We start from the raw sequence: 144,179 nt of genomic DNA, 5'->3' as shown, positions 1-144,179 counted from the left end.
AGCAACATAAGCACACACTAACTGTGAAGAAATGATGGTTGGTTTGCTAGAGAACCCTCCTGGAAACAAAAGTCAAAAGACTCAGACCATCTTCACCCCCTACCTGCCTTGGAAATGTTTCAAGATGTGCTTGTTCAGTGCCATCCCAGCTTGGAAATATCAAAAGAATTGAACCTTCCACCCACATCAACACAAGGGACTGAATCGAGTTAGTCTCAACTCTCAGAGCGACGAATACTCTGAAAGAAAAATGGCCCAGCTGCAGTTGCTGATGAAGGATTTAGAACAAAATGAGGTGAAGGGGAAACTCTCTGTGAAGAGACTCTAGGCAACATGATTGGATTTTGCAGATCTCCTAAGCTTGGAAAATCTTTTTTCGTGTGAAAACAACTTACTGGAAAGATATACTTCAGCTTCAGTAGATTGGATGCAAGTTGGAGGTGCTAGAACAGGTTTTGAGCAGTTTGGAATTTTGAACTGCTACCAAGGCTGCAAAAGGCAAGGTCATGGACAGTAAAACACTTGCTAGGGAGTTCATAATTGGATTCCAAAGGATAACATTTATGCGTTACACTGCACATTGCATGACAAAACATTAGCAAAAAAGTCGTGCACCACATGCATAGTTCAGTAAAAATCTGTTATAGAAAGGAGAGACAAACTAGATGTGCTGGTTAAATACTCTCACAGCTGTTCACATAGTAAGGTCAGACAAAGTGCAAAATAAGGCAATACCAAGACCCTTTAAAGAAAACTAGATGTGCTGGTTAAATACTCTCTCTCACACACACACACATATATGTGTGTGTGTGTGAAATACCTGATAGGGGTATTTTAGTCATTTCACATAGTTGCTTTTAGAAACAACTATTTTATTAATTGTCTTTTCTTATTTCTCTATTTTTATTTTTCCTTTTCTTAAAAACCCGTTTTTATTACATCATAAGGGAGTCCCACATAAAGTCGTTGGGAGCCCGTTCGGGGCTCCCAATGACACTGTGGGGAGCCCACAATGGCCCCCCCTCTTGTGCTCCTTTTTCTTGTATAAATAGGGGTCTCTACTCTCATGTATTTCTAGGGCTTTTTAAGCCCCCACTTAATAAAGATCTATATATTTTTATGTGTTGCCTCTTTGAAGGTTTTTTGTGGTCGTTTAGTGGACTATTTCGATATTCTCCATTCTGGGTTTTTGCTTGTCCACTATTGGATCATATGAATACATTAAGCATTTTTATTATATATTTCTACATACTTTCAAACCGTGCCACCACACAAAAATGCAATAAGAATCATAAAATATAAAGCATATATTTCCTTTAATATATCATCAAGTATAAAGAAAATATTTTCTTTATTCTCTGGTGTTGGTGAATATAGATGCTAATTGAACTTCTATACACCCCCATGCCAAAGGGGGAATACCAAGTCAATGGCCTTTGAAATAAAAGAAAACACAAAAAACCCTTCCTGCACGCTGTGACAGTTTAAGAACGGGCATTGTCCTTTTTATAAAGAAAATAAAATATAACCGTTGCCTGAAAAATAAGTGTCCAGTGACATAATAAAACTATTTCTCATGGCACCTCATTCATAAGATCGAGGTCTCTGAGACCAGGGGCTTATTGGCAAAGAAATTCCCACTGTGCTTCAACAGTTGCCAATGCCTCAGAAAACAGTTGGATTTTCTCCTCTCCTTTCGCCACCTCTTCCTGTGCTTTGGCTGAAGCCTCTTTTTTCATCTCCCAAACACTCATTGCCTTCTCAAATGTTGTTTTTTGCTTGATCAACTTGTAAAAACCCCTCCGGCATAGTCGCCGGAGGGGATAAACATGAAGTTTAAAAAAAAAAAAAAACTGCGGTTTCCCCCCAAAGGGGGAAACCACGTAACGAGTGGGGGTGAGGATAAACCTCACCCCCCATAATCCGCGGAAAGGGGGGGCGAGGTTATCCTCTGCCCACACCCTGCGTGAGGGTTATAAAAACCCTCACGCAGGCTCCCCTTTTCCGCATTCTGCACAGTGAGAAAGAGAAAGAGAGAGAGAGAGAGAGAGAGAGAGAGAGAGAGAGAGAGAGAGAGAAAGGAGAGACTTACCGGCGATGGCGGCGGCGGCGACGGCGGCGGCGGCGAGGTAAGCCCCTTTCCCCATCTCCTTCTTCGTTCTTCTTTATTGTTGGGAACTCAAAGGGCCGGCAGCCATGGCTGCCGGCGTGTTACGGTTTAAAAAAAAAAATCACAGAGATGGAGAGAAAGGGGGGGAGGTCGGCCGGCCCCTGTGGCGGCCGACTCTGACGGCCGGCCCCGGCGACCGGCCGACACAGTTGGCCGGCCCCGGAGGCCGGCCCAGGCGGGAAATGCAGAGAGAGGGTCGGTAGGGGCCGACCCTCTGCAACCGTTATCGGAAGGGGCACAGCCCCTTCCGCCTCTTTTTTATCGAGGGACCGGTTCGGTTCGGGCGGGTCGGTCTGGGTGCGACCCAGACCGAGCCCACCGGTCTGGGTCGCACCCAGACCGAGCCCTTCTTTAAAAAAAAAAAAAAAATCTTAGAGAGGCCGGTTCGGCCTGGGTGCGACCCAGACCGAACCGGGTCGGTCCGGGTCGCACCCAGACCGAACCGAGACGAGTTGAGAAAATATATATATATATATATATATATATATATAATATTGTCATGGGTGAACCGGTTCGGGTCGAACCGGTTCAGACCCAAAACTGTTGGGTGGACCGGTTCGGGTCGAACCGGTTCAGGCCCAAACCAGTTTGGTTGAACCGGTTCAGACCCAAACCAGGTTGGGTGAACTGGTTCAGACCCAAACCAGTTTGGGGGAAACCGGTTCAGACCGTGTTGGGTTGGATCGAACCGGTTTGATCCAAACCGGGTATGATTGGATTTGGATGGTTCTGGATCCAATTGGATCTGTCTCGAGTCTAGACCCAGACAATCAGAACGGGATCCAGTCAGACTGTCCAGGATCCAGTCAGGCAAGTCTGGATCCAGTCTGAAGGTTATGGGTCCAGACAGACAGATTCAGATCCAGTCTGACTGTCCTGGATCCAGTCAGGCTATTCTGGATCCAGTCAGAATAGAATGGATCCGGTTCAGACCCAATCAAACTTTCTGGATCCAGTCAACAGTTTTGGATCCAGTTATGAGAAGGATCTGAATCCAAACAGACAGAGTTTGGATCCATATCAGGATTGGATCTGAAAATAGTTTCGAAGTGGCCCGAAATCCGAAATGTACTAAGGGATCCATTTGGATCTGTGAGATCCTTTTCGGTAAAATAGACATATCTTCGCACTCCGAACTCGGAATCGAGTGAGGTTTGATGCGTTGGATTCATATTGAAGAGGGGAACCCAATAGTCTATGAAATTCAGTCAAACCAGAAATGTAGAAACCGTGGTTTCTTTAATAAGATTCGGGAAGGGTATTTTGGTAATTTTAGTAAGAAGTTTGTGAACTGATTAAAGTAAATTACCTTAATGACCAGATCCTAGTGTTAGAGCTTCGTGAGGCTCGATTTCGGAGAGAGCACAGAGTCAGTACTTGAGGTAAGGGATGTTATAAGTAATTTTAAATGTGAATAAACCCTTTACACGTTGCTTGTTATCGTAGTGCTATAGAGGTGATGTAATTAGCATGATAGCTTTGAGTTAGACCATGACATGCATAAATTCCATGCTTGACAATTATGAGTTACTTTAAATATATGTTTATGTTGAGATACATGTTAGTGTTAATATGTCATGCATGATAGAAAGAGATTGTGTTTAGGATTGCATGTTAATTGAGCATTTATATCATGCATTGTGATGAAATTGAGTTAGATTAGAGTCTCATTTAATTCATTCATGTGGTGTGAATGGATATTTAGAGTTCAGCATGCAGTACCCCTTAAATCCCGGAAGTGACGACCTGTGGCAAGGGCTACCTGGTTCGCGGCCAGAGTGCAGCCACCATAGAGAGTGGGCCGCCGGTGATTTAATGATGTAGAGACACTACATCATTGCGTGCTAAGTGAGAGCGGTGTGAGTCCTAACGTCATCATGGGATTGAGAATGAGATTGTTGTGATTAGTCATGACACCACTCGTGAGGGAACGAGTGAACTTTGAAATTGAGAATATTGTTCAATGTGTGAACTTGGTTATGACTTAGGATTTCACTCACACTTGTTTGAGACTCTAGAGGACCATGGATGGTTAATAACCATCATGGTTAGGATGTAGCATGAACCATGCCGAGATTGAGAGCTTGACCTCCCGGCTAGCTACCGGTGGGGTCCCCGTGGAGGTTCACTGCAGTGCCTGGTGGTCTGGGGACCACTGGGAGTGTATGGTTTATTGTCTGGCCAACATGTAGAATTGGGGTGTTCTACAGGGTTGCTACGCCCATAGATGGTTATTACCGGTATAACCAGCCTAGTGATAGTTGTGTGAAAGTGAGTAATTGAGAATGATAATGGGGGAATTTAAAATATACAAGCATGTGTGGTGTATCGAGAATTAAAATAAGACTAGGGGCTTAGAGCCCACTACAATTGTAAATTGTGTTTATTTACTTATGATTATCTCTTACTGAGTTGTAGACTCACCCCCATTTGTGTTTAATTACAGCTGTAGGTGCCAGGTATTAAATCAGTCGTTGGTGAGCAGTTCTTTTTCAGTCTTCAGCAGAGCAGTGGTATACTTTTACTTTCCTTGTCATTGAGAATAAATTGTAATTGCTTTTCTTCTGTTATGAATGATGATCAATGTAAGAAAAAGTTTTATTATGAAATAAAATGAAAACTTTTTTTTTAGCCACGTTTTCACTGTTTAAGCTTTTCACTCTTCCCTCTGAGAAGTAATACCAACCGAACTCGGACTCCTGAGGTCCCAGATCGGGGTGTTACAAAGTGGTATCAGAGCCAGATTTACACAGAAAAATTGTTCATCATTCATAATAAGACTCAATGACAAGAAGATGTAAGTCTCTGCTTGAATAATACATGTTAGTGATTAAATTATTGCATATTTAGGATTGGCTAACAATCAAGGAAACAACGAAGTCTCACGGGCTCAAGACCCAGTTGAGCCTCCCTTTGTGGGAAGAGATGAATTCTTTGCCGCAATGGCAATGGTTACGGGAGTCATCACAAGCATGACTCAGGTGGTTAGAGAGTTGACGCCTCAGCTACCTCCGATCTACATAATTCTCGGAGACCGGGATGGTTATCGTCAGAGCTACCCCTACACTACCCAGGGGCCACATCCTCCACCCTACGGAAGGAGGAATCGCCAATGCAACTGTCAGATGGGCGTTTGGGAGGAAACCGGATGGCGGTACGAGGAGGCATCAGGAGAAGAGCATCTCCGAGCACCAACTTTGTGCCTCGGGGAGGTTTTCGTATGGCAAGAGGATGGGGACGACATATGTCCCGAGTTAGTTATATGGCGGCCATGAGTGGGGGAAACCAGAGGGTTCCACCTCCATTCAATGAGCTTCTGGCTGAAGAAGCTCGGAGAGCGACTTTTCAGGCAGCCGAAGCAGCTCGACAAGCAGCGAGAGCCAACCAAGGTGACCCAGGGTTTGGACAGGGGAGAGAAAATTCAGAAGAGAGAGGCGAGGATGAAGACCCGAGTGATGATCCTGCCTCCCCTACTTACTCTCTTGCCACACCTACCCACGCATCTTCGTCGCCATCATACACTCCCGCTACGCCTCAGTACGACTTGAATGCTCCTCCCGAGACTCAGACTCAAGGGAGTACAAGGAACGGGCCCTGCTTCGGATGGATCGAAGAATGATTAGGACTAGTTAGTTTGCTTAGCAGAATAATATTATTTTAATTGCATTGTTCGTTTTTCTTAATTAGAATGTTTCTCAAGTATGAATTTTTTTTAATGCAATAAAGTGAAATATTTTGCGTGAGATGTGATCTTGTGAGATTCCAATGAAACACGTGATGTTAAGTGAGAATTTTACTGCAGTACAAATGACTACTCGCAGAGGAACTTCGTATCTTTCCAAGGACACGGTAGCAGCTAGGCGGGAAAGGGAAAACATTGGTGGACCGTCGCGTAGGGCACCCTCATCTTCCCCTACTACGGAAGGAGCACGAGTTCAAGGGAGTCACGCGGCAACGCACACGCCGGAAAGATATACTCATCTTGAAGGTAGAGAAGAAAGTATGGAAATTCCACCTGGATCCCCAATGAGTCAGAGTACGAGAGTACCGCCTGAGTATACTACAAACCGCATATTGTACGAACTGTTGCAAACGACTCGGGCACAACAAAGTCAGCCACAGACGGTGATTTCGGGTATCACCTCATGGGCAGAGAGGTTCAAGAATATGCAGCCTCCCCTCTTCGATGGCACTCCTGACGGTGTCGCGGCAGAGAATTGGCTGATGCAAGTTGAAAAGGCATTGGATTCCATCCAATGTCCAGATGATCAAAGAGTTTGGATAGTTGTATCCAATCTGACCAGCGATGCAGAGCACTGGTGGAGATCCATCAGGGACACCTTGGAGTCGGACACTTACTTGCCTTGGTCCACTTTCGTGAAGAGGTTTTACAGGCAGTTCTTTCCAAAGTGTCAACGGGTGGAAAAAGAAGAAGAGTTCAGGAAATTGAAGCAGGGTGACATGACAGTCGCCCAATATACCGCACGTTTCAACTCTCTCTCTCGTTTTGCCAAGTCCTTGGTGGCAAACGAGAAAGAAAAGTGCAGAAGGTTCGAGAGGGGTTTGAGGCCCGATATTTTGAGGTTGGTCGGGCCACAACAAATAAAGAAATATAGCCGACTGGTGGACTATGCCTCCAGGTACGAGTTTTGGGAGATGCGGACAGCTGAGAAACCGCAAACGAAGGAAAAAGTCAAGACGGAAGAAAAGACTCAGCATAGTGGTGGCAATATGGCAGAATCTTCTCGAAAGAAGTTTTATTCTAAGGAGAGATTCCAGCGCGGCAATAAGAGGCATTTTGGAGGACAAAACCCTGGTCAGAACCAGGGTAAGCAAGTCAAGAATGCTGGCAATCAGCAAGCCAAACGGCAAAGGTTTCAGAAGCCGGTCCAGTCGGACAATGCTTGCGAGACTTGTGGTCTCCAGAGGCACGAGAGTAAATGCGAATTGAGGAATGTCAAATGCTTCAACTGCCAGCAGATGGGGCATTATGCTAATGATTGCCCACAACCTGATCGAAGAAACAACGCTCCACCAAAGCCGAAGCCAGCAGTACCAGGTCGCGCCTATGCGACTGCTCTGCAAGAAGCTCTTGCCAACCCTGACGTGGTTGAAGGTACACTTCTTATTTCTGGTGTTCTTGCTCGTGTGTTATTCGACTCAGGAGCCACACATAGTTTTTCTTCTTCAGCTTTTGGGAAAAGGTTGTCAGTGGCACCTTCTCCATTGAGTGTTTCTTATTTAATAGAGACCCCTATAGGAGAAACCACTATTGTGGATACTGTGTATCCAAATTGCGTTGTGATAATTGAAGATCGAGAGTTGTCTGTGAATTTGTTGCAACTCGACTTCAAGGATCTAGATGTTGTTCTAGGCATGGATTGGTTGTCGGACCATCATGCCACTATCGATTGTAGAAGAAAGTGTGTCAGCTTTCAGATACCCCATACTCCAACTTTCACATACCAGGGTGTTAGAAAGTTACATAAGCCAACTGTCATATCGTGTTTGAAGGCCAATATATATATTAAAAAAGGATGCATGGGATTCTTGGCGTACATGAAAACCGAAGAGAAAGAAGATCTCTCAATATCAGATGTAGACATAGTCTGTGAATATGATGATGTCTTTCCAGAAGATCTTCCAGGTCTCCCTCCTGATCGGGAGACTGAGTTCCAAATCGATCTAGTTCCAGGAACAACACCCATTTCGAAGGCTCCCTATCGGATGGGCCCTGCGGAACTCAAGGAACTCAAGGAGCAAATACAGGAGTTATTGGAGAAAGGATTTATTCGACCTTCAGTATCTCCTTGGGGTGCTCCAATTTTGTTCGTGAAGAAGAAGGACGGATCACTGCGTATGTGTATAGACTATCGTCAATTGAATGCAGTAACCATAAAGAATAAATACCCTTTGCCGAGAATTGACGATTTGTTCGATCAACTGCAAGGAGCGGCATGCTTCTCGAAGTTGGATTTGAGATCAGGTTATCATCAATTGAGAATTAAGAAGGAAGATGTGGCCAAGACAGCATTCAGATCAAGATATGGCCATTATGAATTTATGGTCATGCCGTTTGGTCTGACCAACGCGCCAGCTGCCTTCATGGACATGATGAATAGAGTGTTCAGACCCTATTTGGACAAGTTCGTTGTGGTATTCGTTGATGACATCCTCATATACTCTACCTCGAAGGAGCAACATGAAGAGCATCTAAGGATTGTCCTGCAGACACTTAGAGAACATAAGCTCTATGCCAAATTCTTTAAGTGTGCTTTTTGGTTAGAACAAGTGTCATTCCTTGGACACATTGTTTCTAAAGATGGGATTATGGTAGACCCTGCAAAGATTGAAGCAGTCACCAATTGGTCAAGACCCAAGAATCCTACTGAGATTCGCAGCTTTTTTGGATTAGTCGGGTACTATCGGAAATTCGTTGAAGGATTTTCGTTGTTGGCGGCTCCTATGACGAAACTCACAAAGAAAGATGTAAAGTTCGAGTGGAATGAGAGATGCGAGCAAAGTTTTCAGGAGATAAAGAAGCGTTTGACCACTGCTCCAGTGTTGGTCTTACCTTTTGGATCTGGAGGTTTCACTATTTATAGTGATGCCTCTCACAAAGGATTGGGTTGTGTTCTGATGCAACACGGAAAAGTGATAGCTTATGCATCTCGTCAGCTCAAAACACATGAAGTCAACTATCCGACGCATGATCTAGAGTTAGCAGCAGTAGTTTTTGCCCTTAAGATATGGAGGCACTATCTCTATGGCGAGCAATTTGAGGTCTTTACCGACCATCAAAGCCTTAAGCATTATGAGTTAAAGGAGATGGTTGGAATTTTTGAAATACTATGATTTTGAGTTAAAGTATCATCCGGGTAAGGCGAATGTAGTCGCTGATGCTCTTAGCAGAAAGACAGGAGCTCTAGCTAGACTTGCAAGTTGGAAATTATACTCCTCGATGGCTCATCAGAAGGCAGAAGCTCAATGCTTACCAAGACGATTATTATTTGTGGAGACCACATTGAAGTCAGAATTATGGGACCAGATTAAGGAAAAACAACCCTTAGACCCAGAATTAATGCAAGTAAGAAAGAAGATTTCAGAAGATGAAAGATCAGAATTCAAAATTGATGATCAAGGACTTATTAGATTTCGTCAGAGAGTGTGCATTCCCAAGGATGATCAACTTATAAATATGTTGATGGAAGAGGCACATCACTCTAGATATGCCATCCATCCTGGTAGCACTAAAATGTATCGTGATCTGAAAGATACGTTTTTGTGGAATGGTATGAAGAGAGACATTGCTGAGTTTGTTAGCAAATGTTTGGTATGTCAGCAGGTGAAGATTGAGCACCAAAGACCAGGTGGTCTTTTACAACCACTCCCCATACCCGAGTGGAAGTGGGCAGATATATCAATGGACTTCGTCTCAGGGCTTCCTAAGACGAAGAATGGGATGGATTCTGTGTGGGTGATTGTCGACAGGCTAACTAAGTCAGCTCACTTTTTAGTTTGTAAGACAACTTATTCGTGTGACCAACTGGCTCAATTGTTTATTAGAGAGATTGTGAGACTTCATGGAGTACCAGATTCAATTGTTTCAGATAGAGACTCGAAGTTCACATCGCGATTTTGGCAAAGTTTTCAAGAAGCTATGGGGACACAACTGAAAATGAGTACAACTTTTCACCCTCAGTCAGATGGTCAGTCAGAGCGAACCATTCAGACCCTCGAGGACATGCTCCGGGCATGTAGTTTGGAGTATAGCGACTCGTGGAATGATATTTTGCAATTAATGGAGTTTGCCTACAACAACAACTTTCAAGCAAGTATAGGCATGGCTCCATTTGAGGCATTATATGGTCGATGATGTCGAACTCCTTTGTGTTGGGATGAAGTCGGAGAAAGGAGGTTGTTAGGACCAGAGATGGTTCAACGAATGACAGATCAAGTGAGATTCATTCGAGAGCGTCTTCTCACAGCGCAAAGTCGTCAGAAGAGCTATGCGGATAAAAGACGTCGTGAGTTAGAATTTAAGCAAGGTGATCACGTGTTTTTAAAGATATCTCCGTTTAAGGGAGTAGTGCGTTTTGGTCGAAGAGGAAAGTTGAACCCCAGATATATTAGACCGTTTGAGATACTTGCGAGGGTTGGTCAGGCAGCATACCGGTTAGCTCTACCACCTTCTTTATCTCGAATTCACAACGTATTTCATGTTTCCATGTTACGGAAGTACGTGTCAGATCCCTCCCATATATTGGATACAGTCGAGACTGTATTAGATTTGCAAGATGATCTGAGTATGAGAGAAAAGCCCATCGAGATCCTGGACACGAAAGTGCAAAAGCTCAGAAACAAGGAGTTATCTTTGGTTTTGGTCAAGTGGAGCCATCACAACAATAAGGAGGCTACTTGGGAGCGTGAATCTGATATCCGCAAGCAATTTCCACAACTGTTTCCAGGTAAGATTCGGGACGAATCTTCTTTTAAGGGGGGTAGAATTGTAAAAACCCCTCCGGCATAGTCGCCGGAGGGGATAAACATGAAGTTTAAAAAAAAAACTGTGGTTTCCCCCCAAAGGAGGAAACCACGTAACGAGTGGGGGTGAGGATAAACCTCACCCCCCATAATCTGCGGAAAGGGGGGCGAGGTTATCCTCTGCCCACACCCTGCGTGAGGGTTATAAAAACCCTCACGCAGGCTCCCCTTTTCCGCATTCTGCACAGTGAGAAAGAGAGAGAGAGAGAGAGAGAGAGAGAGAGAAAGGAGAGACTTACCGGCGACGGCGGCGAGGTAAGCCCCTTTCCCCATCTCCTTCTTCGTTCTTCTTTATTGTTGGGAACTCAGAGGGTCGGCAGCCATGGCTGCCGGCGTGTTACGGTTTAAAAAAAAAAATCACAGAGATGGAGAGAAAGGGGGGGAGGTCGGCCGGCCCCTGTGGCGGCCGACTCTGACGGCCGGCCCCGGCGACCGGCCGACACAGTTGGCCGGCCCCGGAGGCCGGCCCGGGCGGGAAATGCAGAGAGAGGGTCGGTAGGGGCCGACCCTCTACAACCGTTATCGGAAGGGGCACAGCCCCTTCCGCCTCTTTTTTATCGAGGGACCGGTTCGGTTCGGGCGGGTCGGTCTGGGTGCGACCCAGACCGAGCCCACCGGTCTGGGTCGCGCCCAGACCGAGCCCTTCTTTAAAAAAAAAAATAAAAAATCTGAGAGAGGCCGGTTCGGCCTGGGTGCGACCCAGACCGAACCGGGTCGGTCCGGGTCGCACCCAGACCGAACCGAGACGAGTTGAGAAAAAAAATATATATATATAAAAAATATTGTCATGGGTGAACCGGTTCGGGTCGAACCGGTTCCGGCCCAAACCAGTTTGGTTGAACCGGTTCAGACCCAAACCAGGTTGGGTGAACTGGTTCAAACCCAAACCAGTTTGGGTGAAACCGGTTCAGACCGTGTTGGGTTGGATCGAACCGGTTTGATCCAAACCGGGTATGATTGGATTTGGACGGTTCTGGATCCAATTGGATCTGTCTCGAGTCTAGACCCAGACAATCACAACGGGATCCAGTCAGACTGTCCAGGATCCAGTCAGGCAGGTCTGGATCCAGTCTGAAGGCTATGGGTCCAGACAGACAGATTCAGATCCAGTCTGACTGTCCTGGATCCAGTCAGGCTATTCTGGATCCAGTCAGAATAGAATGGATCCGGTTCAGACCCAATCAGACTTTCTGGATTCAGTCAACAGTTTTGGATCCAGTTATGAGAAGGATCTGAATCCAAACAGACAGAGTTTGGATCCAGTCAAAAGTTTTGGATCCAGTTATGAGAAGGATCTGCATCCAAACAGACAGAGTTTGGATCCAGATCAGGATTGGATCTGAAAATAGTTTCGAAGTGGCCCGAAATCCGAAATGTACTAAGGGATCCATTTGGATCTGTGAGATCCTTTTCGGTAAAATAGGCATATCTTCGCACTCTGAACTCGGAATCGAGTGAGGTTTGGTGCGTTGGATTCATATTGAAGAGGGGAATACAATAGTTTATGAAATTTAGTCAAACCAGAAATGTAAAAACCGTAGTTTTTTTAATAAGTTTCGGGAAGGGTATTTTGGTAATTTTAGTAAGAAGTTTGTGAACTGATTAAAGTAAATTACCTTAATGACCACATCCTAGTGTTAGAGCTTCGTGAGGCTCGATTTCGGAGAGAGCACAGAGTCAGCACTTGAGGTAAGGGATGTTATAAGTAATTTTAGATGTGAATAAACCCTTTACACGTTGCTTGTTATCGTAGTGCTATAGAGGTGATGTAATTAGCATGATAGCTTTGAGTTAGACCATGACATGCATAAATTCCATGCTTGACAATTATGAGTTACTTTAAATACATGTTTATGTTGAGATGCATGTTAGTGTTAATATGTCATGCATGATAGAAAGAGATTGTGTTTAGGATTGCATGTTAATTGAGCATTTATATCATGCATTGTGATGAAATTGAGTTAGATTAGAGTCTCATTTAATTCATTCATGTGGTGTGAATGGATATTTAAAGTTCAGCATGCAGTACCCCTTAAATCCCGGAAGTGGCGACCTGTGGCAAGGGCTACCTGGTTCGCGGCCAGAGTGCAGCCACCATGGAGAGTGGGTCGTCTATGATTTAATGATGTAGAGACACTACATCATTGCGTGCTAAGTGAGAGCGGTGTGAGTCCTAACGTCATCATGGGATTGAGAATGAGATTGTTGTGATTAGTCATGACACCATTCGTGAGGGAACGAGTGAACTTTGAAATTGAGAATATTGTTCAATGTGTGAACTTGGTTATGACTTAGGATTTCACTCACACTGGTTTGAGACTCTAGAGGACCATGGATGGTTAATAACCATCATGGTTAGGATGTAGCATGAACCATGCCGAGATTGAGAGCTTGACCTCCCGGCTAGCTACCGGTGGGGTCCCCGTGGAGGTTCACTGCAGTGCCTGGTGGTCTGGGGACCACTGGGAGTGTATGGTTTATTGTCTGGCCAACATGTAGAATTGGGGTGTTCTACAGGGTTGCTACGCCCATAGATGGTTATTACCGGTATAACCAGCCTAGTGATAGTTGTGTGAAAGTGAGTATTTGAGAATGATAATGAGGGAATTTAAAATATACAAACATGTGTGGTGTATCGAGAATTAAAATAAGACTAGGGGCTTAGAGCCCACTACAGTTGTAAATTGTGTTTATTTACTTATGATTATCTCTTACTGGGTTGTAGACTCACCCCCATTTGTGTTTAATTACAACTGTAGGTGCCAGGTATTAAATCAATCGCTGGTGAGCAGTTCTTTTTCAGTCTTCAGCAGAGCAGTGGTATACTTTTACTTTCCTTGTCATTGAGAATAAATTGTAATTGCTTTTCTTCTGTTATGAATGATGATCAATGTAAGAAAAAGTTTTATTATGAAATAAAATGAAAACTTTTTTTTTAGCCACGTTTTCACTGTGTAAGCTTTTCACTCTTCCCTCTGGGAAGTAATACCAACCGAACTCGGACTCCTGAGGTCCCAGATCGGGGTGTTACACAACTTCTTTTGACAGTGCAACTTGTCCTCTACCTTAACTCGAGCTTGTCGAGCCAAATCTTTCTGTTCCTTGGCCTTAGTAAATAAAGCCTCAATTTCATCGACTTGCTGGCATAGACGGTTATAATCTTCCATGAGAGAATTTGCAGAATCCAGAGTCTTTGTAGTTTCAAGTGCTACGATCTCAGCCTCCCTAACTCGAGACAACTGTGTGGATGAAAAATCTGAAAGACAAGAATGATGAGACTTTGCTCCTTCAGCATGTTGTTGTAAAGTCTGAAGGAGATCATGTACTCCTGTGCTGGATATGCTAAGACAGCGAAGATTGCTAAGAATCAAACTCCCCCAATCCAATATCTGATGAAGTTGTTCCGTGTCTGCAGAGTTCATCAGGGTCAATATTCCTTGGATCATGAATTGAACCCCTTGCCAAAGACATATGACGGGAGTCTTTTGGAACTAAACTTTGACTCCTTTGCAGTCAAACCAATGGTTGATGTATCACTTGAATTCATCTCTTCCTTGACCAACAGGGGTTTTACCATCTCATTGGATGACACATCTAGCATTGTTAGTTCAGTCGCAGGCTCGATAACCAGGTCCAGACAAGTCTTTGTGTGCTCCTCCTTTTCCACCACAGCCTCCTCTTGTACTTCTGCCATTGAATTGGTAGATTCTGTTTACATTGCTTTAGGTTCATTAACCTTCATGGTGCTTGTTTTCCCATTGGAGAGCTTGATTTGTTCAGGTTCTTTAGTTGATGACTCAGTTAAGATGGGTTTGTCCGGGCAGCCTGCTGGATGAAGATCCTTGCTCACACCACTTAGATGTTCATCATCTCCCTCTCTTCCTTTTTTTCTTCGTTTATCATCTTTGTATTGCTCCTCCAAACTAGCTTTCCTTTTCCATCCCTTATCCTTTTCTTGTTGAAAACTATCATGACAGTGACCTCCATTCATAGCATCTATACATACTTCACTTACTGAATTGCAGACTACGTTTCCATTGAAACCATTAATGTGAAAAGTGTTTCCCCAACTACCACGCAGCATAGTTTTCTGAGTTTTAGAATTAGCATTTCGATCAATCCCATCTTTCTGTTGAGGAAATGAGGATTTGCTCTGCTTCGCATCTGTTTCAAATCTGGTGCTTGGGATGGTTATATCATAGGCCAAAAAGGCATTCAGACAGTTCTGGCATCGGAGGAATCTCTTCAAAAAAGTCATATGGTATTCAAATCTAAACCCACAAGATGAGCACATGGTCCAAAAAGTACGAGGGATTGAGGCAGTAACTGGAACGGCCCGGTTTGGGTAATAGGTTCCAACATTTTGTGGTACAGCATGATCTTTTCTGCTAGAACCCTCTTGAAGCTGGGATCTATTAGTTTGCTTTGCAGTTCCCATAGAAGTTGTACCATTGTCATGTGACACCCTATCTACTTTTCCCATAAGATTTTTAATGACTCTTCCAATGAGGTCAAAGGCATAATCTGCACCGTCAAACTTATTTTTATCAGGGTGAAGAAGCAATGCAAGCTTTCGGTATTGTGTTTTAATAGCAGCCTCATCTGCTGATTGCTCAATTTGGAGAATCTGATACCAATCCATTGCAGAACCTTTAACTTTGGGTTTGGCAGCACAATGAACATTGCAGATGGCTAACATTTGAAACAAATTGTGAGTTCCTGGGAAGAGTTTCTGTGCCTTCTCAATCATCCTTTTGGCACCCACATAATCTTGATGTGCCATCTTCATCTCTGCAATCTACCTCATGTTTGTTCACAAGTTTGCTAAAGACAATGAGGTTTTCTTTGAATTTGATCCATATGACTCCTATGTGAAGGTCCACAAGATGGGAAAACTCTCCTGTAGGACACAAGTAGGAAGGGCCTCTACCAAATCTCCGTCAATAAACAGGTTGACCTCAATAAAGAATCTTACATATTGGCGAGCGCTCTACGTACCCTCCAGAGTTAATATATTCCAATGTTTGGGGATTAATCATTGGATATATCGTGTTCACACACTCACGAGCAAAATAGATCCGTTGAGCGCAATCACCGACACATTGGAAATGGACCTTTTCCTACTTGCCCTGCCCAGTCGAGCATCTCCACCAAATTATGGGACTATGCCTTCACCACCATGGTTTATATCATTAATAGACTAACCATTTCAGAGAACCAATCCAAATCTCCCTGACAAATTCTTTACGAAAGGGCTCCAGACTACACGTTTCTCAAAGAATTTGGGGTATGCATGCTACCTACACCTTCGCCCCTACCTCAATAACAAACTTGAATGTTTTTAATGTAAAAAAAATTATGTTGGTAATGATGCTTAAACTCGTGACCGCTCTAACATAAAACATAATGTTAGCAACTACTGCACCAAATACTTATTTGTTAACAATTTTTAGAAAACAAATTATATAACCATGTATAATTCTCAGCAAGTCAATCAAACAATAATGACACAAACCACTGATGCTATGCATGATCATGACCAGTGTGACAAATATCGCAGGATTACATTAAAGTTTAAAACCGCAATTTCTCGGGAGATTTTCAAAATCTTGCGAGATTTATGAAAAAACATAAATATCGTGATTTAAACATGATATTTACGTTTTAAACGGCTATTTATTGAGAAAAAATGTGTATTTTTATTTTTAAATAATTTTTATTAATATTTTCTTATACAAATAAAATATATTTTTAATTTATTTTTTTATTGTCGATATTTTATCGAAAACTGCAAGATTTATGAAAAAATTTCAATTTCTCGCAAGTTTTTGAAAAACGAGAAGTTGTCGTTTAAAACATTTGTCACTATGATCATGACTTGGCAAAATCTGAATCCAACAATTTATTATTTGTTTAGGTTTGTGTAGATTTTGATTGGTCGGGAACGAGACCCATTGACAGCCCTAAAACCTATTAACATAACAACGACTGAACCCACTTATTGTACAATCAATTCTATGTTTAGAAACTTGAAACTTTACGCATACCAAAGACCCTGTTGTCATTAGTGGATTGATCAGTTTGCTGGAATTTACACATAGTTATATGTATCATGTTTTTTTTTAATTGCCAGCATTTTGTGTATTTGGTATCGTGGTTAACATTTTGTTTCATGTTAAAGAGGTCATGAGTTCAACTATCATCTTAAAAGGTAGGCCCTATAGTCAAGCTTCTAAAATAATAATAAATTAGTAATTTTATCTCACATATAAGGATTAAATGATACTTTCATAATATGAGTTAGTGTTAACACAAGAACAACCCAACATTAATTCATGATCGGGGCAATTTGATTAACCCAATTAGATTGAAAAGTTTAGGGGTATTTGAAAATTTCCCTTTGTTTTTTGTCATTTGCACTAAAACAGCTTAGCCTACCATATATACATATAAAGGCATTACTTTTTTATTATGATGAAAAATATAATCTATAATGATGGTTTGCTTATTTTTGGATAGATTTTTTTTTTCTACGCCTTTTGCATTGAAAGAACTCAAATAAAAAAAAAGGTGATTCAACCTCAAACCCATTTGAATGTAGCGGGCAACAGTGGAGCTCTAAAACTGATGTGTATTCGAATTATACGAGCAAGTAATTATTGATATGCTCGTATCTATGACTTTATTGTTACTGTAATCAAAGAAGCAGTGCCAAATATGCCCCTAGTATGATCAGAAGTAATTGTACATACATGTAAAGTGCATATTTCTGCATGTGTTATAATGTGTGCATTTATAAAAATACACTTGATCGTAAAATCATTCAGCTGACCTTTGTTTAGTTAAACAAACTGACTAAAAGCCCCCATTGTTGATTTGCCCGATAATATGGATAAGACTATGGTTGGTAAATGAGCCGAACAAAGGGTGTTCAAGCTTGACTCATTTCTTGTGTTGAGATGATCCCAGCTTGAGCTCATGGCATGCTCGAGCTAAATGATCTGAGTTCAAGCTTGACTCATTTCTTGTGTTGAGATGATCCCAGCTTGAGCTCATGGCATGCTCGATCTAAATGATCTGAGCTCGAACCATTTTGTTTGAAAAAAAAATAAAATTTTCTCATAGTTGAAAATAATAGAATTTGGACTTTAAACATACTAGTCAAGCTCAAACTAGCTTATTTATAATACAAATAATTGCTTTAAAGTTGTACCAGCAGGGCAACCCATCCAAGGGATGGGCACTACTGAGAAACCTTAAATACATGACCAAACATAAAGAAAAGTTTAGTATTAAAATAATGATAATAGGTAAAAAATGAAAATAAATAAATACAATACTATTTTTATTTTAAAAAAATTATCTCATTGAGTTTGTCATATAATTGGCATTCATCTTGCATTTTTTTTTTATAAATTACAATCGCGCGAGTAAAAACTTGTTCATTTAAGAAAGCAAAAGATCTTCAAGAATTTGAATGTGAAAGTAGTTACTGAAATTCAGAGTTAGATCTTCAAGAATTTGAATTTGAATTTGAATGTGAATTTCAACAAACGAAAAATGAAATCGAGGCAGTAGAATATTTATTGCTTTTACTAAAATCCTATAGGTAACAATATTTGGGTATAGATGCAAGTAGAGACCCATGTTTAAATCAAATCAAATCCATTTTAGACCGTGCAACTAAACTCATGCAGAAAAAAAAAAACAAAGGAAGCAACCATCTACTTAGAGCTGGGAAATGAGAGCCAAGCTATGAGCCAGCTCATTTAGGCAAATGAGCTGAGCAAGCTCACTTCGGTTCACCTCGTAGAGGCTTATTTTACATATTATATATTTTATACATATATTATATTATGCATTGTACATATGTTATAGATATTTCATATAGTATCAAGCTTTTAAAAGACACTTAAAAATGAACAGTGAAATGGGCAGGATGGGATCACCCACACTAGGCGATGCCATCCCAGCCAGTGGGTGGCCAGAAAATGGCCGAACAAATCATTTTTTGAAAAAAAAAACACCCATTTTTGTCTGGCCACGGGATGGTACCACCCTAGCCAAGCGGTACCAGTCAGGCCACTTTCCTGCCGGTGGCTCGCCGAAAATGGGTGTGGTTGAATAAGGGGGTGGACAACATTGGGTAGGGGGGGTTAAAAACGCCTTCCCCGATAAGCCAGGTTTGCAACATGAGGGGGAGGGTGTTTTTTCACTTAGCCAGGTTTTCATTAAAACCTGGTTAAGTGGAACAAAGTTGTTGGCATCCGAAAATGGGTGTGGTTGAATAAGGGGGTGGACAACATTGGGTAGGGGGGGTTAAAAACGCCTTCCCCAATAAGCCAGGTTTGCAACATGAGGGGGAGGGTGTTTTTTCACTTAGCCAGGTTTTCATTAAAACCTGGTTAAGTGGAACAAAGTTGTTGGCATCCAAAGTTCAAACATGCCAAAACTTGGTTTTTGCATGCTAATTGGGTTTTCACCCAAAACCAGGTTAGAAACTTGGTTTTGGGTGTTATCCAAACAGTACCTTACAAAGCAACATGAATACACGGGTTATCATTTGGGTGTCATCCAAATGATATACGCATGTTGGACCGTCTCACCTCGGTTCGGGCCAGGCCAAAAGCCGGGTTTATGCCTATTTTGGGCCTAATTTACCCAGGCCCGCAGGCCGCCCAGCCCATGCCCCACCTCTACTTTCACAATTCATGCAAACATCCTAAGTGCCTAAAGTAGGATGTATAATAATAATATTATTATTATTATTATATCATGAGACAGAGAAGTGATTGTTATAATGATTAAGAGAAAGATTTTAATTGGAAGAGAGAGAGAGAGATGGTAGCTGTTCGTGGATGCCATGGTAACAGAGTGACAAACGTTTTTTTCGGCAAAATCTCATTTTTCAAAAACTTTGAGAAATTGAAAATTTTTCATAAAATCTCAAAGCTAACCCAATCTAATAACCGTGTTCAGGTTTTTGGGTACGACAAAAATTTGTGGACCCATATGAGATAATGGGTTTGGGTATGTATCAAATCGGGTATAATCAGATTAGGTCTTTAATTAACACACTTTGATTTGTGTTGAGCTCGGGTCTGGGTATGACTGAAAAAAGTAGACCCGTATGGGTTAAGGGGTTTGGGTATGAATAGTTCAGGGATCTACGAGTTGGGGTTTCAGCTCAAGTCTTGACATGATTAGTATTCTAGACCTAATTCTCCACCAATAAAAAATTTATGTAAATTATTGAAATCAACTTCCATTAAGATGATTATTGGCTAACAAATAAGAAATTTATTAACTATTCTAAATAATGTCAAAATCTAAGTATAAAAAGAATATTTTTATGTCAATCAATAAATTGAAGTTGAAATAAGAAGGCATCAATTATATATCATATTGAAAATGTATCATAAGTTTGGGTTCAGTTCCCTTCAGTTGACATATAAAACGGATTTGGGTACATAATTGCTTCGGGTCCAGGTCAGTTTGGTTGTACAATATGTAGAACCATTTGGGCTGGGTATAAAAAGCGGGTTGGATTCAAATGTCTTCATTTGCAATACCCATGACCCTACTTATAAAGGCTCCTCACCTTAACCAAAAGTAGACATGACTGGACGTTTGTCCTTATACATTACAATGCCCTCATCTACAGAAGAGTAGTTAAAAAGAAAACATATCCTAAGATTAGGTTGTGAATAGGCTCGTATCTTCTAATAAAGCTACGTATTTAGGGTCTATTTTTATGCAGCCCTCCTTCCCAAGGAACGTTGGATACAAAACTATTTAGGCCCCTTGAATGGCATTTATCATCAAGATCATGAATCAAACCCAAAACCTGTCAAAAGCATTAGGTCTTAATGAATCTTATCCATTCATTTTTCAGCCATTAAAACTTGAAATTGAGTGGCATCCAAATTCTTGTGGGGCCCATGTGTGTGTGGGGGGGGGGGGGGGGGAGGGGAGGTGCTGGCTGCAGTCTTTTTGATGGATTTGTTGTGTCATTCATATTTACAATTATGGCAGTTTCCTGTCAAGGTTCCTTTGACAAAGGGCGATCAGGTTCAATTACATTGCAGAGCCATTGCATCTGACGGCCCTCCAGCTGATAGGATGTATCTCAAAGGTGAAGGGTAGTCAATGTTATTACAGGTTTTCTGCCGTCTCCTTTGACCCCAGCATACAACATCCCTTGTAAGCCAAGTCTACGGTACAAATGATGGAGGGCATATCTCATGCTGTGGCACACTAAAATGTGCAATCTGATTACACCTGATCTATCATAGATGATTAGTTATATTTAGTATGAGTTGATCTGCTCTCATCTGAGCCAGTTTATCTGACACCATGACATCGTCTTCACCTCATAGCAAGAAAGCAGCTTTTTTCATGTTTTTTTTTATCCATGGGACCCCATGACTCTGTTTTGGTAAAACCCAACTTTGACCTCGTAGTAAGGGATGTCACCCATCCCTCTAACTTGGTGACATTTACAACTCGCCTCTACCAAGTGACCGGAGCCCGTAGGGTGTTATTGTCATGTTATACACCCGTAGATATATCACTTAATTTGACTGAGATGCATGTCTGCCCCAACTCTTACAAATCCCAACCAATCAGTAATACACAATATGATCCCAAGGAATTCATTTAAAAATAACATGATATTGTCAAACATGTTCTGATAGTTAAAGAATTAAAGAATGTGCAATGAATAAAGAATCTGTCTACACAAGCAAATACTATAGACAAAGTATGTGAAACATCAAACACTATACCAACCAAGAAAATACTCAATGGTCTCCCCAGTTTTTGTCACGATTGATGTAGTGATACCACTCATGACATTGTTGATCAGAACTCATTCCAAACTGGTTACTTGGGGCAGTATCATTTACCTTTGGAAAGATTGTACGGTCACATCCCATTGTTTGGTGCAGGTCCTGCAGGAGGTTTGCTGTCATCGTCCAATCTGGTGACCGAGGGTCCACCATTGTTGAACTATCGTAATGACGAGCTGCAAATGAGTCTTGCATTGTGAAACTACTGGGCTGACAACTTAGTGCATCTATGTCCACCATAGGCTGATGAATCTGGCCTTGGAGATACTGATACATCCAATTATAAACTCCATCTTCAACATGAGGAATTTGGCCATTGCGGTTAGGAGAGCAACTGGGACCAACCCCTTCCATGCAAGGCTTTGGAACTACAAGGGCATCACACTTGGGTGACACTTTGTGCTTCTTTATGTGTGGTAAATTATCTTCTTCTCCATTCACAATATCGGCAACCCCTTTCCCCTTTCTCCGGACACTCTTGACATTCACTTTATTCAAAATCCCAGTTTTAGCTTCATATTCTTTCTTAGCAGTTTTGTTATACACTTTGCATAGAATACAATCATCCAACTGCAGAAAATTTTACGTGTATGTTAATATAAGGACCCACATAAACTCTCTCTGCTTATATAAGTTGCATTGATATAATCAATCAGTCTTTAATATAATAGACAATTTTGAATAAGCTTTATCTGAAAACAAGAAACTATTAGAATTTTCATATAAGATGTGATCCTGACTTGAGATGAATGAGCATGCATGTCTCCGTCAACGTATTTCATGGATGCAAGGCCTGACAGGATTGATGCATGTCTCTGTCTATATATTATGTTAAACTAGCTTTTTATGATTACATCAATAATAATTTGGCAGAAGGTGGATTGTTCAAATCGGGCTGAATGGATAATGAAGCTGAAATATTTGTTGGATGGTTAGGACACCCTATCTTTAGAGATAAACAGGGGCATGAACATTTTGTACCTTCTTTAAAATAATTTCAGTCAGAGAGAGAGAGAGAGAGTGGATACCCTCATATTTTTATCATCCTTGCCGGGTGTGGTTTTCTTGTTTTCGTTGTTGTTGTTGCCTTCGGAATCTGGCAAACGGTATTCATGCATTATCCAGTCCGTCTTTGTGCCTTTAGGAGCCTTTCCTTGATAATAGACGAGTGCTTTCCTCACTCCAATGAAGCATTTTTTGTCATCCAAGATGGGCTTATCAGCACCAGTGGCTTTCCAGTAGCCGTTCCCAGCAGTTCGACTCGGCCGTTTCCCTTTGGGGTACTTCCTATCTCTTGGGGTGAAGAAGTACCAGACACACTCTCCATATACAGCCTTCCCTGTAGTCATCATGATCAACAGTAAGAAAGCAGTAAAATTCTTTTGTAACAATGAACCAAGAGACCTTGTGCATGTGTGTGTTGAGAGAGAGAGAGAGAGAGAGGCATGGAGTATATTTGATCAAGGGATACAAAACAAGAACAAGAACAATAAGGGTTGTTAACCGGTCGGGTTTGGTTCCAACCCAGGTGGAACCAGACGGACCCGATTTTCACTTATCGTATCGGGTTCGGACCTGAGTTTAATCAGGTCCACTATAAAAAAAATCATATCCAGACCTGATAAGAATTACATGAACCAGATCCGGTAAAATAATATTTTTATTATTATTTTTACATTGAAAACTTGAGGGTCTTAAAATCCGATTTTTACATTGATAAGAATTAATTACATGAACCAGACCCGGTAACAAATCATATCCAGACCTGATAAGAATTACATGAACCCGATTTTCTGTTTGATTCTGATTTGCTGGGGTTGCGGATCAATGTTTCTGATTTAAAATTATTCAGTTCTCTAGAAACCAGTGTGATTAAACAAATAGTGTGAAAATATTTTGTTTCGCTGGAATCTTAGCTGACTGTGTGATTCGTGTAACTCATGCAAAACCATCGGGTCGGCTTGTGAAACGTAAGGTACTTTAACTGCATGCCGTATATCACGCAGACTACCATCATTGGTTTGGTCGATCTTTTTTAGCATCTATTGAATGTGTTTCTTTGCTGCGTGGACAGTTCTATTAGTATTTTCTTGGTTAGGTTAGCAATACAGTTTAATAGCGTCTTGTTTTTTTGTCTAATAGTATCTTACCTCTTTGATTAATAGTTTCATTAGTTTTGTTTTGTCTAATATATTTTTCAAAGAAAAAGTTTCAGTGGAAAATATTCATGTCTATATAATACAAGTACAAAACACAAACTAATCTTTTAGAGAGAGAGAGAGAGAGAAAACCTGGAAGGTCCCATGGCTCGTAAGAGTAGAGGTCTATGCTGGCAATCAAGTCCTTGGATTCATAAGAATCCGCATCAGGAGCTAGAAGTTTTTGTCGCAGGTAGTACCCCACCAAATCTTGGTCACTAGGATAGAACCTGAACCCTATTCTTGTTTCGTTGGGGTGCCTATTCTCCATGTGGGGGAACCTCCTCAAGAGAAGAAACAAGAAAGGTGAAACTTTTGGTGTGTGTAGGTGGTGGGGGAAGTGGTCTCTGTAGAGAGAGAGAGAGAGAGCGCTTTATTCAGGTGGAAGAGAAGGGAAAGAGGTTAAGAGATATATATATATATATAGTCTTAGTACGACATGGTTTAATTACAAAAAGGCACGTCTCTTTTAAATGTGTCATGTAAAAAATATTAAAAAACTGAATCGAATAGGCCCGTAACAGACTTCTCTTTACTATTTACCCCTTTTACCGTCTCATCAACTTGTTGAAATTTACTATTTACCCCTAACCACACATAAATATATATATATATATATATATATATATATATATATATATATATATATATATATATATATATATATATATATATATGCGCGAGTGATATTTGTGCACATATGAAACTTGACCAAGTTCCTCAAGTTCATGAACTTGGTCCCCTGAAATTAGTGTAAACTTTGGAATACTGTAACTTGGCTATGTTTAATGCTGACTTAAAATGTAAATAATGAATTCCATTGTTTGATTCCCCAGAATGGAATATCCAACATCAACCAGGAAAAATAACTACCATTTGTAGGTGATACTTGATAATCATTATAAACCTCTGAGTTCATCTTCAATGGCAGATATGGCAGCGTAGTAGTCGGTATTGTACCCAATCAACTTCCCATCACTGTACCGTCTCACAATTTTATTCACAGCTCCAATACACTAGAAGCAAATCTGGAAAATAAAATATCAACACTGGTGGTGGCTATCCAATGTCAAAAATGACATAATACAGTTGCAACATCAGATGGCCAGATTGCTGCCAGCATTAGCACTAAAGCATCTGAGATCAAGAATTCTCACAATACTAAAAGAATAACATTTGAGGTTAAGATTTCTCACTATTTCTTAGATTGGATACCTAGGTTCCATTCAGTAGACCATTGAAGGTGATACCAATCAAGTACCTTTGCAATTGGGTCGGCTTCGTCACAGCATACAACTGCAGCCTCCTTGTGAGGGATGCCACAACTGCATATTGAATTAAACAACAGGTTGGCAACCAAGAACGAAAAAACGATCTGCTATAAGAAAATAAAAAGCTTTCAATCATAATGATCAAAACAGTATTTTCATTTAATAGAACTGTGGAAAAAACAAATGAGACTACAGGTTCTACTATTTAAGCTGATAAGTCCCTCACAGTAACAAAACTGCCACATAATTTTTATGTTGAATCAAGCAGTCATTCATTCAGCTGAAATTAACTATTGAAAGACAATTCTGTCACATATCAATCACTTTCAGCATCATTCTTATACAAAAATGAAAATATCTTAAATGGTTTTCTGTTTTGGAAAGAATACAACATCCCTCGTTACATAAACTACAATGATGTTCCAATGCTTTCTCAGACTCAGAGAATTGAACCTGAAGGCAGGGAAGTCTGGTGAAGCATATGCATCGAGGAAACCTGCAAAGTCGTCCACCAATAGATGTACATACACCAAATTATATCCAACACGCTTGAAGGTTGCATTATACATCATCGGCCCCTTACTATGTCCTATAGGCTTTACAATAACACCAAATACTTTAGTATCAATCTGAACCTGCCTTATATTGTACAAATCTATTAATGTAGGTTCCCAAGGACCACATTTCTTGCCAGCATCAAGTGTACCAAAAGTATGGTATCCACCATACTTGGGGAAAAACAATCGAGAAATTAGTCCCCTCTCTCCCATGACCAATCCAATAATTGGGACCTGAAGAACAAGCTGCATGTTAATATTAGAAAATTTGAAGGAATTAAATGATCATGCAGATTTCAAGAGAAGATATCAGGAAAAAGATGTTCTTGGAAGGTCAAATAACCTGCATATAGGAATTTTTCACTATTATCAATAAATAGGAAGAAAATTGTAAGTTTATCCTCATCAGGCTTATGTTTCAGTGGGATGAATTGATTGTTTCTTCCAAGCAACTAGCCATTTTTTTGTAAAATAAGCAGTCAGCTCAATGGCTTGTCTGTTAGAGAGCACAAGGGTATTCTGTCATTTTACTCAGTGTCCATAGTATCTCACAAATTCTAAAGTTTAACTTGTTCAAATGGCATCCAAATGGTTGGTTCCTCAAGCTCATCTAACTGCACTTCAATAGAGGCTTGAGCTCCTTTGATTTTTTTTGTCTGCACAAGTTTGAGCTCAACTAGACTTGCCCAAGCTGAGTTTGGTATCTGCTTGGTTCAGCTTGTGAGCCAAAACATTCTATGGGCAAACACAAGCACTTGGATATGAATTACAGAATCTGCGCTGTAATTCTCTCCAATTAGCATGGTATCTGACAGTACCCAAGGCAATCAAAAGAAGAAACAAGCTTGCAAAGTAATAAACATAAAGCATGCAAAAGTGATTATATATATATATATAGCACTTGAATATGAATCACAGGATTAGCATGGTGTCCAACAGTAAGCAAAGTAATCAACGGGGGGGGGGGGGGACTTCATAATTTTGCAAAGTAACAAACATAAAACATGCAAAATTAAATTTTGAAAAGTACATTAATATAAGCACGTGCTCACACAGGTGGATGAACTGACCTCTGTGACAAATATCGCGATATTTATAAAAATATCGCTGATATATAAAAAGATAAAGTAAAGTTGATAAACTTTACATCTTTGTGAAACACTCCTGTTGAGGCTTCTATTAAGGAGCTATACCCCCATCATCCTAGAGTATTTATAGTCGTGCATGACACGTCTAGTATTGCGATGATCGGATGAGACGGTCGTGCGACCTCGAACAGCGTTAAATGCAAAATATTGTAATCACATAAATGGCCTCACATTCGCCTTCACAGGCAAGATGCTTGAATGGTTTAAAGACCACAGTATAGGTTGGGTCGTTAGTTAAGAAACCTCTAACACACCCATTCGCTTCTGGTTGTTCTGTCAAGAGAGAGGACAGAGCGGTACAAAACTCTAATGGACAGTTTGTTAACAATCACCCCACGGGCAATGATTCGGTCTCCCTAGTCATTGGAGTTAAAGGGAAAGGGGCTACATTAGTTAGCTCAACACTTCTGCAGAAGTTGGATGCATCCGTGGCACAGCCTCCTTTGGGGAATCCTCTCTCGGTTAAAGCCGACCCTTTTGCAGCGGAACCAACTAGCTATTCGGGTTATCGAAAATACATAGAATAACAGACACCCAAACTAGTCTCAGTTGTTTCTACGTTTTGTCTGCGCATATCCGCAGGCCAGTAATTATCAAAACATAAGGTTTGTTCACACTGGTCGTTGGGTCGTGAGATTCGCTTGCACTACTGACTCGCTTGCACTATTGAATCGCTTGCTTGCTCGATAGTTCAGTATGCTACTCGTTGAGTTGTGCACGCCTGTCAAGGCATTACTCTAGTTGGTTAAACTGCTTACGCAGTTCTTTGCGGAGTAATAAGAAGCTTCTCATACTAGTTAAATGCTTATAATAATTTCATTATGTCAGTTGCTACATATTAGCATGTGATTTGCTTTATCCCTTGGTCGAATTGTTTGGTGCTTATTATAGTGTAGCACTTGTTGGCTTGCATCTCTTATGATTGATGTGATTGCATACAGCTCGTAATCGATGAACTGGTGGCAACTAGGATTGATGTGACCGCTTGCCTTATAAACTGCGTACATATTGTGATATAACTGTTGTCGTATGATTGCTTATGAATGGCTTGTGATGCAATGGTTTATGCCTTACGATCAATTTAATTATTTGTTGATGGACTGAGCCATTTTATGGTAATTATATGTTTTACAAGCATTGTTATGAGTGTTTGTCTTATTCAAATGTTTTGTTTGGCTGACTGGTAGAGTTAGTTTCTCTTCGCCCATAAAATCAACTGGATTGCCATATATGTGCGTTCTCATGTGTCGTTTACGCATGCTTTGAGGGCCTATTTGAGGATTGCAATATTTCTTGTGGCAACAATACGATGCATAGGATTATATGCTTCTATGTGGAGTGATACGAGGCGTATGCTAATATACATGCTTGTGCCCATATTGTGTCTACTGACCCCAAGAGTGGTCAACTGTTCAGAGCAGCCAATTATTGATGCATGTATCACAGAGTAGGGTGTCGGTTGAGGACCGGATCTTCAAAGGATTATCTGCGAGGGCATGTATGATCAAGACCAGGTACTCGACTAGAGTGGTAGATTCTTTGTGAGGATGTATACTATCCACGAACGGGTAGCCGCAAAGGCGGTGAACTCCTATGAGAAAGTGTGTGGTCCAAGACCAGGTATACAATCTAGGGCGGAATTCCTTGTGAGGTTATACATTTCTCAGACCAAGTGATCCGGCGTTGATCTTGTTGTTTATATTAGTGGCTATCGACCCTGAGAACGGTCATTTGTGTTGATGCGTGTATCGCAATGATTTTCATTGGATATGGCATTTGTTGAAGATCGGCTTCCCAAAGGTTTCGCTGTGGGGGTATGTATGATCAAGATCAGATGACCCGGCTAGAGTGGTAGAATCTCTGTGAGGATGTACACTGTCCACGAACGGGTAACCGCGAAGTCGGTGAACTCCTGTGAGGAAGTGTATGGTCCAAGACCAGGTATACCATCTAGGGCGGTAATTCCTTGTGAGGTTGTACATTTTTCCGATCGGGTGACCCGGCTAGAGCGATAGAATCTCTATGAGGATGTACACTGTCCACGAACGGGTAACCACGCAGTCGGTGAACTCCTGTGAGGAAGTGTATGGTCCAAGATCAGGTGTACCCTCTAGGGCGGTAATTCCTTATCATGTCGTATATCTCCCGGACCGAGCAATCCGACGTGGATCTTGTGTTTTTGCTTACCATAAAAAGTTATGGTGAGCTGTGACGATCTTCTGAGATTGTTTGTGATAGCCAACTATGAATTCATAGTTTCGGCTTTCTGTTCTAGCATGATTACATGCAGGACTCAGATGTGAGAATCAGATCGTTAGTTATTTGAGTTAGTGATTATGTTTTGGACCTTCTACGGAAGGGTGGGCATTTTTGAGGAAGTATGATGCCTTAGTGCGTCATAATCGGTGACCGTTAGCCGCGTAAGGTTTTGAGAGATGAGAATAGATTAAGGTTGTTCAGGACAAAGCGTTTGTTAGAAGTAGTGAGCGACAAACGATGTCCTGATGGTGATTAGATGCAGAGACCTCGTTCTAGAAACGAGAACAAGCTAGTTGCATGGTGGTTCATAGCCTACGATCAATTGAATCGTATGCTGCATTTGTTAGTTTTACTGCTTACTTAATTTGAACTGCTTACTGTTTGCACCACTTACGCGTTTGCACTATTCACCTGCTTGCATTACTTACCTGTTTAACTGCATATCTGCTTTAAATTGCGTAACCTACTGAATTAAAGGTACTTAATTCAGTTTCTTGTAGTCTCTCTTGTGTATCTACTAGTTTTTCGCGAAACTAACTCATTCTATGGGTACAGGTGATGATTAAGTACTCTACGGGCGATGACGTGATTGCAAGATGACTTCAAGACTTCTTCTTCCTGCTCTTAGCTCGCGTCCTGGACGCTATGGGTTTGTATCAGATTTTCCTTGGGATATCTGAATCTTGTGAGTTTTGGTTCTTTTAGCTAACGTGCCCAAAGTTGTCAGCTTGCCTTATAATTTATCAAAAGAAAAATATTTCGCTGATTTCATAAACAAACTTTGAAGGAAAGAGATATTTCTAGTCTTTTGTCTGTTTTCTAAAAATGTTCGCAAGTTTGAAATTTGGGGCGTTACAAATTTACCCAGGCCTCATGCCGCCCAGCCGGTGCATGCCCCACCTCTACTTTCAGAATTCATGGAAACATCCTAAGTGCCTAAAGTAGGATGTATGATAATATTAATAATAATAATAATAATAATTATTATTATTATTATTATTATTATTATTTTTATTATTATTATATCATGAGAAAGAGAAGTGATTGTTATAATGATTAAGAGAAAGATTTTAATTGGGAGAGAGATAGAGAGTTGAGGGTAGAGAGATGGTAGTTGTTCGTTCGTGGATGCCATGGTAACAGAGTGACAAAAGTTTTTTTCAGCAAAATCTCATTTTTCAAAAACTTTGAGAAATTGAAATTTTTTCATAAATCTCGCATTTTGGCAAAATCTATGTAATAAAAAAATAAACTAAAAAATATAAAAATATTTTATAAAAATTATTTATATAAAAAATATTTATAAAAGTTATTAATATATATATATATGGTTTTTTCATGATAAATAGCTGTTTAAACCGTATATATTGTGTTTAAATCACGGTATTTATGTTTTTTCATAAAATCTCACGAGAAATTATCATTTTAAACTTTCAGGCAATTTCTTGGGATATTATCGCGAGATTTTCATAAATCTCGCGATATTTGTCACTAAGAATGGTAAATGGTAGCCATTCAGATTTTGATAGACTACTGAAGTGCGATATAAGTAACACCTTCTTTAAAAGAAGAAAAAAAATGCCTAAACAAATTTTTAATTACATTCTCAAAACATACGACGTGAATGTCATTTAGAAAGTAATAAAGTGTTAAAAATTTGGCACCCACTACATGTCATTAGGGGGTGTATAACAGGGTCGGTTCGGGTCATATCAGGCCCGATTTCAAATCAGGTCTTAAAGTAAGACTCAAAGCTAACCCAATCTAATAACCGTGTTCAGGTTTTTGGGTACGACAAAAATTTGTAGACCCATATGAGATAATGGGTTTGGGTATGTATCAAATCGGGTATAATCAGATTAGGTTTTTAATTGAGCCACTTTGATTTGTGTTGAGCTCGGGTCTGGGTATGACTGAAAAAAGTAGACCCGTTTGGGTTAAGGGGTTTGGGTATGAATAGTTCAGGGATCTACGAGTTGGGGTTTCAGCTCAGGACTTGACATGATTAGTATTCTAGACCTAATTCTCCACCAATAAAAAATTTATGTAAATTAATGAAATCAACTTTCATTAAGAAGATTATTGGCTAGCAAATAAGAAATTTATTAACTATTCTAAATAATGTCAAAATCTAAATCTAAAAAAAATATTTTTATATCAATCAATAAATTGAAGTTGAAATAAGAAGGCATCAATGATATATCATATTCAAAATGTATCATAAGTTTGGGTTCAGTTTGGTTCAGTTGACATATAAAACGGATTTGGGTACATAATTACTTCGGGTCCATGTCAATTTGGTTGTACAATATGAAGAACCATTTCCGCTGTGTATAAAAAGCGGGTTGGATTCAAATGGGTTCAAGTCTTCATTTGCAATACCCATGACCCAACTCATTTTTATTACGGGTCTATTTTTTGAACATGTCTCAAACCCATGGGTCTACTAAATTCAGGTCAGGTCGGGTATAATTGGTTTGGGGCGTTGGGTTAGGTATACCCAACCCAATTATACCCTTACACCTGATTCTCCTTTTATGTATTTTATTTTATAATTACGATACGATATTAAACATTAGGATTTGAATTTTGAACATATTGCTTGCAAGCCAAACACTTGAAATATATATATATATATATATATATATATATATATATATATATATATATATATATATATATATATATATGAGACAGTAGCTCGTGGGGTCATCCATGCAGAAAAATTTGTGCACAAAAAGGTTTTTAGCGCAATCAAAACCGTCACTAAAGACCTGGACGGAAAAATAAATTTTAGTAGTGGTTCAAAACCACCACTAAAACTATTTTTTTTCAAGAAAAAGGATGCGCGGCAGAAAGCCGTGAGTGCGACTTTCGTATTACAAAAGGGGGTCCAATGATACCCCTTTAGTATATATAGTAGTGAGTATCATCACACACAAAGTGATGATTTTCAGATTTTTTCCACCGCTGATCTCGTGCAAGATCAGCAGCGAAAATGTCTTTTCGTAAAAATATGCTTTAGTGGCGCTTGCAAGCACACTAAAGACTGCAAATCTGTTTTATAAAAAAGAGATGGATGCACTGGCTGCGTCGGACAACCAGCATGTCCGACATTACCCTCGTTCATATATATATATATATATATATATATATAGAGAGAGAGAGAGAGAGAGAGAGATGAAACACAAAGGGTTTTAGTCAAAGATGAGGAGATTAAGGAGAGATGGAAAGATTATTTTGATAAGCTTTTTAATGATAGTCATGCTCAAGATCTTGGAGACTTCTCCATTCCTTTTCATGAGATAAATCGTGACTTCATGCGCAAGATTCAAAAGAAAGAAATTGCAGAGGCTTTGAAGAAAATGAAATCAAGAAGGACAGTTGGCCCAGATGGTATACCTATCGAGGCTTGGAAATGCTTGGGAGAGAAAGGTTTAGAATGGTTGACAAATCTTTTTAACTTGATTTGGCGAACAAATAAGATGCCTAATGAGTGGAGGAAGAGTACTTTGGTGCCTTTATATAAGAATAAGGGTGATATTCAAGATTGCACAAACTATCTTGGTATAAAACTCATGAGTCATACTATGAAACTTTGGGAGAGGGTGATTGAGTCTAGGTTGAGGAAGGTTGTCATGATATCGGAGAATCAGTTTGGTTTTATGCCTGGAAGATCAACTATGGAAGCTATACATCTTCTTAGACAACTTATTGAAAGATATAGAGAGAGGAACAAAGATTTGCATATGGTTTTTTTGATTTAGAGAAGGCTTACGATAGAGTACCTAGGGGCGTTCTCTGGTGGACAATGATGAAGAAAGGTGTTTCTCTCAAGTACATTAGTATAATTAAAGATATGTATGAAGGAGTAGTAACCAATGTCCGCACTTGTGGAGGGGTGACAACCAATTTTCCGATAACGGTTGGGTTACATCAAGGATCTGCTTTAAGTCCTTTCCTATTTGCGATAATGATGGATGAGCTTACGAGATCAATTCAAGAAAATGTACCGTGGTGTATGTTGTTTGCTGATGATATTGTTTTGATTGATGAGTCTAGAGCTGGGATTAATGCTAAGTTAGAATTATGGAGACAGACATTGGAAGCTAGAGGTTTTAAGTTGAGTAAGAGTAAGACTGAATATATGGAATGTCGGTTTAGTAAGCAACGAAGTAGTGATGGGAGTGTAGTGAAGCTTGGTGAGCAAGAAATACCGGTGAATGATTATTTCAAATATTTGGGATCCATCATTCAAGAGTATGGAGAAATTGATGGAGATGTATATCATAGGATAAAGGTTGGGTGGATGAAATGGAAAAGTGCAACTGGAGTCTTGTGCGATCGTAGAATGCTATTGCGGTTGAAGGGAAAGTTTTATAGGACGACCATTAGGCCCGCTTTACTATATGGTACAGAATGTTGGGCTGCAAAGAGAAATCATATTCAAAAAATGAGTGTAGTTGAGATGCGTATGTTTAGATGGATGTGTGAAAATACAATAAAAGATAAGATTCAGAATGAGGAGATACGTAAGAAGGTAGGTGTTGCACCCATTGAAAATAAGCTACGAGAGAATCGTTTACGGTGGTTTGGACATATTCGGCGAAGGCCTAATGATGCTTCAGTTAGAAGGTTGAAAAAATGGGAAAATATATTAGTTAAAAGAGGTCAGGGTAGGCCTAGGAAGACTTGGATGGAGATGATAGGAAAGGATATGAATGCTTTGAACCTCACCGAGGACATGGCATTGGATAGAAATGATTGGAGGAAAAGGATTCATGTGGAAGACCCAAAATGAATTTCTTTTTTGGTTCATATCGCTGACCCCAATTGTTTTGGGATGAAGGCGTAGTTGTTGTTGTTGTTGTTATATATATAGTTGTTTACCGAACACTAGTTGTTTGTGTTAAGCTTACTGCGTGTATTTTATGAGATATAGCTCGAACAAGCTCTTTATAAGCCAAACCATGAGCAGCTCATCTTGTTTCCTAACCCCATGTGAGATGGAGTGCATTGTGATAAAAGGACAAAAATATGAGTTTGGATGTAGGGGTGTCAACGGGTCTGGTTTACCTAGACCCGACCCGGACCAAACCCTATAGGGTCCGGGTATGGCAACAAATAAGAAGACCCGATTAAGACCTGGGTTCATACTCGAAGGTCCGATTAATACATGGACCAGGTATAGTTTGTGAAATTTTATACCCGACCCATGTTCCAATTAAGACCCACTATTTTTCAATGTAAAAATGATATAAAATATTATTTTAACGGGTATAGTTTGGGTATGGTTTCTCTTATAGTAGACCCAATTAATCCCTGGTCTGGACCCAATACCATACCCAAAATCTGGTCCAAGTCTTGTTCTACATGGGTCTGAACCAAACCCGACCCATTGACACCCCTAGTTGGATGAGATAGCAGGAAGGTTGGATTGCACTCTCGGCGGATAAAGATGTCAAACAAACCAAATATGAACTGTTAGGCTTAGCTTGGGCTCAGCTCGAATGGCTCATGTGAGCCCGATTGAGCTATATGAGTCCCATCGAGCTATATGAGCCAAGCCTGAGCTGGCTCATTTAAATAAAACAAAACCATTTTACTAAAGGTCTATAGTAAGAATGGAACCCCCGACCCCTTACATTTTCAGTAAACCCATTTATAGCCGGGCTACCCATTTAATTAGTCGGATTACCTGATCTGACCCAGATCCTACCTGTTGACAGGTATATATATATATATATATATATATATATATATATATATATATATATAGGTACAAAACTATTTAGGCCCCTTGAATGGCATTTATCATCAAGATGAATCAAACCCAAAACTTGCCAAAAGCATTAAGTCTTAATGAATCTTATCCATTCATTTTTCAGCCATTAAAACTTGAAATTGAGCGGCATCCAAATTCTTGTGTTGGGGGGGAGGGAAGTGCTGGCTGCAATCTTTTTGATGGATTTGTTGTGTCATTCATATTTACAATGATGGCAGTTTCCTGTCAAGGTTCCTTTGACAAAGGGGGTTCAGGTTCCTTTGTCAAGTTTTAAAGACTGGAATTCTGTGGCTTTTGGAGTGCAAAAGAGAAGACATGCCTTGGATTGTGTCCTCAATTAATTTTTCTTGCTACATACTGCTGCTCACCACATTTAATATTGCATTTATGATGACCCATGGTGATAGGTTTGGAAAGGAGCAAAAGAAAATGCTTTTGGTGTTGAGGAAATATAAAAAGGAAAGAAAGCAGGTTGCTCTTTTTAGAGCATTAAGGGGCGTTTGTGTGTCGCGGGAAATCTGGGTTTTTCGTGGAAACTCATCAACCCGCATGCATTTTTGCAGAGCCCACAATGCCAAAACAAATATGGCATCCTGAAAATGCCTCGATAGGTGTGCCATTTTTACACGGTAGACCCCCTTTTGGGTGAAAACGGTTCTCATAGAAAGGGGCTTCATTCAGTTTCCGCGACAGAGGAATCCAAGAAAAGGGGTGCCGCGGCACCATATTCCGTGAAAAGCAACCCCCCACCCCACCCCCCACCCCTTGAGAGAGGTTCTCTATTGAAAGAAGAGGTAGTACGTGTGCTCTCATTTGGGGTTTGAGAAAAGTAGGAGAGAGAGAGAAACTCTATTAATAGTTGGTCACTCTTGGTATTGAGCAATGTTGTCAGTATCGGTATGGCCCTAAATAGTTTGGCCAATGACCCATGTGAATCCGATTCGATTCTCAAGTGAATCGATATGAATCAGCTAAAAAATAATTAAAAGAATATTTCATCTCAATCAAAATATAACACGTGTTAAAACCATTAAAATAATATTAAAAATACACCATGTAAAATCTTTATTTTTGTGCATGATTTATTTCTTTGCTACTTATATTACACTTGTACATGTTCCTTGTTCTTATCGGTCTAGAATTCAACCTAGAGTAATCTTGGGCATGGCCCCAAAATCACAACAAAAACATGTTTTTGATTAAACAAGCCTTATGAATTATATTTGTTGGGTTTGATACAATGATGGATTTGCTTTCCTGATAACGTTTCCCGAGGAGGTTTTGGGGTCCGATTTGCTTCTTACAGATGACCCACAAAGCCTTCATCTCTTTAACAATTATCGCAAGATTTTCATAAATCTTGCGATAATATGGCAATAAATTGCCTGAAAGTTTAAAATGGCAATTTCTTGCGAGATTTTCAAAATATTGCAAGATTTATGAAAAAAAGAAATACCATGATTTAAACACCATATTTATCTTTTAAACAGCAATTTATCATGAAAAAACTTATATTTTTATTTTTAAATAACTTTATTAATATTTTCTTATAAAAATAATTTTTAGATTTTTTATTACCAAGATTTTGCAGAAAAAATGCAAGATTTATGAAAAAAATTCAATTTCTTGCGAGTTTTTGTCAAACGAGATTTTGCCGAAAAAAAACGTTTGTCACTATGGCCTTCATCTACGAACACGAAAACACACCCTAAGAGACATATTGGAGCTGACCCACCTGAGACCAGAACCAAAAGTTCTAGACCTTGTTTGTAAAACTGAACTTTCTCAAGAGATAAATTACAAAATACCAATGCATTGCACAAGTTTCTCTTTGAGAGACTCTGCACGCCCAACGGATGCCAAGTGGGAGGAAGGGAGACATGAATGGCAGTTTTGAGATATTATGCAAAACTGTGGACATTAGTTCAAATATAATAGAATTGTAAATATAGACAGCACAATCCATGGATCCGGAAGTGACTCTAAAGTCGGGCTCTTTTCTTATTTTACTACGACTAATTTTCTTAGAGATTGACCACGGGGAAGAAGATTTTTCGTGAGAAAAAAAAAACTTCTGCTTTTACATGCGAAAAAAATGTCTCATCGGATGCACGACTGAGACCGGATCGGGTGCAATCACATGACACAAAATTTGTACATTAAGAACCTGATCGCGGTCCGTCCGGCCCCACAACTGACAGGCCAGTCCCCAAGATGGAGGGTGATCCGGTGCTTAATGCACAAATATTTGTGCAATCATACATAACCTGATCTTTTCACTGCAAGGCACCATATGTCCACGTCTTTAGTTGAAGATGAAAAATTGTATAAATATGAATATTTTCTTATACCACGTATTTTTTTTGTTTGGTGGAGCAAGGAAAGATTTTGGGCAAGGGTTTTACCAATCAGAAGGTCAGCCAATGTGTGATGCATTTTACTTTGTTTATCTTTAAAAAAGATGCTAGGGAATATTTTGCTTTTCATCACAAACTGACACGTTTTTCTCATTCCTCTTACTTTTAAACATGATTGGAGGTGGGAAAACTATAGGAAAATTGTGAGGAAAACAAGAAACAGACATTTTTTCCAATTGTTTCAAATGATAGAAATTATGTGCTATAAAGATCCATATTTTCTCCAATGAAAGAGGTGAAAAATTTAATATAACAAGGTACTTTCTCTTGTTCTCTCCTATCTCTTCTCATTTGATTTTCATATCATCCAAACAAAAGAGAAAAGTTTCATATGAAAACCATAGTTGGCAAATTCGATGAGTCAGCTCAATGAGTTGTTTTGGATCAGCCCTTAACCGAGTGAAATAACCGAGCTGACTTGGATAGAGATTTAATTCAATTGAGTTAGTGTTTTGGCTCAGTCAAGTCGACCTAGTTTTATCATTGACTTAACCAAATTGCATGGTTCATTCACATCTACTTGTTTTCAGTTTTTTTATTGTAATATAATAATCATAAGTTATACAGCTACAGTTAGTAGCTTGGGTAGGAACTAAAATTCGTAAATTTTAGAAATGATAAAAAAATATTTTTGATATTTGTATGAGAAATTCATTGACATATTTTTTTTTATTTTCAAATAAGGCTTAAATAAAAAAAAGTGATTTTAAAATTTAATTTTATTTAAAGTATATATTATTAAGTGAAGGAGGGCGGTGGAAGTGGTACTCTCTCTCTCTCTCATCGCTGCCTCGACCAAGCTCTGAGCTCCATTCTTTTCGAGTTTACCAAGTAAGAACTATCTCTCTCTCTCTGTGCATGAGTTGGGAAAGGGGTTTTAGGATGTTGGTCGATTGGGTTTTGAGTTATAATTTCGTGGTTTAGGGTTTTGATTGCGAACATGGTTGCCGGTTTTTGGTTTCCTAGGGTTTTACTTCGTGGGTGTGCTTGTTATCATCTTCCTGTTAGGGTATTTTTTAGGGGGAGGTTAGTGGGGTTTGGGATTTGGGATTTGGGGTTTGGAGTTTGAGGTTTGTTGATCCATAGATTTTTGGGAATATGGTGAACTTGGTTTTGGGGGTTTGTAGGAAACAAAGGGTTTTGGAGTCAAATACTCAAATCGGTTTTTATTCTTCCATTTTGGTGTTTCATGGAGATGTTGAATATGAAATAATTTTGTGTGTGAGGTTTATTTCTTTCTGCTTGTTTTTCTTCCCTAAATATTCAAATTGGATGTAATTTGTTCGAATGTGGAGAGTGAGAGTTTAAATTGAGTGATAGTTCTCAAAGAAGTTTAGGTTTCTATTGTTGTAGTCATTCCTTTTGCTTTCATAAAGAAAACCTTTTAAGATTTTGTAGTTTTGTAGTTTTAATTTGAATTTTTCCTTAACTTCTATTGGACTATCATCTCTAATAGAAAAAAAAGTACTGACCCTGCGTCTCTCTTCCGCTTGTTAAGGTGACTAAAATTCTAGCCAGCCTTTGAAAGACTGACTGAACTTCTCCACTTGACTTTCCACTCGCTCGCAAATGAAAACCCTCACAGAAGCCCTTACTAATATTAATATATTAATAATTACCACATGTTCGTCTTAAGATAATCTGGTTTTTCTTCATTTTTATGAATATCTCGAGTATTTAGTTTAGATTAGGGTTTGATCATGGAAATTTTGGCCTTTAATTTAGTTATTTTTTCCCCGATGCTGCTTCTGATTGTATCATTCGTGAGGAGAAAGGATATAAGTGTTTCTTGGGGTGTATACATGATAGTTTTTCATATGTTGTGCGTCTGTGCTCATTTTTGGTATTTTGCTTTTTGTTTGATTGCTATAAAGTGCCATGCAATTTGAGAAGTTTTTTTCATTTTGTTCATTATATTTTCGCTTGTGTTGAACAGGAGTGTAGAATTCTTCCCATTTGACACTGTATTTTCTAGTGGTGCATGGTGGATGAGGCAAAATTTCTTACTTGTAGATGAATCGGCCTCATTATTGAGGTTCTATCTTGTTTCTTCCACAAGAATAGGTAGATTGGAGCGAAATGTTTTTTCATTTCACTGGCTAGTGAAATTTTAATTGCAAACATGTTGGTTAAGTTGATTGCAGCCGACACAGATGCATTATAAATGACTGAGTTCACTACATTAGGGAAATTGGACAGGTTGTAGCTTGAACTGAAACTTGAAATGCAATGCAATATGGAAGAGGCCCTACGGGCTAAAGGGATTGCAGAAAAGAAGATGGAGAATAAAGATTATGTGGGCGCACAAAGGATGATTTTAAGAGCAAAGCAACTCTTTCCTGATCTGGAGAATATCTCGCAGATTCTAACAGTTTGTAGTGTACACTGTGCTGCTGAAATCAAAATCCAGGGGTCTGAAATGGATTGGTACGGAATCCTACAGGTTGAGCCAACAGAAGATGAGGCCTCTATCAAGAAACAGTACAGAAAGCTTGCTCTTCTTCTTCACCCTGATAAGAATAAGTTTTCTGGTGCCGAATCTGCCTTTAAGCTTATTGGAGAGGCAATGAGAATCCTTTCTGACCAGGCAAAGAGGGCACTATATGACATAAAATGGAAACAGGCGATGAGCAGAAGTAGGCCTAGTCTCCCTAGGAAGCCTGCAGAAGCAAATTTTAGTTCTTCTGCAAAGAAGCAACCTGGATTCCCTACTGGCTTTCAGAATCATATCGCACCACAGTTTTCAGGCATGCATCAGCACCAGCAGGGCCCTCAATCAACAGCTGCGACTTGGCAGCAGACAGCAGCCATGAATTGGCAGCAGCAGCAGGCCCAATCAACAATTTCAACCACGTTTTGGACAATGTGCCCATTTTGCTCTATGAGATACCAGTATTACAGGACTATCATGAACAAAGCGCTGCGATGTCAGAATTGTATGAAGCCCTTCATTGCCCACGATATAAATGTACCAGGCACTGGGTCTGGAACTGGAACAGGAATTAAACAATCCTGGTATCCGCAACCAAAAGATAGCATGAGACATGGAAATAGTTCTGGTGCTCATATACCTCCACAACAAGGAGCTTTTGGCGGCATCTTTAGTGGCATGTATTCTCAGGGGAATGTTGCTGATACATCAATGCCACCAAAAAACTCCAATGAAGTTAAGCAGGATGAAAGTAGGACCACTTTTGAAGCTGAAAAGGTTGATGAATTAAAAAAGAAGGCTACTATGGAGAATCAATCTGTAAATGAAAAAGCAAGGAAGAGAGGGAAAACAGTTGTATCTGAATCCAGGGTTGCGTCTGAGGACATTGACATGGAGGTGCATTTTCCTGCTGTACAAAATGCTGAGTCAAGCACCCAGTGCCCACGACGATCTTCTAGGAACAGGCAGCATGTTAGCTATAATGAAGATAAAGCTGATGAGAATGATAACTTTGTGAGTGTCCCTCATTCTAAAAGGTCAAAAAAGAGTAAAACATCTGAAGGTGTTTGGAGGAATGAAACAGATTCCACTCAACAAGCAAAAAATACAGACGGGAAATCCGAAGTTAATCCTCCCCAAGCTCAGGAGGAGAACAATCAGAAAGTGGAGAATTCTAAAGAAAATAAATTGAACAAAAATAAGGTATATACAAGTAATGTGGAAAGAAATGGTAATAGTAGTGATGAAAGAACTACGAGTAAGGGTCCTGATGAAAGTGACGAAGATAGTGAGACGTTGTCTCCAGAGTTCTTACAGTGCCCTGATTCAGAATTCCATGACTTTGATGGTGACAAAACGGGGCCCCATTTTGCAGCGGAGCAGGTCTGGGCCGTGTATGACAACTTACATGGGCTGCCTCGTTATTATGCAGTGGTCAGAAAAGTTCTTTCTACAGATTTCAAACTGCGGATCACATGGTTTGAGCCATTTCCTGGTTGTGAGGAAGAAGAAAGTTGGCTGGATGCCGAGTTTCCTGTAGCTTGTGGGGGATATTCTCTTGGCAAAACTGTAGTTACTGAGGACCGTCTAATGTTTTCTCATCTGGTGACATGTGATTGGGGCCGTGATAAAATAAATTACAAGATTTATCCTAAAAAGGGTGAGATCTGGGCCCTCTACAAGGATTGGGATACTAATTGGAGTTCAGAGCCAGAAAACCTCCAGCATTTTAAATATGAAATGGTGGAAGTACTCATGGATTATTCCGAGGATGCAGGTGGAGATGTCGTGTTGTTAGTCAGGGTGAAAGAGTTCCAAAGCTTGTTCATGAGAATGGTAAGTAACGGATCTGCAGTTACATTTCATATTCCAGGGGGACAGTCCTACAGGTTTTCTCATCAGGTCCCTGCATATAGAATGAGAGGAGATGAGAGAGAAGACGTCCCAAAAGGCTCCTTTGAGCTTGATGCTGCTGCTTTGCCATATAACTTTGAAGATTCCTTGCCTTCCAAAAGCTTGAAGGAAGGTGAAGTTGAAGAAACAGATATAAGGCATCAAGGAACTAATTCTTCAACCTCCACACATGCCTGTGTGGACAAGGAATCTGTTTCTGGTTTGCAAAAGCCAAAAGTATCTCCATCTCAGAAAGTGATGAAGGATGAATCAAAGAAAAAGCATGCCAAGGAAAATGAGGATGTTAAATGCAGTGAGCAGGGTTTGCTGGATAGAAACAGTGTCATGGATAAGAAGTCTGATTATAAAAATGCCAGTAAGTGTCCCAAAGATGAATCAGAAATAATGAACAAGAACTGTGTATCTAAAAGCCCTGAAATCTCTCCGAGTTTTTGTGAATGGAATTCTGTGAATACCACAGGGGATAAAGATAAACCATGCCCTTCTTCACCGTTACCTGGAAATAACCCTGGTCAAATTAATTCAAATCAACATTTGGACATTGATGCAGGGGACAACCGTGCTGTCGGTGCTTCTAGACACAGTCACCCGCTTCAGGCAGAGGCTCAGGATGCTGATGTCTATGAATTTCCTGATGCGGAATTCCATCCCTTTATGGATGATAGGTCTATTGATAAGTTAAAAACAAACCAAATCTGGGCTGTATACGACGATCTTGATTGCATGCCTAGGTTTTATGCACGGATAAAGAAAATAGATTCTTCAGCAAGCAAAGTGCATGTTACATGGCTGGAAATTATTCGCGAGGACATGTTGGATAACGAGGTTATGTGGCTGGATAGGGAGCTGCCTGTCTCTTGTGGGGTGTTTAAAGCTGAAGGTAGTGGCTGTGTCAACCCACAAGCATTCTCTCACCGTGTGAGTGATGACCCAAGTTGGAGTAAGGGAAAATATTGGATCTATCCACGACAAGGTGAGGTGTGGGCGATATACAACAAATGGAGTTCTGGATGGACAAAATCTGATCACAAGAGCCACAAGTGTTCACTTGTGGAAGTTGTTTCCACTTGCAGTCCTGAAAAGGGGGTGGTGAGAGTTCGCCATTTGACAAGGATCAAGGGACACCGTACTATCTTCAAGCATAGCGGGAGATCAGAAAGTAATATCCCAAGAGACTGGCTGCTTCAATTCTCTCACCAGGTCCCTGCTTTCAAATTAACAGATGAAGACAATGGAAAGTTGAATGGATGTTGGGAACTGGATCCTGCATCTCTCCCACCAGAGCTTTTTGTTTGAGGCCCAAATGCAGCTTCAGACTAATCCCCAGTAATTGACCTGCCTATTCTCATCTGAGGTTTGGCTAATGTGGTAGACAAGGCTTCCTGTAAATTGTAAAATTGGATCGAGCAGGTTATCAAGGATGATTACCTGCTTGTTTCCTTTTTTTTTTTCGTTCTTTTTTTGGTAAGCTAGGATCTTATTATACTTCCGACAGTTGACCGTCATTTGAGTAACCCACTGCCCCTATACTAAAGCTGACTCATCCTTGTGTTTTTTGTGGATATTTCTTGATGGGAAGGGGAGGTTAATTGCATTTATAGATTTCTGTTCTGCTTGATCTGCTCGATTAACAAACAACAGAATTTTAATCTTCAATTTGATAGCTACATTCCTTTTCTGTTGCTTGCTTTTCCCTATTGATGCATAGCACTGGTCATTCTGTTGTATGATCTCACTTGGAGTAGTCTTTCTGGACTTGTGGGCCATGAGATCATGATGGTATAACAATTTTGTTATAAATCTCTACTCCGTAACTTCTGATATCCAAAAGAGATATATAACTTGCTTGCTTTTACTTGCAATATAAATATTGGCAAGAATTGGTGGAAGCATTGTGTGAAAGCTCCTTGATAAGTGAGTTTTAGTTGTTCATGTAGGGAAATAAGTCCACCATGCTTGATCTGCAAACCGAGCACCATTCATTCTATGCCTTCTGTTTTTCTTTTCTTTTTGACTGGTGTGCACATGGATCCATGTTCCTGTCCCCAAATCGGCATGGCCTATCCAAAAGTGTGTGTGTGTGGCTGCTTGCGCAAGTGTACAAGTGTGCCTGTGTGCATGCATGTGTTCTGTGTCTGACTTCTGTTTTCCTTTTCTTTTCAAGTGGTGCACACACACATTCATGCTCCTGTCCCAAGTTGGCATTGCCTATTCAAAATGTGTGTGTGTGTGTGTGGGTGTGCATGCATCTATGCCTGACTTCTTTTTCTTCTACTTTTCAAGTGGTCCTGCACGCATGCTCCTGTCCCCAAATCTGCGTTGCCTACGCTAAAGCATGTCTGTGTGTGTGGTTGATGGGTCCTAAATGGGCGATGCCTATGCAAACGTGTGAAGTCCATGCTCCTGGCTACTTGGCAAATGGTGAATGCTCTGTGCACTTCACCAAATGCTGCTTAAGGTGATTGAATGCAACGAGGAACAATTGGAGTTTGCCAAATAATCTTGTATTCAGATCCTCTGAATTGCTATCAAGAATATGCACAATGCGAGCATCTGTGAAGTGCTTCCTTCATTGTTTGAAAGCTACTCTTCGATTGTTATTGAGTTTGTGCGTTTGTTTTGAAAGGTTAGGTTCACTGTGCTGAATCACGCTCCATAATTTGTGAGATGATTTGGTTCAATTGGTTACATCTGCAATGTAATTTGGTATGAGTTGAAATCTGCTGTTCTGAGGAGTGGCAAATGAAATGCCTAGTGTTGCTATTATTGTGGTTAGCGGCTGTGCCATATACAAGTGTGATCTATAAGGGCGAGTTTGACTCGCATAACACTAGTGTCATCAGGACACATTTCGTGTGTGCCCCATGCTCGTCTGCATGCCCACGCAAACACGGGATGCACGGATACCGTGTCAAATGCCCCCTAAGAGCCCTGGGCACAGTATTTAGCTCCACCATCCTTGGCAAATGGCAAATTGCTGAAATGTATGGTATCTCTGTGACAGATACTGGTGATATTTTCAAAATATTACGAAAACACGATAGTTTAGCAGGTGTTATCGTGGTTTATTGAAAGTATTGTGCTTTTATCATTAAAATGACATAATTGTAGTTTTATTGCATTTCCTATGCTTTGATGGGAAAATTCTAGGGAAAGAAAGACTGTGTTAGTATTCATATGTTTTTAGTGCTTATTTTGCAGTTTTTCAATATCCAAATTTATTTGCTTTGCTGAGATTTGCAGACAAAAATACAAGAAAACTAAAAGTTGAAAATCACAGGAAAAAGGTCATGGACAGAAAATTTGCTGTTTCAAATGTTTATCACTATGGTTCTAGGAGAACCACCTAAAAAGGTGAGAATTGGGCTGAGTAAGTTATTTCCTGTGGAGGGTAATGAAAGTCTGTATTAAGGGTGGACAGTCCAGCTTGTCTTAGTATTAAAAAAATGGATTTCTCAATCAGAACGTATAGATGCATTCACGATAGCTTATTTGATAAGAGTCTTACCATGGATCATATTTTTTTGGATGTAAAAATACAATTTTTGAAGTCATAAAATTCTGATACATTGTAAGCCGTTGATCTTTGAGGGTCTTAACAAATCTACATGCACATCACAGTTGTTATAAAATTTTGATACATTGTGAGCCATGGATCTTTGAGGATCTTAACAAACCTACATGAACATCACAGTCGCCTCAACCAAAGCTTGTTTTAATGAGTGCAGTCCACATCGGGAGGGTTTGATGAACAAAAGAACTCCAAAATGATGAAAAATAGCAGTTTCTATTGGGTGGGTGTAGTCACACCCGGATCATCCTATTGCTAACGAGTTAAAGGTAGTGTTGCCCTGATCTGATCACAAGTGTTACCAAAGGTCCAGATTTGAACTTGTCTTTAGACTCCATCAAGCTAAAAAATGATGCAGGACTGGTTAAAATGGGTTCAAGTTGGTTCATTTGTGTGTGTGTGTCTATATATATATCTATATATATATATATATATATATATATATATATATATATATATATATATATATATATATATATATATATATATATATATATATATATACATCCGTGCGAAATGAAATATGCTAAATGAGTTTTTCAGGTTTTTCTCATTTTATTTTTAAATTCTGACCTTACATACGTGATCTATGTACTTATATAGCGATCAGCTTTTTGAAGTGTTTGATCCCAACACATGGGTGAGTAAGGTTTGAAAGATTAACGGTCCAAAATCTTGGTAAATTTTTTAGGCTTCAAATATCAAAAAACAGGTGATCTAGGTGTAGATTTCTAGTAAATTGACCATGACCAACACATTTATGGGGTCAGAACCGTTAAAAAACACGGAAAAAGTAGAAAAACCAATGTAACATGTTTCATTTATTATGGATGCATTACCACACATATATATATATATATATATATATATATATATATATATATATATATATATATATATATATATATATATATATATATATATATATATATATATATTATTGACGAAGTTTCCCCCCGAAGTGAGGGTAATCTTCGGGTGGGGTCACAGACACCCAAGCCTTTACGGAGCCCACCAGTTAAAGTCAAATTATACAGGCAATTAAGGTCCAATCTTAGGGTAACTCTAGTGTAGATTCATGCTTGGGCAGGTGTGGTCATATGAATCTGGTTGAATTTCCAACATAATTGGATGCAACTATGTCTAAAAGAACTTTCACGTGGATGTAGTGGATCTCAATCAGATAACTGGTTGGTTGTGCTTGTGGTGAATGAACACCTTAACCAAGTCGGGATCCAGTCAGCAATCGGACCTTGTGGTGAATGAATACCCCAACTAAGTCTGGATCCAGTTAGCAATCGGATCTTGTTGAACCTGCCCAATATCTGAGTAGTTGGAAATAGGTTGGGCAAATATCCATTACGGCTCCTGCATGTCTTCCATGGTTCTCGGGTTGTCCGAGGAAGACCCCCATTAAAAGTAGGTAAAAATATAATTTATAAGGATGTCTATCTCAATAAATGGGCATTTGGTCTAGTGGTATGATTCTCGCTTTGGGTGCGAGAGGTCCCGAGTTCGATTCTCGGAATGCCCCCTTTTACTGTTCTTTTATTTCTTTTTTAATATTTTGTGACCGAACGTGCTCTCGAGAGGCAATTTCTTTTTCATTCGTTTGCATAATTTATTTCTTTTCTAGTTTTTGAGTAAAAGCCTTTGATTATTCCTCACGATTGATGGTTTGTCCAACCTCTCCTAGATTGAGTTATGATCAAAACTCTAAAATTCAAAACCAGCCTCGTCTCTAAATGGCATTTGTGTTCAATTTGTTAACTAGGGACAGGTGGTCAACTTTCAAGTATTTAGTCAAATGCCAAAATTTGGAAAAACAAAAAAAAGGGAAAGAAAAATAGGTCCAAATGGCACTTGTGATCAATTTGTTAATCAGGGGTAGGTGGCCAACTTTCAAGTATTTATTTAAATGCCAAAAATAGAGAAAAAAGGAAAAAAAAAAGAGGGCGATGAAAAAGTAAAAGAAAGGGGGCATTCCGAGAATTGAACTCGGGACCTCTCGCACCCTAAGCGAGAATCATACCACTAGACCAAATGCCCGATTGCGCTGACATGAACTGTGACTATTTTACTTGTACAGTGTTAATCCTTCACGTTTCCCTCCGCCGCCTCCCCTTCAAAACCCTCTCTGTCTCCGTTTCTTTCTTCCTGTTCCCTCGCATCACCATTCTGCTCAACTGTTGCGGTCTAGGGTTCCGAATCCCTCGCCCCATCGATCCCCCAACATCGTTCATGCGGAGTTTTTCGTGATCATCATCGTCTTCTTCTTGGGTCTTTTCTGTTCTCCCTTTCTATCCGTCCCCCTTCTGATGAAAATAGAAAAGGAAACTTCGTGTTTTCATCGGTTGGATTCCACATGGGTCGTCGAGCTAAGCCCCGAGTCTATGATCAAAAGCAACAAGATTCTACACGGATTGTCGAATACGATTCTCAACTGCCCGGTATCGTTCTCTCTACCCTCTTTCCTGTTTTCGTTTTCGATTCGATTGTTTTTTGGGCTTTTGAGATTCTTGGTGCGGTGAATGTAAGTTTCCGGATAGTTGGTAGGGAAATTTATGCCTTACTGTCTCAATTGTGATTCCAAATTGTGCCAGTCACTTGTTCCGATACTCAAATTGTTAGATTTCTCTTCTAAGTTGGGTGATTTCGACATGTACGTAGCTTTTCGGGTTATTTGTCGTTTGGATTCGTATGCTTGTTGCACGTTGTCATTCTTGGTACCGAAATCATCTTCTGGATAGAGTTTCTGTGGATGTTTCTTTAGTTGGTTAACATGGTGAAGCAGTGGATGGTGTTTTTTATTTCTCTAGGGATTTTTTGGATGAACCCACTTATCCGGAAAAGTGGGAAAAGCTGCAAATAGTTGCATTTTCCTGTGTAATGCTCCCTAAATTTCCAAATTTTCTGCAAGAATGGATGCGTCCCAATGCACCTTTACATGTGCATTCACTCACTAAATTGACAAAGTCATCTCCTATCTTCGCCTTAGATTGTGGATGGCTGAGTGGATTGTGTTTTGCTTCTTCTCTAGTTTCTTCTCATGCTATAAATCAAAGAAGCCAGTGTCCAGGTGACCATTTTCTGAAGCAGAGTATTGTTTCCATTGCAACTTGGGCGGTTTTGGATGCCATTTGCGAGATCTTATTTGTGTGTAATCTATGAGGTTGTGCCCTTTTCGGGCCATCTTTAAGCAAGAAACGAGGATGAATTCTGGAAAGAAAACAAGAAACATCATTCCTTCTTCTCATCCTTAATTTTTCCCTGTTGCTGATTCTAATGTGCTGTTTAAGTTGGAATCAGACTATTTTCTTGTCCAATGCCAATGGAAAATAAGGTATTTTTAGTTCATGATTTCAGTTGGTTTTCCAGTCCAACAATGTCTCTAGGATCATTCTCATTTGTGATCGCATCAGTCTTACGATAACATAATGATTTCTGGTCATTCTTGTTTGTGATGTTCCAGTCTGGTAGTGTCATCGTGATTCCTGGACCATTTTATGATCACAAGCCTAGCAAGTGATAGTGAACCATTCAAGGATGGGGAAGAAGACTAAGAGAGGAAGTTGCGGGTATGGGGCTTAATGTAACAGTATGGCAAGATGACCTTGCAAATGCATAGATGAAAATTGTAGATGACAATGATGGCAATTAGGGATGCATAATTTGCAGATTAATGGAAGCTAAATTTCCCGTTTAGCTATACCGATGTTGGTATTTCTTGCGTTCCGTGTTTCGTGTTTTGATCTAATTGACAGAGATGCCAGGTAAATGACTAGTGGGTCATTCACTTAGGTGTACATGTGAATAACACTATTGATTAGGTGTAACTGTAAGCTTAAATTTGTGCTGACAGGTTAGATGTAGAATTGAAATTCCTAAAAGTTTTCCTAATTCTTTGATTTAAGTGTCAAGATTGGCCCTTTAAATTATTGAGCTCCCAATGAAAAAGATGGTGTAATGTCTTGTAATAAACTCCTTCATGTTCTTTTTAGTTATTTTCTGCTTGAAACTAAGCGGGGAAATGAGATGAGTTGCTCACAGCTCGGCTCATGTTCGGCTTGTAAAGAGCTCATTCGAGCACATAAAAAGACTCGACAAGCCAAGCATGAACAATGAGTGTTCAGCTCGGCTCGGCTCATATAGGCTTGTTAACCAGTAATAAATATATTTACATATATTAAACACTTCAATCAGTAATAAAGACTGTAGGTGGTTGAAGTGTTTGTCTTGCAAGCAGTAAACAATGTATTTATTTTGTAAACAAGACTGTTTGTGCTTGGCTCAGTAGGTTTAGACTTAGAGTCCCGTTTCTATTATTTTCAATTTAAAAAATGTACTTTTTTATTAACGAGCTAGCTTGAGTTTGGCTTGTTTAACTTGGGCTCACCATGAGCTCGAGCTTGGCTCCGCTCACGACAAGGATGAGCTGAGCTTGAACACCTTTAGTTTGGCTTGTTTACCAGCTCTGCATGAAACAAAATGTCTTTGATGGTGCATGTGGATCCAAAAGTAATGTGGCTATGACATAAAAGGCTTGTTAAGATTTTATTCATGGATCCATATCATTAGTCTATAAGATATGCTTTAATATTGACCATAATTGAAATATACTGTACTTGAATAAGCAAATTCGTTGTTTTCTTTCATTTTTGATGGGGAAATATATTTTCAATGACATCATCATCAAGGTGCAACAACATTCATCGCCGAAGCATAAGTTTTGGGTCTAAACCAAGGGAACTTCTGTAGAGTCTTGCATTTGCCTGTTACAAATAATAACTAATGATAATATTGTGTTCGAATTTGGTAGTTGTGTTTGTTCACAATTAATAAAGCATCTATATGTGATATCTAAAATGCAATTTCATTCTAGAGATTTATTGTACAAAGCATTATGGAAGTGGTTACTATAATGAAGTATCTTGGAATATAAATACAAAGTTTTAAACACAATTACAAGTCCACCAAGGGACAACACAAAGGCACTACACATGCTAGAGGCTTGCAGGTTTTTATGTTGTTGTCGGGTTTAGACACTGCCAACACTTTATCTCCTCCTCCTTTTGTCATACCAAGTCGAGTCTCTTCTTGGCAAACCTCGGCAACGACATTTTCAAGAGGTAAGGGAGACGATCTATGAATAAGAGAAGACCACACTTATTCATATTCGGGGCATAAGCCATGTAGAAATTGAAAAAATGTTCTTTCTCCATTTTCTCCCATCTCAATTCAACATCTTCAATAGCAATCCATTTGGGTTCAAGAAGTGCCAACTTCTCCTATAGAGGGGATAAGGCACTGAAGAAGTCTCAAACAATCATGTCCCCTTGCTTGGTTGTTCTAATTTTCTTTTGCAAGAAATATTATTATGCAAGAACCTTTTGGGTATACATGCCTTTTATAAACGACCAAGCTTCATTAGCCTTTCTAAACTTAGCAATGTTGGCACATATTTTGATATCAACATTGTTCATAAACCATGTGAAAATTTTTGCATGATTACTCTCTCAATCTTCTACTTTGGATTGGTAATTACAAATGGCTTTGGCATGTTCATCTCATTCAAGAGCTTTAACTTGGTCTCCTTTATTCTTGGTGAGCACCAATTGAGGCTTGTGAATAATGCTCATTACATATCCTCCCAGCTTCTTTCCTTTAAGATTGTTCTCCATAGCAGAGGCCCACATCATGTAGTTTGTGCCATTAAGTTTGAAGGAGAAATCTATCTTGTAATCATGCTCCATGTTGAAAGAGAGAAGAAAGAGAGAGAGAAAAAGAGGTAGATGAGGAAGAACACGTCCACTGCAAGTACCACGAACACACAAACGCTTGATGATGATTCTCCACAAGTCCAAGAGCACTGTGACTCTGATACCATGTATGAAGTATGTAAAAATATAAATACAAAGTGCACAAACACAATTACAAGTCTACCAAGGGACAACACAAAGGCACTACAAAAACACAAAGTGCATACAAAAGACTTCAAAGAGTCAAAATATAAACACAAGAACATAAAAAATATTATCTTTATTGAGGAATAATGCTTAAAAAAACATGCATAGAATGGGGACAAGTAGCCTCTATTTATACACAAAAAGCACAAGGCTTAAGGCAATTGGGAGCACCCATACTATAATTAATTATAGCCATTGGGAGTGCTCCCAAAGACTCTATAGTCATTTGACCATAGAGCCCTTATGAAAGAAAAAAAAGACAAAATAAAATTTTAAAAATGACAAAACTGTCCCTACTGGACAGACCTAATTACAAATGTAAAATGATAAAAATGCCCCTGACGGCATTACCTATTACAGTACATAACATTATATATATATATATATATATATATATATATATATATATATATATATATATATATATATATATATATATATATATATATTAACAGCTACATGTGGCATTTTTAAACTCAGCATTTTATCTCTTTGTCTTACCAGGTGAAAATTTTGAAAATGGAAAAATAAGCAATACTAAGCTAGTTCTGACGGATCAAATCTCTGATGATGTACTTCTGTCTGGAACCAATTTAATGGATGACACCCAATTGGTGGATGAGGAAACCCAATTGGTAGACGATCCAAATTTGCATGCTTATACTAATATGGAGTGTGACACAGAGGTCAGGACTCAGTTAGTGGATGAATATGAAAAAGAAAATGGTTTAGACAGTGACACTGATGGGACAGAAATAATTGGAGCAGTAAGTGATGACGATGGGTCATCTGATTGGCGGAATTTTTCTTGCCAAGATGAACGCTTTGATCCATTTCATTCTAAAAGGCATGTCACACAGGACACAGGGGGCATGGGTTCAGTTGATTTTAATGAGAAAGTTGCAACTGCTTTTAGGTGCTTGAGTGAACATGCAGAGAACTTTGTCATTGACTCAGATGCTTCAACTGATGACAAGAACAATTTGGGTATGTTTTTCCTTTTACTCTCTCTCTCTCTCTCTCATGATCATCATCATCATCACCACCATTGTCATTCAACTTCCACCTGACAAATGGATTTATAGATTTATAGAGAGAAACTATAGAAGGAATGAACTTCTCTTTGTGTGCTTTTAAATGTCCAAATATGTTTTCATCAACATCATCCTATTCTTCATTTTCAGAGTCCTGAACTGAGATACAGGAGAAGGATCAAGAGAGTTTACTAACTAAGTCGTAGGAGAAATGATCCGGGCAGGCGATATTGCGATTAAAATGAGCAATTTTAGCAAAACTATGTTACAGCCCATGTCACATAAGTGCAGGTGCGGATACGGGTGCAGATGCAACGATGCGGCACTTTAAAAAACTTGGGTGCGGGGAGGGTTTATATATATATATATATATATATATATATATATATATATATATATATATATATATATATATATATATATAAACCTATGTCACGCGGGTGCGGGTGCAGGTGCGACACGGGTGCGGCACAATTTTAAAAATTTTGGACACGGGGACTCGGCTATATATATATATAAAATATATATATATATATATATAATAATATATCCTGTGTGCATATATGTGGATATTGTCCTTTAAAGTTTGGCACCAGGATGAGTGTTTTTATAAACTTTGCAAATTGTACTTTTGCCCTTGCAGAAAGGGGGGTCCGAGGGCTCCCCCTGGCGTGGGTCCAATTTTTTTCTGGGGCTTATGTTTGAGACTCATGCTATATATATTTATTTTAAAAAAACATATAAAAAGATCATTTTTTTTAACCCTAAAAATGGACAATTTTTTGTCTCAGTCAACATTGACCGAGTCCAAAAAAGGACGGACTCGGCCTGGACTCGTTGACCGAGTCTGACTCGGCGTTGACCGAGTTCGGGCCGTGTCCGAAGCCACACCAGTGTCGGGGCGTGTCGACTCGGGTGCGGCGCCTCCCTAGCCGAGTCTGTGTGACATAGATATTAACAGTTTTAAGGTAACACTACGTGTATGTGTGTGCATATATATATTTATATATATAATATAGATAAAACTGGACTTGGTTAGGGTTAACTGAATATACTTTTGAACATAAATGGACCTCAGTGTGGTTCACTTCACCTGATACAAAGGAAGCCATGTCCAAGTGTCGCACCTGCATGGGTGTGGGTGTGGTGCCCTGTTAGAAGAGTCCGTGTTACATAGGTTACAGCAGGAACAACAAAGATAACAAGTATTTGGTAGTTTAACATGAACAATTTTAGCATAAGTAGAGGGGAATGGCGAGGATGGCATGTATTTGGTAGTTGACAAGTTGCAGTCTATGAATAATGTAGAAAAATGGAAATTAATTCAGAAATAGAATGGCTACAGTTGCTTAAGATATTTTAGTGGTAGTCATAACCACAGCTAAATCTGCTGGGCTGGTGAAAGAGATGTATTTTTTGGTTGCTTTTGTTAGATATTTCCTCTGTCGATTGTGCCTAATTGTTTTACTGATACTTTCTTCTAATCAATGGGAATTCAGTTTTGGTTGGCATCTGTTACTTGCCGTGATTATGTGCTCATGGCTAGTAAGGTTCAGCCATTCCTTTTCTCAATGATCTAAATGACATTTTGTTGTCTTTTAAACTCAGGGTCTGCACAAGGAAACTCTGCTTCTGTTCATACTGCACCATTGCCGAAACCTCCAAATAAAACTGAAACTGAGTCAGGTTCTGATCTGCATGCCACTCAAGCTGGGTTGAAGCAGAAAAAGGTTATTATTATTTTTTTTTGAAAACTAATAAACGCAATTTATGCCACAATCGGGCCCCTGAAATGATGGTTACATTTATGTAACATGCAGGTATGGAAAGAATGTAAAAGTGAGGAGAAAGCTGAGAACCCTAAGGCGATAAAAAATTTCAGTGAGGATATGGAAAATCCATCATTATTTGATGAGATTGTTAAAAACAGTGAGGATGTAGACTCACCTAAAGTACATAAAGGCGAGCATTGTTCAGGGTTAAGCTACATTTGCTCACAGGAACCTAGTGAACTTTCACAAGCCAATGCACTAGGAATTGTAGATAAATTATTGGATGTTGATGGTACAGAGCTCTTTTTAGACATTGGGCCTAGAAGAAGTGTTGAAGTGAAATTCGCATCTGTCTCAGGAGCAAAGGGGCCTCAGAGTTTGGCTAGAAAGCAAGACCTAAAAAATCTAGTGGAGAGCATAGGTACTTTTGATTGGATTGATAGCCATGAGGATGAGGGAGGGGGTGATTTCTTTACTAAAAGAAGGGAAGCTTTTTTTGGCAATGGCCATGGGAGAAAATCTTTCACAGAACCTTGTAAATCAAGGAAACTTATTGCCAGAAAAGCTGAAAGCTTGGCTAAAAAATTTTTGGAGAACCAGAAAAGACTATCTCAAGACCATGAACGTAGATTGGATTTCAGTCGCTCAGATTCACAAATAGGCTTGTTTGGTTCTATAAACCTTCACATTGAGCAGGCAGATAAAGCTAATGTTAAGAAAAAACTGTTCAGCAATTTGAATGAACAAGAACATGCAGGAAAATTAGAGCAACCACCAGAGCCTGGAAGAGATAGCAGCACAAGAATTGGTATTTATGATGTTGGTATTGATACACAAGTGGCTGCTGAGGCTATGCAAGCTTTGGGTTGTGGGTCCCCTGTTAATAAAGTTGATGAAGATGTTCTTCCCATAAGTCGAAAGGCTGATAATGGCTGTACTGGTTGTTCAGCAAAGAGGAAACCTATACTGCGTGGCATCAAGGTAGGTAGGGAACAACACGGTTCTGCTACAAAACACTTAAGGAGATCAAGGGATAAACTTGTGCAGAAGAAATCAAGAATGAAAACATTTGCAAAGGAAATCCAGAATGCTTCTGCCAGGGGAAAGAAACATGTCAGCATGAAGTCCTCTGAATTTCTAAAAAGCGGAAAAGGGGAAGATTCAGATGAGACTTGGATAAAAAAGACTGATAATGTTTATGGTTCATCAAGATCAGTTATGGATCTAGGTAGGTTGATTGAACCAGTGGCACATCGTACCAGGAATTCTATAGAAAAGAATAAGTCTCGGAATTTATTCAGCAACTACAAATGTGGGATAATTGATCAAATGGGTAGAACTCTGAGACAAACCAGGAACTCTTTGACTGTTGATGCATCAAAGAGAAAAAGACAAGTTTCTGCTTCTACTTCGCCATCACGGTGCATGCCAAGTGATTCGTTCATTACCATGAACAGAGCGGGAAAAGGTACTGAAGAAAAAAAGCAACCTTCTTCACAAAAGAAAAGAGCAAAGATTTGCAATAACATAAGTTCTGTGTATCCAGAACGGGTAGCAATTGAACAAATGACATTTGGTATCACAGATACTGTTAAAGCAAGAAAACGATCAGCTGCTGCTAGTGTTTCATTGCCACCAAAGTTAGATCAAAAGTCATGTTGCCTGAATGGAACAGGAGTTTCAGATGGTGATGTTGGCAAATCATCTTTGCCTTGTGATGGAGAGATTTCCGTTAACAAAAGATGTTCATCTGGACGTTCTCATTCACGTGCTTCTACATTGAAGAAGCCCAAGAAAGACTTGATCTGCCAAAAAGACTTCAGACTTGATACTGTACATGTGGATAAATGCCATCCAACTATTGTGGTGGATGAAAAGACACCATCTAGCTTGCGGACTTCACCCAAACCCAAATCTCCTTCTCTCGGTAGCATGAATACTGCAAAAGCATTGGAAAGGAACACTGTTCAAATGAGTTCCTTGGTTTGTGCTACACCTATAAAAAATGTTAATGCAGTGTTGCCTGTCCATGCGGTGAATGGTGCCGACATACAATCTTACAAGAGGATCTCCTCAATGTCCCCTCTCAGAAGGGAATTGATCAGATTGGATGCCATTGACCCAGAACTATCACCTGTTCTGAAAGATGCTGCCCGAAAAAAGAGAGATATTGCTAGCGTCCGTGTTCTCTTTAGCCATCATTTGGGTGAGGATGTCATCAAGCAGCAGAATAAGGTCTGTTCTATTCTTTTTTCCTTGATTGTATTTTGTGTAGGAAAAATCACCATCAGATTCACTATTGATTTTGGACTTTATGCCGTTTTTTTTATCTGTTGTACTTGGACATCGTTGTCTATGTGTTTTATTTATTTATTTATTTTGTCTTGTTAGATCTTGGCTCGCTTAGGAATTTCTACCGCATCATCTTCTTTTAATGCCACACACTTCGTGACAGATAAGTTTGTGCGTACAAGGAACATGTTAGAATCAATAGCTCTTGGTAAACCTGTAGTAACACCCTCATGGCTTGAGAGCTGTGGTCAAGCTTGTTGCTTTATCGATGAGAAAAAGTATATACTACGCGATGCAAAGAAGGAACGAGAGATTGGTTTCAGCATGCCTTCTTCATTGGCTCGTGCAAAACAAAAACCTCTCTTGCAGGTAAGAATCGGTGCAACCTAACAGTTTTAATGTATTTAGTTGGTCCGATTAATTTGTATGGGCGTTATTTCAAGAGAAATTTCTCTCTCCTCTGATCTCTAGCAAGCTGGTGTTGCTTATTCCATGATGTATCTCGATGCAGGATTGTAGAGTATTGGTTACACAGAATGTAAAACCCAGTAAACAGCTGCTAATTGATTTAGTTAAGGCAGCTCATGGTCTGGTAAGGTTTTATGCTGTTATTCTCTTTCTCTGTTATTTACTTGAGGACCTTCTTGGTGGTTTACTGATATAGTTTAAAAACTAAGTTATGACTCTACGCTATTTAACCTGAAGTTGATACACCAGTCCCTCAACTTCATACAACATCTGTTAATGAGAAATGATAATGTGTGTGTGTGTGTGTGTGTGTGTGTGTGTGTGTGTGTGTGAGAGAGAGAGAGAGAGAGAGAGAGAGAGAGAGAGAGAGAGAGAGAGAGCAGGCCCAGAACATTGATGCAGCTCAGGCCCAGGCATCACAGACCCAACAGCACGCAGATGTTGTTTTGGGTCCGGGTCCGGACCCAAGACCCGGATCCAGCTGAAGCTCTTTAAATAAGCTGCCTAGGGTTTCGTGAAAGATAGAGATTGAAAAGATTTCAGCGCAGCCTTTTTGTTTCAGCCTTTTTTCTGCTTTAGTTTTCCCTGCTATTGTTTTCTTTCAGCTGCACATCCTTTATGGTTTGGTTTTTTGTCATTTTGTGTTTGAGTTCTTTTCTTTTTCTCAGCCTGAATATGTTATTATCTTCTGTCAGTCTTTGTTTCCATTCCCTATAGCCGCTTCATTCGGTGGACATTATTAATTGATTCTTCATTCAGTTATATATTGGGCTCTACCCCCTTTTGTTTTGTTCCGAGCGTCTCTCTTCTTGTTTCACGTGTTCTGCATACGACAGGATCCCGCGGTGTATTGGTCCCTCCTCACGCTGTAGCTACAGGTTAACGTGTCCTGATTGATTCATCCGATATGTGTATCGCACGACTGGAGCAGTCATGGTTCTCGTTGATTCCACATTGAAGCGTCTCGTTGCAGCAGTAGTTGTCAGGTTTTTTTTTTGTCGTAACGTGGATCCTCCATTTTGGAGCAACAAAATTAACGCTTCCCCACAACATCAAAGTACCTATTATCGTGAACATCACAACCTCTCTGCTTCAAAAAGGTATCAGAGCCCAGCCCCTCCTCCTTCGTCAACGTCATGATGCAAGAAGCGAGGAACGGTCCTATGAGCAGAAAGGCGCAAGAGGAGATCATGAAGCAGTTACTCAACAAGCTGACGGAGATGCAGGAAGATATGCTATGCTTAGAAAAGGAGGTAGTCGGTCTGTCGAGGTGCATGGATGGGGTGATGCGCTTGAATCCAAGGTGGATGCGCACGCAGTGAAATTGAACCAGTTAGGTGCGCGTGCGATTAACCCTATTGATACTACCGTCGTCGATTCAACCCTGATGACGCTCTAGCACACGACGCGACAAGAAGGCGTTGAGGAAACCTTGCACAGGGATGTGGTACCTTCCCTCCATCTCGAATCAGTAGCGACCCCGGGTCGCCCATGTTCGGGTACCCTTCAACCGAACCGCCAAGGGGCGCAGCGGGTCCGGGCAACTGCGTCGCAGGTCGGGCCTGAGTTGCAGGACCACAACGTTACGCTGGGTCCTGCCCCAAGCATGGGCTCGTGGCCTCACACCATGGGGATCACGCCACAGTGTGGGTCGGACCTGCAGGGCCCCGGCGTCACACTGGGCCTTGTTGGGGACCCGGGTACCTCTATCCGACCCGGGAAGGCAGTAACCTTCCCTCTTGAACCCGTGCGTGGGAGGGAAGGCAGTAACCTTCCCCCTTGAACCCGTGCGTGGGACTATAAGGTAGCAAACCCACAAGTGGGAGCAGGGGGACCCGTGTGGACAGGTCTGGATGCAATTGTGGTTGTTAATGTTCATCTTGGCGGCATTCAAGAAGGCTCTTTGGTATTGAATCAAGCTTCATTACAGCGCGGCATGTTCAGGGTTGAGCATATCAGAAGTTATAAATCTGAAGTTGACGTTGTGAAGGAGACAGGGAAGCATTACAAAATGAAAGGGGCGGTAGATTTTCAAAAAACGCTCTGTGGGTATGGTAGGGTGGCCAACCTTGATGATGATGGATTCTCATTTATTGATGCCAACTTGCAAGCTGGAGATGTGGTCATTGGTAAGTTTGCAGAGTCATGAGCAAATCACAATTTTAAATGGAAGCGCCTATCTTCGGTGTGTCTAATCTATATGCTTACTGTGGAGAAGATCAGTCATCGGAGTTGACTTCTTCCCTACCCGGGGAGAATGATGCAGAGCAGGCCCAGGTATCACAGACCCAACAACACGCAGATGTTGTTTCGAGTTCGGGTCTGGGTCCGGACCCGAGACCCAGATCCAGCTGAAGCCCTTTAAATAAGCTGCCTAGGGTTTCGTGAAAGATAGAGATTGAAAAGATTTCAGCGCAGCCTTTTTGTTTCAGCCTTTTTTCTGCTTTAGTTTTCCCTATTATTGTTTTCTTTCAGCTGCACATCCTTTATGGTTTGGTTTTTTGTCATTTTGTGTTTGAGTTCTTTTCTTTTTGTCAGCTTGAATATTTTATTATCTTTTGTCAGTCTTTGTTTCCATTCCCTATAGCAGCTTCATTCGGTGGACATTATTAATTGATTCTTCATTCAGTTATATATTGGGCTCGACCCCCTTTTGTTTTGTTCCGAGCATCTCTCTTCTTGTTTCACGTGTTCTGCATACGACAGGATCCAGCGGTGTATTGGTCCCTCCTCACGCTGTAGCTACAGGTTAACGTGTCCTGATTGATTCATCCGATATGTGTATTGCACGACTGGAGTAGTCGTGGTTCTCGTTGATTCCACATTGAAGCGTCTCGTTGCAGCAGTAGTTGTCAGGGTTTTTTTTTTGTCGTAACGTGGATCATCCACGTTGGAGCAACAAAATTAACGCTTCCCCACAACATCAAAGTACCTATTATCGTGAACATCACAACCTCTCTGCATCAAAAAGTTTATGAGAAATGTTTTGGCCATTGTTGCCCTGCTTCTGCTTTTATATATTATGAGCTATGTCACCTGGGTACGGGTGCGGGTATGGGTACCGATGGTATGACACGACAATTCAAAAAAATGTGGGTCCGGGAACACAACTAAATATATACTGAAAATATATATTATATATTGAAAATATAATATATAGTATAATATAATATAGGACACGACAAATGAAGTGTCCAGGTACCAGTACTCGTGTCGACATGGGTACGGCACCCTAAGTGCCGGGTTGTGGTAACATAGATTATAAGGTTGTAGTTAAGTTGTATGTATATATATATATAATGATGTAATAGGTAAATACTCATTAGGGTTATTTTGGTCATTTCAGTCCTTGTAATAGGTTGCGCCCATTAGTACTCTTATTTTATTTTATTTTTTGTCATTCTCTGTTTTTATAAGAACTATTTGGTCAAATATCAAATAGAGTTGATGGGTTCTTTTTTTATTAGTCCACATATGACTAGTCAATAGAGTTGTTAGAACAATCCAACAACTGTATATATAGTTATTGGAACAATCCAACAACTCTATTGAGACCCCCAATAGGGGTGAACCCCGTCTTGTTCTTTTATGCTTGTTCTCAAGTACTCTCTTAATAGATTCTTTATATTTTTTATGTTGACTCATGCCCATAAATGGCATTGTGTATGTGATTATATCTTGACTCATAAGTAGTCTCCATTTGTGTATGTTGTAATTGATTATATTTCATTACATGGTATCAGAGCTTCGGTGCTCTTAGGTTGTAACTTGTACGTGAAGATCAAGAGGAGGATCATGAGATTGGTGGAACCTTGGTTCATTGGTTTGTTGCCTCTGGAAGCGCGCTATCAAACTTCTTCAACACTTTTCTTCTTGCAATTTTCTCCTCTTCTTTCCTCTCCTTGTCTATATATCTTTTTCTTCTCCACTATGACTGATAAATAAATTGTAATGGTTGTTCTCATCAAATTTGATGAAAAAAACTGCAATATGTGAGCTGCGGCGCTGAAATGATTATTCTTAGGTAAAGATATGTGGCAGTTTGTTAATGGTTCCGCATTGGAACCACAACCAATTCTCACAATAATGGTTGTTGGAGCCGATGGTGAATCTAAGGAAGAGAACCTTAATGGAGTTGAAAGAGAAAAAACTATGCTTGATTATAAAAAAACCTATAAAGTGTGGGAAGTGGGCCATGTCAAAGTTTTTTCTCTCTTTATGGATAATATACATGAGGAGCCATGATCCAATATTCTTGAATTTGAAAGAGCGGATGAAGCTTAGAAATATATTAGACAAACATATACCCCAAAAAATGTTGCTCACAGGTGGGATCTTAAAGACAAAATACATCAGTGCAAACGAGGAGATAAAACGATGAGGGAATATTGTAGTACCCTCAAAAGACTTTGGGATCAATTAGCTAAGCTTGAGCCTATATGGGAGACACTTAATGGTGCTTAAGAATAGAAAAAATACAAGCATGTGGAACAATTGTTTAAATTTTTTAGAGGTCTTAGACCCGAATTTGAACAAGTTCGGGTCAATATCATTCATAGGAAAAAAACCTTTTCCCTTATATGGGATCTTGGCTTAAGTGTGTATGGAGGAGACAAGGTTGAAATCCATGTCTGATTCTAAGGAGATCAACGCTAATGTTTTGGCCACGCCAAGACCGGGTACCAATACAAATGCTTACAAACCACCACAATTTTCAAAACCTTACTATAGGAGACCTAGATACAATGACAACAAGAGAAGAAATATAATGTCATGATTGTGGAGAGCAGAGATAGATCAAACCTTATTGTCCTAAGCTCAAAAGAAGCGAAGACGAAAAGGTGGCATCCGTGAGATCGTCTCACGAAAAAAGAAGTGGAACCAATGAGGATTAAAATCCATTGGAATCATGTTCTATCAAATCATTGAGGCCCTTCATCCACTAATCAAGAATTCCTCTTCCTCTCTTTCAAAAGTCGCGATCTCTACATCCTCACCTCTCGGTAAGGTTTCTTGGCTTTTAGATTTCGGGGCCTCATTTCGTATGACTCCATATATGTCATTACTTTCCGAATATTGCACTAATTCAATGCAAAATAATATTTTTACTGTTGATGGGTCCTCTCTTAATATAAAGGCATTGAGAATTTCAAAAGTAGTTCAAAATTTTATGTTTCAACAATTTTATTTGTCCCAAAATTGAATTTAAACCTTATCTGTTTCTCAAATTACCGATCATAGGTATAGCATCTCTTTCTCATCTAAGCAATGTTTGATGCAAGATCTTCAGTCCGGGAAGCAAATTGCAGAAGAACATAGAGAATGAGACCTCTACTACATAGATCACCTCTTTCTTTCAAAAGACAATTTTTGTTATAATATTAAAAATGTAAGCATAGTTTTGTGTCATCAAAGACTAGGACATCCTAGTTTATCAAAGTTATCCCATTTACCATATTTGAACAAATTTTATAATGAAATTTTTTATTGTGAGGATTGTGTTCTTGGAAAAATGAAAGCTCTTTTTTTCCCTAAATGGGTCTTCTTTTCTTCTAAATCGTTTGAATTAGTGCACTTGGACACATATGAAGCTTCTCGTATCTTTTCTAAAGGTAGTTACTACAAAGTTGTATATATATATAGTGATGTAATAGGTAAATATCCTTTAGGGGTATTTTGGTAATTTTAGTCCTTGTAATAGACTGTGCCCATTAGGGGCATATTAGTACTTTTATTTTATTCTTTCTTTTCATCCTTTTTTGTTTTTATAGAAACTATTTGGCTAAATACCAAATAGAGTTGTTGGGTTCTTTTTTGACTAGTCAACATAGAGTTGACTAGTCAGTAGAGCTGTTGGAACATTCCAACGATTATATTTATAGCAGTTGGAACAATCCAGTTGCTCTATTGAGGTCTCCCTCTCTTTTGTATGTGTATAAATAAGGGTTTTTATCCCTTTTCATTTTTTAATGCTACTCTTAAGCATTCATGCTCAATAAGATGAATATTTTTATGTTGTGTGTTCTTCTCTTTAGTTCTTTAATGTCTTGAATGCACTTAGTACTTGTGTTGTGCCTTTGTGCTCTTGTATTGTCCCTTAGTTGGACTTATGTATGTGCATGTGCACTTTGTTTTTATGATCTTGTAAGCCCTAAGAGGCCTTTATTTTGTATTTTCACATATTTCATTACAGTTACTCATATAATGTAATTTTTGTTGATGATTATACTAGATTTTTTCGGATATACTTTCTTAGGCACCAGAGTGAAATTTTTTAAATTTTTAAAAAATATCAAAATCCTGTCAAAAATAAATTTAAAACTGAAATATATATCTTCCGCTCCAACTCTGGGAAAAGATTTATGGCAAGTGATTTCAAAACTTATTTTAAAAACAATGGGATTTTACACCAAAGATCATGTGCTCATACACCTCAACGAAATGGATTAGTTGAAAGAAAACATAGGCACTTAATTGTTACCACTAGAACCCTTTTAATTTAAAAAAATGTTCCAAAATATTTTTGGGTTGAAGCTTGTTTGAGTGATGTGTATCCTATTAACAAGCTTTCGTCATCTAAGCTTTAAAATATTTTTTCTTATGAAAAACTCTTTAATATCTCTCTTGATTATCTTAGATTAAGACCTTTTTGATGCAAGTGCTTTGTTTTCACTAACAAAAATGATAAACTCTCTCCTAAAGCTATACCATGTGTATTATTTGAATATGAGAAAATCGAAAAAGGATTTAAATGTTTTGATTTAGAAAAGGACAAACTTTATATCTCATATGTTTATTTTTTTGGAGAATGAAAGTTTCTTTCAAAATGTGCCTAAGTAAAACTCTGAGTATCCTTTTTTATTTGAGATATTACCTCAAAATAGTAATGAGAGATATTATTTAAGAATGTTAATTGTAATGAAGTGCCTCAACTCAATCTCGAGGATGATGAGAATATTGAATCAGAAGAATCTAATGTAATTCAATATAGAAGACGCATAAATGATAGACAACTAAGTACTCTAGAAAATTATTTCACCTTAGAAACTCAATAACTAGGAGTTAGAAGATAAGGTCAGACCTCTAGACTGCCTGATAGGTTTGTTTCATATGAATATTTTTCTCCATAATATCAAGCTTGTCTAGCTAGGTTTTTGTCTTACTTTGAACCTGCCACATATAATCAAGCAAAGGAATAACCTGAATAGATAAAAGCTATGAATGAAGAGTTAGACACTTGAAAAATCTAAGACTTGAGAAATATCTGATTTGCCCAAAGGTAAGAAAACTATAAGTTGTAGATGAGTTTATAAAGTTAAAACTAAGAGTAATAGACCCTAGAAAAGAACATATTCAGGTTAGTTGTCAAGGGTTACACACAAGAATACCAGATATACTATGATGAAACATTTGCACCTATAGCTCGGATGACTTCAGTAAGGATCCTCATAGCTTCTATTGTTGTTAAAGATTGGGTTATTTATCAAATAGATGTAAAAAATAATTTTTTTTAAATAGGGATCTAAAATAAGAAATTTATATAGATACACTTCTTAGATATAAAGCTTCTCCTAGTAAGGTGTTTCGATTAAGAATGGTTCTTTATGATTTAAAACAAGCACCCAAAGCATGGTATGATTGTTTTATCTCTGTTATGCTCAAACTTGGGTTTAAATTTTGCTATACTGACACTGTCATGTTTACTAAGAAATCTGATAGAGATTGTTGTTCTCCTTCTTTATGTTGATGACGTGATCATCACAGGTGAAGACAAACATGGAGTAAAGTATATTAAGTGTATTTTTATAAAATATTTTGAAATGAATGATCTTGGATTTCTTGGATTTTTCCTAAGAATTAAGGTTGCTTATTCTTCTAAGGGATATTTACTTTCTCAAACCAAGTGTACTAATGATATAATTGACACGTCAGACATTATTGACAAAAAAACACTGGATACCACTAAAGTTATTAATGCCAAAATAAGGATTGGATGATCTTACTCTGTATCGCCAAATGATTGATGCCTTAACTTATTTAACTATTACTAAGCCTCATATTGTGCATGTTATTCATACTATTAGCCAATTTCAATATTCTCCCACCACAGTTTACATGAGTGATGTGAAAATGATTATTAGATATTTACAAACTTCTACCTTTAGAGGTCTTTTATTATCTTCATCATATTTTCTTGAGCTAATTGCTTATTTTGACTCAGATTGGGGAGGCGATTCAAATGATCATCGCTCAACTATTGGTTTTTGTGTGTTTTAAGTGATTCTCTAGTGTCGTGGAAATGCAAAGAAAAAAAACCCGAAAGTATCATTATCATTCATTGAAGCTGAGTACCGTGCAAAAACTACTACAACATTAGAGATTGTTCAGTTGCGAAGATTACTTTAAGATATGAGCATGCATATTCAATCACCCACATGGTTATGTTGTGATAATAAAAGTGCCATCTACATAGCCGACCGTCACGTTCCATGAACGCACCAAACATATCAAAATAGATTGCCACTATGTTCGTATAGAGTACCTGAAGAATACCATTATCGTGCCCTATATAGCATCGAAATATCCATTAGCCGACTTCTTTACGAAAAGTTATTCCTTTTCTCAGGTTTTATTTTTTGCTTGACAAACTTTCGGTGATTACATCGTAAGTTTGAGGAGTGTTAAGTTGTATGTGTGTGTATATATAATAGGTAAATATAGGGGTGACAAAACCTGACACGACCCGCCAACCCGCTTCTTAGGCGGGTTCGGGTTTGGCTTAAACGGGTTCGTGTCATAAACGGGTCGACCCGTCTAACCCGTTTATTAAACGGGTCGGGTTCGTGTTAGGGGTATGCCAACCTGGTTGACCCGTTTAATAAATGGGTTAGGCAAGCGGGTCAACCTGTTTACCTGACTCGCCAACCTAACCTGTCGACCCGCTGTGAACACCCCAAATTTTTCAAAGTCTTGTAAAAATGACCCTTTTGCCCCTAACCCCGCTTTCTGAGAAAATCAAGTTATTTCTTCAGATTTTTGGATTAGATTCCACATTGATATATTCAAATTCAACTCCGGGTCTGAAATCAGTGTTTTAAATCCAAATCTGAGCCCCGTTGTCCGATTTCCAAAATAAAAACACGAAAATACCGAAAAATGATTTTAAAAGGCTCGGGCGGCTCATTCGGCACTCTGTTGGATCCTCGGCCCTATATTTCTCAGTTCGAGGTTGTAAACCTCGAATGTGTCTCAAAAATTCGGATCAAAACCCATTTCTGGAGAAATTGTCTCAAAATAGTTTCTAAAATTCTCAGAAAAACTCCTTTTATAAACATTTTACAAAAACATCAAAAAATTAGTTTCAATCTTTGATTTCTTGTGAAAACTTTAGGATTTTACTCTAAAAATACAAAAAAATAGAAAGATAACACCAAAAAAACCAAAAAATGGAAAAATTTTGAGAAAAAAAAAATGAATTAGTTCAAAACTTTAAAATCAAATTTTTGCTAAAAAGCCCTGAGAGCCTCTTTTTGTAAAAACTCAAAAATTAGAGAGGGGTCTTATGCGAAATGCTCTTTTAGGGTTTTCGAAAACCCTTCGTGAATAAGAAAAGGGAAAAGAGAGCCGCCTCTCTTCACTCTCTCTCTCCACCGAAACCCTTGAAACTCCTCTTCTCAAATGGCTTCCTCTCCCCATCGCCCTCCATCTTCGAACCTTCATCCTCAACCCTCAATCCTCAACCGAACCCCTCCCTCTCGAACCTCCTTCTCCCCCTTTAAGAGAAGCACTCGAGGGAACCCTAGGGACATCCATCTTCACCCCGGCACCTTCTTCCTCTCTACACCGCGGATCCCCTCCCCATTTCACCGTCTTCTACTCCACCATCCATCTTCACCCCGGCACCTTCTTCCTCTCTACACCGCGGATCCCCTCCCCATTTCACCGTCTTCTACTCCACCATCGCTCTTCACCCCGACCTTTCCTTCTTCCTCTGCTTCTTTCTTCCTTTTTTTTTTTCTTCTTCTTTTTCCTTTGTTTTGGTTTCTCCCCATTCGGCTGATCATCTCGGCAGCAGAGCTACAGGAAGCCCTACAGTCGAGTGTCGTCTCCATCTAAAAATCCTTGCAGCAGCGGCATCTGGAAAAGGAATCACTCTTATTTCAGAGTTTCAGCAAGAATGGCAAGCGGCTGCCATTGACCCCTCCTTCACGGTACCCTTTTCTACAGGTAAGTAATAGTATCCCGTCTCCCGATTTTCCCGCAAATATTTCAAAAATGGAGGCGAGTTATTTCAAAATATTTTTCAAAATTAAGGTCAAGTGAGACCCGCAAAAGAGTTTTCCTCTTCCCTTCTTTTCTTTCTTTTCTCTTCTCTCTTTCTTTCCGTTCTTTTATCTTTTCTCCCTTCAAAAGGAGGAAAATAAGAGGTTGGAAAGGAAAAGAGAAGGAAGAGAGAGAACATTACGAGAGGAAAAATTTTGCGATGATCACAGAAGTGGCGACCGTGATGGGACCCGTCTCCGTCCGGTCGAATTATGCCTTTTCTTTTGCTTTGATATTATCCAAGTCTTTATTCTATATATGTCAGCTTCATTTCCATGCAAACCTTAGGAGCCTAGACTCTGTCCTAAAGCTGACATCATTGCATATAGGATTTAAGAATGGTTTGGTAGGACCATATTGAGGAGATTATTCCATGCTCACATTAGACTTAGGTCTGAAATACAACCCTCCTCAATTCTAGGGATTGAATGTAAAAACAATGAATGCAAGTGTATGCTTCTCTTCATTTTAATCTATCTCTTTAGGACTTGCATTAGAGCCATCTGATTTCTTGCATGTTGAACATATTTTGAAAACCTCCTTACCTATATTGTCCCGGTCTTCACGTTGCTGGGCTGTCTCACTGAACCATAGTTCGGGAAAGAGCCTCACAACTGGACCACTTATTTGGGTTCGCGCCCCCCTACCACGTACCTAAGGGCCATAGTCCGAGGTATATCGGTAGGTGCTCAAGGATGTTGGGAAGCCATTACCTTAGAACCGGAGAAATATTTCTATGCCACGTACTTCGAGCTTCGGCTTGGGTATATCGGCGTATCTTGATCGGAATCAGATAATTTGGACCTTAGAGTTAGGATTAAGGTCCTACAAGCCATTTTCAATATTGCATTTAGAGTCAGCCATTAGGGAGTGCTGTATGCGCATCCTTGTTTATGCAGCTTTGGTTGTGTGATATTTTATTCTCTCATATATGTGTATCAGACCCTTTTTCAAAAACCCTGGGTGTATTATTCAAAACTTGCCCTTATTTCTAAAAACCCCAGGTGTATATTTCTCTCTACCTACATTTTCTTTTTCTCTTCTAGATCAAATTTTCTTCAAAACCCTGGAAAATTTCTTTAAAATTTTATCAACCTTTTCAGAAATTTCCAGGTTGATTCTTTAAAGAGTCTATCCATAAGTCCTGCATTCTATCTAATTCTCCTTATTTTCTTTGCCCCAGTATCTCTCCGATGGCATCTAAATCTCCCGATACTATCTTTCCTTGGGATCATGTCCTCTATCAAATAAGGGATGGAACCCCAGATCTGCGGGTCATCCAGTCTCGTACTTTCTTCCCACGGTGGTATTATTCTTGGTTCGCCACCTTCTCACGTATGTTCCCAGATCACTTGGATGACTGTGGGTTGGAGATGGCATCAGCAGTAGGCAAGCGAGTCATCAATGGAGCGTTGATTCAGGCCATGGCAGAACGATGGAATCCACGTACCTGCACATTTTGGTTTCCATGGGGAGAGATGACTCTACTGATGGACGAGTTCAACGACATTATGGGATTGCCCGAACCAGATGGTCAGCCAGATGATCCTGTCGAGCAGCAATTTTTGATCAACATCAAAGGGGTAGATGTTCGAGAAGCCTTAGCAAGAGCAACAGGGAGCAGCACCTGGCCTCTCACCGAGATTGGTGAGAATCAGTTCATCGACCTGTTCGAATTATATCAAAAGTACGGAGCCTACAAAGAGGTTGACACTTTGTCCCGAGCAGCGAAGGACAGAATTCAGCACGCTATGATCCTGTGCACAGTGGGGTTAGCCTTTTTCCAAGATGGTCAGAATTTTATAGACATCAGAGTTGCCCAGCTCTTTCGGAGATGGGGAAGCAAGCAGACCCGTCAGCTCTCAGTCTCCATGGCCGCATTAGCCTTCCTTTATAGAGGTTTGGCTCGATTCGCTCTTGGGGAGACCATTCTGGTAGAATGATGCACTTATGCCTTGCAGTCGTGGTTCCTACGCCACGTTCCCTCAAAAGCCAGTTCTTTCAGGTTCAACAGTAAGCAACCAAAGACAGTCATCCAATGCCGAGCTCTGATCGAGAAGCTGCATCAGGAGGAGATCACCTGGGATTTCTTTGACAGAAGAGAGACTGTTCCTCGATACACTTATGCTCGTGACAAACGCTACAAATTGATGGGCCCTTTCTTTTGTGTCGATTATCAGCCGGAACGATGTCTGAGGCAGTTTTCACAGCGGCAGGTCCGTGCCAACACCCGTTTTCCGACAGGCAATGTGTCAGAATTCAACCTGCAGTCGGATCAGTGGTCTGGGGCATATCATGTCGCAAAATATACCTGGAATTCCTTTATTTCTCTGTCTATATTTCCTGGGCCAAATGTATCATCCGAATATCAAGAGTGGTGGCAAACTGTCTGCCCACCCTCTCTTTTTCCTTGAAAGTTACAAATATCAATAAAATTTTAGTTTTTGGCCAAAAATGTTATTTTCTGTATTTTGTTTGTAGCACAAATAAAAGTCACAAAAACTTGAGTGACGACCTAATCCCAGGTAAAAGGGATATTCCTTCCACATTTCTTCAAATCTTATCATGGTTGACAACCTCGCCTAGGTAACAAGGCACATTTCTCTGTTACCATCAAATGGTAACACAATAATCACAAATCGTGCGATGACCCGATCCCGGGTAATGGGATAATCTCTTGAAATTGTCTACCAAATCCCCTCATTTCTTGCTTTCTCTCGAAGAAATTATGATTTTCAAAAAGCTTCTCCATACTCTAACCATTCCCATATTCTGCAGGAAAGCTTTGGCATCTGGAAAATGGTTCAGACAAGGGCTGACAAGAGGGCTGCTCAACAACACAGTGACAACGAGTCAGAGGAGATGAATTCTCCTAGATTGTCCAAAAAGCATGACTCCGGAAATGAAAGCGATGTTGATCCGGCCATGTACCGGGTTTTTCAGAAAATGATGACTAAAATGATGGCCGAGCAGGCTAAGGCGGCTCCAAAGAAGGCGGCTTCTAAGACCAAGGCTAAGAAGAAGCCCATGAAAAAGCCATTCAAGATCAGCAAGCAAAAGGTACAGCGTGACAGTACCTCTGAAGATTCTGAGTCAGCAGAAGAGAATTCTGAAGAAGAGCAGTTGATATACATCCCGAAACATCTGCGGCAGTCCAAGAGGCCGGTAGAGGAGCCGGTGTCAGTGAACATGCCCAAGCATGGGCCCCCTGCAGAAGACTCTATCCAGGCACTGACCAAAATCGTCAAAGACCTGCAGGTCCGGGATAAAGGAAAAAGGGCATACACTAGGCAGGATTTCTACCTTGGTTTGGAAGGAGACATCAATTTGGAGAATCTCCCCCGAAAATTCATTAAATTCGATGGATCCGGAGACCCCAAGGCCCACCTTGCCATGTTCTTCGCAGAATGCGCCCGGTTCAGCGAAGACAACCGTGCCCTCTTCCTCTGTTTTCCCCGCAGTTTGGAGGGAATAGCCGCCAAATGGTATGCCGAGCATGTCAATCCCATCGAGTTAAGGGATTTTGACAAAGTCGTCAATATGTTTGTGGAACGCTTCCTATTCAACACGGAAGCTCTGCCCACCCTGAACCACCTGTGTAACCTGAAACAAGAGCCCAATGAAAAGGCTAGGGATTTTATCCACAAGTGGAGAAGCCTGTGCAACAAAATGAGAAACCCTATCTCTGAGGAGCATGCCCTCCAAGTCATTCTCAACTTCTCCCAGCCCCTAAAAAGCCTCCTCTTCCCATATCCCTCCAAATCGTTTATTGAACTGACGGAGCGAGCAGAATGGCTCGAGATGAGAGTAGAGAACGGGATGTACGAAGGTGTTGCCTTAGCCAAAAATGTGCAAGACCCAAAGAAGAAGGCACACTTCACCTACTCCGCCGAGGTTCCAGGGGATGATCAGGGCAGTAGCAGCAAACAGGGCAGTGGCAGTGGCACGAAGCCCGAGCAGAACAGAGGCAGGAAAGGGAAATTCTTCAAAAACAATGATAAGCCTCTCCCGACCGGTCCTCAACAAAAGGGGGACCTTCAAGAAAAACCTAAACATATAAACTGGAGCAGGGATCGGAAGTTTACTCCCCTCGACCAGCCACTGGAGAAGATTTTGGAATATTTGCTGTCTCACGGGATGGTAAAACTTCCCAAGGTGGCAGATCCACCAGTGCTCATGGGAAGATTTAAGGAACAATACTGCAAATTCCACAGAGCGATGGGCCACGACACTGAGTACTGTTTCGTCCTGAAGCATCTGATTCAGGATTGTATTGATAAAAGCATCCTCATCGAGGATGAAGAAGAGGGCAAAATGGACATTCTGTCCGCCCCATTCCCGAAACATTCAGTGTCAACCGTTTCAGAAGGTTCTTTTCTCCCGCAGAGTCACATACATCCTTGCTCCAGCAAAGAAATAAGTTTGCAGCATCAGGTGATGGTTCTACATCAGAGTCAACCTGCATTTCAGAGAGGGGATATCCTCTCATTTTTAAATATTAGAAACATGTCAGTTGAGAGTGGAAAGATCCAAGTTTTTCCAAAAAGATTTGTGAAAAGGGAAGCCTGCATAGAGGAAGCAGAAACCTCGGAAGCAGCAGAAGAACGGGCCAAAAGCCTTCAGAAGCCCATTACAGCGCTCTCCAATATCTCCATCTTTGAGTTGACTCACGACTCTCCCCAGCATAAAGAAAAACTAGATGATCTATTAAGAAAGATCAAAGTAAAGCCGGGCACCACGCCCGAAGACATGGCGCAGATAGTAAACCAAGCAATGACTAACGCGCCTATTACCTTTTCAGATGAGGACTTGCCTAAGCCTCATTCATTCCACAACAATGCATTGTATATAGTGGTCAGGACCAGGGGCATGACTGTCCCGCACGTACTCATTGATGGGGGCAGCAGTCTGAATATTTGCCCAGAAATGACAGCGAAAGCATTGGGATTAAAGGAGGAAGAATATGTGCCTGATCCCATCACCATCTATGGCTTCGATAATCATGGGCAAACTGCCAAAGGCAAAGTCTTTTTGGAAATCTTCATCAACTACTCAGTGCATACTGTATTGTTCCATGTCGTCAATGTACCACCGACTTACAATCTTCTGTTGGGACGAACATGGATCCACAATGCCAATGCCGTTCCATCAACTCTCCACCAGTGCATCAAGTGGTCTAAGGGTGGAATGATCACCACCATTTTGGGTGAAGATCCTGAAGAGAGGCTGCCACAGCCTATGATTCCTCGACCGACATTTACAGCAGATATTCCAAGCATTCGAGAAGCAGATGAGATCAACCTCAGCGATAGTCTAGAGATGCTGAAACTGAAAGATGTCATGGAAGAGGAGAATATTGCAGCTACGGTCCAATGGCAGGGACCTTGTTTCTTCAAGTTAGGAGGACGCATTGATTACACCTCCTTCAAAGATCACCCTTTATTCCCTCAGTTCTCCAAAGCCAGAAAGGGATTTGATCTGCTGATAAAACATGGATATCAGCCATTCCGGGGCATAGGAAAGAATGAAGATGGTATAGTGGAGCCAATCATTCCTACTCAGCATTCAGACAGCTCAGGGTTGGGGTTCACCGGCCAGGATTCCAACAAAAGGACAGTTTTCGTCAGGGGAAACAAGTGAAGATGATGCCTTAGTTTTCCTGCTTTCTTTTCTTCTCTTTTTGTAGGGACAATACAGTCCCATCTTTTGTTAAAGTCTTGTAAATACTTTACCTCAATCAATGAAAAAATCAAATCTTCTCTTCAAGCGTCTATCATTTTTCTTCTTATACTTTGTCTATGTCATTGCTCTTGCTTTATACAAAAATTTTGATTTGGCTCATACTTTCTCTTGAAAACAACCTCTTTTTGGCATTTTCAGGACCATTAAACTCCTGAATCAATGACAAGATTTGTTATCAATCCCAAGTATCTAAAATTGGCAAGGTTTCCTGAGATGAAAGACAGAGCAGAGGTCAGTCAGGCAACAGAGCAGACTGAAGAGCCAGCTGAATTTGATTCCACTATTCAGAATTTACCAGAATTTGCTCACATTCAGAAGCAGGATGAACCATCAGCCTTGGTTCAAGATCCAACTGAGGATATCAACATTGGGTCGGAAGATGATCCGAAGATTCTCAAAATTGGGTCGAGCCTAAGCGAAATTGAAAAAGCTAGACTCATCCAATTCCTCCAAAGGCATCAGGAAGTATTTGCCTGGACTTACGAAGATATGCCAGGGTTGGATATCAAACTGGTTGAGCATCGACTCAAGTTGAAACCAGAAGCCAGACCAATCAAGCAGAAACTGAGGAAATTAGACCCTCGAATTGAGCAACAAGTCAAAGAAGGACTGGAAGATTTATTGAAAGCAGGCTTCATCCGGGCCATTGATTACCCAGATTGGTTGGCAAATATCGTAGCAGTCCCTAAAAAGAATGGAAAAGTTCGGATCTGCATTGATTTCAGGGATCTCAATAAGGCCACCCCGAAAGATGATTATCCACTTCCTAATATTGACCTCTTGATCGATAGCACAGCAGGTCACGCCATGTTTTCTTTCATGGACGGATATTCAGGTTATAATCAGATCAAGTTGGCCGTTCGTGATCAGTCGAAGACCTCATTTACTACTCCATGGGGAACCTTCTGCTATACAGTTATGCCATTTGGGCTAAAAAATGCCGGGGCGACTTATCAAAGGGCAATGGCCGTTATTTTCCACGATCAAATGCACAAGAATATGGATGCGTATGTGGATGACATTTTGGTTAAGTCTAAAGAAGAAGAGGATCACCTCGATGCTCTTAGTCAAGTTTTTGAAAGACTTATTCTTTACAAATTGAGGCTTAACCCTCAGAAATGTGTTTTTGGAGTAGAGTCCGGCAAACTGCTCGGCTTTATTATCAGCAAGAAAGGGATCGAGGTGGATCCGGCTAAAGCAAAAGCCATTATTAACATGTCGCCTCCAACTAATCTGAGAGAGCTGCGAAGCCTTCAAGGGCGTATTCAGTCTATTCGCAGGTTCATCTCCAATTTGGCTATGAGATGTGAGCCTTTTAACCACTTGCTGAGAAAAGGAGTTAAATTTGAATGGGGATCAGAATGTCAGCTCTCGTTCGAGCGCATCAAGCAGTATCTCCTTAATCCACCAGTTTTAAAGCCGCCTAAGCTGGGAAAGCCTCTCTTGCTATATATTTCAGTCAATCAAAATGCCTGTGGTGGATTCCTCGCTCAGTATGAAGAAGGCAGTTTGATAGAGCACGCCATCTACTACGTGAGCAAAACATTCATTGATTATGAAAAGAAGTATTCTCAGATGGAGAAGACTTGTCTAGCTCTGGTCTGGATGTGCCAAAAATTGAGACATTACTTGTTGGCTTCTGAAATTAAGTTTCTTTCAAAGCTCAATCCGCTCAGATACATTCTTGAACAACCTTTTCTCACTGGACGAATCGCAAAGTGGCAAGTCCTGTTGATGCAATATGACTTAGAGTATGTTTCTCAAAAGTCGATTAAGGGCCAAGCGATCGCAGATCAGTTGGCAGATTTCCCTCTGACAGAAGAAATTAAAACAGAGGATGATTTTCCTGACGAGCACATCTGTAATGTCCAACAGCCCCCAGTTTGGAACTTGTTCTTCGATGGCTCTAAAAATATGTCTGGCATCGGGATTGGAGTCCTGTTGATCACTCCAGAAAAAGAAATGATCCCTTATTCTCTTAAGCTTGGTTTCCAATGCACTCATAATATGGCCGAGTATGAAGCTTTAATACAAGGCCTCAAAATTCTGCAATGTTTCAATGTCAAGAGAGTACACGCCTTTGGCGACTCACTACTTGTTGTCAGTCAAGTTAACACTGAATGGCAGGTGAAAGATCCCAAATTGATCCCATATCAGAAGATCGTCTTAGCTCTTGTTGACAGCTTCGAAGAATTTCAGCTCAATCACATCAGAAGAGAGCATAATCAGATAGCCGATGGCTTAGCCAGTTTGGGCTCCATTTTATCATTCAAAGGTGGTGAGTCATGTCGCTCTTTCGAAGTTGGCAGACTCGAACAACCCGCTTTCGATTCAATTATGCAAGTAAATCAGGTCAATCAGAAGGAGGAGCCTTGGTATCAAAGTATCAAGAATTTCATTGAGTCTGGTGAATTTCCACCAGAAATGCCTAAAAGGGAGCAACGTGCAATCCAGCGTATGTCCACCCGATATTTCATTCTCGCCAATGTCCTCTACCGCCGTGGATTCAGTTCTGAGTATTCAAGGTGCTTAGACAAAGAAGAAGCTATGGAAGTTATCCAAGAGGCACATGAAGGGATTTGTGGTGGTCATGCTGGCTATCAAACTCTCGTCAAACAGATCGTTCGAGCAGGGTACTATTGGAATACCATGCAGCAAGACTGTCATGGATTTGTGAAAAAATGCGTCAAGTGCCAATTACACGCGCCTTATATTCATGCTCCGGCCACATATCTACAATCAGTTGTTTCTCCTTGGCCATTTTCTATGTGGGCTTTTGACGTCGTCGGCCCGATTACTCCTTCTGCTTCCAACGGCCACAAATACTTCCTGGCTGCGACAGAGTATTTCACGAAATGGGTTGAAGCTGTTACTCTACGCACAGTAGAAGGCCGCCATGTGGTTTCTTTCATTCATAAGAACATCCTTTGCCGCTTTGGCATACCACATGATATTGTCTCAGATAATGGAACCCATTTCAAAAATGAGAGGATGAAAACATTCTGTTCTAAATTCAGAATTTCCCATCATTTCTCAGCCCCTTATTACCCTCAAGGGAACGGCCAAGCTGAAGCCACCAATAAAATCTTGATTCGTATTTTGGAAAGGACTGTGAAGACAGGTCGAGACTGGCATGAGAAAATTCATGACGCGCTTTGGGCATATCGGACCACCATTCGGACCCCGACTAATGCCACTCCTTCAGAACTTGTTTACGGGACTGAAGTGGTGCTACCTCTCCATATCCAAAAGCCCACTCTCAAATTCGCTTCTCTCTTAGAATTGCCACTTGATCAGTATCAGCAGCAGAGATTGGTGCAGCTAGATTTACTGGATGAAAAGAGGCTCAAAGCAGCAGAGCACGCTCAAGCTTATCGACAGAGGATAGCCCGACATTATGCCAAGTCTGTCATTGAGAGAAAATTTTGAGTTAACGATTTGGTGCTCAGATCGACAGCTCATCTCAAGCATCGACCACAAGGCAAGTGGTCACCCAATTGGGAAGGCCCTTATGTGGTTAAGGAAGCTTTGCCCCGCAATTCGTATCGTCTAATCAATGCAGATGGGGTGGAGATGCCAGATCCCATCAATGCTCTGCATTTGAAGAAATTTTATACTTAGAATTTTCATTCAAAAATCTTTTGTACTATTCAAAGAGCCATTTCAATAAAAATAACGATCTTCTATCAATTCTTACATTCTTCTCCATGATACTGGGGCATTTTTATCCATAATCATCTTCTTCCATCATATGCAGGCAGGATTAGACGAAAGTTCTTATCCTCAAATTTTGATAATTCTTAATTGGTCCTGTGATTTTTATTGTCTTTTCATTTGATTCATTTTGCTTTGATCAGATTTACATCAAGCTAATGCTCGTTTATGTCAAGTTTTAACAAATTTTCCAATCTTATTTTCTCTACTTTTATCTTCAAATCACCCCTTTCAGGATAAGGGATAAACCTGATGCCTCCTTTCAATGAGGTATTCTTCCTTTTATTTTCCCCGTTCAGGATAAGGGGATAAATCCTGAATTATCTTCTAAAAACTCATTTTGAAAAATCTAAGCTCATCTTCAAAACCCAGTTCTCGCACTGGTTGTTTTCAAACTTTTCAATCATATATAGAAAAACCCGGTTCTCACACCGGTAACCTTCTAAAATCAGTCTCCTGACCAAAGACCTTTCTCCTTCTAAATTCAAGTTCTGACTTAAGTATTCCCAAAACTTCATGTATTTTTCAAAAGATCCAGCTTTTGCCGGTCATGTATTTCCAAAGGATCCAACATCTCGCTGGTCATATATTTCCAAAAGATCCAGCATCTCGCTGGTCATGTATTTCCAGAGGATCCAGCATCTCGTTGGTCCTGTATTCCAAAAGATCCAGCTCCCGCTGGTCGTGTATTCCAAAAGATCAAACCCTTAGGGTGCGACTCCTCAATTCTATCATTTCAAGATCTTTAATCTTTTAAAATTCTATCAGTTTCCCAACCTCTGGTTATAATATCCTCAAAATCTTATCATTTTCTCAACCCTCGGGTTATAATCTCCCAAATTCAATCACTTTCAAACCATCAGATTAAATCCTTCATTCTCAAAATCCAGTATTTTTCACTGGTCGGGATTTGAAATCCAGTTTTCATAACTGGTCGGGATTTGAAATCCAGTATTTTTCAACTGGTCGGGATTTGAAATCCAGTTGTTATAACTGGTCGGGATTTGAAATCCAGTTTTCATAACTGGTCGGGATTTGAAATCCAGTTTTATAACTGGTTGGGATTTGAAATCCAGTTGTCATAACTGGTCGGGATTTGAAATCCAGTATTTTTCAACTGGTCGGGATTTGAAATCCAGTTTTCATAACTGGTCGGGATTTGAAATCCAGTTTTATAACTGGTCGGGATTTGAAATCCAGTTGTCATAACTGGTCGGGATTTGAAATCCAGTATTTTTCAACTGGTCGGGATTTGAAATCCAGTTGTTATAACTGGTCGGGATTTGAAATCCAGTTTTCATAACTGGTCGGGATTTGAAATCCAGTATTTTTCAACTGGTCGGGATTTGAAATCCAGTTGTCATAACTGGTCGGGATTTGAAATCCAGTATTTTTCAACTGGTCGGGATTTGAAATCCAGTTGTCATAACTGGTCGGGATTTGAAATCCAGTTTTATAACTGGTCGGGATTTGAAATCCAGTTGTCATAACTGGTCGGGATTTGAAATCCAGTTGTCATAACTGGTCGGGATTTGAAATCCAGTATTTTTCAACTGGTCGGGATTTGAAATCCAGTTGTCATAACTGGTCGGGATTTGAAATCCAGTTTTATAACTGGTCGGGATTTGAAATCCAGTTGTCATAACTGGTCGGGATTTGAAACCCAGTTTTATAACTGGTCGGGATTTGAAATCCAGTATTTTTCACTGGTTGGGATTTGAAATCTAGTGTTTTCACTGGTCGGGATTATCAAAAATCCAGTTTCTCATAAACTGGTCGGGATTTCCAAAACCTAATATATATTTCATCTGTCCAGTTTTCTAAAGACTGATTTCTTGCACCATTTCTTTAAATTACAGCTAAATGTCTCATCAAAATCTATATTGAGTGATTATTTCATAAGAAATTCGTGAAAACTTTGCCAATTTGCTAAAAGCATTAGTTGATTCTAAAAGTCTGACTGCACGAAAAGAATTTTCTCAGATTACCTCTTCTATTTCCTTCCAAAAAAGGTGAAACTTTTCGCGAAAAGAGGTAAAATTCAAATCTTTTCCTGTTGATCAACCAAAAGGATGTAAGAAATGTCCTCGATATGATCAATAAAAGAAATATTCAATGATGTTGAAAAGCCAGAAGAGAATTGATATTGATCTTGGCTATGACGCATGTTTTAAAAATGATTTTCTGACAATCAGGTAGTGGAAATATCTTGAGCTATAAAAAGAATCCACTCAACCCATCCATTCTCATTTTCGTTTAAAAGTTGCAATCAAATATCCGCAAAAGGGACCTCTCAATTGTCGTCAAGATGAAGGCGAATTAAGCGAGTAGATCCCCGGGGCCAAAGAAGATTTGAAACATCTCCAAGATGACGGAGTTTGTGACGGATCCTTCCAGGGAAAGTTCGGATCACTGTCGAGATGAAGGCAGATGCGATGAACCTACCGACAAACCCTAAAAGATATTTGATTTCAGACCTTTTTGAGCTAATATCATATAGAATCCCTGAGAGAAAAGAAGGATCGGAACATCTCCAAGATGAAGGAGTTTGTGACGTACCCTTCCCTGAAAAAGAGAGAAAAGTCAGGACCCATCCAAATGAAGGATGATGTGAAAAACCAAGAAAGCCCAGTGACTCAAAAAGAGTGCAAAAGATCATCGTGGGAAAACAACCCGGGTATCAAACTGCCAAAGTTGTCAGAAGTCATCTTTTCTCATGCAAAATTCTTTTATCAATATCTCTTCATTTCTCGCTTTTATGAAATTAAGAATATTTCTTTTATTCTCATATCAGGGAAATGGACAGCTTCCTTGAAGAAATCATCAGTGCTAAAATTTTGAATTTGACTCTTAGAACTGAGGAGTTAACCTCATTTGGGGGAAATACTCTAGGTAAAAGATAGAATATCTTTTGCACATACGTGCACATTTCCAAGTGTTTGAACCGACTACGATTTTATCTTATTGGCAAAAATTTCTAGCTATTCCAAAAATAAAATAAACATTCAATATCCATTTTGATGCAACCTAGCGTTGTCTATATCTTCCAGAAGAGTTGCCTCATCCAGTTGAAGTATCTCTTCCTGTCCCATCACAGTTTCTTCAGTCAAGGATTCCGTATGGTGTTCCCACTCAGGTTAAGGGTCAAAACCTGAATTTTCTGCGAGAGGCCATTTGATTTCAAAAAGCTATTTCAGTCTCAGCAAATGAGACACCCAGAATCATTCATTTTTCAAAGCTTTAGGGGCTCTATATTTCCTTCTTTCGCCAAAATCCCTCTCGGATTTGTTCGTCCAAATTCCGAAGGTCCCATCGTGCTTTCTCCATTTTTGAGAAACCCGTATGGTAGATTTCCTATCCAGGTTTAAAATTAAACCAGAACCTTGCTTTGCGAGGTATCTTCCTTACAGGTTTGGGTTAAACCTGAGTCTCGTTCCAACGAGATCCTTCGTTTGGATGAGATGATTTCTTCCAGTCCCATCATGGCTCTTCCCATCTAGTAATCCATGCTTTGTATATCCATCCAAGAAAGGATTTTACTTGAGCTTCGTCTCAGAGGCATTTTTCAAAATGTCCCATCAAGGTTCTCGTGTATTCCTTTCCTCATTTCAAATTCATCTTGATACATTTTCGTCCCATCCAGGCTAAGGGCTAAACCTGAATCATTCCAAAAGAGTATCTTGTCTCACCCATGAGACCTGATCAAAATTTTCATCTCCCACCATTTCAGAATTTTCACCTAAAAGTCCCATCACGATTTCCTCGTTTTCTACTCGATCATATCATCTTCGAGGATTTTGTCTCCCCAAAACCATTCAGGATAAGGTTTTAAAGCCTGAAAAATCATATTTTCAAAAATAATTCTTCCACACCCAGTTTAGATCTGCTGATTGGGGCATTTTCAAAATTTGGAGTGTTGTCTTTGCCACTAAGCTCGGCTCTCAACCGGCTTAGTAGCAAAGAGGGGCATCTGTGAACACCCAAAATTTTTCAAAGTCTTGTAAAAATGACCCTTTTGCCCCTAACCCCGCTTTCTGAGAAAATCAAGTTATTTCTTCAGATTTCTGGATTAGATTCCACATTGATATATTCAAATTCAACTCCGGGTCTGAAATCAGTGTTTTAAATCCAAATCTGAGCCCCGTTGTCCGATTTCCAAAATAAAAACACGAAAATACCGAAAAATGATTTTGAAAGGCTCGGGCGGCTCATTCGGCACTCTGTTGGATCCTCGGCCCTATATTTCTCAGTTCGAGGTTGTAAACCTCGAATGTGTCTCAAAAATTCGGATCAAAACCCATTTCTGGAGAAATTGTCTCAAAATAGTTTCTAAAATTCTCAGAAAAACTCCTTTTATAAACATTTTACAAAAACATCAAAAAATTAGTTTCAATCTTTGATTTCTTGTGAAAACTTTAGGATTTTACTCTAAAAATACAAAAAAATAGAAAGATAACACCAAAAAAACCAAAAAATGGAAAAATTTTGAGAAAAAAAAAATGAATTAGTTCAAAACTTTAAAATCAAATTTTTGCTAAAAAGCCCTGAGAGCCTCTTTTTGTAAAAACTCAAAAATTAGAGAGGGGTCTTATGCGAAATGCTCTTTTAGGGTTTTCGAAAACCCTTCGTGAATAAGAAAAGGGAAAAGAGAGCCGCCTCTCTTCACTCTCTCTCTCCACCGAAACCCTTGAAACTCCTCTTCTCAAATGGCTTCCTCTCCCCATCGCCCTCCATCTTCGAACCTTCATCCTCAACCCTCAATCCTCAACCGAACCCCTCCCTCTCGAACCTCCTTCTCCCCCTTTAAGAGAAGCACTCGAGGGAACCCTAGGGACATCCATCTTCACCCCGGCACCTTCTTCCTCTCTACACCGCGGATCCCCTCCCCATTTCACCGTCTTCTACTCCACCATCCATCTTCACCCCGGCACCTTCTTCCTCTCTACACCGCGGATCCCCTCCCCATTTCACCGTCTTCTACTCCACCATCGCTCTTCACCCCGACCTTTCCTTCTTCCTCTGCTTCTTTCTTCCTTTTTTTTTCTTCTTCTTTTTCCTTTGTTTTGGTTTCTCCCCATTCGGCTGATCATCTCGGCAGCAGAGCTACAGGAAGCCCTACAGTCGAGTGTCGTCTCCATCTAAAAATCCTTGCAGCAGCGGCATCTGGAAAAGGAATCACTCTTATTTCAGAGTTTCAGCAAGAATGGCAAGCGGCTGCCATTGACCCCTCCTTCACGGTACCCTTTTCTACAGGTAAGTAATAGTATCCCGTCTCCCGATTTTCCCGCAAATATTTCAAAAACGGAGGCGAGTTATTTCAAAATATTTTTCAAAATTAAGGTCAAGTGAGACCCGCAAAAGAGTTTTCCTCTTCCCTTCTTTTCTTTCTTTTCTCTTCTCTCTTTCTTTCCGTTCTTTTATCTTTTCTCCCTTCAAAAGGAGGAAAATAAGAGGTTGGAAAGGAAAAGAGAAGGAAGAGAGAGAACATTACGAGAGGAAAAATTTTGCGATGATCACACCCGCCAACCCGTTTACCCGACCCAACCTGTTTATTAAATGATTTAACCGTGTCGTGTTTGGTTACCCGTTTAATAAATGAGTCATGTTCGTGTTTGCCACAGCCGACCCGTTTAATAAACGGGTCAGGTTCGTGTTGAGTTATGCTGACCCGACCCGCATACCCGACCCGATTGCCACCCCTAGGTAAATACTTATTAAGGATATTTTGGTCATTTCAATTCTTGTAATAGGCTGCGCTCATTGGGGGCACATTAGTACTTTTATTTTATTCTTTTTTTTGTCCTTTTTTGTTTTTATAGAAACTATTTGGTCAAATACCAAATAGTGTTGTTGGGTTCTTTTTTGACTAGTCAATAGAGCTGTTGAAACAATCCAACAACTTTATTGAGACTGCCTCTTGTGTATAAATATGAGTGAATCCCCTCTTGTTTTTTTATGTTTGTTTTTAAACACTCTCTCAATAGATTCTTTATATTCTTTTATGTTGTCACTCTTGCCCATAAGTGGCGTTGTGTATGTGATTATATCTTGACCCATAAGTCATCTCCATTTGTGTTTGTTGTGCTTTTTCATAAGAGGCATTTGTTTGTATTTGCCATATTTCATTATGGTAGTCCTAGGCTTATAGGTCTATCCTGAATCTTACGTAGTACATGAGAGCTGGTTTTGCTCCTCATCCTTTTCATTTTTGCAGTAGTTTTTGTTCTTTATGGAACTTGTTTTCGTTCATTTTACAGCTTATATTGAAATATATATGTTGTAGCATATGTGCCTTTTCCATACAACTTTGTGAATGATTGTCACGAAATATGCGGAAAAACAAAAGCAAAAACCACAATGGGTTTACGATAACACAAACACGATGTCAACATGCACAAGTTCACCATTGGATAATACAAGGTACCAACATAGGCAATATAAACAACCACTATGGGCAATATCATGCATTAAAACACAAAAGCAACAATAAAATAAATAACATTTTAATGGGCACAACATATTATAATGTTGTGAAATTATGAAAATACCCCTAAAGGGTATTACTTATTACATCATTATATATATATATATATATATATATATATATATATATATATATATATACACACACACACACATGTACAACTTAACACCTCCCTCAAACTTACGGTGTGATATATCGAAAGTTTGGAAATACAAAAAAAATCAATGGGGAGGGTCCAAGTCTTCAATGTCTTCATTGAGAGTTTTCATCTTTACGACGCATAAGAGAATTTTGCAAATATAAGTCTTTGAATGTCTTTATTTGTGATCATCCCTATTTGCCTTCATCGACTATTTTCATTTTCATGATATGATATATCAAAGATATTCCTTTCTCAAACCATCACATTTTTAAGAACCTGCAGAGAGAACAAACTACATATTCCAACTACACAAAAAGAAGATATCCTAACCCGAGTTATATAATTAAAAAAAAACTAGTATGTATATTTTGAACAAGAATAACACTCAAGTAGAACAAAGTAATAATTTTAAGATTTTTAGAAAGAGTAACAATTCAAGCAAAGATAAGAGGATCATACCTCAGGTATAAAATTTATAAAAGCAATTTTAGACAAGCATAAGCCCATAATCAACATATTTTTAAGAAAACATAAATATTGATCATAAGATAATTTAACCACTTAAAGAACATTTAAATTATAAGGAAAAGATAAACAATTATGTATTAATAATATTTTCAATTTTAGGAAAATATTTCAAACAGAACAAATCATCAATTTATACTAAAAGCAACATGCATATAAAGTATACCACTTAAAAAAAACCTTTAAAAAAAGAGTTAATTAAATTTATGCATACAATAATGTAGACAAGATAATCAATTAAAAACTTATATATATGCAATATATTTAATGCACATAATAATGAATAAGAGCAATCCCATAAATCACAACCCATTAAAATTCACTCACACATCCTAGAATGAGTTTAAGTAAAGAGGACCAAATAACAATTTTAAAACATACATATATATATATATATATATAACCAATGAAATGCATGAAATTTTATTGATAAGCATTTTTCCATACACGGAAAAACCAAAGTAAAAGTTTAAAAATTTTATGAAAAGATTTTAAAAAATTTCACATAACAAAGGGAATGATATATGCAAATCAACACCAATTTGCGAAAGATATGAAGAGATTTAAAAATCCCATAAATATCAAGAAATGATATTTTGCAAATCCTAACAATGGTTCAACCATTGCAAACGATCACCTCACTAGACCTCCAAACCTCATTAGTGTACCAGTGACTAGAACAAGAACATAGGCATAATGTCACTAAAGGGCCAAAGACACACGAAGGTGTGTATAAACATCTCTTGTATATATAATAACAGTCAAAACAAGTATATCAACGACTAGAACAAGAGCATAATTATAATGTCAACGATATGCTAAAATCACATGCAAAGGTGTGAATAAACATATTTTGTCTACTTATAACGATACTAAAAAATCAAATGTATCAACGACTAGATCAAGAGTATAATCATAATGCCAACAATGGGCTAAACACACACACGAAGGTGTGAATAAACATCTCTTATCTACATATAATGACACTTAGATGAGAGGTACAATAGGTGAAACACACGAGGTAAAAGAGCTTGTAATGAAAACAAACAAATGTCATCAAGAAGAATAAGATTATCAATTTTAACAATCTTTCGAAACACCATGGTTTCAAAATAGATAAGTATTACAAATAAACATAAAGCATCCATAATAGCAATGGTCAAATAAACAAATGAGTGATGCAACACACCCATAGAACGAGATATCAAACAATCGCCAATTAGAGCCAAAGTATAAGCCGACAATCTAAATTGACAAAAAATTGAGGTGCACACAACTCCAACAAACAACTTTGATTCAATAATAACAAAGCCAAAAATAAATGAGGATCATATAAAAATCTATGATAGACAAAACAAATGCCATTAGGAGGCAACACGGAAATACGTTTCCAAATAAGTGAATTCATATATAAGAACCAATATGAAAAAACAAAGTTTCAAATCAAATCCAATAAAGGTAGATGAAAACTTTAGAATGTGTATATGTTAAAATATTGTATATATAGGAGTATTTTGGTCTTTTTAAGTATTTGTATTTAGTATAGTCCATTAGGGACTGACATGTAATTTTTTGTCTTTTGTAATTAATGCACTGTGTGACTGTTGGGAGGCAGTCCAACTAGTCATTGGACTGCCCCCAACGGTCATAAATATGACCATTAGAAGGCAGTCCAATGACTGTTGGTCTGCCTCCCTCACTCCAAGTGAGGCTACACTCTTGTAAACTATGCTCTTTAAAGCATATTGTGGAGGTTTATAAAAATCTTGTTTATTTATAGTCTTTTGTGCCTTGGTGTTATTGTTAAAGTTCATATTCATTCTCTTTTATGAGATTGTGTTTGGTCCATTAGAGACCACGACTTTTGTTGTGCACTTGTGTAACCCTTTGTTGGCATTGTATTTGTGCACCATTGATTCATTACATTATAATGCAATCATATGTACCACAAGATATCAAACGATGCAATCATATTCAATTATATGCATGGTTAATATAAGCAAGTATATTATGAGACAACAATGACATACCACATTAAAAATGACCAAAAACATATAGAGAGATTTTTAAAAAACCACATGAAAAACCAAGAGTATAAACAAGTACAACTAATCATAGATACTCACAAAGAGATCAAAATTCATGTATATGCAATAATCTAATAACCTAAGTCACACGAACTCGGCTAAAAGGTCGACGCACCCGCATTGACACGCCCTGACACGGGTGCGGACGCGGACACAGGGCGGACACGGTCAACGCACCGGGGCCGAGTCCGTCCACATTTTGGACTCAGTCAACTTTGATCGGGTCTATTTTTGTTCATTTATTAATATTAATTTGGACTCAGGTCGGGTCCTAACCCGACCCAACCTGGATCCAAGATGGTATCGGGGCTAGATTTTATATATATATATATATATATATATATAGCCGTGTCCCCGTGTCAAAAATTTTTGAAATTGCTCCGCACCCGTGTCACACTCGTACCCGCACCCATGTGACATAGCTAATAACTTTAAAGCAACAAAAAAATTATGAAGGAACACATAAGGTATGTGCATAAACACCATGATTTCACATAAGATACTAGCATACCCAAAATATATTTTGAATAATCATGCTTACACAAGAGCCAATAAAACAATAGCTCACTTAAAAAAGAGATTTTTAAGATAAAATTAATTTTAATTTAATTTGAGACCATAAAACAATACCCAAAATGGCTAATTTTTCAACCCAAAATACCAAAAACAATTTTGAAATGATACATAAAACATGCATAGACATGTCCACAATACATAAATATGAAGATGATATGCCGATAGAGCAATCTCATGAGAGTATACAAAACATCCATGGCATGACCATGGTTGCCAGTTGAGGAAGCGGGAGCGGGAAGCGATACGGGAAGCGGGAGCGGGAAGCGAGGCACTTTCAAAATTTTAGGAAGCGGGGAAGCGTGGGACCACTTAGGAGCGATTCGGGAAGTGTCTCAGAAGCGAGGGGGAAGCGAAAAAAATAAAAATAAAAAATACAAAAAATTTGAAAAAAACAGGGGAAGCGAGGGGGAAGTGTGGGGGAAGCGCGCTTCCCATTAAAGGGAAGTGTGTCCCCCATTAAAGGGAAACGCGCTTCCCAAAAAAGGGGGACGCTTCCCCCCCACGCTTCGGAAGCGCGACGTTCCGCGCTTCCGAAGCGCGCTTCCCCTTTTAGCTAGGCGCTTCCGGTAACCCTGGGCATAACTAATGAATTTAAAATCATGATGACTCAAGATATAAAACATACAAGAATTTAAAAGTTCTTAATGAGTGCATCTCAATAAAATGATCAAATAGAATTCAAAGAACATGCTTTGACACGTGCAAAAGTCACCAATAATCATAATGGTGTCCAAGAAACCCAATATATATATATATATATATGCACACACGAGATCACAAAATTATATATTTTTTGTTTTAAAAATAATAATAACATGGAAAATTTACAATAAAGAGCTCAAGAGTGGACTACTTGTGGGTTAATGTCAAAAGAAAAAAACACAAGAGCCATTAAAATAATATTTTATTAAAAGACATTTCACAAAACTCTAATTTTAGATGATTCAAGAAACACATTTTACATACCCAAGAAATAACCATAATATTTTAAACAAACTTTGAAAAGAAAAGAAAAAAATGCGTATATTATAAATACTTTTTTTATTATTTAAACAAGAAATACATACCAAAATATGAGAGCCTCGAGTCCAAGCTATATATTTCAATTTAAAATTTTCTTTCTAAGCACGAACTCGAACAAGATACCAAGATCAAGAATCCTTCGCTCTAATACCATGTCACGAAATATGCGAAAAAACAAAAGCAAGAATCCATGCAGTATTCTTAATATACTCACAATGTGAGTTAGAATGGGTGGTTTACTCCTATTTATACACGAGGTAGTCTCAAATAGAGTTGTTGGAGTGTTCCGACAACTCTATTGATTAGTCAACTCTATGTTGACTAGTTAAAAAAAAACCCAACAACTCTATTTGGCCTTTGACCAAATAGTCTCTATAAAAACAAAAAAGAACAAAATAAAGTAAAAAAACTAAAGTACCCCTAATAGGCACAACCTATTACAATGTTGTGAAATGATGAAAATACCCCTAGAGGGTATTACCTATTACATCATTATAAATAATATATATATATATACAACTTAACAATGGCAACATTCTTTTGTATTTTGTATTTTGTATTTTGTAAACTCTAGCAAGAGTTTCTAATAACCCATGAGGCCCTTGTTAAGCAGTATCTGCCATTTCATTTATGCGGTAAATTTATCATGTCAGACACAGCCTAGAGTGCATGCTTAATGCTTATTAATTGGTTTTGTTAGAGGAAGTAGCTGCTTATATGCATTAGCAAGCTTAGACTATCTCAAATATATATAATATTTGTGGGATGTCAATGGATCTATTTAATCCGATATCTGATCAAATCCGAAGCCGAAAACATATCTGATTATAGTCGGATGTGGATATGGTTTTGATTTTTTGCTATTGAATTTGACATACGGATATCTGAATCCGATTACATGTAAACAACTGAATTTGGTATGAGCTTTTTACCATCCAAGTTTGAATCCGAATCCAAATCCATTTAGCCATTATTTTATTAGTAGGATCTCTATGGATCACATCTGACCTGAATCTGAACAGTTTAACAGTTTAAGTCCCCAATAATAATACACTTATTTTTGGCATAATAAGAATTAAGAAGCTTTTGAATAGATAGTCTCAAGATATGATTCTGTGGGAAACGGACTTACATCAAAACATTTATTGCCAACCTCTTATATTATATCCTTGTCTATCCTTGTGTGGCATATAACATTACTAGAGGAGGTTGATAGCCAGATGGCTACAAGACTTATTATTACTGGAAGGAAAGCTTCTTCTATAAACTTGGGTTGCTATGATGTCCACAAAATGCAGGACACGTCACACAGCATCTCAGTAGCTGCTTATCCGTGTAATATTCTTCTTGCTGGCTTTTGCTTTAAATAGTATTTGAAAGCATACAAAATTGTTTAAGTCCATTATGACCGAGTTCACTCCTACCATCTCAGTTGTTGATTAGAGTTTTGTAATTGTTAAATGGGTACCATGGGCTATTCGGATCATCGTGTTCAGTTTGAGAAATCTTTTCTTTCATCTGAAAGATGAATATATTGCAGAGCTGATAGGGATAAAGTTCTTACATTCAACCCAGCTGCCTTTTCAACTGGAAATGCAGTCAATACTAAGCTTGTAAAATAACTGCAGGTGGCTGAGAGAGTTGGGAGATCTGCCACAGAGGATCTTTTAATTATTTCCTGTGAAGAAGATCGTTCAATCTGCATACCATTTCTCGAGATAGGTAAAGTTTTCAATCCAATCCTTGGTTGCCATTGTTTGGAAAAAGATAGCTGTAAACTTGTGAGCAATTTCAATTGCCATACCATGTGCTTCACATTACCGGTTTGACATACAGGAGCAAAGGCTTACAGTGCAGAGCTTATATTGAATGGGATAATCATCCAAAAGCTAGAGTTTGAGAAGTGAGAACCCTTCTTGGCAGGAAAAAATTGCAATTAGACAATCAGCTTAATCAAGGATTTTATATTGTTCTAATATTTACTTTTTCTGTTTTTCTTCAGGCATCTTATGTTTATCGATAACAAGCGAACCCGCTCACGATTTCTTAGAAGTTGAACTGCAGACTCTGTGAATAGTTTTTTATTTGCATGTGGCATTTGAAGTTCAAGTGCAACACATGGTGTAAATTTTTCTCCTGTTTCATGGTCCGTGGGCTTTGGTTCAAGTAGATTCAATTTCATAGGGCTTTGTTCTTCTTTGTATATTGAAGTCCTTCAATCTTATCTAAATTGTGCCAGTTAAATTGTGATAGCGGCATTAAAATTGCCACTCACTGTACATTGGACTCCAGTTGATTGGGTACATGAGGTTGGTTATTTGTTGTGGATGTCAAAGGACAAGCCACCTGATGGCCCTTCTGAAGCATTGAAGAAAAAGGCTTTTTTTTTGGGGAAAATTGAAGAAATTTTATTTAATTCTGCTTTTGTTTCGAAATTGAAATTTCTGTAGTTATCAACTCGGGGAATTTTGCATTTGAGACCATCTTGCTTTGTAAAAGAAAAAAAAAACAGTTAAATTAATTTCCATTAATGTAAAAATCTCAGTGAATATGGCACAAGAGAACACAAAATTACGCATTTTAGTTAAATGGTATATTAACTTCTTTTGTAGTTCTCTTTAGGACTGGGAAACAATCGTAAAGAGCTTGTTCAAACTCGTAAAATAAGCTCGGCAAGCTGAATATCAACAATAGGTACTTGGCTCGGCTCAACTCGTATAAGCTCGTTAGGTAGTGATAAATATATTTTAGATATATTCTACATGTATTTTTTGTAATCTTCTTTCTTTCAGCTCTATAACAATGTATTTCCTAGATAGACAAGCCAGTTCAAACTCTGTTCGTTTAACTCGGGCTGATTATGAGCTCGCACTCGGCTTGACTCGCCATAAGAATGAGCCATGCTTGAACACTTCAAGCTCGTCTCGTCCAGCTGTAGTCTTTTTTGCTCCTTTATGCTTACTTGGACAACGATGTGTATGTTTTTTCAACAGGAAAGAAACGGCCTCCACAATTTCAAGTGACCACCCACCTACCCCCACCGGTACATGTCAAACCTTCTGTCCTAATACGCTTTGTTGGACATGGTATTTATGTTATCCAACTCCCTTTTTGTTCATATTATCAAGTTGGAGTAATTTATAAAAAGCCGGATAACTTATTGACTTATGAGCTATTAAAAAAAAGACTGCCCAACTATTGGGTTATGATATTTAACTGCCTGCTTTATATGGGTGCAAACAGATTGGATTCAGGCTGGATCTTGCTAGCTCTGAATCCGAATCTGAAATATAAATAGTAGATCCGAATTGGACCTGATAAGGTAAAGATGAATCCAAATTCGAAACACATGTGGTAATACTGGATCGGTAAAAGTAGAACAAAACAGGCTATTTACATGTAAAAAAATATAAACGGATCTGAATTTGATTTGGATCAAATCTAGATCCAACTTGAAATGATGATCCCAATCCAAAAGTAATCCAATTGAACACATCCGAATCTGATCCAAATGCATGTTCAGATTTTACTTAGAGGATCCAAGTCTGGAAATAACATGTAGGACTCGGATTTTATATCCTATCCATTTAAAACCCTACTGCTTTATATGAACGCATTCTTGTTCATGTTCTAAAAAAATAACTCAATTTGGGCTCTTTCATTAAAGAAACCAATAAAGAGGTCATTCTATTTGACTAAACAAAGGTCAACTTAATGATTTTAGGATGGGGCATGTCATTGAAACATAAATGAAAAAGCCAGCTAAATGTAATAATTGAAACTAAGGGTGGCAAAACCTGACACGACCCGCCAACCCGTCTCTTAGGCGGGTTCGGGTTTGGCTTAAACTAACCCGTTTAATAAACAGGTCGACCCGCCTAACCCATTTATTAAACGGGTCGGGTTCGTGTTAGGGGTATGTCAACCCGCCAACCCGGCTGACCCGTTTAATAAATGGGTTAGGCGGGCGGGTCAACCCGCCAACCCGCCCGCTAACCCACCAACCCGTTTACCCGACCCAACCTGTTTATTAAACGGGTTGGCGGGTCGGGTCGGGTTCGTGTTTGCCACAGCCGAGCCGTTTATTAAACGGGCCGGGTTCAGGTTGAGGTATGCTGACCCGCCAACCCGACCCGATTGCCACCCCTAATTGAAACGTTGGGTGGTCTTTCCTAAACAGCTGATAAGTTAGGTGGTTTCCTGTAGATTACTCAGCAAGATACATGCCCCACAAATCAAAGCCTTTTTTTTGTTTACTCGGAGAAACAGCTTCAGGCGTAGAGACCTAGCCGCGCTCGCTCAGCCTGCTGTATTTACTGTCTCTATTCATGTCGGCATAAAACTCTGAGGGCTTACCCCTCGGTCCCAGAAAGTCGCCAAGCTTCGGCTTACACAGAAGGGTGATGCCCATGGGATTTGAACCTAGACTGCCCGTCAAACAGTCTAGGGCCCCATCCCACTAAGCCAAACCCATTGGGTCCTCAATTCAAAGCCTTTTCTTTAACATGCTTATGTTAATCTTTTGCAGCAAGCTCTTTTTTTTCTCTTTTTATGAAAAGAAGTGCTTGTTTAAAAGTTTCATTAAAGCCAATCACCTTCATGGTGTTAATTGGAATCAAAAGTACCATTATATGATGTTGTGGGATATCCTTTCTCTATATATATGATCAAAGAGTTCATTGCTATAGTAACTCTCTCTTTTCCCTTTTTTCAGTGTTTGCATCAACTTCAGAAAAAATTGAATGATTTCAAATATGGACCCAATGAAAATATACTTTGATTTCCCAACTGTTTTGCAAGTAATTCCTTTCTCCAAACATGGGTCCCACCAGAGATTTGGGCTGAATATTTTTCATGGATGGTTCTGGCTAAGTTCATTAAAGGAGAAATTCATGCTCAGGTGTTCTTGCCCCAAGGGGGGTTGGCGTAGTGGGTGGGCCTTGACTGCTAGACATGCAGTCAAGGCTCGATTTTCATGTGTGTCACCTCTCTACGCAAGCCAACACATAGCATAGGCCTCGGAAGCAGGGGTCGGGAGTTGAGCCAGCGAACCATGTCTTCGTACCTGGTGCGTTTTATTCGGGTTATAAATCCGAAAAAATGCTGAAGTGTTATCACCTCATCACTAGGGCAGTTAACATGTTGGACACGGGTCTCCCCCTAGATAATTGGTGCTTAAATGATGATGACTGATGCTGGATCTGGGTCCAGGCTGGAACTGATCAATCAGGTGTTTCACGTCTCAGTTAGGGGCATCGACAGGTCGGACCTCCACTAGATTTGGTGGGTCCGGACCTGAATCCAATTATGAAGTGATTGTATCAGGCCCAGACCCAGGTCCGATCATACCTACTATAGGAAAAAGAATACCTGGATCCGATAAATATTACATGAATCAGATCCAATCCCTGTCCATACCCAACAAAATGATAATTTTTATGTTTTTATAAGATATTAATTGGAACTCATGTTGGATCCTGATCCTACAGGTCCGACCTGGATTCTTAATTGGACCTCATTTTTATTACCAAACCTGGATCCTATTGGATCTGACAGGGCCAGGAATGGGGTCATAGTGCTATAAATGGGTTGGATCCATGTTGGTTATCCAGCACAACACAAACATGAAGTTCCATGTATGGACACAAAACATCGATCCGAATAATCTGGTCAGATTTTATGCGTGGTTTTTTTTCGGATACCTGACCCAAGTATATAATTATAGTACCACCGAAGTGGTATCCCATGTGGTAAGCGGGGTCCTATGTCAAGCTGAAGGCCCTGGATCGAATCCCTCTGCCACATGGGGCGGCTGTTCTTCTGGTAGGGGTCGCCTAACCCCCGCTTGCCTTAAAAAAAAAGTGTATACTTATAGTAATTTTATGTAAGATGCAGATCCTGATGACTCATCTTGTTGGATTTGGCGCCCTTTATTGGGTCGGATATTTGACCCGTTAACAGCCCGGCATCAAATCCTGGCCTACGCATTAGACAATATATGCCACGAATACCGATCTTACTATTTTCTTGGTGAGGGAAGATCTTGAGATGAATTTAAAACAAAGTTTGTTTTTTAGAAATCTACAGAAAATATCAGCATTTGTAGCTTTTAGAAATATTAAAAATCTATAAATAAATTAAAAGGATTTAGTATCGTGAACCATGATATTATCAAATAAGCAATGTTTCAGTAACATTATGTGTTTTTCTTGTCAGTTTTTTATGATATTGTAATAAAATCATGATAATTTTAAAATACTACCAATATTTTGGAAAACCGAGAAAAACCACCTTGTTTGTGAGATCATTGGTGTTAGAACTCTAAGTCTCTGTTAGGGATGACAGTGGGCCGAGGGGAAACGCACCCCCCCCTGTTTGGACTAGGGATGGAGGCCATGAAACGGGGATGGAGGTTAAAATCAAAACCCGTGCAGGGATGAAGGTGGGGATGAAGTTACGATTTCCCCCGCTTCGCCCCGCCCCCATCCTAGATCCCCGCCTTACCCAGCCCCAACCCGTCCCCGATCCTCCTTTAGAGATGGCAGTGGACCGAGAGAAAGCGGGGCCCCGCCCTGCCTCACCCCGTTTAGACCGGGGATGGAGGACATAAAACGGGGATGGAGGCGGGGATGAAGGTTAAAATCAAAACCAGTGCAGGGATGTAGGGTAGGATTTTGAGACAGGGCAGGAGTGGAGACTTGTCCCTTGCCCCGGTCCACTGCCATCCCTAGTCTACGTCCACTAAAGAGTACACCTTAGCTTCGCCCTAATGGGCTTGGTTCAATGGTTCATCCCCCATGAATACATACATCTAAGACCTAGAGTAGTTGTTCACTCTTCCTCATGTACCCTTAGCAGGTAAATGAGCTGGATGAACCAAACAGAAGGTGTTCTTGTGTTGAGCCGAGCTGAGCTCAGCATGAGCAAGCTCATTTACAAAAAAAAATAAATACATTCTTTTAAAAATTGAAAACAATAGAATTTGGATCCTAAACTACCAAGTCAAGCTAAAAGCAGCTCATTTACAAAATAAATAACTATTCCAATCTTGTAATCAATGAGTTTCCCCCAAACTTCCCGCTTTGGATCCCCCCGTAGGGGTGCTTCCAGTAAACTATGGGCCAAACACTTCAGCCATCTTCATTTTATAATATAAAATGTATGCAAAATATATTTATTATTAATAAACGAGCCTATACATGCCAAGGTGAACCGAGCATTGGTTGTTCACGAGCTAGTAGCCTATTTCACGAGCTCTTTATGGTTCTCTCCATGTCTACTCTTTTTGTCGTACAATCATAAGGCTAGAGAGAGGTGTACTATAAAAGGTCCACCTTATTATTGTATTTTAGTAGTCAACAGTAGGGATGGCAGTGGACCGGGGCGGGGGAGGGGGACATGGTCTCCATCCCCACCTCATCTCAAATTCCTGCCCTCCATCCTAGGTCCAAATGGGGCCAGACGGGGCTCCATTTTCCCTCTGTCCACTGTCATCTTTAAAGAAGGATTGAGGACGAGTCGGGGCAAGGCGAGGATGGAAGACAGGGGCAGAGAGGGGAAAAGGATAATTTCATCCCTGTACGAGTTTTGATTTTAACTTTCATCCCCGCCTCCATCTCGTTTCATGTCCCCATCCCCGGTCCAAATGGGGCGAGGTGGGGCGGGCCCCATTTTCCCCGGGTCCACTGCCATCCCTAGTCATCAGCAGGGAGCACAATTAGTTTAGATGAGTAGGGCTGAAAATGAATCAGATATAATTGGATATCCAATTTGAGTAGATGTTGTTTTAAGATTTGGATTCTGTAAGTAAAATCCAAAAGTGCATTCGGATCAGATTCAGATTAGATTTGACATTGATCCGAATCAAAATCCAATACACTTGTATTTTTTACATGTAAAACAGCTTGTTTTTTTTTAAAATTAATATAATATTACCACTTGTATTTTGGATTCACACGTTGACTCATTGGATCTGGCTTAGGATCTGGTAGGGTCAAGCCTGAGTCTGATCCGTTTGCACAGTATAGACGACAAAGACCGGGAAAACCCTTTTTTGAGGAGTGCTAGAGGGCAGGTCTGTTTCCATTCTTCGAACGATTGAAAAACGAAAAATGAATTTCAAATGATTGAAAAACAGAAACATTTTTTTTGTTTTATTATTTTATATCCCTATAATGGGATCATAGCATAGATCCGCACCCCAAAACTCTAGAGAAAAAAAATAGGAATTTCATCTAAATGCCGTGGGTTAAACAGTCTTTTGAAAATTCAAATTCTGATAATTCATAAATGCATTGCCGGATAGACCTTTTGGCTAATAATATTTGAAAATGGCAATTTACGAAGATCCAGGACAGGATCCAGTCTTACCGTATCTGGATCCGAACCACACATTAACCCTTGAGCACGTGCGATAGTGACGTCAGGCGCGATCGCTGGAATTAGCAAAGGGGAGTTGGGGGACAGCCTGGACGGTGGGCCCCACTGTAGCAACGATGCGAGGATGTACGATTGGATCGACTGGGAATGACGGAAACCTCCATCGTTTTTTTCACAAAAGACGTACATGTCCTAACGAATCCCGAGGCGGTTTTCTTCACCGTCAGTTCCCGAAATGCCCTCCAAGCCCGTTGGCGTCGGTATCCCACGGATGCAGTTAATTACCAAATTACCCTTATCAAGGAATTTCACAAACGTCACCGTTGTTCCAGTCCAAATCCCCTCGTCCTAAAAACTTTTATGGTTGCCACTTCTCCTTGTTAAGTGCTGCAGAGTAAGACTAGGGATGGCAGTGGTTCGAGAGAAATGCCCCAGACATGAAACGGGAATGAAGGTTAAAATCAAAAGCCGTGTGAGAATGGAGGCAGCGATGGACTTACTCTTTCTGCCGTCCCATCCCGATCCCCGCCTTGCTTCGCCCCCATCCCGTTCCAAATACTTCTTTAGGGATGGCAATGGACTGAGGGGAAACGGAGCCTCGCCCCGTTTAGATCGGGAATGGAGGACATGAAACAGAGATGTAGGTTAAAATCAAAACCCGTGGGAAAATAGAGGCGGGGATGAAGGGCAGGATTTTGAGATGGGGCTGAGGTCCTTGACCCCCGCTGCCCCCCACCCCAGTCCACTGCCATCAGTCTATAGGGGAACCATTAAAGATGCTCAGGTGCAGCAGCACATAAAAAATGTGCAATGTGATTGCGCCTGATCCAGCCCCGAGTCCATTGTATCTTCTCTATTTAACATTGAGGCTGCACTAGAGTATCCCTTGCTTGGTTCAAGAGCAATCCTACTGTTCACTGCATCACATTCACAAGTCATTGTTATAAGATGATGGCAGCCCTTATGAGTTAGTTTTTTCAGGTTATTCTTGATAGCTCATTTTCCTAAAGATTGATTCAGGCTATATTTTGAGAATCGTAGTCTAGAATGTAACCACTTTGATAGGCGCCAAAGTCTATAGGTTTGAGACAGAGAGAATCCTTGGACACAATGACCATGTTCATCATATCTTGCATTTACAAGCTTTTATTATCTAGAATATTAAACGTTAAATACCATCATGATTTTACTTTTTTTTTATCAAGTTGAGGGATTAATTATTTACAACATGTTCATCATTAATATTCTAATTGAGAGGCTTGATATTCCATAAGGTACGCCCCAACCTTTTCTCCACCTAATTAAGAAATAACATATGGGTGAGGCATTTTGATAGATTTTGGGCAAATCCAACCTTGTACACATGTTCAACATAGTCCATTTACTAGAAATCAATAGTTGGATCATGTTTTTTTGAGAAAAAACTTTTATGGCTTAAATATTTACAAAAATTTTAGGTGGTTGAATTTCAGGAACTCATAATTGGGTGATTCAAGAGTTTATTTTTATTACATAAAGGAAATGACCATACTATCCTTGTAAAATAGAACGTTTCTCAAAATGTCTATGAATTTGATAAAATCCTTTGCATATACAAAATCTTTGATGCTTGACATTTTTAAGACCTTGTTGCCCTTCAGACATGTGAACCTATTGAGGTTTACGTTGTAGAAAGTTTACAACCTTTCAATTAAAAAAAGATTCACACAATCATTTTTTAGATTTCATGAATTTCACATAAACAAATTTGTGAAATTGGCTTACTTGCATCACAACAAAAGAGATTCACATATCGTATGAGCACATCTCTTCATATTCACAACCCCTATGCGAACATTCTCTAATTGAAAGGTTCTAGCTTGGCAGGTTCGCCCCATGCATTTGTGGCAGTCCTAAAATTTGTGCATATGTCACGCAAACTTCCTTTAACTGAAAGCTTGCAAACCTCTGCAAATATAGTATGACCTTCACAAATATAGTACGACCTTCACTAAGATACCCTGTGAACCTCTCTTAAGTAAATACTCCTTAAGGAGCTTCACAAATGTGTATTGATATTCACAGTCACTTGTTGTGAATGTCCCTGATATTTGCATTTTGATTCGACCTTTAAAAATATAGTATGACCTTTGTGAAGAAACCTTGCAAACCTTCTTTAACTAAATACTCCTTACATATGTCTGCAAATGTTTGTTGACATTTGCAAATTTCTGTTGCGAATGTCACTCATTTGCGGATGTTCTCGTTCCATGGTTTGCAAGATGATTCGTGAACATCCTTTGTATATGCAGATCTTTTGACATCATTTATGGACTTGCCAAACATTCACACATTGGACATGAGATACACAATTTTTTTCAAGTCTTTAATGAAAATTTCTCCATGTTTTTATAAATCTCCATACGAGCATTAAATGCGATACTCTATTTTTTTAAGCAATGATTCACATTTCAGAACTATTTTCGCATAAACTAAGGGTTTTATGTCCCCAAGCCATTTTTTCCAACGTGTCCCCCCCCCCCAAAAAAAAAAATTTGCTTTTGAAGATATTTCGACAACTATTTTCAGTGACTATTTTTCAACAAAATTCTTGAGCGCTATTGCTTGCCCTTCGTTGTGCGTCAACACTTCATCGACGACTTTTTAAGCATTTGAGACATCATTAGCGGGGACATATTCTAGTAAGCACATCTTTAATGACTAAATCAATTATTTTTTTAAATTTTTTGGCATGAATCAGATATTTTTTGAAACATTGTCATGAATCAGTTATTTTTTAAAAGAATTACATGGTTCTCAAGTTATCATTGTGTGTTCAATAGCTTTTTTTAATTCATTTTCATGTGATTCAAGATCCAACAAGCCATATTCATTGGTTATACTAGTTCTAAGCATATAAGTGATTCTTAACACTATCAGAGAAAGTGAAAGACTTGTTGGATTGACTGCATTTTCTAAATTCTTTCAGGTCACACCATGAAATATTGGTATTAGTCTCATAGATTTTATGGTGCAGTTATGAAATATAGCAACCAATGAGTTTAAGTTCTTTAATTTTGAGATGACCATCACCTTGAAAGATGTGACATGCATCACCAAACTAAAGTGTCATGGAGAGCCAGTGAATACATCTTTTTTTGTAGAGTTCAAGCACCTATGAGAGTACATATCCATTGTAAGGTCCCTTGGACGTGACCTAATCTCTCAATTTTCATGTATTGCTATGTGGATTAGGTTACACAGTGAAGAAAACTCAGACATAGAGGAAGTGACTGATAAGAATAATAGAAGAGGGAAGAGTCCTTAGTTGGAAAGGGCCCTTTGCACTACAAAGTTGTGTGTGTTGACCAAAGCACATGTGAGTGTATGTGAAAGAAATTATTATATTTTTATAAATAATGCAATATAGGATTCTAACCATGAATAAAACTTCCTTCTATAGGTAACATGATGCCTCTACAAAGAAGATATAGTGGATGAGGATGTGACTCTCCAAGCCATAGACTTCGTGAGGAAAGATATTTAGTTGTACAACATGAATGAAGTTGAACGTCAAATAACCAACTGAGTGGTCAGATAATTTGGGTATGCTCAACAATAACCATGTCGACCTCTCGTAGTTAGCAAAAGTGTGTCAGCCTATTTGAATGATCGATCTAATGATTACCTCATTGTTCTCCTCTAAACTTCAAAACTGGTGCGATGATGATGATGGCATCGACTTGTATTTCATGGTATGCCATCATCAGGAGAATGTAGCCGTTGGCAACAAACAATTGCCAAGCAATTCCAATGCAAAGAGAGACATTGAAATGGTGATGCACTTATACATATATTTACTATGTTTACACATTTACTTTCATTACAAATTTATTATCTCATACACTTATATATATATATATATATATATATATATTGATTATTAATGAATAGAGGATGAGCAAATTGAGGTGAGTAAACATAAGCTTAGAAGGACTGAAAGTAGAGTGGATACAGACTCAACTCTTGCAAGAGTTGAAATCTGTAGGTTGCATGGTCGGCTTGAAGCAAATGATGTCGTTGTAAATAATTCATAAGAGCTTTTGCGAACTCAAGCAATGCTATTCTTTAGCAAGGATATGGAGCATGAGAAGATAAAAGCACGAGGGCAGGATATACAACATCGACAAGTATAAGAAGTTTAAGGAGCTAACAATTAACTTTTTATATACTTTTATTTCATTGTTTGAATGTATATATTGTGAATGCATGGATGCATATATAAATTGTAATATTTTTTTTACCGTAAAAGTGTGAATGTATGGATGTATATATGTAACACATTTTTTTTATATTTTTTTATACTGTGAATGTGTCAATATATGAATTTATATATTGTGAATGTATGGATGTATATACTTTTTTTATAAGTGAATGTATGAGTGTAAATAAATAACAGGTGTTTAAACTGTATTTGAACGTGAGGACATTCGCACATCGAAGTTTGTGAATGTCCTCATGTTATTTATGAACTCTGATATAAACCTTAATAATTGGACGACATTCACGCATCAGTTTCATGAATCTCAGAACATTTGCAATTTAGGAATTAACCTTATCGATTGGACGACATTCACACACCAGAGACATTCACAATTGAGAACTTAACCTTATCAATTGGACAACATTTGTGAAGCTAAGGATGTTCACAAATATGTTTCAAAGTTTGCATCATATATTTGCGAAAGTCATTTTTTAACAGAAAGGAGGTTTACATACAATCAACATATATTTGTGAAGGTGGACATATATTTACGATTGTCAATATTCGAGAGTTGCGAAGGTCGAGGCATTCAAAACACATATTTGTGAACTCCAGCATGTATTTGCGGATGCTATTTTTGAACTTTAAGTTATTGTATATTTAAAGGAGATATGCATACATTTAACATGCGAAAGTCCTCAGTTACGCAAATTTGTGACGCGAACATGCAGACTTCGTCCTCATCACAAAATTGTGAAGGCTGATACATTTACATGACATATTTGTGAACTCAGGCATGTATTTACGGATGTCCTTCAAATATGAACTATGACCTATATTTGTGAATGTCCTCTATTTCGCATAATGCTATATGTGAACATCACAGTGAATATCAGAACCTGCTCTTATTAAGGTAACCATTTACATAACTTTGTTACTATCATCCACAAGCTAACTATATAATAAAATTTATGTAAAGAAGATAATATAGAGTAAAAATTTATTAGTAATCATAGGTTAATGTCAGTGTCAAACTTATAAAATATCCAATTATATATCAATAATGACTCATTAAATCTCACATTTCTTTCATCTCAGCTTCCTCATTAATTTTCTCTAGCTTGTGGTCTTTTTTTCTTCTTTGCCTCTTCTTTTGGGCTTTCTTTTTTTCATCTTCTTCTTCAATTTCTCGTAGTAATTGACCATATTCACCTTGCAGTATGTTGCATCAGATTGAAAAAAAGTTATTGACAAACAACTAATTTAGTTTATATCCAAAATATATAACAAAACAATACATATGGACACATACATGTGTTAAATTGAGTTTTATATATCTGCCCAAGTACTACATGTACAATATGGCAAATATACCATAATCAACCCTATAACATATTTTAAGTCAACAACATGTATATGTACATATTTAGTTAACAAATATATGCAAAGTAATTACCCATTATCTTATTGATGAACACCATCCACGAGATAGACCATCCAATCGAAGTAAGCATCATAACTAAAGCACTCTACAAAAAAAATAAACCTAAAATCCAACATTAATCCTACGTGTTACGAGAGAAAAATTAAGATGTTATTGAATAAGTAATGAATCCGTACTAGAGATTTTTTGTTCTCATTTGCATTAATTGTGGTATCTGCAGAATTGTACAACTTGAACTTTCTTGCTTTTATATCCATCTCACAAAGAACCAAGTATTGAGTGCTCAAGTTGAGATGAATTATGACTTGCAACATAAATCAAGTTAAAGACATAAGCACAGATCATATGTGATGTAAACGTGAATGTAAGTATGCAATGCTATTCAATGAAAACCTTATCACATTCTTTATAAGGATAGAGCAAGTTTTGGTTCTCCAAGAAAGAATAAGCTCCTTCTTACATAGTGGGACATTCGATCATTTGTTGTAAAAAATGTTAAGCAATTATTTTCTCTTAGTCGGTAGAAAAAAATAAAGATTATTACCTTCGAGAGTCACTAAGAAATATGAGACAATGTAAATGGTCTTTGGTAGTTGCATTCATACTGCCATGTCCCATTTGTGATTCTCAATAATTCTAATTCTTTGTGTAAATCTTTTTAGATGTTATATATGATACATTCATGTTAGATTCAACTGAATCGACATATAAACATAACACATAAACATGCAAACCAAATAATTAGACAACTCTTCTTCTTCATAACCATGTGGCTAATTGTTATCAACATGTTTTCATGGCAATTGCAATTGAATATAAACGCATACATGTAGTACCACTAATTGTATATACACATAACTTGTTTAATTATACATCTTACTACAACAAAATTCATGGTTGGAGGTGGTATTTTGGTTTTCTTTCTATTGTCATATTTCTCTTTAGGCGATATATCATGAAAGACTTAAGATATAAATATATGATATAAGACATTAGAGAAGTTAATTAAAAAACTCTCGATAAATACATAGAAGGAATGCGGTTCAATAATTATTAACAAACACACACATACATACATATAAAAAAGCACACATAAATACATACTCATTTTGTGACAAGAGATACTCAAACATATTGTTATATATGCTTCTGCCTGTTGTAAACAACCTCACCACATACACAGACTTGTATGACAAACTTACTTTGGTGTTATTTTCTATCTCTTCACCTTAGGTCGGTATGGTGGAGGGATCATCTTTATTGGATAAACTGAAATAAGAGTCAATAGTGTATTGTGTGCAGTATTATCTGTCATCAAAAGGAATGTAAATATATGATATGCAACTAGATATTATTCAACTTTGAAGTACTTGTCATAGTAATGCTTCAGTAGCTTGCCCTCATACAAAAGGCATGCACTCGCATGTTTGCATGAAATCTCACTCACTTATCACTATTCACAAGAGCATCCCATCTTCTTAAGATGAACATTGTAACCGTGAGATCGATCACATGCATCATACAAATGTTAGTGATAATGTACGACAACCATACATAATTATTGTGCCTTTCTCTTTCATGCCTCTACATTTTTTTTACCTCAGACACAACAATGCCTAACATTTTCTACATGATATTCTTTCTTTTTTCAACCAGTGTCATCGACATGAGACGAAGTCTGTCCAAAATAGACACTAAGGGCTTGTTATATATAGAAAGAATACGAGAATTAAAACACTATTCTATATTAGATGTCAAACACCCATTTTTTTTCCTGAAAAGTGAGATGTAGCCCAAAACTATGGTTTCATTTTAGTAGCAGTATAATCATATGCGGCTATATCTTGCTCTCAAAAATTTTCAAGTGCCTCATGCAATATCCAACATAACATCTAGGAAAAGTGTGGGTGATGACATACTTTAGCATTGGGTGCTTATATGAGATAATAGTAAATTATGTTCTCTCTCTAAACTCATCGATGTGTATGAATTCATGTTTTAGACGCTCCAAAAACCACACTCATGACTCGTTAGACCATAGTTGGTAAACTCAATGAGTCAACTCGTGACTCGGATTGGGCCCTAACCGAGTAAAAAAACCATATAACTCAGTCAGGACTAAACTTGTCCAAGTCAATATTTTGATTCGGTTGAGCCTTGTCTACTTTTCTGAGATCATTTAAGGTTTTGTTTAAAATTCTAACCACTAATTAAAGCATTTAAAACTTGTAATTTTCAAAACTAGTTTTGAAAAGCTTTTACACCTTTAAGACTTTCAAACATTATGTTTTTTGAAATTGCATTCTATTCTTGGTTTTGGCATTAGATGATGAGAGGAACTTTACGAGATACTCTCAAAAAATGGGAGGAACTTTATTATCATTAAAGTAAATTATATTTAATACTAAAATAATGATAAAAAGATATTTTAAAATGATGACACTATTTTAATAAATCTTAAATAACTCTTATGTAGTTATCATGATTACAATGTCATATTATATTTTATCAATTATACAAAATTTTGGAAATTACACTACTTTTCAATTTAAAACAATAAACTAACAAGCATGTTTTTTTATGAACATGATATTTTAAAAATATCTCTAATGTTTGTCCCCCATGTACACATTTATATAATTTTTAAGTTATATGCATTATAGCATATGATAAATCAAATTTAATTTTTAAAATTTTATATCATACATTATATATTTGCTATTTTTTTTAATAAATTAAATAAAAAACCTTGACTTACAAGAGTCACCGAGTTGAGTCGCTCAATTCATTGAGTTGGATGTGGCTAATCCGATACTGAGTCCCGAAAAAGCCAACAACGCCTTGGAGTCCTTATCTATAATAACAAACAGTACCAAAAATATCTCACTAAAATGATCAATACTATGAGCTGACAACAATATAAACATGTATTTTTTTTAAGGATGTGCAATCTACATAAGAACTTGAGGGCATATTTTTAAAAAGAGATTGATGCATGGATAAAAGGATAAAAATATGTACTTAAATTGATTTCTCTTGTCAGTCTTAATGAACCCCAGCGTTTCTATCATCAAATGATACAAATAGGCAGAAAACATCTTGATGCAATCTTCATATAAATCATATAGCTCTTCCTTCGTACGTTCATGTCCATGCCATGCTTGTTTATAACTAATCTTCACACCTTCCGCATGGTTAATGTCATTGATGGTTTGTCTTGGAGTCATCTTTGGCTTATTGTGCATGTGTTTGCGGATAACACCTGTAATCCATGTGGCAGAGACTATCTCCACTCAAAGGTTGTCCAATCCACTATATATACACTATCTTTTAGAATTCTTTACTTGAAAGAACGTTGTTTCACACACCTTGGTGCAATAGATCTTCTAAGAGAAATCACCCATAGTCTGTGAGTTCTTTCTCATGCATATGACAATCACTATATTATTGCAGCTCTTCACGAATTTTGTTTTATAATTATTCATGATCACATGATCTTTCAAAAAATTATGACAATGTTTTAGATCATTAAACCTTTAGCCGACAACAATGTCTCCATCATTTGAGCTTGTTGTTAGCCATTGAATTTTTTTTAATCATTAAGTTTTCCGTTAAGCAACTCATTTATCAACTCAGATGTCTTATCTTTAATGATTTTTAATTGTTCTTCATTGTATGAAAATCCATTAAACAAGAACTTATTCAACCACATCTCATTAGTATAAAAACATAAAACAATCCTACTTCCCAATAAATGGTCATATAGTTATTTGTTTTTAATAAATTAAATAAAAAAATCTTGACTTGCTAGAGTCACTGAGTTGAGTCGCTCAATTCATCGAGTTGGATGTGGCTAATCCGATATTGAGTCCCGAGAAAGCCAACAATGCTTTGCACTCCTTATCTACAACAACAAACACTACCAAAAATATCTCACCACAAGGATCAATACTATGAGCTGACAATAATATAAACATGTATTTTCTTTTTAAAAATATGCCATCTACATAGGAACTTGAGGGCATCTTTTTAAAAAGGCATTGATGCATGGATAGAAGGATAAAAATATGTACTTAAATTGATGTCTCTTGTCAGTCTTAATGAACCCCAATGTTTCTGGGTTTGCTGTCATCAAATGATACAAATAGGCAGAAAACATCTTGATGCAATCTTCATATAAATCATATAGCTCTTCCTTCATACGTTTATGTCCACGCCATGCTTGTTTATAACTAATCTTCACACCTTCCGTGTGGTTAATGTCATTGATGATTTGTCTTGGAGTCATCTTTGGTTTATCGTGCATGTGTTTGCGGATAACACCTGTAATCTATGTGGCAGTGACTTTCTCCACTCGAAGGTTGTCCAATGATCCACTATATATACACTATCTTTTAAAATGCTTTACTTGAAAGAACGTTGTTTTACACACCTTTGTGCAATAGATCTTTTAAGGGAAACCACTCATAGTCTGTGAGTTCTATCTCGTGCATATGACAATCACTATATTATTACAGCTCCTCACGAATTTTGTTTTATAGTTAATCATGATCACATGATCTTTCAAAAACTCATGACAATGTTTTAGATCATTAAGTCTTTGGCCGACAACAATGTCTCCATCATTTGAACTTGTTAGCCATTGAAAAAAAAATTAATTATTAATTTTTTTGTTAAACAATTCATTTATAAACAGAGATGTCTTATTTTCAATGATTTTCAATTATTCTTCATTGTATGAAAATCCATTAAACAAGAACTTATTCAACCACATCTCACTAGTATAAAAACATAAAACAATCCTACTTCCCAATAAACAGTCATATAACTATTTATTTTTAATAAATTAAATAAAAAAAACCTTGACTTGCTAGAGTCACCGAGTTGAGTCGCTCAATCCATCAAGTTGGATGTGGCTAATCCGATATTGAGTCCCGAGAAAGCCAACAATGCTTTGCACTCCTTATCTACAACAACAAACACTACCAAAAATATCTCACCACAAGGATCAATACTATGAGCTGACAACAATATAAACATGTATTTTCTTTTTAAAAATATGCCATCTACATAGGAACTTGAGGGCATCTTTTTAAAAAGTCATTGATGCATGGATAGAAGGATAAAAATATGTACTTAAATTGATTTCTCTTGTCAGTCTTAATGAACCCCAGCGTTTCCGGGTTTGCTGTCATCATATGATACAAATAGGCAGAAAACATCTTGATGCAATCTTCATATAAATCATGTAGCTCTTCCTTCGTATGTTCATGTCCATGCCATGCTTGTTTATAACTAATATTCACACCTTCTGCATGGTTAATGTCATTGATGGTTTGTCTTGGAGTCATCTTTGGTTTATCGTGCATGTGTTTGCGGATAACACCTGTAATCTATGTGGCAGAGACTTTCTCCACTCGAAGGTTGTCCAATGATCCACTATATATACACTATCTTTTAAAATTCTTTACTTGAAAGAACGTTGTTTCACACACCTTTGTGCAATAGATCTTTTAAGGGAAATCATCCATAGTCTGTGAGCTCTATCTCGTGCATATGACAATCACTATATTATTACAGCTCCTCACAAATTTTGTTTTATAGTTATTCATGATCACATGATCTTTCAAAAACTCATGACAATGTTTTAGATCATTAAGTCTCTGGCCGACAAAAATGTCTCCATCATTTGAACTTGTTAGCCATTGAAAAAAAAAATTAATCATTAATTTTTTTGTTAAGCAATTCATTTATAAACTGAGATGCCTTATTTTCAATGATTTTCAATTGTTCTTCATTTTATGAGAATCCATTAAACAAAAACTTATTCAACCGCATCTCATTAGTATAAAAACATAAAATAATCCTACTTTCCAATAAATGGTCATATAACTTGTACAACATACCAAAGGTTTGACTTTTCAATTGCCATTTATACATTATTTGCATTCGCCATTAATTGTTTCATGTTATCAATATCTTAGTCCTCTCATAACATTTTTGAGTCATCCTCATCCGTCATGGTATAGTCATCAACATCATTTGATTCTCCACTATCAACGTGATCGCTGCTACGACTAATTGACAGTTTGGATGCATAAACTATATCAAAAGTTATCATATTTATCACTTCATTTGCTTTCATACATGCAACATTCTTGCATTAGCATTTATTATACATCACCATCATCCAAAACATCTGTCTATATTTATTGGTTATCTATGTTTTAAAAAAAAACTATATCAGAGGCTCAATAACTCCTCTACATATCTGGTTTTATGAGATATCAAAGCCATAAATTTTTTAAAGTTACTAGTTGTTTTAAACCAATGTAGATATCAAATTAGGGTAATTAGTATTATGACAATATACTTTAACCCTTTCAGAGGCCATTATTAATGAACTATACCAACTACACAACATATCATTCATCTAATAAAAATAACATATGACAAAAAGGTCATCCATATATCCTTCATACATTCAATTAATAAAACTACCTATAATAACTACTCTGAAAACCAACTACCTACAATAACTTTAACCATTATTAAATAATTGTGCACAATCAACCTTAACCCCATTACCCCAAGACAAAACTACCAAACATTAAATAAAGGATAAAAACAAACATAAATCATCTACAACACCAACAATATATATATATAACCCTAAACATAATAAACCCTAAATAAAAAATCTGGTGTCAGATATTAAATAAAATACAGACAAACATACATAAATCATCTATGGTAACATCCAAACATAAATACTAGAGGCAAAATTTTTTTTATATATATATATATATATATATATATATATATATATAGAGAGAGAGAGAGAGAGAGAGTAATGTGCTCCTTCTGTCCCCTCAAAACTCATCATTTTTGGCATTTTTCTCTCATCTAACACCATAGCCATAATCTATAGGTTTTGTTTAGTGGGAACTGGCTTTTGGAACACCAACATCTGACATATATACAAGTTTTTTTGGTGATCCAAAATCAATGGCTATGAAGGTAGCAACTTCTCTTGCCTCATAAAAACATATGTTTTCGTCAAAAAACATGATTCAAGAGTCGATTCCCACTAAATCGAGCATGCTAAACACATCTAACAGTTCAAATCTATTATAAACCACTTCAAAATTATGAGCAAAATGGGAAATAGGACCTAATATTTTTTAACCTAATCGAAAGATGAAAAAGTTGACCAAAATGATGTCCCAACATCACCGAAATGTTGCAAGATAATTTCACAAGAATCACCACAAATTAGAGAGAAAAAAGGGTTAGGGTTCTAACGAGAAACAAACAAAAAATAAAAAAAGGATTGCAATAACTTTATATATGAATAAAAAAGCATGTGAAGGTTTAGGCATTCACAACAGGTATTTGTGAATGATAGCACACATTTGCGGACGTAAAAAATATTTAGTTAAATGAGGGTCACAAGTTCTCTTTGTAAAGGTCGTGTTAAATTTGTGAATGTCATACTATATTTGCGGAGCTTAAATTAGAGTGGGAACATTGATGACATTAACAACAAAATGTCAACACACATTTGTGAACCTCCTTGAGGAGTATTTACTTAAGATTCATAGGGAATCTTCGCGAAGGTTGTACTATATTTATGGAGCTTTGTAGGCTTTCAGTTAAAGGAGGTTTGCATGACATGCACACAAATTTTGGGAGTAATGCAAATGCATGGGGCAAACCTTTTGAGATAGAACCTTTCAGTTAAAGAAGGTTCGCATAGGGGTTGCGAACCTCAGAAGATATGCACGTTTGATATGTAGGTCTTTTCTGTTGGGATGAAAGTCAATCAGTTTCACAAATTTGTTTATGTGAAATTCATGAGCGTCATGAAATGATCGTGTTAATCTCCTTTTTATTGAAAGGTTGCGAACTTTCTACAACATGCCTATATATTGTGTGAACCTCAGCAGGTTCACATGTGTAAAGGGCAAAATTGTCTTAAAAAAGTCTTGAATCAAAGACTTTAGATATGCGGGATATTTTGGCAAATTGATAAACATTTTGAAAGGCATGCCATTTTACAAGGACAATATGGTTATTTTCTGATTACATAATGTATGCATGATTATATTAGAAAAAGAACTTAAAAATGCCCTGATTGTAACTAAGTCATTTACACCTGCATCCAACTAACTAATAAATAAATAAATATAATACTGATGAAGATAAAATACTATTTAGTAAAAATCACTTTTTTAATATAATTTTTTATTTTTTTGGTACATTAGGCTCTATAAATGTGATCTACATGGTCTTTTTAGTGGCAAATGAGTTTTGAATAATGTGATAGTGATACACAAGCAGGTTTTTAAAAGGCTCAACAATTGACAGCCTATATTATACGATAACTTTATTACTGAAAAAAGCATGTTTTTATAAGAAAAACATGATCCATGATCCTATCTTTAACAAACACATCCTGAATTGTCCGGATGAGTTTATATACTTTGCACATATGATTTTAGGTTCAATAGTTTTTTTTCATTAATACTCCATGTATATATTATATACAGTAGGGAATAGCTACCATGAGTAAACTGGGGTTTTCACGGTGTTTTTTGCAAAATATTACCTTGCAAATGTGTTCGATATGGTCGATTTACTAAAAAATGACATTTGGATCATGTTTTTCAATGAAAAATGTGAATTTTTTAGCTTGGATATTTATGAAAATTGTAGACTGTCAAATTTCAAATTATATTAATAACCTACCTCATGTCAATTCAAACGATCTAAGAGTCCATTGTTACAAAATAGAGAAAGTAGAAAACATCTGTATAGTCAAATTTGAGAAAAACATGAAAAAAAAAAACTTCAAAAACCTAATAGGCTAGCAGTAGCTACAGATCGAAGTAGGCAGCTACTCTCTCTCTCTCTCTCTCTCTCTCTCTCTCTCTCTCTCTCTCTCTCTCTATATATATATATATATATATATATATATATATATATATATATATGTATTAGAGAAAGAAGGTGGCGACTGCTAACTGGGGCTTTTGAAGGGGATCACTCTCATATATATATATATATATATATATATATATATATATATATATATATATAAGGTGGTGGCTGCTAACTGGGCTTTTGAAGGGCTCTCACTCTCATATATATATATATATATATATAGAGAGAGAGAGAGAGTTACCATGCAGCACGCCAACACCATGATGCTTTATGGTGGTCCACTTTTCGTTCTATATAATTACTATATAGCTAGATCTACTGTCTCTCAATCAGCATATTATATTACAAGGTTCATGCACAGACAATAATTTTTTAGATACACTTGAGCATAAAAAAACACCTGTAAGATACACTTTGTAAATAGATCAATGGTTCATATTGCAGCAGTCGTTTGATGGTCAATTAATCAAAGCAGCCGTATTGGACTCAACATTTATCATATGGGGTGTCAACGGGTGGGGTTTGGTTCAAACCCAGGTGGTATCAGACTTGGATCCAGTTTTCAGGTATGGTATCAGGTCGGAACCTGGGTCTAATCAGCTATAGTGACTCATTGAAGAGCCGACGAAACAACGAAACGAACTTGAGTCGACGATCTGATGGTGATCCAACGAAATGAACCTGAGCCATCAAAAATGTCTGTTTTAACTTTTAATCGTTATCTTCTTCTTCTTCCTTCTTCGTAAAACACTATAAATCGCTATAGTGACTCATTGAAGACCCGACAACACTATAAATCGCTACAGTGACTCATTGGAGACCCATCAACACTATAAATCACTATAGTGACTCGTTGAAGACCCGACAACACCATAAATCGCTACAGTAACTCGTTGGAGATCCACCAACACTATAAATCACTACAGTGACTCGTTGGATACCCACCAACACTATAAATTTCTACAGTGATTTGTTGAAGAATCGACAAATCGTAATAGCGATTTTGCTGAAGAATAGTGATTTGTTGAAGAAGTGCAACAGTTATAACATGGGGTCAGAATCAACACATACAAAATCAGAATACAGGGTTCTGGTATTTAATCAAAATAAAATAGAATTTTTGTAAAAAGGGTTATCTTTGTTTATATGTCTAGTTCATCTTTGCAAAATTTTAGCAATTTCTATAGTGAATTTATATTTTATTTTGATTAAATACCAAAATCCAGTATTCTGATTTTGTATGTGATGATTTTGGCCCCATGTTATGATTGTTGCACTCCTTCAATAAATCATCATTCTTCTGCAAAATCGTTATTACGATTTGCTCGGTCTTCAATAAGTCATTGTAGCGATTTATAGTGTTGGTGGGTCTTCAACGAGTCACTGTAGCAATTTATAGTGTTGGTGGGTCTCCAACGAGTCAATATAGTGATTTATAGTGTTGTCGGGTCTTCAACGAATCACTATAGCGATTTACAGTATTGATGGGTCTCCAACGAGTCACTGTAGCGATTTATAGTGTTGTTGGATCTTCAACGAGTCACTATAGCAATTTATAGTGTTGGTGGGTCTTCAACGAGTCACTATAGTGATTTATAGTGTGGGTGGGTCTCCAACGAGTCACTGTAGTGATTTATAGTGTCGGTGGGTCTCCAACGAGTCACTGTAGCGATTTATAGTGTTGTTGGGTCTTCAATGAGTCACTATAGCAATTTATAGTGTTGGTGGGTCTTCAACGAATCACTATAGCGATTTATAGTGTTGTCGGGTCTTCAACGAGTCACTATAGCAATTTATAGTGTTGGTGGGTCTCCAACGAGTCACTGTAGCGATTTATAGTGTTGGTGGGTATCCAACAAGTCACTATAGCGATTTATAGTGTTGTTGAGTCTTCAACGAGTCACTATAGCGATTTATAGTGTTGGTGGGTCTCCAATGAGTCACTGTAGCGATTTATAGTGTTGGCGGGTCTCCAACGAATCACTACAGTGATTTATAGTGTTAGCGGGTCTCCAACGAGTCACTATAGCGATTTGTAATGTCTTCTATAGATCACTATAGTGATTTATGAAAATCGCGCAGCGAAAAAAATGGCAAATCGAGTAGCGATTTATGAAAATCGCATAGCAAAAAAAAAGCAGAAAAATCGTGGGAAAGGATGTTACGAAAACCTCGAGCAAGAAACAACCGAAGAAAACATGAGCATCACGATTAAACAAAACACTTTATTGCTCTTTTTTTATAGTTACAAGAGGGAAGAAAAAGGAAAAATTTTATACAAGGCCCCAAAAAAATTTTTGTCCGGGGGGTGCGGCCCCCTGGACCGCTGACTACACAACGGGACCCGCACCGAGGGGACCTGTGAGGGCAAAAACTCTGAATCAGGCTCCATAACTTATCAAGTTGAACGATGCTACCCACATCGGGGGAGCCCCCAAACCCCCTTCATGTAAGGGCAAAAACTCTGAATCAGGCTCCATAACTCATCAAGTTGAATCATGCTACAATCAGTGTGTAGATCAGTCGATGTTTGATGGAGCAGTGTAGGATCGTTTGCTGGATGTGCACAGAAGCAAAAAGAGAAAGGGGAGAGAGAGAGGGTTGATGTTCATGGCCTTCTCCAAGGGGGATTCCTTTCTCGGATAATCCTGCAGTACAGGGACTGAGTCTTAAATATCTATCTTCAGGGTACTTAAGTCTTTGCAACCACTCTTTTTCTAGAATCGTCATTTTTTTTTGCATCAATGGAGGAAAGGGTACTTAAGTCTTTGCAATTGCATCGGACTTCAACACTAAGTGATGCTGACAAACATGAGGATACGAGCCGCACATGCTTACATACGTGGTGCTCTTTGGGTCCCCCGAACATGAGATGTAGCTACCTGCCCTGTTCGGGGGGGGGGGGGGGACATATAACCTGCTTGGGTTGTGCACCTATCTTCACATAAATGCTAATAAATCCAATTAATGAAAACTAACTAGAACCTAAGAACATGTTTGATATGCGGAACACACTCGTCCAAGGATCAACAGGTCCCTGCCCAAGCGTTGTCCCATGTTTGATACGGGGGTGCATGGCATCCAATTAGACAGGACAAAGGGCGTCCGGTGCGCAGAGGATGAACGACTGGCAAGTCCAGTACAAATAGCAAACGTGCTGCCAAACACAGTCTAAGGGTGTGATTGGGTCGGGTAAACCTGAATTGAACCGAGTTTACTTGAACTGAACCGGTTTTAATAGTCTGATGTGTTGGGTCCATAATTTAGTTCCATTAAACAAGGGTCGGTTCTTTAGGTATGAAAAAATTAAGACCGAAATCTGTTTTGTTAGCCGAGCTGTTTTCGGACCTCTTTATAATATGCATGTGAACCGACCCAAATCTGAACTCGTACCCTTTAGTACTGGAGACCATTTTATATGAGCATATATTCACAAAAAAGTTTTGGACATAGAGATATGCTGAATCTAAATTATACATAATCGGATTCAGATATCTATCCAATTCAATAATACAATGCCAAACCGAATCCAAATCCGACTACTAATCTGATTCGATTCCGATTACCCAACCCGACTAGTGGGGAATCTAATTGGGGCAGGGTATCGGGTAAGCCTGAGGTCCTGACCGATTTACATCCTTCCCGGCACTGAAGGATAGTTTCGTAATTCTTCCCCAAACCCTCGCGAGATAAAACTGGGAAAGGACAGGTTCCGTTATTTCTCGACAATGGTGCGCCCAAACGGCCTGGGAGGGCATTTTCGGAATCTAATAAAATGTCTCCTCTGAGCGCTCATTCGGTCAAAATCTAGCGGGCTCGCCCGCGGTATATTTTTTCTTGAGAGAGAGAGAGAGAGAGAGAGAGAGGGAGAGGAGTCGTTTGCAATTCGTCAAAGAAAGGGGAAAAAACGAGAGAGAGAGAGAAGACGTCATCTCGTCTTCTCATGATCGCCACGGGAAGAGGAAGAAGACGATCCGATCGCTGGTTCGAAAGGATCTCCGTCGTTCGATTTCTCCTTTTCCTGTAAGAAGGAAGTAGAGAGGAAGGGGGAGGAGGAGGAGGGTGGAAGAAGGGAGGGGAATGGCGGACGGGCAGGGCGGATCTGCCCGGAACTCCGGCGAGAGCGTGAAGCTCTTCGTCGGGCAGGTGCCAAAAAACATGACCGAGGCGCAACTCCTCGCCATGTTCAAGGAGGTCGCGCTCGTCGACGAGGTCAACATCATCAAGGACAAGGTCACCAAGGCCTCGCGAGGTGAGCGAATTCTCTCTTTCCGCTCTGTCTCCGTTTTCGATCCGGTGCTTCTCCCGAACGCGTGTTTTTCCCTGTTTCCGTTGATCGTTTTCTTGATTCTGATCGTTTGATCGCGGTTTTCCAAGACTCGGATTTCTGAATCCCTGGAATTGTTGAGATTATGTTGAAAATAGGCTGTTTTAGCCGTGGATTTAGATCTTCTAGGGTAGATAAGAGAATTGAGATCCCTTTTTTAGGTTTTATGCACAAATGAAACCTTAACATGCTTCATTTTTCGTGAAATGATCACATTTAGTTGTTTCTAGAGGCAGTTTTGAGTTTTGGGCTTGATTTGGATTGTTTGAGTTCTAGACAGGAATTGAGACCCTCGTGCTTTATCTCTGAGGCAGAGAGTTTCGAAACCATAGAGTGCTGCAAGTTTTGTGGGTTGTGTTAGCCTTTTTCATACGTACGGATGAGGGAAATGAATAAAGTGTAATTTTTTTTACTGAATAAAGGTAACCTGGGGTTTGAGATGTTCATTGTTGGGCCAGCATTTAATTTTCCTTTGGTCTCTGGTTTTTTTGGATTCTTCATTCTTGTGAGCATTGTCAATAAGAATAGTGTTGGACACACCAGCATTTTGAACTTGGACATTAGGTGAATTTTATTCCTTATCTGTCTTCTATTTTAGACCATAACTGCGTAATGTTTACGGAATATGTTCTCTCTTACCTGCACGAGTAAGGAGGACGCAAGTAAACAGTTTTTCTGGTCTATGGGAAAAATCTCTGCCAAAAGATATCTCTCGGAAATACAAAAGCCGAGAGCTAAACACATATCGTAGTCCCCAAATATCATGATATTTCAATTATATTGTGCTTTTAGAGTTCTTGTTTTCAAAAGCAAAAAGACATTGCCAAAATGTTTTTCACAACAATGAACAGATTCACTAGAAGGAACATTCATGCTTATATTTTTCAAAAGGCATTGAAATTTCCGAGGAAACCCACTTATTGTCAAATTCTCTTGATAAAGCCCTTGTTTATATTATTGCAAGAATCATATTGATGACAATTATACAAACATGCACCCACACAAACTAAGAGTTAAGCAGTTATCAGCCTTGCACGTGGATCATAAGATCCACAAACAACTTGACCCAACTGAATTATGTTTACCAACCAAATATGTTTAATGGTATGAACCAAGATTTTCATAGGTTTTTTTACCTTTTTCAAAAAAAGACTCTTGGATCATCCAATTACGATATATAAGAAGGATCTTTTAAGGGTTGAAAATCAATGGCTTAGAATTTTTATAAATATTCAAGCATAAAAATCACATTTTTTTATCTGATTATGATGATCCAAGAGTCAATTCCTAGCAAATGGATCACGCTGAATGCATCTGTGGGGTTACATTTGCAAAAAAAACTATGAAAATCTCGATTCATACCAGCCAACATATTTGGTTGGTAAACGTATTCCAGTTTCCCGAAAAACATTAACTAATTTAAATTTCATTTTGAATCTGATTGAATGGCTTCAGCCATATCTTGTGGAAAATCCTGTGGTACTTGTCACTTTTTTGACAGGCAAGCTGGGGATAGCCCCCATGGGACTTGAATCCCAGGCCTTTCATTTATAACCGTGTGATGTTACCGTCCAGGTCCAGCTATCTTATTTGATCCCTATGATAGTTGTCTAGAAGTGAAGTAAGAGTATACTTGATTGACATCACAGTTCCTCCCAGTTTAGTGACTACTGCTATATTTTACTTGCTGCAATATCCGATTAATTGTGGCGATGGAGGTTTGAGGTGCTCGTTAGAGCCCAAGAACCCTACTCAATGTTTGGGGGAGACTTAGTCGATGGCCCTAAAGCATCAAATAGATCAGTTTCCCATGTTAGCCATTATCCTCCTGCAATAATATTTGCTAGAAGAATGTCCATGTTGTGGCAATTTCACCCTTAACATAATCGGTTTGAACTGAATTATATGTGTGTGTGTGTGTGCATTTGCACCAAAACTGTGTTCTTAATGGAGGTAGGGGTGTCAACGGGTCGGGTTTGTTTCGGACCCAGGTGGAACCAGACTTGGACCAGATTTTCAGGTATGGTATTGGGTCCAGACCTGAGTCTAATTGGGTCCACTATAAGGAAAACCATACCCGGACCTGATAAGAACTACATGAACCAAACCCGGACCATACCCAGCAAAACCATATTTTTTATCATTTTTATATTGAAAAATTGCAGGTCTTAATCGAAACTCCGGTCGGGTCCAGGTCTAGTATAAAATTTCACAAACTATACCCGGGTCCATGTATTAATCAGACCTTCGGGTCCGGACCCGGGTCTTAATCGGGTCTTCTTATTTATCACCATACCCGGACCCTATAGGGTTTGTTTCGGGTTGGGTCCGGGTAAACCTGGCCCATTGACACACACACACACACCCCTAAATGGAGGGTCCAGATCAAAGAAAGTGATTACATTAAAAATTGCTATTTTACCTAGTGGTGGATTCAGGTATGTCAAGCTTGATCTATCAAAGCTATTATTGATTAATATAGTGTAAAATACAACTCGTTTCCTTGCAAAATATTAGGATGAAAAATACATTGGGTTATCTCCATTTCTATCTTTATTGTGCACTACATTCACAAGATGCACACAAATCTCTTATTAAAAGAAACACTAGTACAAACACATATGTACATGCATACATACATCTATATGCATATGTATGTGCATACACACATATACACAGAGTTAAGATAAGCTTAGACTAGTCTAGAATTTGAACTCTAGATCATGATCATGATCCTGCGTCTCTAGGCACCTGATGTTTTAGGTACCAACTACCAAGGAACACCAAATTGGATGGGGATGTTCCACATCCATCATGTGTTCAGTTTTGACTCAAAAAAAATGTTGGAAACCCATCAAAATATGGATCCAAACATGTAGGAATGCATAATTTATGGATTTAACTAAATTTGAATGCAATTTGGTGGGGTCCTTATCATTGACATGAGCTGAAATTTGGAAGCTTGCATGGATCATTCTTAGTGGATGCTAATACTTTTGTCACCAGAAACTTGCTGGAATGCGGATTTTTAGGCTGTGGTTCAGAATCTAGGTTCTGTACTGGTGGTTAGGGAAGTCTGCAGTACGGGTTTGATCTGGTACTCGACCAGCCAGAGCCGGCAAGTACATTTAGTTGGATTTGGTAGAAATTTTTAAGATATTTTTAGATAAATGGATCGGATTTTGCACTGTGTGATAGGTTCTGGTCGGATTATGATCCAGATTCAGTTTTATGTTCTGAATTGGTCAGATTCTTATAATATGTAAAAAAGTGACATTATTGAAGTTTAAACCTGGTGCACTAGTGTCAGAAGCAACTTACAAACTGAGCAATTACAGGCATGTGCATTAAATCTTGTGAAAATGGTTGTATGTTACTAGTTAAATACCAAATGGCCAATCACTATGAATTGTATTTAAATCTGACGGAATTCAACAAAGTTAATGGATTTCTAAAAGATCTGGATTTTTTTTATATATTTATATTCAGTTTCAGAGGAGTGATTTCACATTCTACTCTGAATCCGATTAGGGCATGTCCAAATTAGGTTGAATTTGGAAATGCCTGCATCTGAAAATGGGTTTTTTGAGATTTGGATTTTATTTTTATATCCGTACAGTCGTACTCAGATTCAGAGGAGTGATTTCGCATTCTACTCCAACTCTCAGCTTGAATCCAATTAGGGAAGATCCAATAAAGTTGGGTTTGGAAATACCTACATCTGAACTCGATCTAACCCATTTACATTCCCAATTGGGGTTTTCTTAAATCAGAAAATGTTGCTGAAGAACATTCATTGTATTTAAGTTCTCTTCTCCACACAGTAAATGTGGATGTCAAAAGTTTTTTCTGCTTAGTTTATTTTCTTCCCGTAGTAGTTATGCTTAATGTGAAACAAGTAAGAACTAACCATATGTATTTCACATTTTGGCTAATGATTTTGGTATTATTTTTTAGGATGCTGCTTTCTCATATGTCCGTCAAGGCAGGAGGCAGACAAGGCAGTCAACACATGCCATAACAAGCGAACGCTTCCGGGGGTAGGTTTCTTGAGTTTCCATGTGATTTTTTGTTTATTGTTACTTCACACTTTTATATATGTTTTGAATTTACACATCCTATGTATTCTCATCTATGTATGCTATGGGGGTGGATGAAGTGTTGATGATTTCAGTCTTTTGGTTCTGATCTATCTCATCAATGCAAACACAGGATTGATGGATACAACATGAGTGCAGAACACGAAAGTGCACATTTACCTACATAGTTTAAATTGTTAAAATAGATACAATTTGTAATAGAAAGCTTATCAACTATGTATGAGTGAGTAAGCCTCTAATCGTCTAATGCATACTTTAAACTCTGAAGACTTAATTGTTGCCAAAAAGTTGATAGTCATGCCAACAATAGATAATGGAAAGAAGCAGCAAAATCTCTGATAAGATCAATGCTCAAGCTTATTTGAAAAAGGAAAACTCAAGTAATGGGCTGGACATTGATTATATGTAATAATGTTTATTCCTCTTTGATATATATATAGGGGTGTCAACGGGTCGGGTTTGGTTCGGACCCAGGTGGAACCAGATTTTTGGGTATGGTATCGGGTCTGAACCCAGGTTTAATCGGGTCCACTATAATAAAAACCATACCCGGACCCGATAAGAACTACATGAACCAAACCCGGGCCATACCTGGTAAAGCCATATTTTTTTTATCATTTTTACATTGAAAAATTGCAGGTCTTAATGTGAACTCGGGTCGGTCCGAGTCTGATATAAAATTTCACAAACTATACCCAGGTCCATGTATTAATCGGACCTTCGGGTTCAGACCCGAGTCTTAATCAGGTCTTCTTATTTATCACCATACTCGGACCCTATAGGGTTTGGTTTGGGTCGGGTCCAGGTAAACCAGGCCCGTTGGCACCCCTATATATATACACACCACTAGAATATGAGAACTACCATGTGAACCACGATTTTCATGGATATTTTGTTCTTTTCTCTTGAATCGGACCATATGGATGTGATCTGCATGCCTGGTTTTATAAGGACCAGCTCTTGAATCATCCCATAATGATGCATAAAAAATATTTTTTAAGGCTTTAAAATCAATGGCTCATAATATTTATAAATATTCAACAGACACGACGACCACATCAAACACATCAACATGGTTGGATTTGCAAAAATAAAGTGTTGGAAATGCCCATTTCATACGATAGTTCTCTTATATATATATATATATATATATATATATATATATATATATATATATATATATATATATATATATATATATATATATATGTGTGGGGGGGGGGGGGGAATATAAGGTGGTTCTGTATTGATTCCATACGGTGGTACACACTCTTGTTTGCTTGGATCTAGCAACCAAATGGTTGATCTAACCGTACAGCTGTGCTTAGCATGGTTTATTTACTATGATAGAAGGTTTTATCATGTTTAATACATCATAAGATCCTATTTTGAGACAGTGAAAATCGAAGGCTCACAATGCATGAAAATAAGGGTAGTTTAGAAATGGTATAAAATATCATGTTTTAGTCAACTTTAACACATGAAAATAGTAAATATAACATGTTAATCAAGTGTGTACCGCCCATAGTCACATATATCTGCTTTAGATATATGCAGATCAAGTGTGTACCACCCATAGTCACATATATCTGCTTTATTTTCAAAATATTGTGATATTATCGCTGTAAATTCAACAAATGATAATATAAGTAAAATATCTCAATATTTTGAAAATATTGCCAATTTGATAATATAGCAATATTATTATGAGAATATCATGATATTATCAATCAGTTTTACTGTTTTTATTTATTTTTTACATTTTAAATATGTTTTTCTTTCTTTACATTTTTTACTTATTTATGTATTTTTTGTCTAAACATGATATTTTCTTACTTATTTTTGATATTTTTTAAGCTCAATATTTTCTCAAGATTTATCACCCAACCTATAATATCACGAGAAATAGCCTCTCCAAGATATAGCTGATACTAATATTTGTGAGGTTGTGACTATGGTACCACTAGGGGTGGCAAAATCTGACCTGACCCGACCCGCCAACCCGCTTCTTAGCCGGGTTAGGGTTTGGCTTAAACGGGTTCGTGTCGTAAACGGGTCGACCCGCCTAACCCGTTTATTAAACGGGTCGGATTCGTGTTAGGGGTATGCCAACCCGCCAACCCGTTTGACCCGTTTAATAAACGGGTTAGGCTGGCTGGTCAACCCGTTTACACGAACCCTGGTGTGGGCTGTGGGCAAGGTGAAGAGGGAGGCGGACCGGCTCGAGAGCGAGCTCCAAACGCAGGAGACGGTGGACAAGGTTCGGAGCCAGCCGAGAGAGCAACTCTGCCTGAACGAGGAGCTGATGTGGCTGTTGCTCTGCCTTGACATCGTACCGGGGACCGTCCCATTTGAAAAGGAGCTGAGGCGCCTCCTCAGCCAGAAGATCGTTGGCTTGCTATTGCATCACCACTGAGGAGGTGGTGGTGGACGCCGGACGGTCACAAAACCCAACATTCTGCTTCTACAGAGGTTTTCGCTGGAGCGCGCAGGCATCGGTGCCGGAGTCAAGGTCTCTATGGGATAGTTGCTATCGGCGTCAATGGAGGCGGCTTCAGGGGCGATGGTGGTGGTTTTCGAAGGTGGGAGCGGCAGAGGCAGCTGGTGGTGGAATCCCCTCCACCGGACAGGCGGGCCTGTCAGAACCCGTGATGAAGGTGATGGCAGCCACCCCACTTCTTCTGGTTTTTTACCCATTCGTAAAAGGGATTTACGGAAGAGGGTGAGAAAGAAAGAAAAGGAAAAGCAAAAAAAAAGGAGAAAAAGAGGCTTTCGGGTTCTAAAGGTTGGAATCCATTGAGATAAACGGGTCGCCGTGTTTAGGGTCTATGTTATCGGGTCGACCCGTTTAATAAATGGGTCGTTGTGTCGTGTAATCGGGTCCTGACCCGTTTATTAAATGGGTTAACCGTGTCGAGTCGGGTTACCCGTTTAATAAACGGGTCGTGTTTGTGTTTGCCACATCGGACCCGTTTAATAAACGGGTCGTGTTCGGGTTGAGGTATTCTGACCCGCCGACCCGACCCGATTGCCACCCCTAGGTACCACCGTATCACAAGAAGCACTATATATATAATTATATATATATGCTATGTTTGTATGTATAATTGACTTGGTTTTTTTGGTAAATCTGATCCTATTAGATGTGATCTACATGGTCTGTTTTGTGGGAATCAACATTTGGATATTTGGATTCTGATGTGTGAGCAGGTTTTTCCAGTGATCCAAAATCGACAGCCATAAACACTTTGAGTTTATTGATTTTTTCATCAAAAACACATGACCCAAGGGTCAATTCCTAATAAATTGACCATGCTGAACACATCTGCAGTGTCAGATTGAGTCAAAACAACTTGAATCATGAGATATCAGGTTGATTGTAACTAGAAGTGTTTGTAGCAAAATGTGTGTGTGTCTCTCTCTCTCTCTCTCTCTCTCTCTCTCTCTCTCTATATATATATATATATATATATATATATATATAGAGAGAGAGAGAGAGAGAGAGAGAGAGAGAGATGCAACCAACTCTATGCAGTGAATTTATGACATCTGGGCCGTTTGAGAAAATTCAAAATTTGAATTATTAATAAAGTGAATATTACAATTGAACTGATGTAGCACTGTGTTTTACAGTAGGATCATTGCTTGAAAGTGCTTATCTCTGCCTTTACCTGCAAGCATATTCAACTGTAAATAGTACTTAGTTATGCATTATATATGCACTTGCAAAGTCGTTGACAGTGTCTTTACATGCATATGGATGTTATATATCACAGTTATCTAGAGGATCAAGCTGCAGGCATTTTGCACGACCAAAATGTCATTCATTCAACACTTTGTACAAGCAATCTTATTAGTCTTTCACAGCATTTTTGTTCTCTCGTCCTTTCAAAAGGTTTTAGTAGCTTTATTTTGTTTGGAAGTTGTGTATGTTTGATTCAAGGGCATCTGTTCTATTTCAGGCTTCGAGTCCAATGCAAGTGAAGTATGCTGATGGGGAATTAGAAAGACTAGGTGAGGTTTGATATAACAACAAATTCTATTTTATCTTAGATGAATACCTCATGGCTTTGTAACTGTTATGTGGCATTCTTATCCGCATAGAACACAAACTTTTCATTGGAATGCTTCCAAAGACTGTTTCAGAAGCTGAGATTTCTGCTTTGTTTTCAAAATATGGAAATATTAAGGATTTACAAATTCTGAGGGGTTCTCAACAGACAAGCAAAGGTATGTTCATTTTTGTTTTTTCCGATTTTATTTCTTTTGGTCTCCTGTGTTAGTTGTTTACATGATTTGAACTGGATTTAGTTTAGTTTTTAGTTTTTTATTCCGTTGCATGCTTGCAGGGTGTGCTTTCTTAAAGTATGAGACAAAGGAGCAGGCTGTTTCAGCTGTAGATGCTCTCAATGGAAAGTATAAAATGGAGGTTTGTGTCTGTATTACTATCTCTATATCCTAGTGTTCTTGAGACTAAAGAAGCACTTCAATAGCACCGCATATTTCATGACTACTTTTAATCATTACGTTGAAGGAATCCTGTTACAACAATAGTACATGGCTTATCTTAACCTTTCTCTTTATAAGTGGATCCAATAGATACTTGTAAGGTTTATAGTTCTCAGCAAATTGGTTCTTGTTTCCTTAATCATGAGATCCTAGTGTTTGCAAGGGAAGAAAAAGAGTGTACTTGAATTGTCCCACCATTGGATATTAAAATCACAGAATCCTTAGATGTGAAACATTTGTGGGCTACACAAAGGATATGATTGTGCATGTAAATCATATTGTAACTATGTGTTAACACTCATGGCAGGGTTGAATGTTAATATTTGTGACTTCTTCTGTGGTGTACTCTAAATCATATTATCAGAGACATCTTTGTCATACAGGAAAACAATCTTTTCACGAAGTAAGAATCTGCAAGGATGGAAGGAATATTAACTGGATCATTTGAAAAAATAAAAAATAGAAGATAAATTTATCATGAGGTGTTGCCTTGTCATTTTTTATTTCATTATCTTTAGTGTCGGGAACTAATGATGCAATCAGGGCTTCCATATGAAGGATTTATTCATCAGTTTTCCAGTTTGCCTCTGCTTCTTCAATTTGTAGTTCATATTTTGCGGCAAAGGATGTTCCTCATTTTATGTTCTTGTTGAGTTTAAATTTTGTAAGTTAGCAATAAGTAGTCTGGCTATAACTATAGGCTTTGATTACTAAGCTTCAGCTCGGTTTCATTGTAATGTGGTGTAGAGCTTCAATTACTTCCCTAAGTGCTTAACCACAGGTCAAAATAATGTTTTTTAACTTAATATCCATTTTTTATGCCTATTCATGAAGGGGGGATGGTTGTTGGATGGCCTGGAATATGGTCATCAGATTCTTCTATTTGGATCACTTCATGGATTTTGATTTACAATTCATCAAACCCCCAACTAGATAGGAACTTGCTTCTGACCAGCTGGTTGCCTGCTCCAATGAATCATGCACTCACAACCAACAAGAGTACTTTATTTTGTATCTAGTTCACAAAGATGATAATCTCTACTAGAGATTTTTCACAAAGAAGAATGATATGTAAATAAAATTCACACAACCTCTTAGTGCATGTATACAAGAGAAATGGGCATGTTAAAATATATATATATATATATACTTTTTTGGTATTATAATAGGTAATGCCCTCTAGGGGCATTTTTTGTCTTTTCCTCTTGTAATAGGTTCTGTCCTCTAGGGACAGATTTTTTGTTTTTATTTTATTTTTATTGTTTTGATCTTTTCACTAAAGACCAAGGGCTCTATAGACTTTAGTCCATAGAGTCATTGGGAAGCATTATAACCATTGGGAGCTCCCAACGACTCTATGGGAGCTCCCTAGGCCTCATTAGTTGTATATAATTGTAATGCTTCTCTTTAAGCATTTATAAAATTATTTATTTTATTTTTGTGCTCTCTTCCACTCTTTGTGAGTGGTTTGTGTTAGCTCTTTTTGGCTTATTGTATTTTGCCCATTAGTGGCTTATTGCTTGTGTGCACACATTGTATTCTTGTAGCCCATTAGAGGCATATCTCTTGTCCACACTTTGATTTCATTACAGGGTGTTCATCTAATAAAATATGCATAGATTTCATATAAATGTCACCATATTAGAAACTTAGAAACTTAGAAACTAATGCATACGAATATTGTATTCTGTATTCAACAACAAATATAAATGCATGGATAATTGGATATGTCTGCTTAATGGTTTAATAGATAGTTTCCATTAAGTGTATGTATATATGTATGTATGTATGTATGTATGTAGTCAAAGTTGGACTTGGATACAGCTTCAAACCAGGTCTAATTGGACATAGTTTATGACCTGATCCAAAAAAAAAAACTATTTTTTGGAAGATATGCATGAAAAGACTGGACCTTAATAGATCTTGAACTGTTTTGAGATTCATTTATAAAAACCTAAACCAAGTCTTCCCCCTGATTTAGCTGATTGGGCATGTTCGTGTAGGTCCACATAAAAAATAGTTGGATTTCTATTTCATCCATCATTCAGTACCCCAAAAGGAGGGATTTTTAAATTTTATTCTAAACCTACCACAAGATGTAAGATTTAATTTATCTATATTTTCCATAGCCATAAAAAATGACTTAATCAAGGTTATCAGACTAGGAAGCGGAAGCGGGAAACAATACGGTAAGTGGAAGCGAGAAGCAAGAAGCGATGCATTTTAATTGTATAGGAAGCAGGAAACGAGGAATAAAAGAAAGCAATATAAGAATGAAATGGGAATCAAAATGCAACACAAATAAAAACTAAAATAAAAGTGATTATTCTTAAATTTCATGCGAGGAGGATCGCTCTTCCGAAACGGGTTTCCGGGAAACAGGATTCCCACCTATCTAAGAAGCTTCCGGTAACTCTGGACTTAATATTTAGAGTAATTTTTATACCCACAGTAGAGTATAATGTATTCCTAAATAGGCAATGACTTTTTTTATTGAGCATCAATTTTGAGGGCAATGACTTCTAAAATTCCCTAAATTTAGAGGTGAAAGGTAATTCCAGGTCACTATGTACTTCAGAAATTTCATAGTGGATGAAAATTTTCTTGTTTCATTCTTCATGGTGCTTTCATTCCATTGGACTCCAGTAATATAATTAGATTTCATTACAATGTTCTGCAATTTTTTTCCTTACAGGGTTCTAGTGTCCCTTTAATTGTTAAGTGGGCTGATACTGAAAAGGAAAGGCAGGCTCGCAGGGCTCAAAAAGCTCAGTCTCAACCTCCTAATATGCCAGTATCTAGTTCAACACATCAGGCTTCCATATTTGGGGCCATGCCAATGGGCTACATGCCCCCTTATAATGGATATGCATATCAGGTTTGACTCTTGTATTGGCCCACTAGTTGTATTTGCTTAGTACTGCTAACTGTGCATTTGCATGACTGGTAACCTTAGGGTATGTTTTCTATACATGCATGTGTATTTGGCAGCATGTGCAATTTCTGGTGTCCCACATGTTAATCTCACACATCTATTACTTTTTAATGGATGCATTTATTTTCCCCTTGGGCATTGGTTTGCCGTTTTACTTATGCAACATATTATCAGAAAGAAAAAGGAACGGGATGACATAGTAGTTCACTAGGCATTGTTATGTAGCAGTTGAACGTTCTTGTAGATCTTGTCAATTGTTCCTCCACCATTTTGAGATACATAAGGCGTGTTTACCTTATACTATCATCAAATGTTAGTTATATGTGAAATGGAATCTTGGTTAGGAGTGATATAATGAAATTGAACTCATGGAATGTTGCCTGTCGTTTGATAAAGAAATAAAAAATTACTGCTTGACATCTTTGATTATCAAATTAATCTCCTACTGTGATGGGATTCTTCAAAGCATTGTATCTAACGATTTATATTGTCTATACTTAAGGGTATATCTGTCTTGTGTCCTGTTTATGTGTTTGTATTATGTACATGGGCCTATTATTTTATTGTTTATGTCAGTGAGCAACTCTCTTTTTGCTCTTATATTTCTTTTTTGTTTTCATGGTACCAAAACTGCAAAGAGTGAATCCTATGGTTTCTAATTTCTACAGCATCTATATCTATGCTGATGTCAACTGTTCTCATTATTATAGGATGTTCTTCTAAGAAAGCTAGATAAAGAGGATTTAGACCAAGAAGACTCATTGGAGAAGCAAGAACAGCCCACAATTTTTTTCTAGTTTTATGTACTTAGTGTTAACGATATAATAAGCAAAATATCCTTACACAAGATTTGCATTAATAAACATATTATAAACATGCATAAATTTACACAAGTATCACTCACTGAGTCACTTCCTAACGGGCTCCATCATGCTGCACATTTTTTTTAATGGATAGCTTGTTATTGAGGAATTAATGCCAAACCTTGGTGAATGTTAGTGATCTCATTTTAGCCCAATGATTCTTCAACCCTTTTGTCCTCTATGCTCTCTCTTATCTGAAATGCTGATGTATTTGAATATACTTCATACTTCTCATGATGAATGAGGTTAAGTACGATCTCAATAGCATTCAAATTGTCACAACATATGATATCTTTCTAGATTTTTTTATTCAAGGAACTAAGAAAAATATTGAATTTGGTCATTACAACAAATTTGCGAGACCATGGGCTGATATTCTGGTTCTATGCTAGATCTCTGTTATATTTTTACTATTCTATGATGAAGGATGCAAATGAGAGGTTCTCCTTCATTGAGGGTCATGGTCCAGTTGTTTTTGTGTGATGGGCTCATATTCATTGTCTCTTCTCCTCTCTCATGTGCCCATTTGTCTTTTATGAAAAGGAAATGGGAAGGGGGTGTTAGTTGGGGACAAATTTGGCTGCAATAACACCAAGTGTTTCATTAAAATCGTGGCATAGCCCTACACATCCTTTCCCTTTGATTTTTCTGTACTTTTTCTCCCAAATTCATAACATGTGTTGGATTATAATTCACTGTGGTACACAAGCTGTGGTTAGTTTGCAATTCATCTAATGGTAGATGAGTGTTGGTTGATCCTGATAAGGAATATGCAGTGGAAGAGTAATTCATTAGGTTGCTAGTACTTGTGCTTGCCCAGCAAACAGGAAGGTGATTATGAATTGATTCTTCTGCTAGGTCTAGGTCAGCTTCCAAATAGGCTCATATTTCACTAGCTTTTCAGTGGCCTTATATTCCTCATCCTCCATGGGTGAAGACCAAGTTCAGTTTATGATGATGCTTGTTGCTCCTCAACCTACTGTTTATCACTATGTGGCTTCTCATGTTTAATCCTCTACGAAGCAACATTTACTCGTGCCTAATGCTCTTTTGGGATCTTCATTTTAAGCAAGTTATCCTTTCTTTAAGAATTGAGATTCATTTTATTCCAGTCCTTTCATGGGTTTACCTCTGTAAAATGTTCATTTGCAAATCAAATTTGTACTGCCTATATTTGTCATGCTTGCTTTGTAAAATTGACAACCAGCACATGCTTCCAGCAGTTATAGTTCTGTAAATCAGAGATTGGTCTAGTGTTCACAGGAGTTGCATGATTCCAAGTTTAAGATTAAATGAATGATCAGCTTGTTAGGTCCCACTCCGCTACAAAAGTCTTGGAAATTTCATCTCTACTTTCTGTGGTGTTTTTGCCACAATCACCAACCCACTTGAAATTACCTCCACAGACAATGTGCCATGGTTTTTGTTCATAAAATATGGCATTCTAACGTATGCCATTGAAAATTCCATGAGTGGCTTTGAGAAAGATTGGTATGTGCCTTGGTCATGTCAGGGTTGACCTGCACTTGAACCATGTTATCCATTTAAATCATATACAATCTTAATCCCAGCAGGTCAGACTAACATGAGTCTTATGTAAAAATTGGTTCTGAAGGTCATTTTTGGATCAAATATGATCCATGTTATGTGGACCTCAAAACCCTTTGGAAATTAACACTGCTGGCATTTTTTCTTTCTGGACTTTATGTTGGTAAACTCTACTGTTTAAAGGTGGCTCAATACATCATGTGGGAGTCAACTTTAACACATGAAAATAGTAAAAATGACATGTTAAACATGATCCAAAGGTTAAATTTTGCTTTTGAATATCAGATCTATGTAAATCAAGTGTATACCACCATAATTTAGTGGTTCAGTACTACAGTAGACGCACACCACACCTTTCATTATGAGGTGGTATCATAGTTCTTGGTCTCTAAAGATGTGTTATTAGGTGCTTCATTTTCCTCATAGAGGCTGAGCCTAAGCATATGTTTGAGAGATAGCTGTCCAGACACTAATAAGGGATGTATTGATTCTGGAGAAGAAAGGGGCTTGTGCATCTCGGTGCTTTTGGTTTTAAATGTTTCATATTTGCGTGATCTGTATTTCAAACATTGAGAAGGTCATGCTTAATTAGTCTCTCCTCATAAGCCAGAGCAACAGAAAGCTTTTCCATTATTATTGATTTTGTGGTACTTTCTAATATATGAGTATGCTTTCTTCTATAGGGGCCTGGAAGTTACGGGCTTTTGCAATATCCCTTGCCGTCAACGCAAAATCAACCTGGCTTTCAAAACATTGTTCCAGCTGTCAATCAAGGAGCTGCATTGCATGGTATGATGATGCTTTTAAAAGTAATGTGCCAATAGTCATTTCACTACTAGAGCTGAAATGGTAATGGATTGGTCTGCTTCACGTGCTAGGCCTTCAGTATCCTGTGGTGTATCCTGGTAGCATGATGGGTCACAGACCTATAACCAGTGCACCTGGTTCAATGCAGCCTGCACCAGTTAATACTAATTCCTCCCCTGCAAATTGCAATACAAGCTCCTCACAAGTTGAAGGTCAGTGAAATAACTATGAACTGAGGTATTGTATTTGTTTCAATTTTAAGGTATATTTAATGATTGTTTCAGTATTCACTGGATGTATACAAATATCTCCTGTGAAACAGGTCCTCCTGGAGCAAATCTTTTTATTTATCACGTTCCTCAAGAATTTGGTGATCAGGATCTTGCAAATGCTTTCCAGTCTTTTGGTCGAGTATTGAGTGCTAAAGTCTTTGTTGATAAAGCAACTGGTGTTAGCAAATGCTTTGGTAAACAGACTCTTCATCTTATTTGATTTATGATATAGATGCAGTAGTTCTTTCTCATAATAAATCAGCTTTGATGTTCTGTAGGTTTTGTTAGTTATGACTCACCAGCTGCAGCACAGTCTGCCATCGATATGATGAATGGCTTCCAATTGAGTGATAAGAAGTTGAAGGTACAGCTAAAGAGAGAAAACAAACAGAACAAGCCCTAGTGATGTATAAAGCAATCCAACACTGAAGGGAACACGGAAGCACATTCTATGTTGATATCTCGATCCAACTTCACATTATCAGCTGCTACGGGCTAGATGAAAGATGCTTTATGGTTCTATATGTTAATCCAGCCCATGATGTCATGAAGGTGGGAACTGGCAGTTCTTTACCAGGATTGGAATCCTTTTTTGAATATTATATTGTTTGTGCAATTTGCACCTGGAAGTTTGTATTTGTAGATTGTGACATTAATTATTCCATTCAATTAAATTGTTAATTTTTTTTCACACATTATTTATGGCAACATGCTGCAGGATTCTATAATTCATTTGGTATGTTTGCACTTTTCTTTTCCTGAAAAAAAAAGGAAAAATCTAGCCATCTCATTGTGCGGATTGACCTGCAGTAACTTTCCACTCATTTCAATCACACCTGAGATGAGACATTTTAGTTTTCATGAAATATTTAGGTTGACATTCTATGGAGCTTGTAATGTTGTGTGTGAAATTATCCCTTTGATGTAAACCTCTGTATCCCATTTTCATTGTTGCTGTTATGCACAAAGCTGTTGGATATGTTGAGTAGTTACAGGTGTTCCTGTCCAAGCAATGTTCTTAAAATGGTGTTTCAAAGTCCAAAGTTATGTGAAGTACTTTGTTCATGATGTAGTTTCTGTTGGAGACTCGTATCAGTGTGCAGTGAAACTTCAGGTACCTTGTACCCTTGTGCATGTTGATGGTGTCGTTCTTCTTTGTCAGGTTTTGCATTTGACCTTTACGTTGTTCTGTCATGCTTCAAGATTCAGTATGGTCATGAATCCATGGCAGTGACTGTAAACATCTGATCCTTGGTGTTGCTTTGACATTTAGGGGGTCTTGATGTATGGTAGAACGCACCATTATGCATTCTTACGGTTGCTGTCAACCATGCTCTAATTCTCTATTCATTACTTGCAGGTACAGGTTGTTGCCCCATCAGACACTGGGATTTTTCTTCTGTTTCCATTTAAGAAAACATGTTTGTGAGGTAGATAAGGTGCAGCTTCGCAAGTTTCTTTCTATAATTGTGTCTATTGTTGCAAGCATGAATTGAATGTTAAAACATTTGAGGTTTATCATGGATCTGATCAATGTTTAATATAATACCTTTTTCATGTATAAATATTGAAATCCTCTTTCATTATCACAAAGTCTGAAATTGGAGAGTTTATGGCTGAACTACATCTTGAGTTTCCTACACGCCTACTAGGTTTATTTTCTGTTTCAGGTGCAATTGGTATGGTTGTTCAGGTGCAAATATGTATGCATAGAGCAGACCACACAGAATTCGTACCTAGCTTTGAGTTGATGCACTCAATTTCGATACATTGACTAAATTTCATGATTCACTTCATTCTTTCTTGTGGTATTGAAACTTGTTTTTAGAGTCTAGTATATTTCAGTTGATGCACTCATTTTCAACACATCGACCCTCATGCTTTATTCATTCTTTCATATGGTATTGAAACTCTGGTTTTAGGGCCTGTAATTTATGAATGGTGTAATCAGTGGCTGCCGGCAGTGATATTTGATATTGTTGCCCTAATATCACTAAACAGAGGTTAGGCCATCTCCAACAAAGTCAAGATGGAAATGTGTAAGCAACCATAGAAAACTATACATGCAGGGTTAAATCCATAGAGATAAACTGCTTTTATCGGATCTCATAGTGAAAGAAAATCATTTTAGACATGGATACTATTTGTCTACAATGTGTGTTTTGCTTTCTGCGGCCATTCACCTGATATCCCTTGCACCCATTCAACAATGCCATACATCTATGAGCTCTCCCGTAGTCCATTGTCTTTTGCCCATTATTCTTCATATGCACAGCATGCATGCACATAAATTTGGGTGCACGCACGTGCACACCTCACCTTACATTAGAATAGGCTTTGTTATGATAGTCAGATTTTTATGATTTTCGATTTTCATATTTTCATGCTTGTTTTTTGGAACCCGTCCTGCATACCTAATGAATATGAAATTTGTGGATCTAGTTTCATATTCTTTGAAGTCTGAGTCCACATTGGTTCTCTGAATGCAGGACAAACAAGCTACTGTTGACTGGGAGCATTTCTCAACCGAACTGTTTCTTGAATGGAAAGGTGATATTTGGATGATCTCTTTCTGAAAATAAATCACCATGAATTTAATGGGATCAGATTTGTTGAAATTTGTGAAGTTATGATGATTATGTCATGGAAGTTGAGATGTAGAAGTGATATGGATGTGTCGAGAGGCAGTGTGATGCTGTTGCAGGAAGGCCGATTAAATAGTCTGAAAGAGAAGGTCCATGGGAGGTTATGATGTGTCCTGTTAATATCGCATTGCAGTGTAGGGCTGCATTAATGTGTTCAACAATGTCTCATTAACCATTTTGCGAGATTAAACATTGTGATTTTTCAGACCTTTATCAAGGTATACACCACTTGCCAAGTACGTGTATCACTCATTTCCATGAGCACTTTTTTTTTCAAAAGTATTCTAGTAATATATATTCATCAAGCATCAATTTGAACCGAATTGTACTTGGATGCTTTATAAAATATTAAATCCTTTCCTTTGGAAGGTGTTCCTGCTATAATTCAGTAACAATTGTGCTAGATTTTATTTATCTTTTGGTTTGTTTATTCTGACATGATTGGGCAGGCTTCATCTTTTATCCCTCACTTCTTTAGTCTCAAAGGGTGTGTTTGACTCGCTGAATAAATGCCGCCTGGACAAGCCACGCGGCATTTGTTCAGAACGCTCGCTGGTGCGACTGGTGCGTCCCTAAAATTCAACTCTAGAGAACTAAGCAGTCCCTGCGTGGACCGCTTTCTCCTACGTTTCAAACCCAGAACAATAGCGCCCTAAAATCTAGTTGTGGTACCAACTTTTGCTTTCATGTGTTTTGAGTTCATGCGCATTCTTTTATTTGTTATTCTTTTCTATTTTCCCTTGTAGCTTCTAGTGTCTTTCATCTTTCAGTCTTTTTCATGGGCACCAAGCCGGGTCTTGACTAGGGGTGGCAAAACCTGACACGACCCACCAACCCGCCTCTTAGGCGGGTTTGGGTTTGGCAAAAATGAACCTGTTTAATAAACGGGTCAACCCGCCTAACCCATTTATTAAACGGGTCGGGTTCGTGTTAGGGGTATGCCAACCCGTCCACCAACCCGCCAACCTGACCCGCTAACCCGTTTACCCAACCCAACCCGTTTATTAAACGGGTTGGCGGGTTGCGTCGGGTTAGCCGTTTAATAAACGGGTCGGGTTCGTGTTTGCCACAGCCGACCCGTTTAATAAACGGGTCGGGTTTGGGTTGAGGTATGCTGACCCGACAACCTGACCTGATTGCCACCCCTAGTCTTGACCTTAAAAGTGTGTCTTCATGATGGAATTTCTTTAGGTCATAGTGGAGACTGTGCATGTGGGTACGTGCACACACAAATGCATAAGATCCACAAAAATAGGTGTGGGCATCAGGCCGATCCAATCCAACCTGAGCTGATGCTTACGGCCCAACAGCTCAGGCTCAGGCCCAGTACGGCCCTTTTAAACCCAATTGTTTTTTAGCCGTTAATTTGGGTTCTGTCCATATGCTCTTTCATTCATAACCGAACTCGGACAGTTTATTATTCCGGTTGTTTAAACCTGATTTTTATTAGGTTGCGGGGTACACAGGCAGCCCAAACCCGGACCATTTTGGGTTGGATGCTTAATTACCCCTCCAGCACCAACCAACCCGATGTCTGACCTCTACACACAAATCTTCAAGCTATATATGCCACATGAAAGCAGTAAAAAGGATACGATGTACTCTATTCTTATGTGGTTTTCCATTAGGATGTGTTTAGATTTACAGAGTATACTGAAACCGTAATCTAATTCTAATAAATCCTTTGGCCACCTTTCAGTCACGAACTGTCACATGGCCGTATCCCTGTATCTGCAGCCGTATCCATGTGACATAGGTCACGAAACATTATTAAGGCTCTTTTTGGGAGCTCGCATTGGAGTGGATATGAAAATAAGTGATGGGAGTGGAGATGCCAACTGCATCATTATGGGAATTTAGTTGAAATGGTGAAAATCCAATTGAGAATTAGAATTCCATGATTGGAATCAGGTCGATTACTGACCCCGCCCTTTAAACCGGTTCCAGATGTTCGTAGTCGATGCTTCTAGAAAGTTTGCTGCTGATGTGCAATCTTTGGCATCTTTTGTGCACACAACTTGCCTTGAAGAAATTGTATTCCTCTCTCTCCAACTGGGCACGCTTTTGAGGTCAAAAGAATTCTAGAAGTTTAGACATGTTTACCTGGTTCAGGTCAGTACATCATTGGACCTCCACATGTTTTTTAAAACAATTGTCTATAGTCGCCAGCATCTTCATAGAAGGAGCACTAATAAACTATATATATATATATATATATATATATAGTGATGAGGGAAAATGGATCAGTGCTAAACCAGTTTAGTGCTAAACCACGTGCTAAATGGGTTTTTTCGGGCTTCTTTGGTGTTTTTTATGCACTTCCGGCCCCATAAATGTGTTGGGCATGGTCTATTTACTAAGAATCCACACCTGGATCATTTGTTTTTGATGAAAAAAATGATGTTTGGAGCCTCAAAAATTTACAAAGATTTTGGACCGTTGATTTTTTGAACTTTATAAAACCTACCCATGTGTTGGAATCAAAGTTTTCAAGAGCTAATCCCTATAAAATCAAAGTCTATAGATCACATCTGTACGGTCAGAATTTAAAAATAAAATGAAAAAAGCCAGAAAAACTTATTTAGCATGCTGTTTAGCACCGACCCATTACTCTAGTGATGAGTACTTTTAAATAGTTTATGTTTTTAACTATCCTAAAGGCTTCTAAAAAAATAGAGTTGCACATGTTATTTTTTTGTTTAATTTGTACTTTGACCAAGTTTTGGTGCATTATAAGCCGTTTGATTTTATATTGCCGTAACTATGAGATTTTAAATTGCCCTAACTATGCATATAAAGGCCTAAAACGCCTATTCTAATACATATTTTTCTAGTAAGTAATCTATAAAGAGTACATCTATGAGATCGAATTAAGCGAAGACTTGAAACTATGTCCATTTAATAGATTATTTAGAATCTATTCATTACTCTCTCTCTCTCTCTCTCTCTCTCTCTCTCTCTATATATATATATATATATATATATATATATATATATATATATATATATATATATATATATATATATATATATATATATGCACACACGTTCACGCAACTGAATGAAATTATGACCATACATATGTGATTTATGTACTATATTTTATGGGGATCAGCTCTTGAAGAGATGGGTTCTGACACATGGGTGGGTTTTTATTAGGTTCAAAAAATCAAAATCTTTGTAAATTTTTTAGTCTCCAAATATCATTTTTTCATTGAAAACACATGATCCAGGTGTGGATTCCTCGAAAATCAACCACTCCCGACACATTTATGGGGTTGAAACTGCAAAAAAACACCAAAATGGTAGAAAAAACCCATTTAGCACATATCATTTCACACCTAACATGCGAGCAGCTCTCTCTCTCTCTCTCTCTCTCTCTCTCTCTATATATATATATATATATATATATATGAGATAAGTCTCTAGGGCGGATGTGTATACGGGATGTGTATACGGTATCAATGAATTGAAATGGGCAATATCTTATTGCCCTTTTTTTTTTCAAAGTGAATCTAACCTTAGATATGACTACATAGAGTTTGTTTTGTGGGGATCGTATTTCAGATCATTGGAATCTAAGGGTACGTGTGGCCCCTCAACCCCCACTCTGATTCGGAATCAGAATGATTTCAAATGCCATGAGATTTCAAATCAGAATTATTCGAAAATCACAGCTGCTTGAAATCTCATGTTCCAAAGAACATGAGATTTCAGAGCTTTTAGAATTGCTTTCTCATGTTCCCCTGTGAAGGCGATTATGTCAGAACTAACCGAACATGGCCTAAGTGTCTGTACAGGTTTTTTTGGTGATTCAGAATTCAATAGCCATGAAATGCATCTTCATGACTTCAACTTTTTGTCTAAAAAATTGCTATCCAAGGGTCAATTCTCTAACAAATGATCGTGTTGAACGTATCCACAATGTTTGATTGGGCCAAAACAACTCCACCTATGATTTTCTAACTCATTGGTACCATATATATATATATAGTGGGAAATGAAAACCTCTAAAATGGACACAGTGCTAAATGAAACATGCTAATGGATTTCAGGTGGTTTTTTCTAAATTTTAATCCCATAGATGTGTTCAGCATGGTTGATTTGCTAGAACTTGACACTTGAATCATGCATTTTGGATGAAAAAAATGGTATTTTGAGCTTTAAAATTTTATAAAATTTATAGCCCGTTGATTTTTTAAACTTTATGAAAACCTATCCATGCATCCGAATCAAATGCTCCAAGAAGTGATTCCTTAGAAAACAAACATATAGGTCACATCTATATGCTCTGAATTTCAAAAAATACTAAAAATCCAATAGCATGTTTCATTTAACACTGTCCATTTTATAGATTATTATTTCCCTATATATATATACCATTGATTTTCAAACCTTATAAAAACCTACATGTGAGTCTGAATTAGATGATACAAGAGTTAATTCTTGCAAAATCAAACAAGTAAAATGCATCTCTATGATCAGATTGAAGAAAAATAAGAAAAAATAAACTTCAAAATTCCTATAGATTAGGGTAGACACATAATGGACTAGACAGCCATTCTCTCTCTCTCTCTCTCTCTCTCTCTCTCTCTCTCTCTCTCTCTCTCTCTCTCTCTCTCTCTGTATATATATATATATATATATAGAGAGAGAGAGAGAGAGAGTGGTAGTTGTGCAATCCTTAGGTGTGCAGCTATCTATGGGATCATGCTGGCCGTCCATCATAGGGCATGGACAGCTAGAACAAAACCGTTATCAATGCTAAAATTCTCTTTTTGTTGTTTTTTAGAGGCGATAAAAAACTGTCACCAAAAGTCCCAATGAAAACTGGGATCTTTTGTGACAGTTTTTATCATCGCTAAAGGTCTTATTTTCTATTGGGGCCTTTAGCGGCAGTTAAAGGGCAAAAAGCATGTTTTTGCCCCCTTTCTTCATGTTTTTTTTGTGGCCGTCCATCACAGGATTGTGCAGGTAGCTGTGCACATCAAGAGTTGCGCAGCTACCACTCACTCGTTTATATATATATATATATATATATATATATATATATATATATATATATATATATATATATAGGAGAGAGAGATTAGGGGGGGGGGGGGGGGTGACTCTCTAGAATATGGACCCCTTCAATGTCAACAATGTCGTCATTCTTTGATGCTCGTCTTGAATCAATTTCAATGGGCGGCGGGCCTTATCTTCTTGGCATTATTTATGTATTCTTATACATCCATCGCAAACATGAACGCAACTCTCTCTCTCTCTCTCTCTCTCTCAAGATGAGCAGCATGCATGGATATTCTCTCTACGGTTTCGAAGTGAGCGAGGACTCTCATAATCCGAGCTCCAATGTTGCACACGAAGAGGGATCTCCTTCCATCTTCCAAGATGATTCTGAGTCATTCAGCGATGACCATGAATACCTTCGCACTTGTTCTGTCCATGACAAGAAGGATGATAAAGTCGATGACCAGACAGATAATACCTTCCAGTTAGAGGTTGGGAAAGAAAATGTTTCAACCCTGCCTATTAATGCACAAGAAGAAGAAACAGTTGAAGATTCTCTAGGAGGAGATTGTTGTACAGGTGCAGGAGAGGAGATAGCCGATGAGGGTGATGATGCTCCCAGCCGGAATCATTGTACAGCTGATGATCTGAATAAGCAGGAGATGGAAAGGAATAGGTTGTTTTGGGAAACTTGCTTGGCATTTTGTTTCAAGGATCTTTAATCAATGTACAAAAAGTCTACTCTTCGTATGGTCTATGGAATTGATCGTGTTGGTAGTACAAGATTCTCTTCAAAAGAAAACCTCTCTTTAATCTCTAGCTGTCCTTCATAAATAGCTGAATTTTCGTGCAGAGTTTCTCTAGTGTGAAGAAAGACATTGAATCAAAAGAAGACAAGCTGCTCACCGGACGGCCTTTGTCATTCTGCTTATAAGGAAGCCTGAAAGAGAGAATTCTCTGATCTGATCTATGATCACTGAAAGAAAGTCTTTTTTCGATTATGCGCATTGGAGCTGAAAAAGACAACAGCATGAAACCCTGATGCCCCCTAATCACCCGTCAAGGAGTCTGTTGCTTCGGTCTTGTGATAAGGAATGCACACCCAATTATCAACTTCTTGACATCACCACAATAATCTTTTACTGATTCTTACAGGCATCGTGATAAAGGATGCATCCCTTGAACGCCCTAAGCTAACCTAACTAAATAGGTGTGCACCAACGGCTTGATTGGGATTGCCTGTAAACTCTGGTTTGACTTCTTGCCAATTGATTTTGAGTAGTTTTATTTAGGTTAGAAGAGAATTGTGCAAAGGCTTCTAACTCTGCAAATTGAGTCAATTTTAATTTGGATTTGTCGGCTACTCGTTTTATGGCTTTAATTTGAGCTTACTCCGGGGACGGAAATACCCACATTAATAGCTGGGCTGATTCCACCATTGAATAAATCCGTGGACAAGAAGATTTGCTCATCTGTAATGGGGGGGGGGGCTCCGCTTGTCTGGTTGGAGCAGCCAGTTCAAGCCACCTTGTGTTGAGACGTTGCATGTTCAAAACCCAATGGTATAGTTATGGGTTGGGGTCTGCCTAATCTCATCTGGACTAACTCTTGGCCAAATTTGACATTCACCCATGATAATCACGGTCACATCGCCTCCATCAGATTGTGTGAAATGCAGGGTCCCGCCATAAAGGCGCAGGGGCTTGCACTGGTGGACCTTGATCACCACGATGAACGATGATGATGCCAAATCACCACGATCTGTAATTTGGCATATCACTTTCAAACCATGCACTCGTTTTTCTCCCACAAAAATCAATACGCCTGGTTTACTCGACCTGAACCAAACCCTATAAGGTCCGGGTATGGTGATAAATAAGAAGACCTGATTAAGACCTGAGTCTGAACTCAAAGGTCCAATTAATATATAAACCCGAGTATAGTTTATGAAATTTTATACCAGACTAGACCCATAATTTTTTAATGTAAAAATGATAAAAAAAAAATATGGTTTTACTGGGTTTGGTTCATGTAGTTTTTATAGGGTTCAGATATGGTTTTCTTTATAGTAGACCCGATTAGACTCCGGACCTGATACCATACCCAAAAAATCTGGTCCAAGTCTGGTTTCACCTGGGTCCAAACCAAACCCGACGTTGACACCCCTAAATAGGGAGAAAACTGAGCGATGACTCCGTCCCTCTTCATCTGGCACTTCTCTATAACTCCTTTGTAGTGCAAGAGCTACCCCATAACTAAGACTAAGAGTGCTAGAACTACTGAATGAAGGAAGAAAAATGGCCAAAGATATTGTGTTGATGATCCTCTTTCTAAATGCACTTCATGGCTTCAATGACAACCATGCTCCACACAAGTTTCTTGCAGAACCAGCTTCTCGCTATCTTGCGTTCATCCATAATATCATGCTCCACACAAGTTTATTGCAGAACCAACTTCTCAGCATCTTGCGTTCACAATATTACCCATCAACCCACTCAGACAAATCCACGCGCAATTTGTTGTAAACCCAATTCTGCGCCCAACCCTTCACATCTTCAACTCCATCATCCATGCTTATGTTCTCACCAGCATTCCGTTGCAAGCCTTCACCTTCTATGTGGCTCATGCCCACCAGTTTCAACCCAACAATTTCACCCTCCAGTTCCTTCTCAAAGCGTGTTCTCGATCTCTATCTATTTGGGAGGGTATTCAAGTCCATACCATCTGTCTCAAAATGGGTTTTCATTCCTACACTTACCTCCAGAATGCCCTCATCCATGTCTATTCTGTATGTGGTCGGTTGGGTGTTGCGCGAAAAGTGTTTGATGAGATGCGGCAACGGGTTTGGGTCTCTTTTAATTGTATGATTCATGGGTATGCTGCATCTGCGGATATGGACGCTGCCTTTGGCCTGTTTGATCTGATTCCTGAGCCTGATGTTGTTACAAGGACCGCGATGGTCGTGGGTTACGCCGCACAGGGTGATTTGCGCACTGCAAGGAAAGTGTTTGATGAAGTGCCCGAACGTGATTTGGTGTCTTGGAATGCTTTGATTGCATGTTATGGGGACAACCCACTGAAGCTCTTATCCTGTTTAGGCGGATGCAGGAATGCCGCATCAAGCCCAATTCGGTAACAATCACAACATTGATATCAGCGTGTGCAAGTGTTGGAGCCTTGGATATGGGCAAGTGGATACATGTTTACATAAACAAGAATGGGTTTCGTTTGGACTTCCATTTGGGCTCTGTGTTGGTGGATGTATGCTAAGTGTGGGGACATTGAATTGTCATTGGAGGTGTTCAATTCACTAAGGGAAAAGAATCTGTGTACATGGAATGCCATGATCAATGGTTTGGCATGGGCATGCTGAGCAGGCACTGGATATGTTTAACCAATTGCTGGTCAATGGAACTATGACACCGGATGAGGTTACGTTTGTAGGAGTCCTATCAGCATGCCGTCATGGAAGATTTGTTGATGAAGGCCTGAAACACTTCCGCTACACTGCCAACAAATATGGAGTGAACCTGATTGTGGAGCATTATGCATGCATAGTTGATCTTCTGGGGCGTTGTGGTTTGCTCAAGGAAGCAGAGGAAATTATCAGGAGTATGCCAATTGAACCTGATATTGTCATTTGGAGGGCATTGTTGGGTGGTTGCAGATTGTACAGGGATGTGGAATTTGGAGAGAGAGTTATTGCAGAAATGAATGCGAGTGGCAGTGGAGACTATGTTCTTCTTTCTAACATCTATGCCTCTGCTGGTAGATGGGATGATGTGGAGAGTGTGAGGAGAAAAATGAAGGAGAACGGGATTAAGAAGGAGCCTGGTTGTAGTTTAATCGAAACTGAAAATACTATACATGAGTTCATTTCTGGAGATAAGTCTCACCCTAGATATGCAGAGATATATGCAAAATTAGAAGAGTCGACACTGAAGATGTCTGCAGAAGGCTACTTAGCAGAGACAGGGTTGGTACTGTATGACATACATGAAGAAGAGAAAGAGCAAGCTCTTGGCCATCACAGTGAGAAGTTGGCAATTGGTTTAGAGCTTATAAGTACAGCCCCTGGTATCACGCTTCGAATCGTGAAGAATCTTCGAGTGTGTAGTAATTGTGAAGAATCTTCGAGTGTGTAGTGATCGCCATTCTGCCGCAAAACTTATATCCAAGATCTGCAATTGAGAAATTGTGGTTCGGGATCGAGTTAGATTCCACCATTTCAAAGATGGGGCATGTTCCTGTAAAGATTGCTGATAACGGAACAAGCAACAGACTGTCACATTGATCAGGATTGTGTGCTTGCTCTTGGATTTTCTGGATTCTTTGCTGCAGTCAGAGACATGACCGAAGATTTGTTTGCGGATGGAATCCCCCAAGAAGGCTTAGAATGGCAATTCCCGCACCTTGGAAGGTACTGAATCAAACCTGAGTTGTCTCTGCATTGGCGACCTAAGCTCTGAAGAGCCATCTTCATTTCACATTTGTAAAGCACATTTCAGATTTCCACCTGCTGCTGTTGCTCGCTAGGTATCTTAATATCAGCTCGGATGTACCAATATTGGATAGTGTGTTTGCATGCAGAAGGCTGTGCCAGAAGGGTACCAACCAATTTAGTCATTATGAAATCCTGGTGGGAATTGAAGTCGTGATACTTGCATTATTTGGGTAGATGTTAAAGAAAAAAATGCACACACAATTTTAACTTGGTTCGGTGAACTACCACCTACATCCACGATACTCCACTCAACAATTCACGTGTGGAGTTTTTCCACTATTTAAGAGAATTATATTGTTATCGACTTTTGTCGATTTTTTTAGATTCTTCTTTTTTATAACATTGTTACATTTGCTACTTTATCCTTCTTCATTTTAACTGAATTATCTTTAATATCAAAATTATCGTTATCAACGATAATCATATTCTTGGTATTAGCTTCACACTTGATATTGTCGATATTCTTGGTCTTCGTCTTATCATAATTGTTTGAGAGAGTCCCATTGTCAATGGTCTTGATCATGTTAGCTTCACATGTAGCCTTATCAAAACTTCTTATGAGAGTCTCATTATCGTGTCCGATATTATTGGGATCTCTATCGTAATTGGCTTCACATTTGGCCTTATTAGCATCTATTGTGAGAGTCCCACTATCATGGCTGAGATAGTCGTGATCTCTATCTCATTTGGCTTCACATTTGGCTTTGTCAAAACTTCTTGGAGGTGTCTCATTATCGTGGTCGATATTATCGCCATTAGCATTATTGTGTCCGATATTCTCAACATTAGCTCTTTTGTTAGAGTCCCCCTCAAACTGGTTGCGGGCAGAGCGGAGTGACCCAGTTTGACATGGAGATCAAGGAAGTGAGTGCACGATAATGGCTTAGTAAGAATGTCGGGAAGTTGTTTTGATGAGAGCACATAACGAGTGATTAGAGTCCCCAAAGCAACTTTTTCTCGAACAAAATGATAGTCGATTTCAACATGCTTCATGCAAGAATGAAAAGTTGGCTTGATGGTAGTCTAAAGCGTTGAAATGTTATCGCAAAATAGAACAGGAGGTTGATGGAAGAAGATGCCCAAGTCACGGAGCAGAAATGTAAGCCACATAAGTTCAGCAGTAGTAGATGTCATTGATCGGTATTCTGCTTTTGAACTGGATCGGGCAATCGTAGGTTGCTTTTTAGCACTCCAAGAAATGCAATTGTTCCTAATAAATGTGCACAAGCTGGAGGTAGAGCGTCGGGTAATGGGGCATTCTGCCCAATCAGAATCGGAAAAGGCATATAAGGATAAGAATGTATTGGAGAGCAACTGGATCCCGTGATCAATAGTGTCATGAACAAAACAAAGAATTCTCTTAACCATTTGAAAATGAGCATTGAAGATTGCATGAACTGACTAACATAGTTAACACTAAATGAGAGATCAGGGCGAGTCATAGTAAGATATTGAAGACCGCCAACCAGACTTCGATAAAATGTGGCATCCCAAAAGGGTAAATCACCATCCATCATGCCAGCAACATAAGCCACCATTGGTGCTGAGACAGGCTTGACGCCAACCATTTGGGCCTTGTTAAGAAGTTCATAGGTATAGCGCTTCTGATTTAGAAATAGACCTCCAGAGGATCGGTGAACTTCAATTCTCAAAAAATAGTGCAAAAATCCAAGATCTTTCATTGCAAACTCTTGACTGACACTGTGAATGAACTGACTAAGAAATTGAGAATCATTGCCGGTTAAAATAATATCATCAGCATAAAGGAGAACAATAATTATCATGGATCCATTTTTGCAAATAAATAACGATGGGTCAACAACACAGGAGAAGAAACCAAGAGAAAGAAGGAATGTGCCAAACTGATCATACCATGCTCGAGGAGCCTGCTTGAGCCCATACAGGGCTTTTTTTAGTTTGCAAATAAAATCCGGTCGTTGAGGATCTTAAAACCCTAGAGGTTGATCAAGAAACATAGTTTCATTCAGATTACCATGTAAAAATGCATTCTTAACGTCCAGTTAGCGAATATCCCAATTGTAAGCCAAGGCAAGGGTGAGGACAATATGTATGGTGGCGGGCTTGATTATCGGAAAAAACGTTTTTAGGAAGTCAATGTCTGGGATTTGATCAAATCATTTAGCAACAAGATGAGCTTTGAGTCCTTTGACAGAGCCGTCACTTTTAAGTTTGATTTTATAGACCCACTTGCACCAAATGATATGCATGCCGGGATTCTTCAGCACAAGCTCTCATGTGTCATTGAGATCAAAAGCATGCATCTCTTCAAGCATAGCATCACGCTACCCATTATGAGCAAGGGTTGCCATGAGACTCTTTGATTCTAGAGACACAGAGAGGGCAATAAAGTATTTGGGTTTGGG

General features: G+C 38.6%; 4 protein-coding genes, 1 long non-coding RNA gene, 2 other non-coding genes and 1 pseudogene across 13 annotated transcripts; 6 read left to right on the top strand and 2 right to left on the bottom strand.

The window, feature by feature from the left end:
• Positions 1 to 24,661: 24,661 nt before the first annotated feature.
• LOC149839247 (bifunctional 3-dehydroquinate dehydratase/shikimate dehydrogenase, chloroplastic pseudogene) lies at positions 24,662 to 25,842 on the bottom strand (annotated as a pseudogene).
• Positions 25,843 to 37,953: 12,111 nt separating this feature from the next.
• LOC149839246 (uncharacterized) lies at positions 37,954 to 43,222 on the top strand. Its single transcript, XM_090004051.1, has 2 exons — positions 37,954 to 38,030; positions 39,136 to 43,222. The coding sequence occupies exon 2, from the start codon at positions 39,424 to 39,426 to the stop codon at positions 42,838 to 42,840; it is 3,417 nt and encodes a 1,138-aa protein (XP_089860177.1). The 5' UTR covers positions 37,954 to 38,030; positions 39,136 to 39,423; the 3' UTR covers positions 42,841 to 43,222.
• Positions 43,223 to 46,577: 3,355 nt separating this feature from the next.
• Positions 46,578 to 46,649, top strand: TRNAP-UGG (transfer RNA proline (anticodon UGG)). The gene has a single exon. It is a non-coding gene; the product is annotated as a tRNA-Pro (tRNA).
• A 443-nt stretch (positions 46,650 to 47,092) lies between these two features.
• TRNAP-AGG (transfer RNA proline (anticodon AGG)) lies at positions 47,093 to 47,164 on the bottom strand. The gene has a single exon. It is a non-coding gene; the product is annotated as a tRNA-Pro (tRNA).
• A 65-nt stretch (positions 47,165 to 47,229) lies between these two features.
• Positions 47,230 to 89,680, top strand: LOC149839243 (uncharacterized). 5 transcript variants are annotated; one of them, XM_090002396.1, is made up of 9 exons: positions 47,230 to 47,565; positions 51,586 to 52,068; positions 53,724 to 53,845; positions 53,936 to 56,122; positions 56,279 to 56,548; positions 56,691 to 56,771; positions 88,892 to 88,985; positions 89,100 to 89,166; positions 89,266 to 89,678. In XM_090002396.1, exons 1-9 carry the CDS (start codon positions 47,481 to 47,483, stop codon positions 89,318 to 89,320), a joined length of 3,444 nt encoding a protein of 1,147 aa, XP_089858522.1. In that variant the 5' UTR covers positions 47,230 to 47,480; the 3' UTR covers positions 89,321 to 89,678. The 5 variants fall into 5 exon arrangements, with proteins under 5 accessions (XP_089858522.1, XP_089858526.1, XP_089858524.1 ...); XM_090002400.1 differs by lacking the exon at positions 51,586 to 52,068 and having other exon boundaries at positions 89,266 to 89,680; XM_090002398.1 differs by lacking the exon at positions 89,100 to 89,166 and having other exon boundaries at positions 89,266 to 89,679.
• Positions 89,681 to 114,139: 24,459 nt separating this feature from the next.
• LOC149839242 (RNA-binding protein BRN1-like) lies at positions 114,140 to 130,329 on the top strand. 2 transcript variants are annotated; one of them, XM_090002403.1, is made up of 10 exons: positions 114,140 to 114,527; positions 118,560 to 118,642; positions 122,665 to 122,716; positions 122,807 to 122,932; positions 123,052 to 123,131; positions 125,907 to 126,089; positions 129,241 to 129,346; positions 129,436 to 129,576; positions 129,687 to 129,830; positions 129,915 to 130,329. In XM_090002403.1, exons 1-10 carry the CDS (start codon positions 114,356 to 114,358, stop codon positions 130,037 to 130,039), a joined length of 1,212 nt encoding a protein of 403 aa, XP_089858529.1. In that variant the 5' UTR covers positions 114,140 to 114,355; the 3' UTR covers positions 130,040 to 130,329. The 2 variants fall into 2 exon arrangements, with proteins under 2 accessions (XP_089858529.1, XP_089858530.1); XM_090002404.1 differs by lacking the exon at positions 125,907 to 126,089.
• A 462-nt stretch (positions 130,330 to 130,791) lies between these two features.
• Positions 130,792 to 132,684, top strand: LOC149839241 (uncharacterized). Of its 2 annotated transcripts, none has more exons than XR_016431315.1 (2): positions 130,792 to 131,066; positions 132,126 to 132,684. It is a non-coding gene; the product is annotated as an uncharacterized LOC149839241 (long non-coding RNA). The 2 variants fall into 2 exon arrangements; XR_016431314.1 differs by having other exon boundaries at positions 130,792 to 131,075.
• A 7,500-nt stretch (positions 132,685 to 140,184) lies between these two features.
• On the top strand, positions 140,185 to 141,969 carry LOC149839240 (pentatricopeptide repeat-containing protein At4g21065-like). The gene is made up of 5 exons (XM_090003954.1): positions 140,185 to 140,297; positions 140,390 to 140,552; positions 140,669 to 141,368; positions 141,633 to 141,711; positions 141,828 to 141,969. Exons 1-5 carry the CDS (start codon positions 140,185 to 140,187, stop codon positions 141,967 to 141,969), a joined length of 1,197 nt encoding a protein of 398 aa, XP_089860080.1.
• The last annotated feature ends 2,210 nt before the right edge of the window (positions 141,970 to 144,179 follow it).

Source organism: Nuphar pumila, chromosome 4, assembly GCF_984573655.1.
Source record: "Nuphar pumila chromosome 4, dmNupPumi1.hap1.1, whole genome shotgun sequence".
Lineage (NCBI taxonomy): Eukaryota > Viridiplantae > Streptophyta > Magnoliopsida > Nymphaeales > Nymphaeaceae > Nuphar > Nuphar pumila.
The sequence above is the reverse complement of the archived record's forward strand: the minus strand, read 5'-3'. Positions and strand labels throughout refer to the sequence as shown.

Excerpts from the sequence above, each read along its gene's own strand:
- LOC149839243 (XM_090002396.1), top strand. The coding sequence starts at position 47,481 with ATGGGTCGTCGAGCTAAGCCCCGAGTCTATGATCAAAAGCAACAAGAT. Across the intron at positions 53,846-53,935 it reads CTGGGTTGAAGCAGAAAAAG|GTATGGAAAGAATGTAAAAG; the intron begins GTTATTATTATT and ends TGTAACATGCAG. Across the intron at positions 56,549-56,690 it reads AACAAAAACCTCTCTTGCAG|GATTGTAGAGTATTGGTTAC; the intron begins GTAAGAATCGGT and ends ATCTCGATGCAG.
- LOC149839242 (XM_090002403.1), top strand. The coding sequence starts at position 114,356 with ATGGCGGACGGGCAGGGCGGATCTGCCCGGAACTCCGGCGAGAGCGTG. Across the intron at positions 118,643-122,664 it reads ACAAGCGAACGCTTCCGGGG|GCTTCGAGTCCAATGCAAGT; the intron begins GTAGGTTTCTTG and ends GTTCTATTTCAG. Across the intron at positions 122,933-123,051 it reads TTCTCAACAGACAAGCAAAG|GGTGTGCTTTCTTAAAGTAT; the intron begins GTATGTTCATTT and ends GCATGCTTGCAG.
- LOC149839246 (XM_090004051.1), top strand. The coding sequence starts at position 39,424 with ATGCAATGCAATATGGAAGAGGCCCTACGGGCTAAAGGGATTGCAGAA.
- LOC149839240 (XM_090003954.1), top strand. The coding sequence starts at position 140,185 with ATGGACGCTGCCTTTGGCCTGTTTGATCTGATTCCTGAGCCTGATGTT. Across the intron at positions 141,369-141,632 it reads GCTTATAAGTACAGCCCCTG|TCAGAGACATGACCGAAGAT; the intron begins GTATCACGCTTC and ends TCTTTGCTGCAG. Across the intron at positions 141,712-141,827 it reads CAATTCCCGCACCTTGGAAG|GTATCTTAATATCAGCTCGG; the intron begins GTACTGAATCAA and ends GTTGCTCGCTAG.